The sequence below is a fragment of the Caloenas nicobarica genome, chromosome 18, assembly GCF_036013445.1.
Source record: "Caloenas nicobarica isolate bCalNic1 chromosome 18, bCalNic1.hap1, whole genome shotgun sequence".
Taxonomy (NCBI): Eukaryota; Metazoa; Chordata; class Aves; order Columbiformes; family Columbidae; genus Caloenas; species Caloenas nicobarica.
The window spans coordinates 4,841,409-4,963,304 of NC_088262.1; the positions used below are offsets into that span (position 1 = coordinate 4,841,409).

At 50.5% G+C, this 121,896-nt stretch overlaps 3 protein-coding genes across 10 annotated transcripts; 1 reads left to right on the forward strand and 2 right to left on the reverse strand.

The window, feature by feature from the left end:
• Positions 1–17,633: 17,633 nt before the first annotated feature.
• Positions 17,634–22,514, reverse strand: MCHR1 (melanin concentrating hormone receptor 1). Of its 2 annotated transcripts, none has more exons than XM_065648069.1 (3): positions 22,394–22,514; positions 22,216–22,338; positions 17,634–18,682 (listed from the first exon to the last, which is right to left on the reverse strand). In XM_065648069.1, exons 2-3 carry the CDS (start codon positions 22,271–22,273, stop codon positions 17,634–17,636), a joined length of 1,107 nt encoding a protein of 368 aa, XP_065504141.1. In that variant the 5' UTR covers positions 22,274–22,338; positions 22,394–22,514. The 2 variants fall into 2 exon arrangements, with proteins under 2 accessions (XP_065504141.1, XP_065504143.1); XM_065648071.1 differs by having other exon boundaries at positions 22,216–22,280; positions 22,343–22,512.
• Positions 22,515–34,664: 12,150 nt separating this feature from the next.
• Positions 34,665–69,581, forward strand: CASKIN2 (CASK interacting protein 2). Of its 5 annotated transcripts, XM_065647903.1 has the most exons (21): positions 34,665–34,915; positions 37,135–37,822; positions 56,114–56,165; positions 58,115–58,212; positions 58,293–58,438; positions 58,555–58,650; positions 59,504–59,634; positions 59,857–59,965; positions 60,107–60,215; positions 60,525–60,619; positions 60,701–60,818; positions 61,064–61,225; positions 61,637–61,761; positions 62,212–62,293; positions 62,400–62,494; positions 62,709–62,819; positions 62,936–63,037; positions 63,278–63,416; positions 63,724–65,868; positions 65,998–66,316; positions 66,960–69,581. In XM_065647903.1, exons 2-21 carry the CDS (start codon positions 37,726–37,728, stop codon positions 67,054–67,056), a joined length of 4,428 nt encoding a protein of 1,475 aa, XP_065503975.1. In that variant the 5' UTR covers positions 34,665–34,915; positions 37,135–37,725; the 3' UTR covers positions 67,057–69,581. The 5 variants fall into 5 exon arrangements, with proteins under 5 accessions (XP_065503975.1, XP_065503973.1, XP_065503974.1 ...); XM_065647901.1 differs by having other exon boundaries at positions 63,724–66,316; XM_065647902.1 differs by having other exon boundaries at positions 61,640–61,761; positions 63,724–66,316.
• A 396-nt stretch (positions 69,582–69,977) lies between these two features.
• TMEM94 (transmembrane protein 94) lies at positions 69,978–116,026 on the reverse strand. 3 transcript variants are annotated; one of them, XM_065647907.1, is made up of 32 exons: positions 115,917–116,026; positions 110,490–110,616; positions 100,742–100,861; positions 99,983–100,110; positions 99,245–99,381; positions 98,375–98,571; positions 97,519–97,670; positions 96,806–96,908; positions 96,407–96,493; positions 95,797–95,913; positions 92,020–92,076; positions 90,092–90,196; positions 89,325–89,489; positions 88,867–89,076; positions 88,383–88,698; positions 87,467–87,640; positions 84,497–84,599; positions 83,081–83,298; positions 81,758–81,936; positions 81,423–81,561; positions 80,694–80,809; positions 79,708–79,807; positions 78,140–78,248; positions 77,417–77,606; positions 76,788–76,865; positions 76,469–76,554; positions 75,823–75,904; positions 75,349–75,503; positions 74,935–75,029; positions 73,672–73,765; positions 73,250–73,420; positions 69,978–72,439 (listed from the first exon to the last, which is right to left on the reverse strand). In XM_065647907.1, exons 2-32 carry the CDS (start codon positions 110,511–110,513, stop codon positions 72,367–72,369), a joined length of 4,080 nt encoding a protein of 1,359 aa, XP_065503979.1. In that variant the 5' UTR covers positions 110,514–110,616; positions 115,917–116,026; the 3' UTR covers positions 69,978–72,366. The 3 variants fall into 3 exon arrangements, with proteins under 3 accessions (XP_065503979.1, XP_065503978.1, XP_065503980.1); XM_065647906.1 differs by having other exon boundaries at positions 69,980–72,439; positions 81,758–81,939; XM_065647908.1 differs by lacking the exon at positions 92,020–92,076 and having other exon boundaries at positions 69,980–72,439; positions 81,758–81,939.
• Positions 116,027–121,896: the final 5,870 nt, after the last annotated feature.

Genomic DNA, 121,896 nt, shown 5'->3' on the forward strand with positions numbered 1-121,896 from the left:
CCCAGCAGCACTGGTGCTGTGCTGGCAGCTGGGGCCAAGGCAGCGGGTTGTGGCTGACAGTTCTGGTGCTGTGCAGGGGAACGGGTCACCCAGACATCCCACAGGTGGACCTGAGGGTGACAAAGTGCCCTCCAAGCTAGCGAGGCTGGAGCTGTCCTGACCAGTGGCTCATCTCTCAAATCCGCTGCCCCAGCTCTGTCTGTGAGGAATTCCAGCAGCTTCCAGCATCATTTGCAGGTCCCTGAAAATCCTGCGTTGGTTTTGCATGTTGCTCTTGAAAACTGGTTTGAATGGTCCTAAACGTTTTGATCTCAGTGTTCTTGTTTGCCACCTCCTCCCCTGACCTGATTTGCACTGTGACTTCCTTCTGCTGGCTGCCTGCAGTTCCCCAACATCAGTCTCCATTAGGTGACACCTCTACCTACATTTACGTGCTCAAGGTACAATTAGGTAACTGCTGTGCAATTTCACACCCAGGTGATTTATTGCAAGCTCATCCAGTCAGAGACTATAATAATTAATCTGCAAAGTAAGGTTGCTTTTAAGTTAAGCCATACATTATAGCAGCATGATGGTTGACTTCTCTTTAGATTTAGAAGGTGGTGTCTCTTGTTTCTCCCACCCAAACAAACTGATGATTTTCAACTGGCTTTCATGTGTCCTGTCATTCCCAAGCACTGGGGAGCCAAATCAAAGATCTTTCTTGGAGCATCGAGAACAAAGGGTAAAGTGATGCAGCTTATTGGAAGCTGCCAGTACCAAGAACCAACCACCATGTCAATCAGACCAGCTCGATCTCCAGGCTGAACACAATCCTAATCCCAAAGTTTGCTGCTAATCTCCTGATGTTGGACTTCACTTAAAATAGCTTGAAAACAAGGGGAAAAATAAGATGTAATTTTTGCTTGTTTTGCAGCATCCACACAGCTACCTGTCCCTGATCCATCCAAGAGAGTCAATAGGCCTCAAATGAGCAATGCTTGGTATAAATACCTCAGTAAATACCAAATGCCTTTTTGGTTTTCTGCAGCTTTTAAGACTTTGTGAGGAAACTGGCATTACGTGGGTCCAGCTCTCAAGGAGAACAAAAGCTGCTGGGAACTGAGTGGTGTGAGCAGCCAGGAGTTCAGCATTTCTGCAAAACCAGCCCTTTCTGTGCAACATGTGGTTGGTCTAAATGTTAAATACTTCCTACTTTTCTCTTTGCTTTATTTTCTCTTAAGTGAATCCTTTCTTAGATGCTTGTTAATGCATCCCCATTTGAATGGGAAAGAGGGAGGGTCCCAGGAGCCCTTGGTGCTGGTAATGCTGAGTACCAGCCGTATGGGTTAGTGTGTTCTGGCAGCCCCTCGCTTTGTGGCTGCGTCCCCCCTTGCTCCTGCAGCTGGGAGCCCAGGTCGCACTCATTCATTCATTAATCCCTTTCATTCCCTGCTCATTTGTTCGTATCCTCTGCAGCATGGGGAGGAAATTACAATCCCGAGAACAAATAGGAATTCTTCTCCTCTTTGGAAATAAAAGCCAGTCCATTTAAATCATTTGTTCTCCTTGAGATTTGCCTGTGTGCAGATGAGGAGGAGATCTATAATGGAGTCGCAGCCTTGGTGCTGAGCAGGGACAATAGCAGGGAACACATCCCTCTCTTTTTGTATTGCACCTCTCCCTGCACCTCCCCCACAAAGGGGATCAGATGAATTTTCCAGGGCAGATGGATCCGTTTTAAAGATGTATTCATATCTCTGTGCTGCTCTGGCTTCCAGTGAACATTATTAAAGCAAAGAGATTTGCTGAATTTTTAATTTTTTTTTTTTAAGATTGCAAAGCTACCGTGTGGCTCCTGCTGCACAGCACAGCCACTGCTGCAGTGTTTCTTTCAGGCTGTGCTCAGGGAGGGTGCTGGGCTGTGGGTCTGTGCGATTGCAAGTTCGCCTGCCAGCACACTGACCCTTTTCCTGGCTGTGAGTGCACGGAGTGAGGGGCCAGGGTCCAAACCCAGGAGCCTGCAACCCTCCCGCAGACATGGGACCCTCAACTTCTTGGATGTCTGGGAGGAGAAGATGGCAGTGGCATCTCTCCCAGTCTCCTGCCTCATTCTGGCTGGTCCCTTCTCCGAAGCTTGTCCTATACTGGGAGAACGTGAGCCTGTCTGTAACTTTGCTGGAGCAGGGTGTGAGCCCAGGCTCCTGGTCTGCGCTGGGGACTTGGCCACCTGGGGACAAAGGGCCTCCTGCAGAGCCTGAGCCAGGCTGCTGGCATGGATGCTGGGAGGTTTGGGGAACTTACGTTGTCTGTGGGTGAGTGAAGGCTGGTCTTTTTTTTCCCCACAAAAGTGGAATGGAATAAGTCCTCCCAGGATGGATGTGAGCAAGCTATTTAGCTATTGCAGCCCATTAAGTGATCCTTAAAATGTCATTTTCCCAATTTGCAGAGATGTCGAGCTGCTCAAGTGTTTAAGGTACTCTGGAAGTGGCTGCTGTCTTCTGAAGTGTCTTATTTAAAGCTGACCAGATCCTTGAATGTCTTCTCTGTCTCATACAAGGTACTTCTTTTCCATCTTGAACAGTCACCAGCTACATTTACTGTCAGAAAAGCTTGTGAGAGTAATGAACTCTGGAAACTGCTTAACCTGTCTTTCGAAATAAAAATGTTTTTGTCCTGGAAACCAAATGATATCTTTCACTTGGCAAAAAGAACTAAAACATACTCCATCTCAAATGTCATCTGCTCACAAAACTTCTCTTGAACAACCTACAAAGCAGAAATTGTTTAATGTGTGACTGACAGGGTTTAGTTTATCACTTTCTGGAGGGCAATATGGTGAATTAATTCTTGCCATGTGAGCTTATGAGTCTTTGCTTTGGTTTTGCTTTGGATGAGCCCTTTTACTCCCATTAAAGTGGAGTAATGCTGTTCTGTAGGGTGTAGCTTACCCTGTAGGATAACGGATGCTGTTACCCAGTGCTGGCAGTACTTCACTGCCTCTCTGCCATTGCCTTCATCGCCCAGAGTGCTTAGAAAACTGAATCATTTTGCGTACCAGTTTGAGAAAGATTTGCTTACCCCCGTACCGGAGAGCAAAGGCCTCCAGAAACCTGAACTACATCACTGTGGGAGACGTGCTGGTGCGGGAGACTCACCCCTCTGTGGAGGCAGAGCTGCTGTGATCCCCCCAAAGGGGTGTCTGCAGTGTGGTGAGCAGCTGTTGGGAAAAGCACTGCTGACTTTTTCCTTGTCCAAAACCTCTCATTTTTCCTTTTGCCACTTGAATTCTCCATAGGCAAAAGTGAGAGTCTCCAGCTTGATCCGAATGAGTAAACCCTGAGCAGCTGTCGCTCAGCTCGCAGCTGGAGCAGGGTCCTTTCTGGAGGATACAGCACACAGACCTGGGCTGACCTCGGCTGCAAGGGACATCTCTGGAGTTGTGCATCGCTCTGACAACTCGGAGGCTAAAACCAGCCCAAAGCCTCGCTGCTCTGTGTGATTCATCCGTTCGGGCTTTGCTCCTCGCTGCTGGCGAGAGGCTGCATGGCAACTGCGGAGCCCCGCACTCTGCAGCCACCGCTGGTAAATCAGCCAGAAAAGCGCCATTTCTATTTATTGCTTAAAAAAAAAGAGGCTGCACTAAAAATACCTCTGCCCCCTGCAACCCAGATGGTGAATGGAGGAGTTGTGGGGAGATGCAGGGGCCCAGCAGGCTGTTTAGCATGACAATAGATCTAATTGTTCATACACAAGATTTGGAGATGGGCGGGTGAGATGAAGAGGCTGGTTGGTGATTCATAGGTGAGTTGCGGGTCCTTTGGCTGGAGGGAAATGTTGCCCCACAGCTGGGGTAAGGGGAGAAGACTAAACTGAGCTCCAAACTTTAAACCCCATGAGGTCAAGGGTGTCCTTCCACAAAGGTCTTAGCAGGTGCTTGCTGCTGAAAGATGTCCGGCTTCCTTCTCGGGTGGCTGCTCAGCAAATTAGGGACTGGCCTGGGTTGGGTTTAGTGTGTGCTAATTAATCCTTAGCTGTTAACCACCGCACAAATTCAGCTCTGCCTCATCTTTAATGTAGGATGACCTGGCCCTACTCAGATGTGAAGAATTTTCTGGTTTTGCAGCTTTTTAAGGATAAAGAAGCTGAAAGGTTGAGCCTTAATTGTGGCATTAAGTGAATTTAGATCTTTTGAAAAAGCTGCGGGTAGAAGCAGATATTTGGGAGGAGAAAGTGCCTTGCTGCAGGGGCAGCTGGTTTGGCAGGCTGGGCTCCAGGGTTTGGGGTGTCTATGGAGAGGTCAGAGCTTGGCTGCTGCCTTGTAGGGTTAGAATTGGATGGGGAGATGCAGCTGCTGGTGGGCAGGGTCCTTATTTCAGCTGGCAGCCTGAAGTGGCTGCTGAGGCCACCTCTGCTCTGCAACAGTGCTGCCTGGTTGCTTCTCCTCCACCACTTTAACTCAGAGAAATGAGTTTCTGGAGCTGTTGCTTGGTGATTCTTTTGAGGAGAAGTGGGGAAATGCTAATGGGAAAATACAATCATTTCCCCTCGCCATTTCTCTTAGTTTTTAGTTAAAATGCATTCAGGCTCCCGGGAGGAAGAGGAGTGCCTTCAATGTGGTAGTCTCAGCCTTGGTTTTTTGTTTAATTTCATGGCCTGTCTCAAAAGTCCTTATTAACAAGGCAGGGTGTGAATTCAGTGCGAAGGCACTAGGAGTGGCACTGCCTACAGCAGCAATGTACATGGTGATGGGGTCATAGTCCTGGTCCAGCCATCTGATTTGATTTTTTTAAAATTTTTTTTTAACTGCTGCTGCCCTTTCCTTCAGAGGCAGCTTCCCTCTCAAGGTGGAGGAAATTATGTGTGTGATCCTGGGGAGAGATTTGTCACAAGCAGTGCATACACTACTGATGCTGACTGTGTTATGGCAGAGTCAAAATGCCGGAGGGTTAGAGCCCCATCACACAAAGCACCACAAGTCAAGGGTAAGAAATCGAAGTGACTTGTGGTTTAAGGTGGTAGGTGAGTGGGAGAGACCTCCCAAGCACATCTCGCAGGTACCCTCCAGGTATCTGGAGAGCTGAGAACTTGCTGCCATCTATCCTTGTAGCCCTGAAAGGCTGGTTTCCTACACTGTGCGGGAGAGCTTTGGAGGAAGGATGCTGCCCATGTTATTGGGTTATAGATGGTGTCAAGTCTGTCTAATGTTCCTGAATTCTTGGGGGCTGCAGCACTGCAGGCATTAACTGGAGCAAGTCAAGTATTTATATTGCAATTGTGCCTGAAAGGTCAGAACTGGAGATCCAGGATGGGAGTTGCTCTCAGACACACAATAAGACATAATGATCCTCTAGGCTTCCAGCCTTTGCTGCTTGGGGAAAGCAGGAGGGCCGCATGTCCAAACCTCAGCATCTCACAGCTGTATTTGCTAAACCTGATGGAAATGGCCTTTTCTGCCCTGCCTTTGTGTGAAGCCCTAGCTTCTGGAGAGAGCTAAAACTTGGTAACAGCATCCAATAGGAGCTCTAGTTTCTCTTCTAATGACTCACTGATATGACTATCAGCTCATTACTGTGTGCCACTCTGCCTAAATGGACAGTTAATTTTCTCATAGCAGGCACTACTAGTTTGAATCCCTTATCCACTTTGTTATTGATGTAACTGCACCCACCTGCAAATTAGTTGCCTGCTGCTTTGTTGGCCCAGAGCAAACTTCTTGCAGCTGTATCATAAATTCATAGATGGTAGGCTAGATGGTTGGGCCGCTGGCTGCCCTCTACACCCCTTTGTATCAAACTCTGATTAACAACTGGTAGTGCTTGGAGGGAGGGAAGGGTGCTCCAGAGGAAAGTCATCACTGCCCTTTGTGCCTACAGCCTTGGGCAAGGAGCTTGAGAGGAGGGGAGAATAGGGAGATGCAGGCTGGTTTTTTTTTTTTTTAGCTGGTTTGTCTTCACCCAAAGCAAGCACAGCCTAAGTGAAGTATTCCATCTCTTCATGGCATTGACAAAAGTCTTAACATCAACGATCTTTAATGATATGTTGAAAGCTCAAGGCTAAGGGAGCAGGAATTAATATCCTTGAGACCTGTCTAGTTCTGCCTCTTCTGACACCTCCTAATTTTCCATGTAAATTGGGTTATGGATCTTTGGCTCAAAGGCTGTGTTGTGTGCCGGGGGAGTCTGGCATGTCTGATAGGAAATTATCCAGCGTAATGGCAGGGTTATAATTGTGCTGGAGCTATTCAGATCTGCCTCCCCTGTGTGGACCCCCTATCTGTGACTATCTGAATAATCACTGCATTTATAGCAGTTTAGCGTGCATTTCTGGTTTGTTAAATACTGTATGCCAGTATGCAACAGGCCCATGTGTGCGCAGTTGTGCTCATAATAATACGTGATGTTTATTCCTTCTGTTATATTGACTCAATCGTGCATGAACAGCAAGGATAGCTCTTAGGCACACACCTAGAAGAATAAGCTTATGCTTCGGCTTAGCCAAGTAAAGTAAATTCACCCAGAATTTTGCAGGAGGTAAATAAAGGTGTGAGCACAGCTGCAGGGAAATCCGTTCAAAAGGTATCAGTTCACTGGATTCTGCGTCTGTTACTGTACAACAGTACAGACTGAAGTCTGTTTCTGACTTCACAAAAAATCAAATGTGGGTATTGACTGTTAAAACTAATTGTACAGTAGAGAAAAAAGCTATGCAAGTCATTTAATCAGCTGAAATTCATTCAGCTTTTAAATTTGAAAAGGTCTATTGACTGGTTGTGCTTTAAGTGCTGCTGGTTTGAGGACTGTGTAGCATAATGAGAACTTGTCCCTCTGCACAAATGTAATAAATAAAAACAAGGAACAAAAAGAGCCAGTGTCCCTTTGTGCTATGGGTCTGCAGCTGGAAAATTACCTTAATTTGCACACAGCGATGCTCTTAACTTTTAAGGCCTGAGCTGAAGGTGGGAACCATGGTAACATCAATAATAAATCCCCAGAAGAAAAGGAAGTTTTGCTGAAGAAAGTGTCCTTGTTTGACCCTGGAAGATGGTTATGGAAACAAACCTGTGTGAACCTGGAGGCATGGCCAGGCGTGTGCCGGGGGCTCGGGGACGATGCTGCCCCTTGCACAGATGTAGGTCTGCTCGCCAGGCTGCTGCCATGGGCTCAGCCCAACAAAGCCTGGTGGTTGCTTTCAGGTAGAAGTGTATGAAGGTGGGGACCTTTTCAACATCCAGGACTGAAAATGAAGTCTTTGCTCAGTTCAGTCACCCAACTTCTGGAATATCTCAGCAGAGGCTCTGGACACCAGATTCATTCTGACCGGTTAAAATAGTTGTGTTTATCAGGGAGGACATTAAGATGGAAACATGCAGACCAGGAGCTCTCTCAGGCTCAGGAAAGACCTTTCCTTGTAGGCTGGACGATGGCTATGTTGCTAACGTCCCCTTGCTGATGCTCAGTGCTGCTTTGCACTTTAGTGGCTTTATTCAGTTTGCTGAACAGGGTGTTTTGGCACCAGCGTGGCTGGGGTGTGCTCAGGCAGGGCAGCCTGAACAGGCAGTGAACGGAGATCTTAAAACCCCTGTGCTGGCTAAAAACCAGCATCACAAACAGCAGTCTTATAAGCAGCCAAAACCAACTGTCTTGAAAGAGCTGCTAACAAGGCAAACAAGAGTGCAATAGATTTTAGTAAAACTCATCCCTGGTTTTAATTAGCTCAATAATTCAATTTTCAAAGTCATGGAATCTACTTTGATTCTTTTTCTCTATTTTCCTCCCCAGAAGAAAGTAGCAGGAACTAACTTCTGGAGGTCTGTTTAAAAAGAGCTAAACCCATAAATTCTTCCCCTCATAAAACAACAAGAAGATTGTTTCCCTTTGGCTACTCTCTTCCCTCAGTGCTGAATTGTCTGGCTCTGAGTCTCTAGTGCCCGTTGCTGCCCCTAGAACTTAAAACAAGCCCCTTAATGGTGCTGCTGGTTTCTCTTGACTATTTCCTTTCCCAAAGTGGCACAAATGGCGCTGACTGGTCTCTTGGCCAAATCCTCAGAGCTTCCTTGCGTCTCTGTTCCTTCCCAGTGCCTGTATCATCACATTCAGTTGTGGATATTTTTTATTAAAGATGTCTTGCTTTTATTTATTTGGTGAAAACTGAACAACTGTGTCCAGTTGACACATTCATCATCATAGTGTCCTGACTTTGGAGACTGGTGAAACCTTTCCCAGCAATCTAAAAGGAAACCTCTAAGTAGAAGCCCAATGGGGAAAAGTCAGGTTAGGAGTGAAAAGGAGAAAAGAAGTTTATGCCCAACTATGGAGATGGTTTTTACCTTGCTATCATCCAGGGCAAAGCTGCGAAAGTGACACAACTTACCCCATTTTAAGCTGGAGTGTGTGTGTGCAGCTGGGAATGGTCAGGATCTGATGTGTCTTGCTGGAATATATCACCACCACCATGAGCACCAGTTTCTCCAGCTGTTGAAATGGAGAAATTCATTTCTGCCCCCTCTGCCCCATTTCTGCCCCAAACCTGTTCTGGCCTTTTCAATCTTTTTTTTTTTTTTTTTCTCCTGTTGCTTCATCCTTTCATTTGGTTAAAAGAATATTTATTTCTGTCCTGAGATGGCTGCATTCTGGGGAATGTGTGTGCAGATAAATTGGTTTCTGCACAGTATTTTTGTGGAAAATATGTTCCAAAAATATGAACTGCTGCTTACATAGTAACTTTGTGCACTGCCTGTGCTGTCTTTGAGGCCTTCCATCATATAACACAGAATTCCTATGAAGACCCAGTGTTCTCGCAGCATTGTTTGAGTCCCTTTACCAGTCAGGCACAGAATTTAAAATCTGAGCTTCTGCACCGAGCTGTCGCAATTGCAGTTCATTAGTATTGATGGTTCCTCTTTAAAGAAGAGATTAAACACTCCTGAAAAACACTCCTGACAGATCTAATGTATCGCAGCTTGTTACTGGTTGCAGAAGCTTGTTTTCTGCTAGTAATTCTGTAAGTCAGCCGCATGTCACTTAGCAAATCCCATACTCATCTGCAGCAATACTCTCACTGCTGGGTCATTTCTCCCAGCTGATGGGTTGTATCTGACAACTTTGCAGCTATTGGAATAAGCACACTTTTAAGAATTAGTACAATTAGGTGATTTGGGGGAGATTAAAGAAATGGAGGTTATGTTCTGTCTCTAATATATCAAAGCTCAGCTGATCTGCCTGATCCCTGATGCTGGCAGGCTTGTCACAACTGCAGCTTTTATCTGTTGCTTGTAATGCTGCAGACAAGCATTTCTGGTAACTTTGTCTTTTCTTGAATCACCTACTACTCTTTTCTGTTTTCTTTTCCTGTATTAAAGGACAGAGTCAAGATAAGCAGTTTCTTTTCTCAGCAGTACTGTGTTTTTATCTGAGATGACAGCCTACACTTTCCAAAGATAAAATGATCATCGTTATTCTCTTGTCTCCAGCCCTCATCTGAGATTTGGGTCATTAATACTTGTAAAGCATTTGAAGTTATTAGACTCAAGGAACTAGAGGACAGCAGCATGTCAGCTTTCCTTTGGCAACTTGTTTTACTGGTGAAATCAGAGCCCTGAGATGTCAAACTCCACTCCACTGTGGGCAGCCACAGAAGAAGCTTTTGGCATGACTCAGACCTTGTTTTGCTTGGCTTTTCTCTAATCCCCTGTCATTAATTTTGGTGGAGGCAGTGGTGTAAGTGAGAGCAGGCTCTGGGTTTGCTCCTGTGGCCAAGCAGCGAAGGGTCTGAGGCTGCCTGGGCAGCTGGGCTGTTTCCTTGTGCGATCACGGACTGTTCGGTGCCTGTGGTTGCCTGACAAGTGTTAACCTCTTGGATGCGTGTGTGCAATGTCCAGCGCGCTGTTCCATTTTCGAAGGGTTTAAATACCTGTCTGAACATGCGTGCTGGGGCTGGGTGGGACTCTCACCCCTTCGGAGGGTCAGTTTGGTCCCAGGGCATGTTTGGCTGCTCAAGGCAGGTTCTTTGGTTAACTGTTGTTCCAGGGGTGAGTCAGACTATGGGTATGCAGAAGGAGATATGATATGGAAACACAGCAGAGCACTTGGTGTCTGGTCCGCATCTGCCCCCCCAGCAGTGTATGTCGCAGCTTCTGCATTTAGATCGAGGTTTATTACCTCCCTCCCATTCAATCTTTCAAGCCTTTTCTCCCCAAGCACAGATGATAACTTGTGAATTGTCGTGGCTGTGTGAGCTGGGAATTATTGCTGCTGAAGAAACTTCTCTAGGCTTGAGGAAACTAATGCAGCAAGAAGGAGGAAGGCAGACAGCCGCAAAACAAATGACTGAGTCTACCTGCCAGGCCTGTCTGGAAATTGTTGTAAAGAAATAAGCAGACACTGATGTAAACTGGGCCAAGTCTCATTGTGCAGCTATGTGGCCACCTCAGTGCAGCCTTGATCGAGACCACAGTGGTGTCCTTTCTCATCTCGCATCCGCACACCAGTGCTTCTGCTATGTGCTTTAGCCAAATCTGGAGATTATGAAATGGCAGAATATCAACAGTGGAGCTCTAATCCATTCCTAGCAAGCCTGAACTTGGACACGATGCCACACGGACAGGAAAAAACTGATAAATCAGGCCAGTGCTGTGGGCATGTGGGCTGTGAGTTGCCCATGTGTTAGGCAGTGGCTGGGGAGTGGGCTACGGATGATCCTGGAGCACCTCTCTGGGTGATGGGATCCCCACTGGGTCTCGATAAACCCGACAGCAGAGGGGTCTGGAAGGGTCTGCCGGCCTGAATGTGCGTGCACACCTGGGACAACCTCGTGTAGAAAGGTGAGGGGGGTGGAGAGGTGCCCATCCAGCTTCCAGCAGCCTTGGGAAAGGCTCCTGTTTGTGTCCCTCACCATGATGGTGTGCGATGCTTTCCTGCCCCAAGGGGCTGCCGGTCTCTGCAGAGGTCTCAGTTTTCTGCTCTCACATGTACCCAGGTTGGCACTGAAGCCGCGGAGGAAGAGGAGCTGCCCTTCTACTCCAAAGGAGTTTGAGGATAAATAAAGGGATCTCTGGGGCATGTAGGTCCTTATGCTGGTTCTTCTAAGAACTAACTACCCAGACCAGCCTCTTCTCCCATCCTGCAGCCTTCAGTGTACCAGGAGATGAGTAGAACTAGAGCTAAAGCCAAAACTTGACTGTACTCAGCCTAGTCCTTTTCTCAACTGCGCACAGAGCTGGTCTGCTCCCCTTCCCTCTAAAACCAGGAGTAATTAGCTATGCTGTGGCAACATAATGAACAGTGGGCTGAATTTGCTGGGTAAAGCCTCCCTGAGCACACAGGATACATCCTAATTACCCTCATTGGGCCATTATGACGCAAGGTTGATGGGGAGATGCTGGAATGTTGTTTTGCTTTTTTTCTTTTATCCTGAGTCCGAAAGTGTTGGGAAAAGAAGGGGGAGGTCTCATTAAAATCCCCCCAAGACAGACACATAATTTATTTCACACAGAACAATTGATGTTTCCCATGCTGCAAAAAGACTGAATATTAATTGCAGCAAATGGGTCCATTCTCATTGAGCTGCCAGTGTTCTTAAACCTAGAGCTTGTGTCAGTGCTGGCTGTGGCTTGGCACAATGTGTCTCAGCCTGGGAGCAAATGTTTACGTGCTTTCTTCGGTGGCAGTGGTTAGCTGGGGAAAAGTGTCTGGACTTGAGTAAAAGCAAAGGACAAGCAACTTGTTCTTACTCCGAGAGGTGACATTTTACTCTTGTTCTCTTCTGAAGTAATTTCTGTGTTGATAAAATGACAAATTTATGTTGCCAGAGCACTTTGATGTCTAAATTGGGGATTATGATCTAGGAAGTTGTAATGACTTGAGCTTTAAAAAAGCCAAACGAAACAAACAACTCAACCCAAACCAAAACAACACAAAAAACCAACAACAACAAGAAAAGGGGCTGGAATTAAATTCCCAAAATGCTTTGTGGAAGTTGAAATCCAAAGTCTTAATTTATGAGCAGACAGGAGGGAGGACAGAGGGAGCCCTGATGTGAACAGTCTGTTCCTTTCAAAACCTGCTTCCATTTCTAGGTGAGAGGGACCTGGCTGCTGGAGAAGATGCACCTCCAAGAACCAACCTCCTCATGGAATGAGTCGATAAGAGCTTTGAGAAGCTCTCACTAGTGATAACTTCAACCGCCATTTCCATCGCCATGTGCTTAACCCTATCAAGTGCCAAAAGGTATACAAAAATGTTATGTTTCTAACAACAATGTCAGGCTTTGAGCCTGTGGTGGGATGTGGGTGTGCGGAGTGCTGCTCCTGGACAAGGCAGGAGTCTTCTCCTTGCCGTGACTGTGTAAGGATTTCTCCTCTGAAGTGTCTGGTGGAGCAGGGCATTGCAGCCTGGCGTCTCCAAGCTGTTGTGCTTCCAGCAGCATGTGTAGGAAGATAATTGTAAGAGCTCCTTCAGACAGGCAACTTAATAATAACCGAACGGCAGAATAATTAAAATGATGTCACCGGCTCTAAGCCTGCCTACCCTGAGTGGAAACCTGCAGGGGACAGAAGAGCACAGGTTGGAGGGAAGGACTGACTCATCTGTTAACTTAGTTTTAGGTGGAAGGAACAAGGTTTAAGACCTAAACCAAAACCTGTGTGTGTCTGTGTTTAACTGAAGCATGGAAGAGTCACTGCCCCAAATGTGCTTCTGTGGAGCCAGACCCTGCAGATCTCCTTTTCTCATGCAGAGCAGGATGATGGTGCAGTCAATACCTGGGGTAGAGTCTGCTTCCTGTTATGCTGTTAATAAAAACCCACTGACTGCTGTGGTGTAGACTGAAACTCGCCCTGGTGTGATGGGCAAAACTTGGCTCTCTTTTCCAGGGGACTGACCCTGTATGGACCTGCAGGACAGGACCTTGGGTGGTGCTTGTGTTGTTCTGCTGCTGTGCTTGGGAAGGGCAATGCTGATGTGGTCTGGCTTTGCTTTGGAGGAGGAATCCTTCATACAAAGGCTTGATCCTAGAGAGAGTTGATGTTACTCCAGCAGCATTTAGAGATGGTAAAAGGTGCTGAGCTGACAACCATGGAGGTTTTTCTAACATGCTTGTCCTCAGCACATTCAGAAGTGCTTATGAAAACACCACTCTGTGTGCACTGGGTCTCATACTGAAATAAACCAATTCTCAAGTGTAACTTTGCAGTTAAAGCCCAGCGCTACCCTTCAGGAGAAGCCAGTGCCACTGCTCTCCCATGAGCCAGACCGTGAGATCAGGATTGATGATTTCCACAGCCAACACAACTGTACTGGTAGAAAGATGCTATGAGACGAACAACTATTAGATCCTGTATGATCACAGGGGCTCTTTCACAAATGGGATATGGGCAGGGCACAAAGGCTCTAAGAGCTTGTAACATCTGTTGTGCCCTCCTGCAACCAGGGTCTACATCTCTTAACAAAGGCTTTCCCTCTGGTGGTGCAGTTCAAATGCTGCCCTGTAAATACAGCTTCAAAATACACTTTCTGTTGCCTGGAGGCACCGAAGGGCTCCCGGAGATGGGGGCCTCCATCCCTCCCCTTTTACTGCTCTGCTGTGGGTGACACTTTCCTGCGTTCTGTCCCCTCCCCAGCCCCACAGCAGGGATGGAGCTGGTGGAAAGGCTGCAGGGGGATGTGAGTGTTTAGTTGTGTTGTTTTGCTAATGGGATGTGAGCGAGAAAGGGCATCGTGGTGTGGTCTCTGCATCTGGTAGGAGGACTAATGCAGAGCGAGTGGGCTGGTAATGTATCTGTACCTGCCATGTGGCTTCTCTCCTGCCAGTGAGCATGCTGAATAAAATGAGTTCAATCAGCAACCCAGGAGGATTGATGAAATGTGATTAGTCAAGTTCTGGCTGTGTCCCAGGGGCCAGTGAGTCACCCCACCTTTCCGTCCTCCCCACCCAGCAGCACCCCGCGTTGTGCTTGTTCTCCATCACAGCTGCAGTTTGCTCCTGGGCAGGTTTAACTGGGGGAGGATGCCACCAGCCTGTCACCCGGCAGGGCTTTGGGGACCTCAACTCCAGCTTGTCCTTTGGGCTGGCTTGGCAAAGCTGTGTCTGTGGGGAAGGCAGGAGTGGATGTGGGGATCGGCAGAGTGGAGAAGAGGTGACTGAGAAGGGTGAGCCAGGGGCTGAATCCTGCAGCGAGCAGCGAAGCAGGATCTGTCGCTGGCTGGGAAAGCAGGAATAAGCGACTGGACCATCTGCCCTTTGTGGGAGTTTGTCAAGAGCGGAGCTGTGACATGTGGCTTCAGTCACACCTCTAAGGACAAGGAGGGGAAGAGGAGGAGGTGGAGAGTGAACCCATCTGTCTTCCTGCTGCCTGACGAGGCAGCTCATGAACACACAGGAAAAGTGCTGGCAAAAGGAGCCGAGGAAATTTGTCTCATCCTGTGTGGCAGGCTGCTGTTCTGAATAACTAGATAGAATAGTTTCTTTTTATCACCCTTTGGTTTTGGGAGTGCTTTTCCACCAGGTTATTCAGCTGGATTTCCCTTAGGTTCTCTCAAGTGAGAGAGACAACAGGCTGTGTATGGGAGGCAGGGCTGCAGGGAAACACCATGTTATCTCTGTGCCCTTCTCATCACACCTTTCAGTCGGGCCTCGCAGCACTTCAGCTGCCTGTCTCCGCCTGAGTAGCTGCGTCCTTTTCTACTTAGCGATACCGTTTTTTCCTGATATCTTTTATTGAGGCTCTGCAAGCAATAACTGAGGCACTGAGATGGGGGTGAGGTGGGAATCGCATAATAAATACAAAGAGTTAAATAGATAAAGAGGTAAAACTGAACGCAAACCAGAACATTAACAGGCTCTCTGACTTAACAAAACTGGCTCTGAAATACAGGGGAAAAGGATTAGGGTGTTTGGAATAGGTCACACCAAGGTGCACAGAGACTGTAGAGCTATTGGAAGTCCTTACCTTATCCCCTATGTAGAGGGACACCTCTGATGTTTGATCAAAAGGTTCATGTTCAAAGGAGAAGCTTTTGTTCATCTTGCTTTGTGCTTTGGGGTGATTTAGGGAAGACAGAAAAAGCTGCCTGTGTTCTTTGCTAGTTTCCTTTGTCTGTACCTCTTTTCCCAACCTCCCAGCGCATCCCCAGGCATCCACATCCTTGTCTTCCCGAGGTGAATTTGCCAGAGCTTTTATGGGTATATATGGAAAGAAACGGGACCCCACATCCAGCATTGGGACATCTGGACTAGGAAACCCCTTGGAGACAGGCAGGAGGAACAGGAGGGAATGGAAACCATGAGCCCTTGCAGGGTGGTGGGAATGGCCAGGTGCCTCTGCTGGGCCACCAGCTAAATGAGAAGCCTCATCCCCAATGTTTGGACCGGGTCTCTCTAGCATGGCTTTCCCCTTCATGTAAATGAGATCTGAAAGGACTTCAGCCTGGCAAGATGGCTGTGTACTGTGCCTTGACTGCAGCGTGATGAGATCTGGAGAATGTCTATCCCACAAAGACCACCCGTCTTGTTTAGCACACGGTGCCCCTGTGGTTTTTAGCGCGTTGTTTGGCCACATTACATCAGACTGATTCACTTAAGACTGGAGCAGGCTAGTGTTCAACCATAAACACCTTTACTGTAAACGAGATAATATCTTCGGTGTGCTGCCCTCTGAGAGCCCTGATAATCCAGTCTGCTTTCACTTTCCTCATTGCTGGTATTAAAGGAGAAAAATAACCTCAACAACACACCCAACCATCACCACCTCCTTTCACAGAGAAGCGTGCCAGTCCTCCCCTTAACTTCCTTATGGGAGAAAGGGAACACAATAGCTTCCCGTGTTCCAAGAGCAAGTCTGGCCTGGCACAGCATGCATTGTCCTCGACCTTTGCTCCTGAGCGCTTCGGGGAAAGTACTGACCAAAGAGCAAAGCAGCTGCGTGAAAACCAGCACAGTTGAAAATTCCTAGCAGTTAAAATGGGGCAAAGATTCTAAAGTCATAAAGCTTGAAAGCTCCACTTTTATCTGTCTGGCTTTATTGCCCAGGGAAATGGGGGTGAAAAATTTATAAGATACCGTACAGTCACGGTGCGGATGTGCTGCTGCAATGAGTGCAGGTCGACAGAGCCTGGAATGAAAATACAGAGAGACCCCGCTACGAGGTTTGTTCGGTGGCTCAAAAAGCAAGGCGCTGTGTCTGATGTTGCTGAAAGTGCTGGTGTTGTGCACCAGCCTGCTTTGATCGCTAGAGGTGAGTGAACGGCTGTGCGTTGTCTGCAGGGTGAAAACTGAAGTGTTGGCTGTGCCTAAAACCACCTGTGAGTGTGTGCGGGGTGTGTTGGGTGCAGCTGTGAGTGCGTGTGTGGCTTTGATATTCCTGTGCAGATGGGACAGTTTTGCTGTGTGAGGGTGAATTTCTGTTCTGGGTGTACTGTGAGTGTCTGGTGGCATGAAACCATAAGCGTGGTAACAGATTCTTTTGCGCTGTTTGATGTTTTTAATTCTTCATTATATTAAACCCATCTACAGTAACCAGTTCCTTCATGTTTGACATAACGTTGAACGATGCCTGCACGGTCCCCTGGGCAGGCTATCAGCGTAATCCTCAGCATTTAGCTGATCCGTGCTGTCTTCATGTAATGAGCAAAGTTGTTTCCTAATCTGCGACTGTTAAAGCCGCATATACAAACCAGACATTTAATTTTCCTTCTTTTAACTTTGTAAAGCATTTGTTATTCTGAGGAAGCTTCACAAGCAACTCCGCTTCCCCTGAGCTGCTTTTTCACATCTTCTCGCTCCACAGATCTATGCACATTGTGGTTTTTAGTGGTGTTTAAAACCCTCTTCCTGGGGTTCCCTGATGGCCATGCAGACTGCGAGGCACAAGAGCAGCATGGGGAACTAGCAGTGCAAAAATCGGCTCATTGGCATGAAAAGCCACAAAGCTGGTGTTAGCAGCAGTAGTTTTGAGAATTGTTTGCAGTCCCTTGAAGCCGTGCAATTGTTATCTGCCTGATTTTGCTTGAAATGTTTAGGATTAGCATGAAAATTAGCCAGTTCTTGAAAATACCTTGGTTGCCAAACAATGCAGCCCGCTGCAGGCAGATGTGGCTGGACCAAAAGTGGCAGACCTAGGTGAGACTTCTGGCCCAAGATCTCTCTCTGCTGTTTGCTTCTAGGATGTGAGCACAACCATCAAAGTTTTCAGGTCAGATTTCTTACCAAAAAGAAATATATGACGTTGTGTTTCAAATGTTCAAGTTTTGAATGAAGAAGCTCTGTATTGGCATGCTGCTTGGGAATGCTGGTCAGGCCAAGAGGCGGGGAATCCCTGGGCAGTGTTGTTGGTAGAGGTGTTACTCTTCCAGGGTGAATGTTCCCCCTTGAAATCCTCTTTCTGTCTTTTCTCTCGTTTCCATCTGTCTTCTTTGGGGGTCCAGTGTCTTGTGTGACAAAGTCCTCCTGTGCAGGAGTGGAAAGAAGCAGCAGTATGCAGCATCTCACAGGCCAGGGGCAGTGTAGGAGCAGAGCCCTGCAATGAAAAAGGAAGGCACCTGGACTCCTGCGGGTGGAAGCTTGTAGTTCACGTGCTTCACCAAGAGTTGCCTGAAGCTGCTGCTTCTCCACAAACTTACAGACCTGAAGGCTTTCTGCTGTGGTCACTTCGGAGTGCCCTAGTGAACAGCCACAGTCACGGGCAGTGAACGTGGGGAAAAGTCCTCCAGAAACTGAGTCTGCTGGGTGGATTCTGGTGCTAGTTTCAGACACACGCTGGCCTCTGTCATGCTGTTGTTGTTGACAGAGCTGCTGTTGCGACATGGCTCTTTTGTGGGGCGGATGGCCACTAAGAACTGGCGCTTGAAGGTCTCGCTGAGGGCAATGTAGAGGAAGGGGTTGAGGCAACTGTTGGCATAGCCCAAACTAATGGCAAAATTGTAGGCATAAAAGAAGGCCATGGATGGTGTGTCGATGCCGAGGTGAACCAGCTGGAGGATGTAGAAGGGAGCCCAACAAATGAAAAAGGCGGAGCAGATGGCAACTGCCATGCGGGTGACTTTCTTTGTACGTACTCGAAGGCTCCTTTGGGGCAGTGGGACCACAGTGGTGGCCATGTGCTGGAGGATCTTAAAATAGACCACACAGATCACAATCAATGGCACAGCAAATGCCAGCATGAACTGGTAGAGAGTGAACCAGTAGATATCAGTCTCTGGGTTGGGAAGCAAGAGAGCACAGCGGACGGTCCCATCCTCCAGAGGCATAAGACCTGCGTACATCCACACGGGAATGATGGTCAGGAAGGAGAGGAGCCACACCAAGCAGATAACTAGAGCTGCAACACATGGGGTCCGGACATAGGTAGATTTTAGAGGGTAGACAGTTGCCAGGTAACGGTCCAGTGTCATCACTGTTAGGATGTTGGTGCTGGTGATCTGGCTGTTTGTGTCCAGGGCGGTGATGATGGTGCATAGGGGAGCTCCAAAGTACCACGAGCCATTGCCTAGGAGCTGGTGGATGAGAAAGGGCATGCCCAAGAGGAAGAGGAGATCCACAATGGAGAGGTTGAAGATGAAAATGTCAGGCACAGTCTGTTTGCATCTCAACTTCTTCTTCTTGATGATAGTGTAGATGACAATGAGGTTCCCCACAATGCCCAAGAAACAGATGATGCTGAAGAGACTGGGCATGATCACATTGGTGTATGGTGCTGGCTTCTCTGCTACTGCCAAAACAAACCAAAGCAGTGAGTGCAACCCGGAGGCAACTCCTTTACATCTCTGTGCTTGCCCTGTCCTGCAGCTGGATGCCCCTCAAAGATGTAACTTGGAATGATGTTTAAGACCCCCTGCAGCACTCGGAGAGGCTTAGCTGGGGATTTGACACTTCCTTCTCTGCCACTCAGTATGTGCAGCACGCCATCCAAATCTGGCCATGTGTAGGCATCTTTCCTCAGCTCCTCTGATGTACTTCTGTCCTGCTCTGAAACTCCCCAGCTCTTTTTTGGGTGACTAATATCAGACTGGTGTGCCTCTGTACTCACCAGTGTCTGACAAAGTTGATAATAACTTTTATTCTGGGGAGTGCTGGGTGTCTAGCCATTTTTGAGAGGAGTGGGTGAGGCAGCTGGTGCTTTGCACATGGAAGAAGTAAAGCCTCTATGTGGGTGCTGAAATCCAGATATAGTCAATGCTCAAGCTGTTGTCAGAAAGCTTCAGCTCATCTGTTGGTTGGTTTTATCTATTGTACAGTATGAGACACAGTTCATTGGCCTTGCAGGCAGATAACTAATGCTTATCTATCTAACTAATGCTATTTCTTATTGTGAGATGTGGGACTGTACCCTAGCTGTGTCCTAGCTGTAAGGATTAGGCCAGAGCACACACTCCTTTCCATATTCCTTTCGTGCCCTCTCCCTTTCTCTGGTTTATTTTCTCAAAAGAAATCCAGGTGTGTGGCCAGACAGGGATTTGGGAATTTGTTTGAGTTGCCCTTCTACAGGGAATTCCCTAGTTCTACAAGGAGAAAAACATGGCCTAAAGCTGCTGTCTCAGAGTTCTGGATGTAGGTAGATTTCCAGCGCAAAATTCTTGCCTGATAACACTTAGCTTATCAACACTGATGCTTGACTGTTGCTCTTTGTGGGGGGAGGACCAAACATAATCAAATTCATATTTGCCTTGTTCTTAATCTGGGTTTAAGATGACATTTTGAAGCCATAAAGCCTCAGTGCCAAGCAACAGGGATTTCTGCTCTTGGGCACAGAAGGTGGTGTCTAATGCACTGGTTGTGGTGAGAGCACCACTGTTCTGCAAGACTGCCATGTGCGGTGTGTGATGGAGTCTGAAATCACACTTCTCAGCTGAGGCAAATCTCATTACTCCTCTCCTATGGGACCTTTTTTTTTTTTTTCCTAGAGGAAGGCATTGTGTGAGTTATTTGTGTGGCTGTTTCAAAGATAGGTGTAACAGCTCTGAAAACTAAACTGCACGTGTCTTTCATTGAATTGCAGATGATTCAATGTGGTGTTAGTTGGAAGTGCTTTCAGTCACTGTGCTATTCCATCTCCTTAGCAGCCTACACCTGCAGGAGAAGTGGGGAAGTCTCCTCCAACAGAACCTAGGGAAATCTTGACAATGAGATGAAATGAAGTAACACATACTCATAAGGTGTCTCTGCCAAAGTGGTATCTGTTTGCTGAGGTGGTATTTGCTGACTTTGACCTCCAGAATTGTTGAGCACAAACTTCTCCAGATTTGCTGTAGTGTGTCAGAGCAGCTTGACTGAGTTGGCAAGATAACTGAGGCTACACCACTGGCCTGGCCTGTGGCTGGCAAAGTGTGTACAATAAAAACTGTGTGTAATATTTCAGTGCTCTTAGAAGTGGGACATGATGACCTGCCACTGCCTCAGCCCTCTGGCACTAGGAAGTAGCCAGCTTAGGCATAAGCAAGACCATGGTCAGAATCCAGTAGAGTTGTTGCCACACCATTTTATCTAAAAGCCTCTATGTAGATGACAGAAAGCAGCCAATGAGGCACAGAAGGACTGGAAGTGAAGGCCAGGCTTAGTTGATAAGACAAAAAAGCCTGGTCCAGGCTGTTCGTGGGGGTTTAAATAGTCCCTTTTCCTCCTGACTGCTCATTGATGCAAGGAAATGCCCCAAGTTACATGGCTTTTGGTAGATAACCGTCATCAGCATCCTATTGAGACCTGATACTTAATCTTCAGCATCCAGCCTGTGCATCCCCTGAACATCCAAACAGATCTCACACCTCCTCAGTGCTTGAAGATTGCAGACTAGAAATTGGAAGAAAACTACTGTGGTCCTGCTGTTCTGCGCGTAGCCATTATGAGTTCTGTTCTCCTCTCTTTTAGCCTCAAATTTTATTATGAATGTTGCGGAAATGGATTGTATGAGTGAAACATAAAGGTCACTTGGTTAGCTGGAAACTGGGACAAAATGTCTTTTTTCCTGTGGTATAATCAATGCAGTGCTCATGGTGATTCTGTAACAGTTGTAATGAGCTCAGCTGGCCTTCAAGCAGAATCTGTGCAACCCCAAAGGCTTTGTGTGAAAGGCAGGCTGTCTAGTGCTGTAGCATCTTTCCTCCTGTGGGTATTTGTCCAAACAGGGCTTCCAAGTGTTATTAGCTGGAAGCTAGTGTGAGGCTACAGTCCATATGTGTATTATAGGCTGGTGTCAAAAGTGCATGACTATCAACTACTCAAAAGTTATCATCTTGAGATATGGTGGAATCTGCATTTTCAGTGCTGCTTCTGTGCAAGTGGCTGTACTTTGTTTACTGAAACAGCTACTTCAGGTATTGATTTGTCCTTGCCTGTAGATCTATGGCTGCCCTGATACTCTTTCTAAAAGTCCCCAAGGGGGACTGCACTGTGTGAACTGAATGAGGACTGGCCTAATATTTTTTTTTTTTTCTCTAAGGTGATTGTTGTCCTCAGCTGTGCCCAGATACATAAGAAACTACTTCTTTACTGTATTTCAGAAGGAAGCACAAAGTACACTTTCAGTTATAAAAGATGTGTTAGTGGAGAGGGAGTCAAAGGCCACATATAAAACACCTTCTGTTGAAGAGTTTCACCTACTTGCACCATCGAGAACAAGCCTGCCTGACCCTCAACCATTGATTTTTTGGGGGGCAATGGCGGTAATGTGGAGAAAAGAGACTACTGAGGATTTCTGCTGCCCTCTCTAGTGGTGTCTTGTGTTCTCTGTGTCTTGTTCCCCTCTCTGTTCAGCTGGGCTAGTTCATTTCTAAGACCAACAGGCTGCTGGAGTTATTACTGCCTCTCAACTGAAAGGCAATGATGAATCGCTTCAAGCTACTGGAGGCAGGGATGGTTTATATTAGGGCTTCATCTTGGTGCTGTGTGGTGTCCAGGGAGGGTGGGCTTGGGCCCGGAGCCCCTCCGCAGCCCCCGGAGGGGGTCAGTCCCGTCCTGTCCCGCCCGCTCGGGCCCGGAGCTGTCCGCCCTCGGGTGCTGAAGGCGGCTCGCCCCTGCGGGCACCTCGAGGGTTTTGAGGGAGTGGTGCTGTGCCCCTTCTCTCACCCTCACACACTTCATAGGGTCCCGGCCGGCCCCTCAGCCCCGCCGGGCTCAGCACTGCAGAGCAGCGCAAGAGTCATGTGCAGGCGGACTGTCCCCCACAAAGCTCCCCGCGCCCCCGCCCCGGCCCCAGCGCCGCCTCCCCGCTGGAGATGTGCGCGTCCGCCCCGCGCAGCCCTCGCTCACCTGAGCCGTTCCGTGCCTCCGGCGCGGAGAAGTTACGGGAGGAGTTAGCGGGGGCCATGGTCGTGAGTCCCGGTGCCAAGGACGGAGAAAACTGGGCAAGTTCCCTCGGTAGATGTGCGGCAGCGATGGGGTTGAGGGGCTTCCTTTTCCCCGCCAGGGCGGACGGGGGCCGGGCAGAGTGTGGGAGGCAGGAGCCGTCCTGCAGCCGGGGAGCAGGGGCTGCGGCTCGGCTACGCTGCGCTCCGCTCGCCCACTCCCGCCCCGCCGAGCCTGGAGCAGGTATTGACATCAAAGAGCAGCTGACTCCGCCAGCCACGTCGTTTGAGAGCATCCCTCCACCGCCGTCGGGTGGGAGGGAACGCCGGAGTTGGGGAGCTGCTCTCCTGCCGTGGTGAGGGGGCACTCCCTGTCGGGGGCTGGGTAGTGTCGGTAGGGCTACGGTGAGCGCCCCTTCACATCACATGCCGCCCACGAAGGGATGGCTAGGATCTGCGCCCTTCCAATTACAACCAGCCTGCTCTCGCTATCGTCAGTAGGAGAGGAATAGCAAATTTTGTCTTTAAAGTAGCTCTGATCTCCTGCCTTCAGTGTGTATCTTTCTCTCTTGCAGAGACACGGTTTTCATCTCTGAGTCACAGGCACGTCCCCACTAGTGGGGCTGGGGAATGTCGAGGCCCCAAGTTACCCACTGAAAACTCTGTTGCTTTCACCCTGTGACCCCTCTAACACTAATTCCAACCTGAGACACTTCTGTTGTAATAATTCTCTGCTGTTTTCAGCTGTTCTACTTCTTGCCACAGATAATTTGCTGCCTAGCTCCAGAAATTACCTCTATTGCTAGCTCAGACTTTGTGTTCTGTTTTTTCGGCCCTAAAAATACTAGGCAGGAACCCCTTTGGTTTATGAGAAACCAGTCTGTCCTTTTTCTGTGCTTTGCTAGAGCAATAGTCTACTCTTTTTTGTGGCTCTGAGGTGATGATTTTGTTTTGCTTCCTGTATACTTATTTATACATGAGTTGGGTTCCTCTATTATGGTTTGATGAATCACATTACCAGGGTGAAAGGATCATTCTGTACTTCTGAGCATTTCTTGCACTGAAAAAGCATGATATCATGTCAGAAATCTGAAAGAAACCCAGCAGCAGCAGACAGCTTTTCCCTATGGTTGAGGGTAGTGTAGGGGATGGGGTTTGCTTTATAAAACTAAATATGTCTGTTTGGAAATCTCTCTTGCTTCTATCTCTTTCTTTGTAGTTGTAAAGGCTGGTATCAACTGTAGGGATCATTTTCTGGAGCTTCATAAGGCTGTATAAATGAGGGATAGAAATAATATGTACCATTAAAAACGAGGCTCTGCACATGTACCACCAGCAGTCCCAGCGTGGGCTGTAAACCAGATTTGGCAGCAGTGTTTTCAGTATGGACCTTTTCCTGTATAAGCCAAAGGAGTTCATCATTATTAGGTTGTCCTCTAGTGGACCAGCAGTAGACAGAACTCTGGAGCATGTTTCACCCAGGCATTGTAGCTCTTGGGATCTGGGATATCTTGGGATAAATTGGGCCCAATTTATCTGTTCTGCTATGAGACTTTTGCTGAGTATCTGGAGTTGCCTCATTGATTTGCCCAAGAGGTTTTTTCCTAGCAAATATCTATGGTATATAAGGCAGTTTTGAACCTGCACAGCTTAAGAAAAAATGGTGTTTCTCACTCATTTAATATTTTCTTAAAAGATTTTTTTTTTTTTTCCCCCCTCTCCTCTTGGGTAAAACTTAGTGCTCATTTATATGGGGTTACTACTGCAAAACACACTATGGTTTGTGTGCGAGTGTGATGGAGCTAAGGCAGGAGAGCTATTGTGAACAGGGTGCTGTCCTCTGCAGTGAATGCCTTTGTGTAATTTTGCTTAATCCAATCTTGAAGTACAGAGTATAATAAGCGTTTGCATGGGAAACTGGTGGGCAGCTGCTACTGCAAACATTTTCCCTGAGTAGACAAGCTCCTGCTCACTCTCCCTGGAGAGGAACTAGTTATCTTATAGCTTTCAAAGAAAGAACCTGACACTTAAATTTAGCAGTTTCCAAAGCACAGCATTATTTTTAATTTGCAATCTCAAATATTGCTGTTCGCTTAGAAACTGCCTTGCATTTGAGGAAGCTGCAATTCCTTCTTCTCAGCTGTGGGGGCATGATAAACCACAGCCGCCCCATCCCTGGTGCACACATGTCACAGCTGCGGTGACAAAGCCGTGCTCATCATGTGAGATTCACTTCACTAGCATGGCTATGTGACTGTTTTATTATTGGGCTTTTATATTCAGAATTTGATGAGGTTTGCTTCTCTCTTTTTGCTATATCATTAATCTATGGAAGTTCTTGCCCCAAAGAGGGGCTTGTGTTTATAGAACGAGCCCCACCAATTTGAAGGGATTGAGGGAAGGAGAGGAGTATTAACCACAGCAATTGGTGATGTGCAGCCTGTGCGTAGAGCTCACAGTCACCAGGAGGAGAAGGCACAGTAATCTGCTTATTATCTGGCTGAACACTTAAAGTCAGCAGCTCTCTGAAGGACTGGTTCTGTGAGTGCTCATCTACTGGAAAATGCAGCAGGAACGAACTCTCAAGGGACCTTGGGATGTAGCTGTGGACTTGTACTAACACTCCATGTAATTACAAGGAAGATTGAGGCACTAACCCCTTGAAAACACATCTTAAAAGAGAGATATAGTAATTAACATTTAAGAAAGGAACTGTCATCTCGACAGCCTAGTGATGTAGATAAAGGTGTGGAAATTGAGTTCAGCCCTTGAACATAAAAGAAAAAAAATTACTTTTTCCTACAAACTTGGCATCATCAGTACCCTTAGACCATCCTGTCTGCAACATCACTGTTATGAAGAAAGATAGTAATCTTCCAAGGCAGCTGCTAGGCATATTCTGCAACTAGGGAATGAATCTGGCTGGTCTAACAGTGATTTAACCCTGAAAGGCTCTTGCATTTCACTAATGAGTTATATTTCTTGCATCTGTCCCAGCTGGAGATCCTGTCTTACGCAACACAAGTAGAACCACATCATCCCGTGGGGCAGAACAGACTGCCAGCTTCCCTTACCATGCTACCGAAACCATTTCCCCAGCTCATTTCACCAAATACTTTCTCATTAAATGGAGACTTTCTCATTTGCTAAATATTTATTTAGCGTCTAGCTGCTACTCTGATTTACACTCTGGAGAGAAGAGCCTCTGCTAAAAGCCAAGCTGCAAATCCTCCCCTCTAACTCACCAGTCTCCTTATTCACAGTTCCAGACGTATAGAACAAGCCTCTGCATTTTTATTGCTTAGCTTTTTGTCTTTGTTTATATTGATCGAATAGCCTAATGGGTGAAGTTTCACCTTTGCAGTGTCCTTAGGGGTAGGGATGATTTTATTCAGAATGTGTTAAGACATGGTGCATCAACCCTCCGTACTGGCTGAGTACTTGAATATTGTTGTGTCTGTCTGGTAGCTGCACATCAGTCTCACTTATCTCTTTTCAGGCAAGATTGGTAAAGTAGTTTCTAACTTCTGATCCGTTTTGCCTCCCGTGATCCTGGAAAATGAGTCTTTGCTATCACTTCTCATCTACAGGGAAAGAAAATGTTATGTGGCAAAGTTAAATATTTTTCTTAAAGCCACATGCTGAGCTTGAGGTCAAAAATTTACAGTAATTCTCTCTACAACAGTGATGGCTTAGGCAGCATCTTATCCACCTTCCTGCAATGATTATCCCAGCATAACTGTTTGTATCCCCACAGAGGGATGTGTGCTGAATGGAATTATTTTATTAAAAAAACAAACAAAACAAAACAAAACAAAAACCCCACAACACAGAGACACCAAAAGTTTGAAGGAGGCAACCTGATGGTGACTCGGGTGGTGCTGTCATTGATCTAGATGTGTGCTGCATACATGGCCTGGCTGTTCGGAGAGAAGTTGCTGTCGTGTCTTGATGCCTGATTCAGTTCCAATCAGTGCTACAGAGCTACTTTACTTTCTCTTGTACATGTACGTCTCTAATGAACACAGCAGAGCGAATTTACTTTCTCAGCTGCTTGATAAGCTTGCACGTGGCTTTACAGGAACACTTAAATAAACCATCATCTAAACCCTCTTGTTATCCACACTGGATTTCTAATTAATTAGCACAAGCTTGGTATTTATCTGAAACCAGATGACCACCTCCTCTTCCTGCAGGATTCCTGCTCTTGAAATGACAGGTCTGAGCTGCCTGATCAGTCTTGGCTCTTTCCAGTCCCACGCTGCTAATTTGAGGTTTTAGTCTTCAGCCTCTGCCCATCCTGGTTGCTCACAGCGAGCCAAAGGCCAGGGCAGCAGCAGTTTTGTTTTCATTGCTAAAGGTTAGAGGATCCCAGAGACAAAAGCACAGCCAAAAATAATGAGAAGGGGACAAGTGGGGCTTGCCCTGTGCGCTGGGTGAAACAGGCAGATCCCGTCAGCAGTGATAAGAAGCTGCCGGCAGCTCTCGGCATCCGATAGAAACAGCCAGGAGCCCCCAGGGAGGCAAATCCTGCCGCGGAGTACGGTGTTAGTCACTGTGCTTCCCTTTCACAAGAACAGGCATTAGCGCAAGGAGGAGGTAGCTGTAACCTGAATTCCTCCAGAGTCTGAAAAAAGTTTTGGCTCAGATCCGTAGTTTGTGCGCGGGGCTCAAGAGGAGACAGAGCAGGAGGATTGGTGCAGGGGTGTTGATGACCAAGTATAGATGTCTGCCCAACCCAGAATGAGCGCTCTGCCACTCTTTTCAACGAGAATGATAGTGTTGAGCTTGGAAATGGAAATTACCGATCTGAGATGAAGCAAAACTAAAAATCCTGAGAGGTTCAAGTCAGGAAGACGAGATAAATTCTAGTCAGTGTCTGGAAAGGGCTGTCAAATGAAATTGCAAATCCAAGAGCGAGGATTTGTGACAGAACTAATAAAAAAGAGCTGGTGTTTTATAACAAGAGACTGCAATCCTGACTCTGAGCAGGGGCAGAAGAGAGGAAAGCTGTAATAGCTGAGTTTTGAGCTGGAGTACATTGAATCTTCCAAAGTCCATTAAAGCGTTTGAAACAGCATCTCCCAGGAAATTCTTAGGTTGGAGAAGACGTGGAGAAGTACAAAACCTGTAAAATGAATAAGCAATTAAATCAGAAGTGAGACTGAATTCTTGTGTTGAGAGAGGGGATGATTAGCGGTGGTAGCATGGGATGGGAAACCCTCCTGACATGAACCTGCAGGCCCCAGGACAAGCTCTGCTCACTGCAGCAGTTGGGTCGCTGGAGCAGCCAGATGTTTCTTTCCTCTCTGCTTCTCCCCTGGCAAATCAGCCATATGTGCCATGTGCTGCTGCTGGGAGCGAGATGTCTGCTGGGGTTGGAGGCAGTGGCTGAGGGCACTGGGAGAGGTGGGAACCTTTTGAAATTATAATGCGAAAGTAAAATGATGCTCATTTATGAAAACAATAATTGGTAAACTGCTGAGCCCCTTGGGCTGTTAAATGCTAAGAGCAGACAGACATTTCAGCAGCAGCAGTCAGCATTTGTTATCAGCTGGGAGTTCATTAGTTGGGAAGACGGGAGAGGAGCAAGACGTGTGTTTGGTGTGAGCTCCCTGTTTAACATGGCTCTAAAAAAGGCAAATGTGATTCTTGGAGGGATCAGGTGAGATGTTTCCCTGGCAGAAGTTTTTTTTGTTGTGTAAGATGGGGGTGAGGCTTCCTCTGCAAACCTGTGTGGATTTTTGGTCTTTTGTGTCCAGGTGTCCACAGAAAGTCAAGCTGCAGAAAGACTAAGCGGGCCAGGACAGATGCAGGGCACAGGGAGGGGACTTGGGTGGTGCTGGGGACAGACAGACCTGGTACCATGTCCAGTGTTGTAGGTCAAGCTCACAGAACAAGATGTTTTCTGAGATGGTGCTTTCTATCAGACTCAATGCAGGTTTCAGGAGAAGGGTTAAACAAGCCAGAAGTTGGCTGGTTTGCTGGTTGCCTTAAAATATTTGAAGAGAATTCATCTGGATAAAAATCAGCCCAAAATGTTATTTTTGATTGACTCAGTTCCTGGAGGGTTTTGTGGCAGTAGAGAATGCAGATACATCAGTGTGATGCTTTCTAAATGTCCCAGTTTGCTGCTGGGCCTCTTTCCCCTCTCCCTGATTTTTCTTCTGCTGTGTGAGAAGGGCTGTTGGTCTAGAAGGCAATGGAGATATTTCTACTGCCTCCTGCCCTGGGTAATTCCTCTGTGCAAAGGCTTCTTCCCACATCTCGAGCCACCAGAGCCCTGTGGTTCGGTGCACTCAGATCCTCTTCACACCAGCACCATGCACAGTAGCTTTGCTCATGCTTGTTGTGGGTGTTTTTTGGGGGGGAGTTTCTTGGGTATGGGGATTTTGGTTGGTTGGTTGGTTTGTTTTGTTTTTCCCCTCTATGCTTTATTTTTCAGACTGAGGTGCAGTCAGTGCATTTGTAAAGCAAATCGAAATGTCTTGTGCAAAGTTTTGTATAAAAGCGTCTCTGTGTGTATTAATCTGGACTGCTGAGGTTGCAGCCAGGATTGTCAGCACATCCAAGAAACCAGACCTATCTGTAGATCCAGGTTTCTTTCCTGTCAGAAAAACATAGTTAATTAAAGCCTTCTCCTGAAAGGAATTTCTTAGCCACACCAGAGGGATAACGAAGTAAAAGCCGTGTCCTTAATCCTGTCCTTTCATCTCCTAGAAATGCCTTCCTCTCCCGTCCCTTTCTCTGTGTCCTGATTGCTAAAAGAAATTACAAATAATTTCCACTTGGAAAAAACCCAAGACAACAAAACTCCAGCCCAGCTGATCATGGCAGAAGCCAAGGAGATGGGAGCTGAAAGGAGGGCGCTGTTAATGAAGCGTCAGTGGCGAGCCAGGGGCAGGAGCTGGAGCCGGTCCAGATGGCACCACTAATTCCCTGCATCCACTTTACGCGCGTATTTTCTCAGGAAAGAGCCTGGGCGAGCGGCCGCCCCTGCAGCGCTCGTCGGCCGCAGCCTCGCACGCAGCCCCGGGCGGGGATTTGCCTGGGTTATTTTAGGCCTCCAAATTGGCTCATCCAAATTCCCTCCGTGGATGGGGAGTGACATCTTCCTTGTTGACCATTGAGGGGAAATAGAGCCCCAGACTTTGGTTCTTGGCATTGCATTCCTGCAGGGCTGCATCAGTGCTCCAGTAGCTGCTCTCCATCCGGCCATTGCTGCCAGCTTGGTGAGGAAGGAGCGGGGAGGGTGCAGAGAGAGGGGGAGCAGTGGGGCTGGGGGGAGCAGGGGTGCCATGTGCCATCTCCCTGATGGCAGAGCATGCTGTGGCAGTGCCCCATCTGCAGCCCGAGCTCCCGCAGCTTCCCTTCATCCCACTCGACCCGGATATTCGTGTTTCCTGGCCTGACAGATAAGGCGGCCCCGCCATTAATCAGGAGGCCTGGAGAATGGGATCAGTGCAAGGCAGGCGCGCTGCAGAGTTAATCTCCTTTACTCCCCGATGACGGATGGAGCTCATTGCAGGCATTAATCAAGTCTGTGTGCATGCACCGGGCAAAATGGATTAGACACCGTGCTGTTGGCAGAGGTGCTCCCGCAGTCCCTGCGCAGTCCTGGAGGATGTCTGATGTGGTGGTGCCAGCTGTGGCTGCAGTGCAGTGGTGAGACGCGGGTGACAGAGGGTTTACAGCTGCCAGATCCTGACGAGAGCTTAGGTACGTCCCCGCTTCTCTGCAAGCACTGGCTGTGCCACCGTCTGGGAACTGGGCTGGGAGGTGGGTCCTGTCCATGGCTGGACTGTGCTCAACCCTGGAGCCACTTTCCCAAAATAACCTGCAGAAGCTGCTGAGATGGTTCCAGATGCATCTGAACATCTCCAGTTCTGCAGCCCTCAGGTCTGCTCGTTACCTAGAGAAGACCTGGCCGCCTGTGCTCAGACCCAGGGAAGCAGAGGGAACCGGCCAATTCATGGACTGTGCAGTAGCATGAATGTCACACCACGGGGAGCAGGGTATGGATTTCCATCTTAGCCATCCCATAACACCTGCTTCTCCCTTAGAAATGAGTGGCTTGGGGTATTCCCAGTGGGCAGCCCCGAGCCCTGATCTCTATTGAAGCGATGCCGGTGGCCCACATGCTCCCTGCCGTGCGGCAGCTGGAGGTTATAATGTTCACTGACGGCCAACGAGTTGCGGTTTTCCGATGATTAATGACACCTTCCTCCTGATGGGAGCTGTTCAGCCTCCAGGCTGCTGGATGGTAACAGAGTCAGGGTGAAAACAGGGTGTTTCCAGAGTGTAACACCCTGCGCAGGGACTGGGGTCACAGGTCGGTGTATTCCCTCAGGTTGATTCTGGAAGGTAAATGTGCCTGACCTTCATTTCCAGGATGGGTGCAAGTGGATGGGCAGAACCCAAGAGGTTTATTAACAGACATTTTCTTTTCCCCCCCCTGCTTTAAGTGCAAAGCCCAACTGACATCAAAGCAACAGAAAGTCTAATCCCATTTTGAATCAGCGCGAGCACACACAGCGAATGTTAAACAGGGAATCCGTCAGCAAAAAAAAAAAAGGGAGGATTATCTTTCATTTCCTGAGTGAGGGACTGAGCAAAGGAGATGGAGAGAAAAGAAAGGCACAGGACCAGAAAGAGGTGGCTGTCAGCACAGGGAGGCTGGTGGAGGAGGAGGAAAGCGGGCGGTTGGGGAGGATAGTGCGAGCAGCAGCACACGTGTGCCTGGAGAGGTGAGTCTGTTGGGAGCCGAGCGCTGACACGTGGGAAGGCGGCTCCTGCCCGAGTTCCCACGCGGATGCAGGGGAAGGGATTGTGCGTGGGGTTTGCTGTGCCAGGGCAGAGGCTGGTGCGGGCTGTAACTCTCAGCTCCCGCGTGTTTGGGCTCAGGCTGTGGAGCTGCTTTTCGAGGGAGCTTAGAGATGGACTCCAGAGTGATATAACCGAGGGCTGGCTACCTGAGGTGGGGCGTGTGAGGGGGGGATTTCTTTGCCGTAAAAGACTGTAGCTGAGCAGAGCTTCCTAAATCACCTCCAAAGCCCCGTTACCTCCTGGAGAGCCAACTCTAGGTGCTGTTGACATTGCTGTCTACCACTACCTCTGCTAAGGGCAATCACTACTGCTTTATGTACTATGGCTGACATTCAGCTTCACAGGGCACTTACACGTGGAGCAGTGTCCAGGTACTGGCCCGGGGCTGGGATGTGTCCGGGCATTGAAGCCCTCCCAGCAGCGGTGGCCGGCCCGAGGCTGCAGGCAGTGGCTGTGCTGTTTGGGGGGGGGGGGGCTAGAGGTGTCTGAGGCCAAACCAGCCCAAACACTTCTCTGCCAGAGCCTGAGAGCATCCTACAGCATCCTCCTCTTCCTTGTAGGCAGTGCATCTCCCTCTGGATCAATCCCCATAATTTTTCTCCTTGAACTTCTTCCAGTAGCAGCTATTGCCAGGAGGGTTTATAAAAGGCAGTGGAGTAAATGCACATGTAAGCACCTTGTGTATCCAGATCCCCTGTCCTTCTCTAACTTTGCCCTTGATATTGCAGCCAGCGAGGTGGAGTGCTGAGCCAGGTGGGAAATGTCTGTCCTGGATGTAATGTGGGAGGGGATGGCTGCCTGTGCAGGAAAGGGTCCCTGGGGATGGGATGTGACTGCTGGGCACTGGAAATGAGACTGAGACTTGCTGGGATGCTTACAGACAGGACCAAAGCCCAGCAGAGGGACACTTCACCTTTCAGTGCTCAGCGAGGCCAGGAGCTATGGGAATGAACACTAGGAGCTGCAGGAAGGGCTCCTGGGGGTGGCTTTAAATCTGGGCAGTAACCTGCTTTTTTGCCTGGGTGCAAGAGGCAGCCTGGGGGTTGCAGCAGCAGGTCTTTGAGTCAAGCTGGGCATGTTCCCTGTGGTTTTAAACAGCAGCAAAAGGATGAGCCTGAGCCACAGCTGAAAACGGAGAAATGTATCTCCAACCAGCTGGTTCACAACATACTTAAAATGTTTTGGATGTCTGTTATGGGCCTTTGCAGACCTCCTACTGGCTCGGTGGGGATGAGATATCTGTGACTTTCCAAGTCTGGCTTTCATGGATGAGACTCAGGAGCGGGAGTCTTGCACTGTTAGATCTTGGAGCCGTGTCTGTCACACCTCACCGGGAACCAGCACTGGCTGTGGATGCTGCTGTGTGCATTGCTCCTGCCAGCGGGGCTGCTTCCCTCCCTGGCAGAAAATGCATCACTTGGAGTTCTTTACCCCATGCTCAACATAATTTTAGAGAGGAGGGGTTTACACAGCTGCTGGGGCTCCGAGATGAGCTGGGATGAGCTGTGGCCATCAATCAGACAGCCACAGACATGGGCCGGGGAGAGCTGGCAAAGCATTGCATAGAGACATTTTGAGTCAAAACCATGTCAACTGTAGGAGCAACTAATCTGCTCGTCCCCCTCAGCCCCTAGCCCCAAAAAGCTGCTTTGAAATATTGCCTTGAATTAAGATAAGTAAATAAATCAATCGCAAGGAGACGGTCGTTGTAGCAGGGGCCTCTAGATGGCAACATCGACTTGAAGAGCTGCAAGTAGGAGCAGGGCTCCGCCGGACCCATCAGCCCGACCCAAGTGGGAGCCCCCAGACCCCGCACCCAAAGTGGGGAACATGAATTCGTGCTGCCATGGGTACCGTTCTGCAGGGGCTGAGGACAGGGCCAGCCACCCAAGGGTGCCTGCACCTCAAAAAACCCCTAGACTGCAAATATCTCACCCCAGTGCAGAGAGGCGGCAAAATGTTGAAGGGCTCTCTGTGCAGCGGAAACTCAATTGATGCTCTCGGCACTTGCTCTTCGGACACAGGGGAATAAATGTCACGGTGGGTCTGTCAGTTCTGCAAGGTGGCCATGGTGGGAGCTGCTGGCAGGTCTTTGTGCTGGGATCACCCACTAGCTGTTCAACATCTGAGAGTCGATGGAAAGCTATGAGATATGTGGTAGGAAATGGCTCAAATTGTGGATTTCTAGTAAACTGGCATAAACCCTCCAGTGGCACCCTCCATTCAAACGGCTTGTGTGACACCAGAGATTCAAGCTTAAATTACCCAGCTTTAACTGCATGAGTGTAACTGTACCACTATTACTTTAGGGTGGGAATATCAGTGCGGCATGCCCTTACTGCGTTGTAACGATGTGCTGCTGGAAGTTGTTGGGATAGAAGTTCCTAGTCCTCTCTGAAACAGGATGCAAGTTTTGTACAAAGCAGGGCCTTCTCTTTTGCAAAGTGGGTTTAGTCTGTGCTCAGGGAGCTGCAAAGCTTAATTAAGATCCTTAAAAGGACAAAAGGTGCTACATAAATTCAAGGGATTATTATAAATGTCACTGTGCTTTACAAGCTCTGGCAAAACTCACAAGAGGAATAACAAGACCTTTCACTTCACAGCCCTTCCTAGCATGGCTGCTTGCAGCTTCATGCTTCAACATAGCAGCTGTAAAATGTTGACATTTATAATTAGATGTGCATAATAATCTCTTTATTCCTAAACTGAAAAGACAGGGCGTGTCTTGAAACGTCAGTTCCTCCTCCTTGCCAAGGACCCCCTTATTGAGATTGCTCTTGAAACCATCATTCAGTGAAATGTCTCCAGGCCTGGTTTGAAGATGTACCAGATCTTTGCAGCTCCCCTAGGGAGCTATGGGCTGGGCACCTAGGGAAACAAAATCAAAGCTTCCGTGTGGTTTTTAATCTGATTAGTTGATGATAATCCAGTGGTATCATGCAATGAAAGCTGTCCAGCTTTATTAGGCAATCTCTTGTTTTAAGAAAACTGTGCTTGGGGGAGTGGTTGGCTCAAGTTTTTCTGTTGAGGACTGGCAGAAATGGGTGATTTTTGGTGGTTTTAGAGCTTTTTGAGAGTAGGATTAATTTGGGGCTTGGGTAACGGTGGATCGGTGGATTTTGGTCCTGGGGGTGCTCTGTCAGCAGCCTGTGAACCCCTCTGCCAGAGTGGTCGGTGGTGGAGGTGGCAAAGGGCTGGCTGGGTCGTTCTGAGGCTCAAGGTGGGGGATTGACTCCCGGGGCTGGTCCAGAAGCGCTGGGTCAGTGCCGGGTCGAGGATGGGGGAATCTCCCGCCGGTGTTGGTCCCGGACCAGCGGGTCGGTGCCGGGGCGAGGGAATCACCCACCATATCGGTGCCGCCCCCCGGAGCCGGTCCCGGGCTGCGTTGGCTCTCCTGCCCGGCCGCCCCAGGGGCATCCCTGGCCGGGGCGGGGCGGCAGCGGTGCCGGGGCGGCGGGCTCCCTCGGCCCTGCCCAAATCTGCCGGCGCATCACGCTGAGTGACAGCAGCCCCGGCCCTGCCCAGCCTGCACAACCCGCCGGGCTTTTCCAATCAGGCCGGGCCGGGGAGGGATTTCCTGCCGGGACGGGGCCAGCCCGAGCGGGACTTTGCTGAGCGCCGCGCCGCCCTGCGAGCCGGGCAGCCGGGACCGCGCTGCTCGCCCCGGTCCGGTCCCGATCCTGCTCCTGCTCCATACGGCTCGGCAAGTTGCCGCTCGGCTGGGCTCTGCTCTGCACTTCTCGGTGCGGCTCGGTCCGGAGCGGCACCGCACGGCGCGGTCCGGCTCGGTTCGGTTCGCCCCGGTGCGGCGCGGCCGGGCGGGCTGGGAGCGCCGCCAGGTGAGTGGGGCCGCCGGCTGCGGAGCCCGCCCGGCTCGGGCCGCTCGCAGAAACAGCGGAACGAGTCGTCTCGGAGGGGGCAAAAATCCCCCCGAGCTCTTCCCGAAGGAGGGAGCGGCCCAGCCCGGCCCATGGGGGTCCCGGGACGGGGAGGGAGAGGCGGACGGTGCCCCCGCGGCTGCCGGCCCGGCGGGCAGCGCGGGGCTCCCCGGGGGCCTCCCGGGGGAAGCGACTTTCCCCGCCCGCCCCTCCGGGACCCACTCTTGGTGCCTGCTGCTTTTTCGCATCTTTCTTTCTCTACTTATGTAATTGGTTTTGTTTTGTTTTGTTTTGTTTTTCTTCCTCTCCCTCCTTTTTCCCGGCGCTGGTGTTGGCTGCGGGGATGTTTGGGATACTTTGATTCTCCAGGTGGATTCCTGGGCTGGAGGCTCAACTCTGCTCGGGTGGGAGGGTTGTTTGCTGTTGCTTTTCCAGCTTTGTGCGTTTCTCGAGTTTTACATTCGCTGCTGCTCCTCTCCTGAGAGGCTGCAGAGGTGGAGATTGGTATTTGGAGCTCTTAGTACCTCTGAGTTAATCACGGAGCCTCATGTGCTCCAGGAGAGGAAGGCAGCAGCACGGCGCTGTTTTCTACGTGAGGCCGTATGGACTTTTTAAAATGAGTAAATAATCTCAGCACCCTCACACTCACTTTTTGTTAGCACTTTTGAAGAGCAGCATAAAGTTGGATGCAGTGTACAGGGTTAAATGAAATAAAGCAGTTTTAAAGAAGGTGCAACGCAGGAGGTTTCGGGAGGGGATTTGTTTGCGGCAAGGGGTTAGACCGAGTCAAGTGGCTGAAACTTTGTTGTAACATAGATAAGCTGATGTGGGTGCCTCAGGACGCGGGGGGGTGACAGCTGACCTCCCTTCTGTGCCTGCTACCAACCCCAAGCAGCCCCGGCGCTGAGAGGCTCATTAGTTGAACGAACTGTGAGCTGGTTGAGGGGAGAATCCCCCAGGCTGGTACGGGAATCTCAGCATCCTCTTGTTCCAGAAGCTAAGCCAGCACCGGAGCATCGCCTCTCTGGCTGCCCTCAACCCCGCTGCACCCCGGGGAGGGCGGCAGCGTGGGGACCCCACAGGGGGTCCACGTTCATGGGCGGTCGCAGCTTCCAGCTTTACGGTGGGTGGGCTGAGCGACGCTGTGCCTTGGGATGCCCCTTCTGCTTTTGCAACCCCCTGACCCAGGCAGGACCCCTCCTCCTGCTGTTGCCTTCTCTCCCCTGTGGTTTCCATCCTCAAAACAGTGACCTCGATTGCTCAGAGGAAGCAACACCCGCTATTATATAAATGGCTGAGGGCAAGCGCTCTGGGAAAGGAGGCGGCACACCTGAGCAATGGCTGGGGGAACCAGAACTGGTTCTGATCTGGCCCAGATCGGCACGGGGAGTTGAGGGGTGATCTGGTGACAGCCTTGCAGCTGGCATGGTGTGTGCTCCCTGCCCTCCTGCACGCACGCCTCTCCCTGGGCATTGGAGCAGCCTGCCAGACGCGTGGCCCTGAACCAGGAGGGATTTTCTCGCCACCCAGTTTGGGCAGCCTGGCTGCAGCAGGAGAGCATGGGCCAGGAGATGTGAATCGCTGCCGTGGGACCCTGTGACCTCCCTGGGGTACTCCAGCTGCCTGGGACTTGGGTTTGATCCTGTTCTCCTGAGTGTGGTTGTGCTGCCGAGTTACACCAAGCTCCTCACCTGGGCCAGAGAGAGCTCATGTACTAGTTAAAGAGTGTCTCAGGTCCCAGCACACTGAGCTTTCTGGGTAATTTGGAGAGTAAGAGTTTACCCCTGCCTGGGAAGGGAAGGGTGCTGGGCAGGCTGATCCACTGCCATGGGCTTCAGAGGACTTTGGCTAAACCTCCCCAGCTCCGTCCCTTGGGTGCTGCTACTGGGAAAGGAGAGAGAGAGACACTGTGGTGTCCCAAACTCCATGTGATACCTTTATGGAAGGGGCCAGGGAAGGAGCTGTGTCCCCGTCTTGCTCCTCAGGCACCCCCTGACAGCACCCTTGGGAGGTTTCCTCCACAGGTTCTTCCTTCTCCATTTAACATGAGGATGAGCCAAGTCCCTCCAGGACTAAATATAGTCAAAGTATTCGTCGTTCGGCACGGATACAAAAGCTGTCGCGACGGAGCTGGGAGGTAAATGGCTTTTGAGGGCTGACTCTGCTCTTCCCCTCCGCAGGTCCCGGGCTGCCGTGCCGGGGCTCCCCAGCGTGGCTGCAGCGCTGTCGCCAAGAGGAATGCTGAAACGAAGAGGCTAATGAGCACCAGAGAGGGAGGATCTATAACTTCCAGATGGTGAAGAGCCCGTAATCCCTTTGGGAAGAATTAGGGACTCATCAGCGCAGCAGAGCCTGGCGAGGGGAGCAAAGCACGATACCTCCGACTCCGGGAGTGCCGCGAGAGGCTGAGGACGCCCCGATGCCAACTGCACCGGCCCGAGCTGCCCAGCTTTGTCTCACTGAGCCCTGGTGCTGCCGGGAGCCTACTCCTAAGTGCTGAACTATTTCTCGTTTTAATCAATCACATGTTCTCCAACCAAACCCCATCCAGGTCTTGCTCCTCCCGATACAGAAAGGGACTTCTGCCCTTAACAGAAAGACTTCTTCCTTCTGGATTTTATGTCTCGTGGGATTGTAAAGCATTGTTCTTGCTGGATTTCATCTCCCATCAAAGTGTGTTTTGAGAAATTACGGATTTATTCCCATGGCTTTATAAACAACTGGGATCTGAGGGTCTCTGCCTTCTGTGCTGCTGCCGCTCCCACCTGTCCATGATGGGGCGAGAGCAGGAGCTGATCCAGGCCGTGAAGAACGGGGACATACCCAGCGTGCAGAAACTGGTGGCCAAGATCAAGGCGTCCAAGAGCAGTGAGTACCTGGGCGCAGAGCTGCAGGCTTGCTCTGCCCCGCCGGGCACTGCTGCCTGTCCTGGAGCTTGAGTCCTGGCCATGGGCTCGGTGCTGTCCAGGCTGGGGTGCAAGTGCTGGCTCTGAACCCCAACACGAATCACACTGTGGCCAGAGGCGGGAGCGTGAGTGTGGCCTGTGCAGATGAATGACCGGGCTGTAAGAAATCCTCCCAGCAGGGCTTGGGGTTCCCCATGGGCTCCGGGCCAGGGGCCCTGAAGCGTGGGCCACCGAGTGGGGACAGCAAAGGGAAATGGCAGTGGTGGGGGGATGCTGCTAGAAAGGGTTTTAGCAATTGCTGCTCGCTCCCGGCCGTATTTATCTTGTGAAAAATTATCATCCCAGCCGGTCAACTGGAACCAATCGTCAAGCCTTGAATTTCAGTCTGGTAATGTTTAACCCTTCAGCAGGGCTGTTTTCTCGCGTGTGCTCTCAGAAAGGTCAGCGGCAAGCGTGGCTTGGAGCAAACGTCGGGCTCATGGGGGTGCCCAGGGGCACTACGGTCCTGCAGGCATCGCACAGCGTCTGGAGGAGATGGGGAGGGTGGAAAGGTGGAGGAGCAGATTGTGGCCGGTGCTGCGGTGCCCTTGTAGAGAGCCGAGCTTCTGGTCGCTTCTCATGACCTACCGAGAGAAGGAAACTGGGAAAAGTAAATAAAAGGGCGCTCAGTGCAGTGCGTGGCCAGGGGAAGGTGCACAGCGCCTGCCTGGGCCGCGGGAGCCACTCTGGGCAGGGGAAGGCTGGGAGGTCTGAGACCCCCCTGCCAGCACTGCACATCTTGGGGGGTCTTGTGGGTGTGTGTGGGAAAGCTGGAGGGGAAAAAATTGTCCTTGGGAGGGAAAGGGGAAACTCTGGCAGGAGAAGAAGTTTTAAGGCTTCTCGGGAGCAGGTCAGGGTAGATAGGCTGGTGCTGAGAAACATGAGTTAGGCTGAGGATTATAAACATGAGAAGGGGGTCAGCTACTGGAAAGCTTTGACTGGGGCCAAAACTTTGCAAATCCCGACTGCCAGGCCTGCAGGAGGGCTTGGGGCCACCTCCTCCCCAGAACAGGGGTGCCTGGTGCCCCCTCCCTGGGTGGCGGGACTGGGTGCCATTGCCTCTGCGTGCAGCTCAAGGACTGTGCCTGTACGGGGTCCCTGAGCTGGAGAGAGTGGTTTGCCTGCGCAGGCGGGTTGAAGGACACCCCCAAGGCAATAAATAACGTCAGACCTGAGTGTCCCACCGGCTGACGCAGCCCCGTTCCCCCGAGCCGGTGTCCCATGGCCAGGCAGTGTGGGCAGGCTGGGGTGACCATGGCTCTGCGTCCCCCCGCGCGCCCGGAGGGGTGACCGTACACTTGTTTCCTCCAGTAATTCTCCCAGCTCAACCCTGTCTGCATTTTCTCTCTGGCATCTTTCCCTCCCTCCAGCCATGGGGCACCACGTGAACGCGTGTGTTTAACTCCCCCGCTGCAGCAGCGTCAGCACCTCCCTCTGCTTATTTTATTCTTTTATAAGGTGGGGGAGCAAAAAGCCCAGACCATTGCAAGCCCACTGCTGCAAGCCCCTGGTGAGGCTCCCGTGTTGGACCCACCACGGGGGGCTTGCTTGGTCCTCAGGGCTTGTCCCCTGCCTGGAGGACATCACTGTTCCCCATCCTTTATGGTCCCTTCTCCATCCTCTTGCTGATGCCATGTGAGCTGAGCGTTTGCTGCATTTGCCGCTCATTAAAGCGCCTTTTCCATATGACAGACTGAGATGCTGATTTTTTTTTTTTTTTTTTTTTTTTAAATCCCTCTAAGAGTCCTTCTGCTGTCTCAGTGGATTGGGAGCTCGGTCGCTGTGATCAGCCCTCCGGGGCTTCCTGTGCCTAAAAAAGTCACTGCACGTAAGCAAAAATCAAGCGCCAGTCCCGGCAGCGGGAACTTTAGGGACATGTTGTTTAATATTCACTGTGCACAGCCCTTCTCCCCGCGCAAGTGCTGCTGTACAAGTGGGTCACAGCACCTATTATTATAAGGTGGTGAGACGGGCAGGGAGAGAGTTTTGGGGGCAGGAGCAGGAGGGGAAGGACAGGGGCGGGCGGATGTCCTGCCTGTGGGAAGGGGACGTCAGGACGATACTGTGGTCACTTCTGCAGCCAGGGAGCAGCAATAGAAATGTCCTGCTTTTTAATTTCCTTCTCTTTCTCCCTCTCCCCTCCCCTCCGCGTCGGAGTGCTGCAGAGTTTAATTGAAATTGTTAAGCGACCTGTCACGGCTTTGGCCTTTCTCCCTGACCGATCAATCACGTCCCCGAACTGGCCGCGCTCACCAACAATGCGCCAGTTGGCCGGGGCGGCTGCTGCAGCACCGAGGGGCTGGGACTCCCGGAGGAGGCGAGAGGCAGAGCCCCCCCAGCCAGGGCTCGTGTCCCTGGGAAGAGGTGATGGCTCTTGGAAGCTGGACGGTGCCTGGCAAGGTTTGGGTGTCCCCATCCCTGGATGTGCAGGGCTAAGGGGCGCAGGATGCTGGGGTGATGCTGGGGGAGGGTGTGATGTCCCCATGATAGCTGGGGGCTGGAAGAGCTGTGGAAGGTGCTGGGAGCTGGACTCGCTGTTTGCCTTCCTTGAGGGAGTGGTTGACGGTTTTTGTTTAAACGTGTGCGAAGTGCAAAGAAAGGGTGGCAGCTGAGCAAACTGGCGTTAAACTTTCAAGGACAGGGAGCGAAACCCTGCCGGGGTTCAGCTGCTGCCTCGGGGAGGTCTGGCTGGCTTCAGCTAGCCACTTGCCCTGTTTCACCTGTGACTTACCCCACTTCACTACCTATTTTGGGGCTTCCCAGACTTTAGATATAGGAAGGACAGGGCTAGGTACCTGGGATTAGCTGTGTCTGTGACTGAGCAAGTTGTTAAACACTAGTAAAGCTTGTAGGGCGTCCTGGCTTTATCCCGGTGCCTGAGTTGATGCCCCGCGTTGCTGTGTCCTGGCAGTCTAAAGCACAGCAGGGTTTTCCCAAGAGTGGCTCTGGCCTTCGGATGCTGCTGTCACCTGTGCGGCTGGGCAGGAGAGGGATGATCCTGTTCTGCATGCTACGAGACAGCAGCAGGCAGATGTGGGATAACTCCCTTCCTCTCCCTTAAATTTCCTCCTAATCTCTAGTAGCAATATCGGCTTAAGCCCCGAAGCGTGAGGTTTAATATCTCTCCTGTGATTTGTTAGTGTTTGCCACTGGCTTTCTGTGTCCCTGTCCTCTACAGAAACATCTGCCCTGCCTTTGTGTCCTGCCAGGCCTTTTCCTTCTCTCGGCGGCAGCAGGTCCATAGTTTTTTTTGGGAAGAAGTTGTTTCTTTTCACAGTTTGGGGGTTATATTGCAATGATGTTGGATGTACCTTTGTGCTGGCCAGGAAGCCCAGCATGCCATCCCCCTTCACCAAGGGGGACGGTCCTTTTTGCCGCTGCTCCCGAGAGAGGTTTGTCCCAAGCCCTGGGGGTGCTCTGGTTGCTCTGCACGGTCTGGCTGAGGGAAGAGCCAGAACTGGCCTTGGGCAGGATCCTGATCGTTTCAGGCTTCATTGCACCCTGTGGCTTTCCCTGCTGGCAGTGTTGAGGGATGTCTGGGCACCCTGCCCGCTCCAGTCCTGCCCCAGGCAGTGCAGGAGGCTGGACCTGGTTCCGTCACCGAGCCTAAGCGTGGCCCTGGCCACATCCCTTGAAACTCGAGTTTTGACGACGAGCTCCCAAGTGTTCTCGGCCGTGTCCTCCCCTCCTCTCCCCGCGCGCTGTAGGTCTGACGGGCTGGACCGGCTCCGCAGCCGCACGCCGGCTTGGAAAGGCTGTGGGCACGCCTGCGGAGAGACGCCAAGAAACTCTGCCGAAACGGGCAAAACTCCCTCTTCCGCCGAGACCGAGCCAGGAGCGGAGCGAGGCACCGTGCCCGGGGAGCCCGGCTGGCGACGGCCCCGCGCCGGGGACCCCGCCGCCTGCTGAAACCTGCTTTTGAACCAGCCTGCGGTGGGTGGGTGGGTGGGTGAGAGGAGGGGAAAAAAGAGGCTTCAAAGGCTCCGGTGAGCATGACGGCTGCGGAGATGGATGGCGGTGGGCTGCAGCTGCACAGCACGGTGCGGGGGTCCATCCTTCCTTTTTCCTCCCATGGCTCCAGGATTCCTGGGAATGGGGGCTCCTTCAGCAGCCTGGTGTTTGTTTGGTGTGTTTTCCCACCTGCATCCCGGTCGTCCCAGCTCATGGCCGGGTTTAGCCCCTTTTGTTTCGCCTCTCTCCCCAGGAAGGAAGAGTCCTGTGCAGGCATTGGCGGCAAAAGGAGTGAATGGGTGGTTGCTTTTCAAAGCCGGTCTCTAGTAGGTGTTGTGTTTGGAAAGGGGCCCGGCTGCCACCCATGTGCTGGGGAAAACGTCACCGTGCTGAGCACGGGAGATAAGGCACGAGCAAACAGTGTTGTGCAGGGAGATGGAGGAGGCAACACTGGGCATCACCCACCCCAGCGGGCACGGCCTCCTTGGGGCACCCGGCCCCATGCCTCTCTGAACCCCACCTCCCTGTTCACAGGTCCGTATCGGCTCCCGTCCTTGGTCTATATTTGTCTTCATCCTTTAAAAACCCTTTGGAAGGGCAGCCTGTGGCTCCTTGGCATCAGCCTGGGTCACCTCCTGCCTTTTTCCTGCCTGGGTAAAAGAGTGGGGGGAAAAAAGGGCCAATTATGGGGAAGGAGATGAGTATGGGCTCTGGTGGGACTGCCCTGGGTCATGCTGCCTTCCCTTGGGGGTGGCTGGGCAGCATCCCGGGGACTTGCCCATCTTGCCCATCTCACAGGTTGTCCTGCGAGACCATCCCTGGTGTTGCAGGTGAGAGGCTGAGGCTTGGGGCAGGGCAGGATTTCCATCCTTTGGGTACTTCCCAGTGACTCAGCCCAGACCAGGGGGCTCAGCTCCCCCTTCCTGACGGCTGCAGAGGCCGTTTTGGCTGCCTGACCCAGAAACACGGGACAATTCAAATGCCGACAGCTTGGAGGCAGACAGGGAGGGCAGCTCTGAGCCGTGGAACGGCGTGTGCTCGGTTGCCGGTGGCACATGGGTGCTGTAATGGGGACGGTGCTCCCCAGGGCTGCACGCGGGCAGGGGAGGAGGGGATGTGACAAGGACACTGCTGGCACAGGTATCCTGTCCTCTGGCTGGGGCCAGGGACGTTCCGGGAGCATGGGGCTGGTTGCAGGCAGGAGGAAGCTGGTGGATAAAGGTTTTCTGAGTGGCAGTGACCTGTACAAAAAGCCAGTCAGCCCCGTGGGTTTGGGGATGCTGTGTGCGCGCTGCCGGTACTGCTTGGTTTTCTACCATGTGAGAGAGGAGCTGCTTTTAGGTGAGAACGTCATCGTGCTCTTCCTCTTCCTCATTCCCCAACAGGGCTGCTGGCTCCGAAGATCTCAGCTACAACCTACAAAGGGGTCGCAGCATCATCCCTGTCTAGGACAAGTAGGTCCCCATGGACCGTGACAGCATCACCAGCATCACTCCTGCCACCTCTCTATTGGGATCCTGGTGCTGCAAGAAGGTTTCTCTGGGAAGTGGGGAGCGAATTATTGGATCTCAGCAGCGATCAGCAGCATCCTCCCCGCAGAAGATGGTTTCCAGTCAGTCTGGAGCATGTGGTAGCACGCTCCTGGCCGGCTGGAAACCATCTTCCACGCGGCATCGCCCCGGCAAGAGTTAAACGAGGGGCTGGGTGCCGTGCGTGTGTGTGTGCATGCACGCGCCCTGCTTTGTTTTTAAAAGCACCTCGGCTGGCCTGGCCCCCCGCCAGGCCCGAGGCCTGCCGCTGGCAAAAGCTCCGGCAAAGGAGTATGAAAAGGGGCAGAAACTAAATAACAATAAACCACCTTTTTCAGGCTTCTCTAGCAAGTGAGGGGGGCTGGGGAGGAGCTGCAACTACCCAAACTTCCCCCGAATCCCACCCTGACTTCCCAGAAATATCGTGCCTGGGATGGAGAGGGAGGGACCGGCTTGAACCTTGGGGCTGTAACATCTCCTGGGCCTTGCGGAGGTGTCCCGGTGAGTCACAGACCTGTCTGGAGATGCCCAGACTGCTTGGAAATGGCTCTGCTGGGATGATCTTTACCCTTCCGGGAAAGGGCCGCGCGTCCTCACCCATCCTGTGCTCTATGGGATGCCCGGGGCTGTGGCAGCCTGTGCCCGGGGTGGGCGCGCAGGCACCCTGAGCCCTTTGCAGCCCTGGAGAGAACGGCTGGAGCTGCAACCGAGTGCAGCTTCGATGGTGAGATAAGGGAGCAGGGAAAACCTGCGTGGACAGCAGGTATGCAGCTCCTGCAGCATCCCAGGCCTGGTGCAACACGTCCGGCCGCGCTTCCACCAAGCCGTGCCAGCGCCGCATCGCCAGGCTCCAGCCAAGGCTGTGCCGAGAGCCGGCAGCACCTGGTGCTGCCCCCGTGCCTGGACCCCCCACCCCGGCCTCCCCTGTTTGCCGTCCCAGGAGCTGGAGCCCATATTGGCTGTGCCACGAGGGCTGAACGCTCCCAGGGTTTTGTAACGCTGCCCACGGCCGCAGGCACAGCCGGTTGGGTGAGGTGCCCTGTCTGCTCGTGCAGGGAGTCAGTGCACATGGCGGGGATGTTAGTTGCCTGGCACGGAGGTGCCCTCGGCAGCAGGGCTGACTCGGGCTCTCCCACCTGCTTTGTAGATGCCTTTTGTCCCCTTGGAGCATCAGTTCCAGGGTCTGGCTGGCTCTCAGCCCTTGCTCCCCCCACCTTGGGGCATCGGCTTGTTTCTCTGCCAGGCTGGGCAGGGATAAACCTGAAGGGGGTTTTCCAGCTGGAGCCAAATTAGGTACAAGCAGCAATAGGGAGACTGTGGATTGGGAGCCACACAGACCTTCCCCTCCCGTGGGTTTCCTCTCTCCCTGGGCAGGACATCCAACTCACAGCCTGTGCGTCCCCTTGGGGACCTCTTTGTATATGTCCCTGCCACGGCAAGGCCATGTGAGCACAGTTACCGAAAGGGGCCGGAGTCCTTCCCAGCAGCTCGTCATTGTCTACGGGGGGACATGGGTGCACGGTGAGCCCAGCCAGCAGTGTGGGGACTGGCACATGGCCACAGCAGTGGGAGTTGCTCTGGGCTGCTCTGGTTGGCCTAAAGCACTCAGTTTTGGTTTTGTTGGGCTGACGGGGCTGGGAAGGGCTGCATGAGCCCTCCTGGCTGCCTTGGATGAGCACTTTGTAATCCTGATGGGTTAAAAAGAAGAGAAATGCTCCTCCTTGCAGGGGAAGAGGCTCCTGCACAGACAGAGGAGCTGCCTCTGACCCTGCTCTGTGACCAAACCCCGAGGGCTGCTCAAGCCCCGAGGGAATCCTCAGCTTCCCCCTCGGTGGTGCTGGGGCGCGGGCTCCCTGTCTCGGAGCATCTGTCCCACTGGTTATATTTAGCAGCACATGCTGGGCTGCACATGGACACGCTGGAGCTGCTTCTCCGTCCCCTCCACCTCAAACCTGGTGGGGACATGGTGGGGTCCGCTCTGAGCCCCCAGAGTCACAACTCTGTCCCGCTGCAGCCTGCTGTGAATGCCTGTGGCTTCACGAGGCCAAATTTGAAACAGGTGTTGGTGTCACCCATGAGCGTTGTCCTGGATAAGCATCTCCTGGGAGCAGTGTAGGTGGGTGCTTCTGCTCAGCCCCACCTGGGGACAACCTGGGCACCGGGACAGGGACCAGCTTGTGCCCGCCAGCCCCGTGAGCCCTCACACGTGCCCGACCATGTGCTTGCAAAGCTGGCGCCTCGTCGGCGGGGACAGGACACGCAGCATCCAGGGCTGGTTCGCTTTCTCAGCAGCGTTGGCACGGCTTGAAAAGCTGTTTGCCAGCAGGGCCTGGAGATGAGGCAACGCACTGTGATTCCCTGGCCAGGGGGTGCCATGGGTGGCACGGTGCAAGGAGGAGTGCCTTTGCCTAGGAAAAGGAGCCGAGGGAGGGAGAGGAACCCTGTGAACCCCCCGCTTTCTCCCAGCCACTGCCCCAGGATGCTGCGAGGCAGCAGGCGGGGGTTTCTGTGCTCGGCTCCCACGTCCCGTCTCCGCCGCCAACTCGGGCTTGCCGGGGCCGTTCCCAACACGCACCCGCCGCGCTGGAAAGGCGTAAACAGATCAGGTTGCCGGCAGGGGTCCAGGGAGCGGGCAGGCCTTGGCTTGTGTCCCACCGCCGCTCCGCTGGGCCAGGGTGTGGGGAGCGCTGAGGCAGGATGGAGGGGGCCGACCTGGCCGTGGGGTCCCCGCAGGTGGCAGGGTCCCTGTGGGAAACCGGGCACAACCTTGGTTTGATGAGGGGCCTCAGTTTACTCCTGGTGCTAAGGTAGCTCATTAGGGGTTCAGAGCTGCTGCCCCCAAGTCCCTTCCCCATCCCCATGTGGGAAACTGCTGACCAGAGCACAGCCTGTGGACTGGGGATCCTCAGACCCAACCCGCCGTTATCCATCACAGTTATATTCTGATGCCTTTGACCTTGCAGTAAATCAGGCCTTGTCCCTCCTGCAGTATGTGGGGGGACAGGGCTGCTCTGTGTCGCCCTTGTCCCCAGCTGGTCCCTGAGCAGCTGCCGTCCGGCTTCGGCACCCGGGCTGGGTGATGGGAGGAACCCGCTGCCCTCCCTCGCAGCCCTGGAGCAGCTGGGACGAGGGGAGTGGGACAGGAATGCGGTGCCCAGAATAACTCAGTAGCTGCCGAGGCCACCATAGGGACAGAGAGACAGGCGTGGGGTCCTGGTGCAAGTTCTTGCTTCCACCACAGGGATGGGAGATGCCGCTTCAGGGACGCACAGCGTCACTGGCTGCTAAGGGCATTTATCGGGGATTTCTACTTCCCCTTGGGGACAGGCAGGGTGGCACAGGGCATCATGGTGGAGTAGCTATCGTGTCCCTCTCCTGTTCCCCACAGATAGGGTCCTGCTGCAGACCAGGGTTCTGGGGGGATACTTTGCTGCCACAGCTGGGTGAAAACATTCTGCTCCAGCCACGGCACAAGAAAAGTGCTACCGACCAGATGCTCTGCTGGATTTTGGCAATGGCTTCTCCCACTTCGTGGTATTGCCCAGGAAGCCGGGAACCCGGGTGGGCAGCCGGAGGGTCTGACCTGGCTGGCAAAGAGCCCTCGTGCTGGGCACAGGCAAAGCCGTGCTGCCCTCCCCAGCCTTGGCAGAGAGAGGAGAGAGCAGCGGTGGGTTTGTCCCAGGCTGCTTGTCCTAGGCTGGCGGGAGCTAGAGCTGTGCCAGCTGGGGACAGACCTGTCACACTGCTCTGCCCGCCGGTGGCAGCATGGAGCGGACGGGCTGTCCCGCTCACAACCTCGTGCATGGGATGGGAGAGACGGGTGCCCTCCGCACCCTTGACATCACCGGAGACGGGGTTTGGAGGGGGATCTCTCACAGCTTGGGAGCACCGAGCAGCCGCTGCCAGGTGAGATCCTGTTGCTCTTTCCCAACGTAGATGCCACAAATGGCTGCAGTGCTATGGCATCAGTGGGAACCAGCTCAGCACGTCACCTATCCAGCATCCCTTGGGATGCGCAGGAGCCAGAGGCCACGTGTCAGGTCCGTCTAGGAGGGAAGGAAAAAGTTTAGTCAAGCTACTCGGATCCAGGTTGAGATTCAGATGGAGCTGGATAATCCGTGCATTGTTTGCTGGAATACAGCTCTAGGAAGCAAAGAGCCTCTTGTTTGGGTTTGGAAATAGAGAGTATAGGCAGCAGTCCCCCAGGAGCAGGAATCCTTGGTTTGCAGGGAGGAAAACCCAGTCCCTGGGCAGCGTCTGCCCCCATCCCTGCAGCGACCAGGCTGCGTGTGTCCCAGGGACCCTGCTGGCACGTCCCTGAGCGGGGCTGGCGGCAGCACCGGCTCACAGGGTCAGAGTTGAGGAAAGGCATCTGCAAGGTATTTTTAACCGCGTGAGACTCCAGACCCTGGCTGCGCAGCCGCCAGCAGCGGTTTGAAGTTAGTCCTTGGCTGCTGATGGTTGATTACCCGTGGGCTGGTGGCGGAGGAGGGGGCTTTTGGGATAATTCAGTTCCCGGCTGCTGGGGCCTCAGGAAGGAGTGACAGCACTTGAACCATCGACCCTCTGGGTGACCTCCCGGTGCCTCCCTTCCCATCCTGTGTGTGCCTTGCCTAGATTAGAGCATCCAGGGTGGGGATAGCCAACTCTAGGCACACAGCAGCTTCCCTGGGGCCAAAGGGGCAGGATGTCGCAGGATTTCCAGCAATCGCATCATCATGTGCTTCAGGTATCAGCTCCGCTGGCCGGAGCAGCTCCCAAATGCTGGCTGTCATGTGTGGGTACAAGGCTGGCGGTGATGGGGACAGAATGCTGTAGGGCTATGGCAGCCCCGTACCCTGGACCCAGCCTTGCCCCGCCGCCCCTGGGAGCTGCGATTTGCTGCATCCACCCAAGCTACAGCACAGGGCTGGATCCTCATTTCACTTCCTCGAGCTTGCAGGGTTTTGCTGGCCGCTCTTGGCTGCTCTACTTTTTATCTAGGGCTCATTGTTAGAACCATAAAATGAATAGCTACGTGCTCCTCTTGAGCGTCAAAACCCTCCAGGTGTAGGTGGGTTGTTGCGTCCCTGCTCACCCTCCCTAATTAACTGTTGCTCAGCAAATCCAGACTTACTGACCTGCCCTAATCTTCTCGTGCAAGGCAAGCCCTTTGGCTGACGGCTCCTGCTGCTTACCTCTCACGTCTCCGCAAGCCTCTCATGTTCCCTGTGAGCCCTTATCATGTTCACAGCCCTGGGCACGATAGAAGATGGTACCCCAGGAAGCGACAGGGCTGCCAAGGTTTTTTTCCTCACCGGCAGCTCCCTCCATGCCCATGCTCACACTGCTCTCGCTGTCTCCCCGCATCCTGCTTCCCCTCTTTCTTCCTTCCATTGACCGTCTGCCGGTCAGATTATTTTTTCCCAGATGCCACAGCCTGTAATTTTCCCAGGTTGAATCTGCCTGGGTTTGTTCTCCTAATCTCTCTAAGTCCCTTTTGTGTTATTTCTGCCCTTGTCAATCTGTTGAGCATCCTCCACAGATTATATTAATGCACTATTTGCTTGGTGTCACGTTAACGAGAATGCTGTGGGTGTCTGTCGGTGAGAGTGTCTTGGGTACCTGGGGGGCACTGGACGCGCTGCCACTCCCCTGGCTCCTAGAGGAACCAGTTGGAACCAGTATGGAACCAGTCGAATGGGAGCCAAGGTGCGTTGTTAATGCTGGACCAGATGCTCTGCCGGTCCCCGTGTCCTGCAGCCCATGGGTGGCTCTTGGCCCCGCGGTGTGCACGGCGACGCACCGCGGGCTCGGGTAGAGCTCAGTTTGGCCGCTGGCCCACGCCGCTATCGCCCCATCTCTTCCCGCTCGGGAGGCGTCCTGTCCTTTCGGAAGGATGGGGGAAATGGAAAAGGCTCCACCTCTTCCCTGGGCAAATACAGCTCCTCTGAGTTCATATCCTGGAGAGCGGAATAGCCAGGTCCCAGCAGGGACGGTGACTTCACCTCCCGGTAACGCGTTTCCCCGGCCAGCTGGGAAAGGAGCCCTCGTATCTCTGAAGGAGCCGCCTGGCTTTCCCCACCCAAAGCCTTTCCCAGCTGCTTCCATCCTGGCCAGGGTTGGGGGATGCAATTTTGGTTCTATGGGGAAGGGGTGTTACTGAGGGAGCTGGGCTGGGTCGCATCTCTTTGGGGTAGGAAGCCAGTGCGAACCCCCAAATTATGGCAGGGAAGGGGGGTGAGCACCTCATCCACCACACAGATGAAATCCTTCTGGGAGCCTGAATCTTGGAGCAGGAGCACATATTTGGCTTTTGCAAGGGTTGAATCTAGCCCCAAAGGAATGCTGTGATGCTGTTTCCCCCCCTGGCTAAACCTGGGGACAAGAGGCGAGAACTGCACCTTCTTCCCAGCTGCACGGATGGGGATGGGGTTTCCGACTTGGCTTTTCCTTTCATTGTTCTGGGAGCCTTTGCTTTGAACAAGCTGCTTGTTTTTTCCTGCTTTGCTTATGGGGGAAGCGGTGGGGGGAAATTGGGGGTCTGGCTCAGGGTTCTGGGGTGGCTGAGCTGGGGGTGAGCGATCGATGTCTGCGCTGCACAGGGACGATGTCCCCGCTGCTTCCTGCTGCCAACCTCTTTAAAAAACTCAATTGTTGGATTTGCCCTGGGAAAAAGGCTCCCAGCCTTGCCCAAAGAAGGAATAAGGCTCCAAACTGACTGCCATGGTCTTGCTGCCGTGTTCCCAAACCCTCCCTTTTACCTGTCGTGTTTCCCCAGCCCAGGGAGGAGGACAGATACCTTAGACCTCTCAAACTCCTCTACCTTTGCCATCACCTGCCTTTGCCATCATCATATCTGAACATGTTGCAGGATGGGAGATCTTAGAGAAGGAGAAAGCACAGATGGGGAGGGAGGCAGAGCTGCCACAGGAGACTCAGACAGGCCAGCGGCAGAGGAAATTTGTGACAGGGACAACTTGGGCTCTATGTGGCTGTAAACCCTAAGATTTGGGGCTCAAGCCAGGGGTAAATGGTGGAGGCTGTTGAGGTTAGAGACAAGCAGTCTGTGTTTTGGCACGGTGATGCTCGCGGTGCTGGAGCGTTGTGTCCAGCCCTCGGGGTGCTGCAAGGATCCACAGGGAGTTCAGCTCCCAGCAGGTTGCTGCACATGTTGCCAAAACCAGGAGCAGAGTTTGTGCAGCGTCAAAGCAGGCAGGGCCCTGGCCAGGTCCTGTGTGTCTCCACCTGGGTTTGGTGCGTTTCTCAAGGGATGAAGACACCAATTATTCTTAAGGAGTTGCCAGATGCCGGTGTAGGTAAAGATAAAGGGGTCCCTGCTGTGTCGTGCTCTGTCACTGATGCTTGCCCTGTTTTGATGGGAATCTGCTTCCCTGATTGCCGCCTCCCCATCCCTGCCAGTTCACCCAGTGGCTTTGCCCCAGTCGGACCCACGCCACGGTGCCTGGCGTGGCGGAGGACCTGTTTGTCAGCGTTGGTGGGGAGGCCGTTTGCAGGAGTGCTGCGAAGCCTCAAACCCCAGCGGGTGCCATTTGTGGGGAGGAAAGCACTCGTGGCATTTGGACGCCCATGGCATTTGGACACAGGGATGGGTGCTCGGCTGGGTATCCCAGGTGGCAGCATCCCGGCAGCTAAATTCACTCGCCATAATGACAGGGCAAACAGGGGATCCCCTGCCTGCCCAGGAGCTGGGCACAGCGCTGGTCTCGGTGTTTGGGGTGCGGGCTGGTGGCTATGGCAGGCAGCCGGGGTCAGGAGCCCTTGGCTCTCACCCAGCCTCTGTCCTAAGCCTGCTGGGCAACTTCGGTTGAGTTTCTTAATGTCTCTGTGGCCAAGCTCCTTCTCTATCGAAGCAGGTGAATCTCTTCTGAACCTATTGGGAAACTGGGTCTGAAGCAGCCGGTTTGCCAGGAGGAGCCGGGTGTGGGTGGCCGCAGCGGACGTGCCTGTGGATGGAGGGGTGATGGGGAAGGGTGGTTGCTGCAGGAGATGGGTGGATGTCACCTCTTTGGGTTCTTGATTTTGGGCGAGATATCGAGTCTCTCTTGAGCCCTGACATGAACCCACTGAATCCATAGGCAAGGCCACCCCAGGCTGTCAGCGCAGGTCAAGGACAGGCAGGGCAGCTCGGGTGAAGTTGCCACCTCTTTCCACCTCCAACAAGCTGCCACCACCATCGGAGACGGCTGGTGCTCAGCTGGTGCTCTGCTGGATCACAGCTGATCAGCTCCGCCAGCTGGTTTATTGGCTTAATAGTGAGAGTCCCCAGGTGGATTTTATTTTTCCAAGAGGGTATATGCATGTATTTGCTGCGTGCAGAGCACATGGTCCTTCTCCTGCTGCCTGTGCCAGCAGGATGGTGTTCCTGTAGTGCCCAGACAGAGCATCCCTGTGTGCAGGGTACCCACGGCCAGCAGAGCAGGGATGCTCACGGCTGGTAGTGCAGGGATGCTTGTGGCTGAGATGCTCAGAGATGCTGGTTGTGCAGGGATGCTGAGGCTGGATGTTGAGGGATGCTCATGCCTGGCAGTACAGGGATGTTTGTGGTACAGGGATGCTCAGACCCGCAGTGCAGGGAGGCTCATGGCGTGGGGATAGCTGCAGCAAGCGGTGTGGGGATGCGATTTCTCAAGGCGAGGGGAAGGGACGAGGGTCTGTCACACAGGACCAGCAGGAAGGTGTATTTTTTCAAGGTGTCTCTGGCAAGGAGGCAGGTCTCCAGTTCTAAATGTGTCCATCCCACACAAAGTCTCACAGTAGAGGAGCTTTGCTGTGGCCACACTGGGTAAACAAAACTGGGGGAGGTCACAGCAAAAGTACTGCTTTCTGGAGCCTGACTCTGTGTGACAGCCAGGGCGGGAGTGTCCAAGTGGCGCTTTGGCAGGGACACGGGATGTTTGGGCATTTCCTTTCCCAGCCAAACCCAGGTGAGTGTGCATCACTCCTTCCCAGCGAGCGGTTCAGCGCTCCAGAGGGATCGTGTTCATCTCCCAGCCCTCGAGTGAAGCTCAAGGGTGTCCCCGTGGGGACGATGTGTCCGGTGAGGGGCACAGGGTGATGTAGGGTGCCCAGTGTGCTGGCACAGGGGTGCCAGCCTGGCTCCACGCAGCCGGCACAGCCGGCGCCGGGTGAGCGCCCCGGGGGGGTAAATATGGGTTCGTGCCGGGCCGGCTGCCAGCAGCATGGGTGAGGCATCCGCCCTGGCCGGCTGCGCCCCGGGAGCCCCCTGCATCCCTCGGGGAGCTCAGCCCGGCCTGGCATCCCCACTGTCAGGTTGTAGCCCGGCCCCATGGGGAAACTGAGGCACGCTGGAGGGGACTGCTTTGTCGGGGGAGCTGGTTGGAAACGCGCCATGCGGGGCTCCACCATCCTGTCCCCCCACACCAGCGAGAGTTCCAAAGGCCAAGGACTGTCACTTTTACCCTGGCTGGAGCCAGAACATGCCGCGGACGAAGGTCCTGTTCCCGTCTGGCGAGCGGGCGGCTGCGCTGCCTCTGCCCCGGCCAGCGGAGCAGGCGGGCCCGACATTTGTAAGCAATTTTCCGGAGCGCTCCGGAGGTGCTTCCCGCCTGCCGCTTGGCAGCCTGACGCCGCACAGAAGCTCGCCGGCTCCCTCGAGGCCTCGCTCAGCCCAGCCCTGCGCTGCCGAGCCCCGTCCTGCCCGGGCAGCCGCCGGCAAACGCGCTGGGGGGCAGAGCGGGGTGGGGGCCCGGCAGGACCCCTCGGCGGGGCCGTGTTGGGGAGCAGGGCTGAGCGGGGGGCGCTCATGGCCAGAGTTAACCCTTGGTGTGCATAAAACTAGGGTTTTGCCTGGAAATCTTCCCTTTGGGACTTCTTGCATTTCGGCTCCAGGTCCATGTTTTTCTGGGTTCATCTTCCTGGGATGTGTGCTCCCGGCGGGGAGCGGGGATCAGCCCACGGGTGCTCCTGTCCCAGCGCAAACCCACAGGAGATGAAGATGTGCCTGGGGAGGGTCCGGCCACCCCAGTGCCATGGCAAAGGGGTCCTGGCTGCCTGTCCCACTTCCATTTTCCCCTCCATCCTTCTGCCCTTCTCTTTGCTCATGCCGTTGTGCCCGGTGTGCCAGGGTGTCTGGCCCCTTTCTTAGCCACACTTTACCTTCCAGCCTGGCCGCAAACCCTCCAGCTCCCCAAGCAGCGATTCGCCCAGCTACAAGCCAGGGATGAATTCTTTCTCTTCCTGCCAGAGGTGGATGTGAGCGTTATTGCTTTCACATTTGGGAAGAGCCCTAAAGGGGATGATGCTGCTCCCAGCTCCACTTTTTGGGACCTGCTGCTTTCCCAGCTGCCCACGCCGTGTCTGCATGGTCTGGCCCCGTGACCCGACCTTGCTGGGTTGCTGGAGTGGGGAACTAATTTGAGGAATGTTGCTTGGGAGAGGAGCAAAGACGAAGGCATTTTGCCATGCAGATGCTGACAGCTGCCTCCCGGGGCCGGGGAGCGGGCAGGGACACCCGAGGTGTCCTGGGACACCCACTGCATCCCAGCCCTGCTTACTGGACCCCATTGGCCAGCCTGGGGTGAGCTCTCCCTCTTCAAATATTGGGCATTGCTCAGCTCCAGGAGCAGCCGCCGGGGGCTGTGGGATGTTTCTGCCTCTTTGCTTTTGCTCAGTGGGCATCTCCATCCAGCCCTTCTCTTCCTGGCCTTGCCTGCCCAGCTCCCGTGGTTCAGGCTCTGCCCCTCCTGCCATGGGTGAAGACCCTTCTCTTCTTCCTTCTCTTTCCCACTCTTTCCCAACAGCAAAACCCCGTGGCAATTTTAAGCTGCAGCTGATGGAAGCAACCCCACGTTGGCCTTCAGTTCCCACCGCACAGAGCATCCTTTAAAAATACCTATTTATAAACCCTGATTAAAAGGCGGGGAATCTGGGGGATCACTCAGGGAGTGGGAGGTGATGGTTTCACAGCATTGCCTACGGCTTAGTGGATCCCTTAGCTTAGTTTTAATTTTATCTCGATTGCGTCCTTTGGAAATCCCCCAGCAGCAAACACTGCCCAGCCCTTCCTGCTCCCTGCTCGCAGGATCCATCCCGAGACATTCGGAGGGGCAGGATGAGACCTCTGCCCACCGCAGCCGACCCCGTTCCTGGCTCTGCCGTGCGCCCCAAGCGCGATCCTGGTTCTGCGAAACAGGCACCACGGGGCTTGGTGGTTATGGTCAATCCATGGCTGGGATCAGAAGTCGCCGATTTACAAGTGAAATGTTATTTTTTCCTGGCTGGTGGGGCCGAGGGAAGTGGCTTGTCCTTGATGGAGACCCCAGATCCTGGGCTCTCGGGTGACATGGGGCTGGAAGGGAGAAGTGGGAGCTCTGCCAGGCGATGGCTTTGGGAGCCAGTTCCTTCGGGAAGGGCTTTCGGGTTGGCAGAGCTGCTCGCTGCTGCTCTGCAGACAAACAGCCCCTGGAAGAGGTAATTAGGGGGATCCTGTCCTGATCTCCTCAGCTGTGGTGACCAGTCACGAGTGCTTCACCAGCAGCCACTCTGAGCCCATTTTGTGTTGATTAGGCTGTTTACAAAACACTGTAAATTGCAGGAATGAACACACCGTTCCTTGGTTTCCTTTAATTATCCATTTGCATGATGAATGAGCTGGTCCTCTCTTCAGCTTTGCTTTCAGGCAGAGGGGCCACCCAGCAGAGTGTGGCTTTGCGTGGGATCTGCTGTGTGCAGTGGGCACAGACCTCGGGAGAGGAGGAGAAGAGAAGGGGACAGAGGAGAAGGAGGAGGAGAGGGAGCTGCAGCCCCAGAGATGTGCCCAGCTGCGAGGGAGGGGGCTCCTTCCCCAGGACCCCACCACATTTCGCTGGGGTTTGAGCAGCTGTTTCACCCTGTGCCCCGAGCCCGGCTCTCAGACTTTGATTTTTCCATAGGAAACAGCACAGAAACTTTTCAAAGCATTTAATCCTCCCCGACTCGGCGATGGGGCTGCCTGGAAAGGCAGAGGAGGAGCGGCGGCATTTCTTGCCCGCCCCCCCGCCCCGCATACCTTCCTTTTTCTTTCCCTTTTGACTTGGCGGATGAATTCCAGAGATGTTAATCCGCTCTCAACCCCTCGGTGGAGAATAAAACGTCCTTTCTGTGTGGGAGGAAGGAATTCATTCGAATTAATTGCGGGAAGGAGCGAGGAGCTGGGGGTGCGCGTGAGGCTGTGCCGAGGGTGGGGTGAGCATCCTCCACCGCTCAGCGGTCCCCGAAAGGGAGGGAGGGAGGGATGGACAAGGGGATGGGGATATCCGAGGTGGCACAATCCTTCAATTCACAGCCGGAGGTCTCAGCCTCTGCCCTGGCTGTAAAAATGCCAACCATGTGGTCCGTGGGCCAGGTCTTGGTGGCAGTGACGGGCACAGGGAGCGAGTGGGGGGCGAAACAGCCCTGCTCAGCAGTTTTGGGGTGTTGCTGCCTATAAAGGGGAGGGAAGCGCCGTCGCGCCGAGCCGGGGTGACTGGAGCTGCGGGATCTGGCCCATCCTGGGAGCGTGAAGAGATGGAGCAGGAGTGACGGAGAGAGGAAAGGGTCTGAGCTGGAGCTGGGTCAGCCCGTGGAAGGTTTGTGGAGGTGAAGGTGGAGGGAGAGCAGAGGAAGAGGAGAGGCCGCCGGGATGGGCCAGGCACTGTTCTGCACGCTGGGAGGTCGGTGTGGCCATGGGACGGGGTTTGCACGGGGTGGTGTGGGCTCTACCTCCTGTCCTGACCTTCACCTCCTCTCCGCAGAGCTGCTGGGAGCTGCCAAGCGCCTGAACGTGAACTACCAGGATGCAGACGGGTGAGTGATCCCCGGGCAGGGTGCTGGGTGCTGCTGCTGCCAGTGCGGGTGGGTTGTTTTCCCCAATATCCAGTCGGTTCTGTAGCTCGGGGTGTCGCAAAGCTTTCGAGGGCGGCTGCTGAGCCCCAGAGAGCACAACAGCGTCCCAAAGGCAGGACAAGCCCTGCAGAGGCAGAGCCAGTGCCCACCTGGGTCTGAACTGAGGGTTATGCTTGATCCTCCTGCAAAATCCTTTGTAAAGCTCTTCTGCATCCCTCTCCATGGGGCTGGGGGTGAAAAGGGAGCACGGTGTCTCCTGTGTGACGGGTAAAGCCCTGAGCACCCAGCCAGCCACGGCGTCTGCACGTGCTTGTGTCTGCTTAACATCCCAAGAACAAAATCCCTTCATTTGGGGAGAGGTTAGAAAAAGAAAAGATGAGGTTGTCAAGTGACCACAGCATATTTGTGCAGCTCATCACTTCCAAAATCCAGGCACTTAATAAGCTGGGTACTGAGAGTTAAGAAACCACAAAGGCCCATAAAATAAATAAGCATGTTATTCTTACTGAATTAACTCTGACCCGTGAGTTATTAGCATTGTTTTATGTACTGTTGTTGTACCTAATTTCTACATGTTTTCTTTCCGAGGACTCTGTAGGAGGAGGTGTCCATGATGAGCCCTAACAGGCCAGCAGGGGATTGAAAATGTGCAGGATGGCTCTGTCTTAAAATAATACTGTGCAGATGGAGCTTAATAGAAAAAAAATGTCATAATAGAAGCAGCGATCTGATTCTGATAAGGCACAGGGCTTGTGCTTGGGCAGCTCCAGGAGGGCTGCTGATGGGAATGAGGGTAAAGGATCTGTTCCCCCTCACAGGGCCATGTGCGACATTTGGGATGTCAACAGCACAGGCGGCACGTTGGGGTTCGCTGGGGCACGGGAATGGGGCGGTGGGGAGGTGAGAGCTGTGCACGGGGAGCAGCGTGTACCCTCGCGGGTGAGCCGTGCTGCTGGCAGCGACCTCGGCGAGGCAGCACCTTGTTCGCGCCGCGGAGACACTGGGGCGGCGCAGGGACCCCGCAGGGTTGTCTCAGGGGGATTTCCTACCCCCCGCATTCTCACTTTGAAACAGAGGTTTTGGTGTGGGCTCAGGGACATGGTGGATGCACTGAAGGAGGGAGCAGCCCTCTCTGCTGGGATTAGTGTCCCTCCTGCAATGCCCAGAGATGCCCTGCAGGCATTTGGGGGTGCCCTGGGACTGTGGGCTGGGAGAAGAGCCGTGCCAGCAGGGTTGTGTCCCTGGCACGGGGCTGGGACACCACCAAGCCCATCGGAGCCCCGGGTGGGCACCATCTGGAGGCCCTCGCACCCGTCGGAGTGGCACACGGGCCAATCCTTGGCAGCATGGGGACCCCTCGCTCGGCCGTGGCCCTTCACGTGACAGCACGGGGGGAGCACCGGGCAGACAGGCCCCTTTCACAGCCCGAAGACACAGGGCTCTTTCATTACCCACAGCCTCCCACGCTGTGCCGTGGGCTCCAGGCATCCCTGCTGGCACGGGGAGGGGGTGGCTGGCGGACGGGCCAGGAGTAGCCGCAGGGCCGGTGCCTTTGCTGGATGGTGTGAGCAGCACGGCCTCGGGCTGCCTAACTGCACTGCAGAGCGGCGAGATGCTTCTCTGCATCCCAACAGCTTGTCCCCGCGCAGGGCAGGGCTGAGGGACCCCTCTCACTGGGGTCTCAGGGGCCACATCCCTGTGTCCCTCGCTGAACCCTGGGACATGGACAGCACAGAGGGATTTATCTCTGCATTGCTATGGGGAAACTGAGGCACTGGGAATCTGGAGGGATGTAGCCGTGAGCAGCTGGAGACTGTCCCAGCCCTCAGCCTGTGTCCACGTGCAGGTGGGGGCTGTAGGGACAGCACGTTGGGGACAGGGGTTGGACTGACCCTTTCCTTGTGTCCCAGGTTCTCGGCACTGCACCACGCAGCCCTGGGCGGCAGCCTGGACCTCATCTCGCTGCTGCTGGAGGCCCAGGCCACCGTCGACATCAAGGACAGCAACGGTAAGGGGTGACCCCCACCATGGCCCTCCAAGCGAGGCTGAGGGCCGCATCCAGCCCTGCTGAGCCCCATTCCCCCGCAGGGATGCGTCCCCTGCACTACGCGGCCTGGCAGGGACGCGTGGAGCCGGTGCGGGTGCTGCTGCGTGCTGCCGCATCCGTCAACATGGCCTCGCTGGACGGGCAGATCCCGCTGCACCTCTCGGCGCAGTACGGCCACTACGAGGTGGTAAGTGAGAGCCCAGAGACACCCACACACCCCCCCGGGTCTCTCTGGGGTGCACAGAAGGAAGGTGGGAGCCCAGGATGATGCTGAGCCCCATGTACCACGTTGCTCCCCTGCAGTCGGAGATGCTGCTCCAGCACCAGTCCAACCCCTGCCTCATCAACAAGGCGAAGAAAACCCCCCTGGACCTGGCCTGTGAGTTCGGGCGGCTGAAGGTGAGCGCAGCGGGCTCTGCCCTGCACTGGGCACTTCTCCAGGGCTGGCTCTGGAGCTGGCGGCTCCTCCAGGAGCAAAGCGCTGGGTCCAGCTACATCCACCCTCCCTGTAGCATGAGCCTGCGAGCCCGGCAGGCAGCACCTGCCTCCTCCCGCGGATCCTGAACCCAGGAGCTGTGGGGTTTGCTCTCGACCTCGCAGCAGGGCAGCATCGGGCTGGGAGAGAAGCCAGGAGTCCTCACTCCCGGTTCCCACAGCCTTCCCCCGCTCACCCCGGCTTTGCTCCCGTTTAAGCACAGCGAGGCTGAGCTGCCTAATCCCCGCAAGCCCTGAGCGCCCGGCCCCGCTTGGCTGCTCAAGGGCCCTGGCACGGCTAGTGGGGACAGGGCCACCCCATGCTCTGGAGACCCCAGACCAGCCAGCACCACACTGCTGGGCTGGAACATGGCCAGCCAGACTGTCCCGTGCCCCACTGAGGAGGGGACCAAGGGGCTATTTCCATTTTTGGAGTATCTATAATGTCTGCAGCTATAAACAGGGCAGTAAAAATAACTCCTCTGTGTGTCTGGGCTGCCCTGAGATGCTGAGAGTCACTCTGGGCTTGGAGAGACTTGAGATTTTTAGGGCTTGGTCTGAAAAGTCTGATTATGGAAAGACTATTTCTGGCTATTGTGACCTTTTATGGCCCCTCACGGCAGTGTGGCCCCTCCGAGCTCCAGCCAAGCCCTGAGGCTGTGGATGAATTGGGGCGGCGGGATGGGGAGCAGAGGGCTGGTCCCAAGGGTGAGCCCCTTGCTGGAGGGTGCGGGTGAGGGTACCTGCACCCCCCCGCTCACTCCTGAGCCCTGTGCAGGTGGCCCAGCTGCTGCTCAACAGCCATCTGTGTGTCGCCCTCCTGGAGGGACAGTCCAAGGATGCGACTGACCCCAACTACACCACCCCACTGCACCTGGCAGCCAAGAACGGGCACAAGGAGATCATCAGGTAACCCCCCGCCAGCCTGGGACACTGCCCCGTCCCCAAAAAACCTATCGTGGCTTCAGTCCCGCTTCCTCCCAAACCTACGTCCTTGCTGCAGGCATGGGTCCCATGTCCCCAGAGCCTCAGCAATGCAAGGGGTTTTTCCCCTTCCCATCACAAAGCAGCTGATCACCCGGCCCTGATGTCCATGTCCTCCCGTTGATGCCTCTCTCTCTGTCCTACCAGGCAGCTGCTCAAGGCCGGGATCGAGATCAACAAGCAGACCAAGACGGGCACGGCCCTGCACGAGGCCGCACTCTACGGCAAAACCGAGGTGGTGCGGTTGCTGCTGGAGGTGAGTGCGGTGAGGACAGGGCTGCATGGGAGGACAAGCTCCTGGGGCTCAGCCATCACCCCCTTCCCCTTGGTCCCTCCATCCCTTTGGGTCCGGTGGCAGCTGCAGGGTCTGGTCCTGATCATGTCCCCTCCTGGGCAGGGTGGCGTCGACGTGAACATCAGGAACACCTACAACCAGACGGCGCTGGACATCGTGAACCAGTTCACCACCTCACATGCCAGCAAGGACATCAAGCAGCTGCTGAGAGGTGAGGTGGGGTTGGTGCGTGGCCGGGTGCTGGGAGGGGCTTCTTCCCCCTGGGGTCTGCCCAGGGCTCCCAGTGCTCCTGAACAGCCTAAACCAGCCTCTGTGAGCATCAGCATCCCAGTCCCATCAGACTTAGACATGCCCCCGTGCTCCGTGTGGGTAATGTCCAGGGATCAAGTCCTTCCTGTAGTATTAATGTTCTCTTCTCCCCTTTCCTCGCTCTTTTTTTCTCCTTCTGCCTTCCCCAAACTGCTCTCTTTCTTACCTGCGCTCTGGCACCGTCTTTCTTCCCTCCATCCCTTGTCTTCAGAGGCATCAGGAATCCTGAAGGTCCGAGCTTTGAAGGATTTTTGGAACCTACATGATCCGACTGCTCTCAACATCCGGGCAGGAGACGTCATCACGGTGAGGCTGCTCCCTGCTCCCCGTCCCCCTGCCCCGCCACAGCCCCCGGTACCAACCCCGTCCCTCTCGTCCCCTTGGCAGGTCCTGGAGCAGCACCCGGACGGGCGATGGAAGGGACACATCCACGACGCTCAGAAAGGCACCGATCGGGTCGGGTACTTTCCCCCCTCCATCGCCGAAGTCATCAGCAAGCGAACAGGTCCATGGCTTTCCTGGGCACGCTGGGGACAGTCCCTTGTGTGAAACCATCCCAGCCTTCCCAGCACCTCCTGTAGCACAGGTCCTCGCAGCCCTGGCTAGCTAGTGGGGAGAAGGAGGCAGATTGGGCACAGGGGGTTGTGCCCTCGGTGGGATGGCAGTTTGGGGCTTGAGGCTCGGCTTCCCCCACCCTGGCCCTGCGTCCTGCTCGAGCTCTGACCATGTGTATTTTGTCTTTGAATGCAGGCATGGTTGTCCCCCGCGTGGCACCCGCGCACCAGCGCCAGGGTTCCCCCGTCGGGCCGCAGCTCCTCCCCGACGAGTGTCCTCACCAGGCAGCCCCGAGTGTCCCAGCGCCCTTTGGCCACCTCACCCTAACGCGGACGGCCCCGGGCCCTGACAGCTCAGGTCAGGGGTGCAGCTGGGGAGGGAGAAGGGTCCCCAGCCCTGCCCGTGCCAGGGGACAGGGAGGGAGACTCTCCTTCCACCTCCTGGCAGGGAAACAGCCACACAAGAGGGAGCAGCTGCAGGGAAAGGGAGTTTAGGGGAGCCCATAGAGCAGCCCCTTCCCTCCTCGTGTCCTTGGCCAGGCCATGTCCCCATGTCCCCTTCATGTGTCCCTTGCCAGCCCACGTCACCCTGTCTGTGCTGTGCATGCCAGGAGGAGGGAGGGAGCGATGTGTCGTCTGTGGCTGGAGGGATTATGTGGGAGACTGGTTTTTACTGGCATTGCTGTGTTGGCGCACAGGTCCCTGCCAGGGACCTCTGTGCCCTGTGTCAGCCCTGGGGCGCAGCTGATGGCCCCCCGCCTGTCCCCAGCAGCAGGAGACAGGAACAGTGTGGGCAGCGAAGGCAGCATCGGCAGCATCCGCAGCGCTGGCAGCGGCCAGAGCACCGAGGGCACCAACGGGCAGAGCACCAGCATCCTCATTGAGAACGTCAGGGTAGGCGCCAGCACCCGCTCCCCCTGAGCTGCTCCCCCAGGTCTGCCCCAGGCTGGAGATAGAGCCCCAGCACCTCCCTGTCACCCCCTGCACCTCCTCGCAAAGAGGGGGCTGCAGGAGCTGAGCATCCTCCACCGAACACCTATTTGCTGCCAGGATTCAGCAGGGAGTCCTGGGGGGTCCTCAGTTGCCCTCCATAGCACAACTGGCTTTTTTGAGTGGAGCTGGAGGCTGTGGTTGGCACAACACAGCATCTCCACTGTGTCCTGTGTCATCTGAGAGGAGAAAAAGAGCCCTGGGCCAAATCCTGCCCAGATCTCTTGCTAGTGGCCAGCCTGTCACTGCGTGAAGCTGTGCCCAGCACGGGGACCCCACTCTGCTCCTGGGGCTGTGACAGGGCTTGTCCCCAGAGTGGGGGTCCCTCCTCCGCTCACTCCTCCTCTCCTCCAGCCGCTGCCCTCCACTGACGACGACCTCCAGCAACACCTTTCGGGATCGGAGCCACGCAATGGGCAGTTGACCTCCACGGCAGGTGAGGGATGTCACAACTCCATGAGGCCTTGGGGATAGCTGTCCCCCCCGGCCCTGGGGGCTTCTTGCTGCTCAAGTGCCCCCGTGACGGTTCTTCTCTCTGCCAGGGCCACAGGGCCACCAGACCCCCGGCAGCTGCCCCCCTGGAGACAGGGTCTTCTCCCACCAGTTCCTGCGGCCTGAGCAGCTCCTAGAGGGGAAGGTAACTGGGTTAGCTGGGGACCTGGCGGGAGAGCCACATTTGGGGTCTCAGCCCAGCTCTCGCTGCACTGGGGACACAGGGGACTGGGTCTTGAGCACACTGGGGACGGGTGGGATTGCCCAAAGAGATCCTGTCATCTTGCCTGGAGCAGCCAGGTCCTTCAAGCCCCTGCAGCCCCCGTCACAGGCTGCTCTTTGCCCTGTCCTCTCCCCAGGATGCAGAAGCGATTTACAACTGGCTGAGTGAGTTCCAGCTGGAGTCATACACCGCCAACTTCCTCAACGCCGGCTACGACGTCCCCACCATCAGCCGCATGACCCCGGAGGTAAGGACGGTCCTTCACCCCATGGCCAGCACCCCCGAAACTGCCGGCAGCGGGTACCCCCCTGCCCTGTGCTCCCCATGCTGCTGCTGACCACAGCCGTGCTCTGTTCGCATTAGGATCTGACAGCCATCGGCGTGACCAAGCCAGGCCACAGGAAGAAGATCTCCACCGAGATTGGGCAGCTCAACATCGCTGAGTGGCTGCCCAACTACATCCCGGTGAGTCCTTGGCACCAGGGCTTTGGTCCAGCACCCTCTTTTTCCCAGGTCTTTTCTCTGACCTGTCTTAACCCAGGACAGGACAGGGGCAGAGTCTGTAGGTAAATACGTGCTGCAACAGCCCGTGTTAATGCATTCAGAGAGACCCCAAAAATACCGTCTCCTGGCCAGAAACAGGGAAGGGTTGAAGATGCTGCCCATCCCTTGCTGCTCATGGCAGTGTCTCCGTGCTCTTCACAGGCTGACCTGATGGACTGGCTCAGTGCCATTGGGTTGCCCCAGTACCACAAAAAGCTGGTGAACAACGGCTACGACTCCATCACCATCGTGACGGACCTGACATGGGAGGATCTGCAAGAGATCGGCATCAACAAGCTGGGTGAGTCCGTGCCACCATGCTGGGGTAGCTCAAGGTAGCAGAGTTTCCCACCCAGGTCCCCACACCCTGACCTCCCTTCGTCTGGGAGGTACAGGCATGTCCTGAGCACCTGGAAAGGGCTGTTTGTGGCAGGCTGGAGCGGGCTGAGCCAGGTGGACACCGGGCGTAGTTTGTCTCCTCCCGTAGGCAGGGTTTGGATAACCTGGAGGCCTTTGCCCCGGTTGGTGACGTGACCATGGCCATCAAACAAAGGCTTTGGGGGCTGGAGCTGACCTAATGCCCCTTTCCTGTTGAAACCTTCCTGCAGGTCACCAGAAGAAGATCATGTTGGCCGTCAAGAAGCTCAGGGACCTCCGCAAAAGCCTCAACCAAGCCGAAGCAACTCTGGCAAGACGCAAAGTCCCTGGTGCCCTGGACATTGTCACTATCGAGTCTCTGGAGAACGGGGAGTGCCAGTCCCCGCACACCCCCAAAATGACGACCTTCCAGGACAGCGAGCTCAGCTACGAGCTCCAGACGGCCATGTCCAACAGCTGCCACGAGACACTCGGCATCAAGGGCAGCCAGGGGATGTCACGGAGCCAGGAGAGCATTGGGGTGCGGTCTCGGGGCTCGGGGCACTCGCAGGACAACGTGCTGTCCCGGCGCCTCTCCAGCCCCTCGCAGGAGAGCCTGGGCAGTGGGGAGAGCAGCAGCAGCAGCGGCCAGTCCTGCGCGCCGCCCCGCAGCAAGGAGAGCCCGGCCAGCCTGCCGGCACGGCCCAGCCCTGAGCCCTACGGGAAGCTCATCTCCCCGGAGGCGCTGAATGGCTACACCAACGGTGGCGGGGGCAGCCCTCTCAAGGAGAGGAACCTGCCCGAGGGCACGGATCAGCACGCCCGGCCAGTGGCTCAGAAAAGTGCCGGGACACCAGCGGTCACCCCCTGTACCTCTCCCCAGACCCCCAGCAAGGCGACAGCCCCATACATCTTCATGTACCCGCACGTCTCCTTGAAATCCCCTACAGCCCCTGCCCACCTGGGAGCGGAGCAGCCCAAGACCCTGGTGCACCCCTATCCCTCCATCTCCCCCGGGCAGAAGAGCAGCTTGCAGACATCAGCCCAAAAAGCTTTCTCCTACCTGCACAGCCAGTGTGGCCCCACAGAGCCGCCCGCCGTCCCGCAGCCCACGGCTGGGGAGCAGCACAACGGGGGCGAAGGCTTCAAGTACAAGAAGCGATCGCACAGCCTGAACCGCTACGCGCTGTCGGACGGGGAGCACGAGGAGGAGGAGGGGGCGCCCACCAGCACCCTGGGCTCCTACGCCACCCTGACGCGGCGGCCGGGCCGCAGCCAGATGCCGCGGGCCTGTCTGCAGACGGACACCAAGGTGACCCGCAGCCAGTCCTTCGCCATCCGGGCCAAGCGCAAGGGCCCTCCGCCGCCGCCGCCCAAGCGCCTCAGCTCCGTCTCCAGCGCCCTCGCTGCCGAGGCAGATGGCGATCAGGCCCCTGACCCCCGGCAGCAGCCCGCAGCCCCCCAGGACATGGCTGACGTGGGTGCTGGCCCTGGTGATGCTGGTTGTGGCAGGACAGTGAAGAGCCTGGCGGCTGCGCTGGAAGGGACACCGGGGGCAAGTCCGCCCAAGCCCCTCCTGGCTCCAAAACCGCTGCACGTGGCTCAGGACCGTCTCTCCAGGGCAGACGTGGACGATGAGTCCGACAAAGGCGGTGATGCCAGCAGCACTGCGCTTTCGGACACCAGCAGGGACCCCTTTGAGAGCAGCAAGCCACGGAGACGGACACTCAGCGAGCCCAGCGCTCCCATGACGGAGGCTGCGCAGGGTGGGCGGGAGGACGCCTGCTCGGACACGGAGGAGGAGGCCAAGCCGGGGGTCTCGTCCTCATCCTCCCAGAACAGCTCCAGCGAGTGCATCCCCTTTGCAGAAGAAGGCAACTTAACCATCAAACAGCGGCCAAAGCCCGCTGGGCACCCCAAGGCTGACGTGGCCGCGACGGACACAGAGCCCGGTTCCCAGCCGGCAGAGCCCCCCTGCTCTGCGGGGAAGGAGCCGGCAGTGCCCGCTGCCGCCAAGGAGCCGCCTGTGCTGGAGTTCAACCTCACCGAGTCGGACACGGTGAAGCGCCGGCCCCGCTTCAAGGAGCGGGAGCCGCTGCAGGCGGTGCTGAAGGCGTTCAGCATGGCGGGGCAGGCTGAGGGGGGGGCCAGCCCCGCGCCCCAGTACGCACAGGCACAAGCGGTGAGCATCGTGGGCCCCGCCGTGCCGGCACCGGTGCCACGGGCCGGGCTGGCTGGGGATGCGTTTGATGATGACAGCATGGAGTTCAGGATTGCCGAGATAGAGAAAAGTATCTTGTCGCTGGAGAAGGGGATCAAGAAGGCACCGAGCCCCACCAAAGCCCCCAGCCCCATGGAGCTGCTCAGCACCACCGTGGTGAGGACACCTGTGCCAGGTACGGGGGCTTCTGGGGGCGTCTCCAAGGCAGCTGTGGAGCCTGAGGCTCCCTCCTGCCCGGCTCGGTCGGTACGGGAGGTGAGGAAGACCTGTGCCACTGCGTGCCACGAGTCCCCTTCCTTCACAGACGTCCCTGCCAAGCACACCTCTGTGGCATCCACCAAGCTCGTCTTCTCCGGGCCCAAGACAATCTACCAGCAGGTCCTGCAGCCCTCCCGCCACACTGTTGCGCCCTGGGCGGCCGCCGAGGCGGTGCCGGATGTGATCGGGTCCCTGGCCAGTCCCAGCTCACTGACGCTGGAGACGGGCAGCAAAGCGTCGGCAAAGCCTTTGGCAGCTGCCCCGGGCGCCGCGCTGGCCCAGCAGCGGCTGGAACAGACCAACTCCACCCTGGCCGCTGCGCTGCAGGCAGCCGAGAAGAAGATCACGGTGGAGGAGGCAGAGAGGTGAGAAAGCACTGGGGCAAGGGAAATGCTGGGGTTGGAATTGGGAAGGCCCCTGGCGAGGGCAGGCGAAGGGCTGTGCGCGGGCATACACCTGTGCCACACCGGGTCAACGAACGTGATTAGGGAGTGGAGCATCTCCCTTATGAGGAAAGGCTGAGGGAGCTGGGGCTCTTGAGCTTGGAGAAGAGGAGACTGAGGGGTGACCTCGTTAGTGTTTATAAATATATAAAGGGTGAGTGTCACGAGGATGGAGTCTTGTGTCTTCTCAGTGACAACCAACAGTAAGACAAGGGGTAATGGGTTCAAGCTGGAACACAAGAGATTCCACTTGAATATGAGAAGAAACTTCTTCTCAGTGAGGGTGACAGAACAGTGGACCAGGCTGCCCAGGGAGGTTGTGGAGTCTCCTTCTCTGCAGACATTCCAACCCGCCTGGACACGTTCCTGTGTAACCTCATCTGGGTGTTCCTGCTCCGGCGGGGGGATTGCGCTGGATGAGCTTTCGAGGTCCTTTCCAACCCCTGACATTCTGTGATTCTGTGCTGGAGTCCAGCTGGAGGGTTGTGTCCAACCTGGCCGACCATGCCCCATCAGCACCTGAGGCCGTTGGGCGATGTTCTGACTCTGTCCCTTTCCTCCCCAGCCACCCCAGGGCCGTGCACTCAGCCAAGAACATCCTGGAAGACATCAGCAACATGTTCGATGACCTGGCCGACCAGCTGGACGCGATGCTGGACTGAGACTTGCTGCCTCCTTCCCCTCCTCGCCTCCGGCTGCTCCGCCAGTGCCCCTCCAGACAAGGGGAGAGCAGACCCGGCACCGAGTGGTGCCTTCGGGTCTCCCCGGCCACCTCCATCCCAGCACTTTGCGCCGCGGCTGGGAACGCGGCCGCCCCTCCTCGCCCACCCAGCTCCGTGTCACACGTGCCAGCGCGGCCGCGGGCCGGTTTCCGAGGGGGTCAGGCCTTTCCCACCGGACTGGCAGCAGGAGGAGAGCCCAGAGGGGCTGCACACACGGTCCTGGAGGCCTCGGAGAAGCCCTCGCATCCTCGCACAGAGCCAAGGAGCCTCCACAAGGGACCTTTCTGTTTCCCCGCTGCATTGCTGAGTCCTGCCTCTCATTATTTATCCCTTGCCAACAATGTGTCAAAAGAGAGACCTCCCCAGGCAGCCGCCACCGAGCTGGCTATTTACTGAGCAGATCCCAGCCCCAGCAAGGCCTGACAGCAGCTAAAAGAAGACAGGGCTTGTCGCAATTTGGCAGCTTGCAGAGCGAGAAGGAACCTTTCTGCTTTATTTGTTGCTTTTCCAAATGCGTCAGCGTCAAGGCGGCGTGTAATCCAAGTGGATGGAAATCCGTGCGGTGGGACCCGCGGACCTGAGACGGGGCTGGCACAGCCTGCGGAGCAGCGGACGCTCTGCCGGACACGGAGATCTCCCTGCCCCTTCCCAGGACCGTGAGGATGGTGACGGCAGCGCCGAAGGCCCGTGCGTTTGTGCCAGTCCGCCTGGATCGTGCTGCTAAATGGAGGCTGCCCTCTGCCGACACCGTGCCGACGCGAACCTCCACCCCGGTGCTGCCCGGGCGAGGTAGCAGCGTGGTTAGCACTTTCCCCCCACCCCATCCCTTTTTTGGGGGAGAAAATGGTCCGTTTTCCCACTCGCGCTCCCTGCGGGGAGCTGCTGGCACAAACTCCGCCGGGAGGGCTGTTGAACAGTAGCAGCATTTGAGAATCTGCGAGATGTTTCTGTGCAGCCCCGCGGGAGTGGTGACCCCGCGGGCACCGGGGAACTCAGCTCGGCAGCGGCTCCCGCGCGGTCACAGCCCCGTGGCCGGGGAACGGCAGCGATAGCTCGTCTCATCCAAGCGGTAGGAACGGCTGCATAGCTCCAAGACAGATGTCTCTAGCAGGATCTGTTCAGTAGTGCATGTCTAAATATGTCTAAGAGCCCCGAACTTGGCTTGCGCTCAGCATGCCAAGCACATGAAAGCATCGGAGCACCAGAAGGGAACCTAAGATTGTGCTGAAGTGCCATTTGCTACAAAAATTCCAAACAAAGGGAAAAGAAATCCACATATTCCCCCCTTTTAAAAAAAATCACCAATGCAAACTGGAGAGGGAGAAGGTGGCTGAAGAAGTGGTTGTTTCCCAGCCCCTTCGGGAGTTTGCGACAGGATCGGACTCTGCAGCCCCTCGTCCCCGGGCAGGGGGAGCAGCCCCTGCGAGCAGAGCCTGCTCGGACCTTCCCCAGCTCTCTGCTCACCAGTGGGCCAGGCTGGTGGGAGCTGCCAGCAGCTGAAAAACAAAGATTAAAAAGCCCTGGAAGAAAAAAAAAAAAATCATATCATTGGCTGGGACTTGAGGTCAGTTCGAGGTGGTTAAGACCCCTCTCTCCTGGCTAGTTGGTTGCTCTGATTTATCTACCACATTGAGTGTATTTAAATGACCGTGTCTGACAGGCAAGTGCTACGTCGTGGACCCGATTGTTTTTAAATAGCTACAACCAGTGGCACTTTATCAAAAGGTTTGCAGAAACCTTTAAAAAATGATTTTTTTACTCTCATGAGTCAACCTGGGACAAGCTCAATTATTTTTTCCAATGTTGATAAACTGTAAATGTTTTTTTTTAAAATGCCAATGTATATATTTTAAATGTGATTTATTATATATATTTACTAACCAGAACTGCAAGTCTTGTACTCTAGGGTCAGGGATGAGGACACTGGGGTGGAGCTGTCGCTGTCTGAGCCACCTGAGGGCAGCACCACGCTGCTCTCATTGTCAATAAGGGAATTTAACATTTGATTTTGCAGAAGAATGCCTATTTTTTAAGGTCTAGATCTCTATTTTGAAGCTACTGTACGGAGTGTAAGTTATGTACACTGCAACTGGGACTAACTGACCCTGGCTGCACCTGCTCCATGCAGCAAGACAGTGAGGGGAAAAAATAGCCCGTGTAATCACCAGACTGACAACAGATTTTAAACCATCTGCTCTGTTTGTGTTAATCATGTGTTTTGTTTTCCACTAACATCCATTAAGACTAAATTCTATTAAACAGTGGGGCATATTTTACCCTTTTGATAGTTTTGCCTAATTGTCTCCTTCGTGTCAAATTGCACAAGCTTGTCTTCTGCTCTCTTTGAAGTTCATCAAGGATCAGCTTTATCCTGCCCCTCGAGTGCTTAAGATCTGTGTTTCCTCAGATAATCTCCCCTGGTAGGAGTCCTGCTGTCACCTCCAGCGAGGTTAATATTCAGTTTGAGTTTTACCACCACGGCAGTAACGTGGTGGTGGCACTGGGGGCCAACACCACTTCCCTGTGCCCCTCTGCCCAGCTTTGGGCATGTCCGAAGCCACGGCCACCGCTGCCCGCCAGGCAAAGTGCTCCTCTGTCCTCCTCGGTGACCAGAGCGTGGCCACGGTGACACCACCTCCTGCTTTGCTCAGAACAAGAAGCCCAGGCGTCCTCACCTCGCCACGCTGCCGTTCTCCAGCGCCCACGGTGCCTGTCCCGGCTCGCCCCCGAGTTTTCACCCAGCGGGTTTCACACCTGCCACAGCCGGAGCAGCGTCTGGAACAACCACCTTGCTGCACCTGGATCCGGGAGACCATGAGGGAACCGGACTGTTGTTCTGTAGGAAGAGGCAGGCAGAGCTGGACAGATTTGCCCAAAGCAGAGCAGAAAGTAGGAAAAAGTGCCAGGATCCAGGTCCCAGGAGTATCAAGCTCTCAGGCTGTGTCCCTACAACAGGTGAGCCAGGTAACTTCCCTACAATGGGCAACCTGGACCCTATGACACACAATTTTATCTCCTCTCTTTGCACCGAGTGTGTTATCCAAGACAATCATTTATTGCCATTCATACACTGGATGCATGTGGGTCTGGGTTTGTTTCCTTTTTTTTTTTTAATACAATTTACAAGTTTTAATACAAATCAAATATTTTTTACATACATCCCAAAAAATTTAATATAAAATATACACCATTTAAAAACATCTTGATGTAGGAAATTTCTCTCTGAAGCCGTGCACTCTGACCCTTGGACACCTCAGTGGCTGAGGGAAGGGTGGCATCGGCAACACCATCCCAAAGGCTCATTCATCCGCCTCGGCTCCCTCCAAGCCTAGCAGGGGAAGGAGGGTGCAGGAAAATAAAGACTTGTGACCGCCTGGAGAAGGAAACCTTGGAGGTGCCTCCTCTAGAGGAACGTGCGGCCAGCAGGAAGCCCCGGTATCTGCTGTCTTTCGTCATCTACCACAGTTAACAGCAAGAGCTGAGAGCTGGGGGAAGATTTCTCTGCAGGAATAGCTGCAAGCAGCTTGGTGCTGCCTCTGCCCCCAGCTCAGCTCGGCCACAGCAGAGATTAGAACCCCCTGGGAGCTGACCCCACTTTGCTCTCCTGCCAGAGCCACAGCAGGAGCAGGGTATGGCTCAGAGACACGTAGGACTGTGCATGCGCCGGTTCTGCTGAGACGTGAGGAAGACGAGGTGGAGCAGCAGGGCAGAGCTGGGGGTCCCAGCCAGCTCCCTGCCTGCCAGGGAAGGACCAGCACCCCTTTGTTAGTCTCAGGGGCTAAAGGGGAAGTAAGAGCCCTATATTGTAGTGTGTTAATATTGGGAGCAAAAACAGTGCCAGTATTTACCTGCTTTGGCCAGTTTTTAGAACTAGGAAGGGAGCTGCAAATATTCTGATATCCAAGCCCGTGTGCTCCTGTGTGGCCCTTGACTGTCAGCCCACAGCGGCACCAGTGTTCCCAGTACAGCAGGGGTCTGTTCAAAGCTCAAGAGCATGTGTGCCGCACTGGGGCAAATCACAGTTTGCAGCAGCCCTCAGGGGAAGGTGTCCCCCACTCAAATGAAGAAGAGACCTCCAGAAAAACAGGGAACAGACATGAGAGCGGCAGCATGGAGGGGAGAGACTTCCAAACACTATTACAGAAAGATATGATGAGGGGGGTTTCCCCTGTGCCTTGGAGAGCAAGTACTAGATGCAGCACAATCCCAGAGCTGGGGAAGGAGCCGTCCAGCTCTGTTAGGCACAGCTGCAAGACACAGATATCCTGCCTAGACAGACGTCCCCCTCCCTCCACGGCAGGATAGGCAGGTCTTGGGGTTTATCTCTAGCTATGCCCCTCTCAAACAGGCATTTTACTGAAGCAGAACAGCAATTCGAATCACAAAAAGGAGGACAGTTACAAACCTCTCTGGGGGTTGTCAAAGCAGATAAGAGCTGGTTCAACAGGGCTGGAGGAAGCTGAGCCATGCTGACTCCCAGCAGGCAGAGCTGCCCTCCCTCTGCACCAGATCCCTCGGGTCAAACGCGGACAGCTTTTCTTAAAACCCTGTCTCATCCCTCTTCTCTTGAAGCTCTCAACAGCTGGCATATGGTAGAAGCAACAACGCTAGAGGGCAGGTCTGGTCCAGCCTTGGCCATGGCAGGGGCCTTCCCTGCGCTCTGCCAGAGACTTCCCAGGGCCCCTTGGGATCGTGAGCTCCAGCCCTCACCTGGCGCCCAGGAGAGATGGCTCCTTCCCCCCAGGACACAGGGAGGTAGGTGAGGGCAGGCACACACATGCATCATCCAGGAGAATGTGCAGAGATGGAAAAACAAAATGGGTTTAAATCGAGATCTCTTGTTTCAGAAGCCCCATGTCTCCCCTGCTGGCCCCAGATTCTCCTGCCAGGTCCAGCAAACCCATCTGCTCACACAGAGGGAAGGAGTCACTTCATTTCAGTGTCACCATGACCCTAACAAAAACCTTTAGTAACAAATAAATAAAAGAAGAGCAGCCTGAACAGCCTTCAGAGCTTGCAGGCTCTCTTGAGAGCACCCTAGCAGGCTGGGGAGGGGCTGCATACCTGCTGGGGGATCCCAACAGCAGCGCCCTGCCTGGAGCCCCCTGGAAGGTGCTGATGGAGTTTTGCAAGGAGACTGCCTGGTTTGCATGTGTGAGGGAAAACTCCCCGAGCCGTTGGTGCAGCCACTCTCCCAGTGCAGGGTAAGGCTGTGTGGCCCTGGCTCCAGGGAATTCGAGCTGGGAGGGTTTAAAACGGTGAATTCATCCCCAGCTTTGTTTCAAACTGCAACTTCTGTCGCTTTTGGTAACGGACCCGGACCCTGGAGAAGGCAGAAGAGAGAAGAGAGTCAGCATGTGGAGGGCTGAAAGGCAAACAAGGCTGCGCAGCTCCAAAAAGCAGGGAAGCCCTGGCCTGAGCCCTGTGGTACACTGCGGGGGGAATCCAATTCAGAGAGAAACCCATGGTCTCAGTCCTACCCCATCCAGCCAAGTCTGACCTCCAAGGCCATCAGACACAGCAGAAAAAAGTACAGAAGCCCTTCCGATGAACAGAGACAGCGGATTTGTACCCATCGAGGTTCCCTGTAATCCCTGCTGCTTTTCCTCACCAACCCCTTTCCTGAATCAATGCTCATTAGCGTTAACTCCCAGCTCCGGCTGCTCCCTGTGTTACAAAGAACAGTCAGTCACTTTGCCTGCTATTAATTCTTGGCTTCAGCCACTTCCCGTGAAAATGAGTCCCACAGTCCAGGCACTGTGTGAAGACGTACTTCCTGCACTGTGATTCAATGCCTCTCTGTCCTCATGGGATGAGATGGAGAGAACAGCCCTCTCCAATTCCATACTGGTATTTCATAGACCTTGGGTGTCTCCCTCTCATTGGTTTGAGATAATGAAATTTTGGCCTCCCTTCCTGCTCCCAATCACTCCCACTGCCCTTCCCTGACCCTCTTTCCTGCCCTGTGCTTCCTCCCTGAGAGGTGGAACGTGAGCTTGCACACCACAGCCAGGTGATTTACACAATGCAATCATCTTTTCCTTTTTATTCCCCACCCTCTTCCCTGTGCATCATTTTTCTGCAGCCCAAGGCCAGGCTGGAGTGAGGCTCCAGCCCTTTCTCTACCCCGTACCTGATTTCATGCAGCTTGACAATCTCATTGATGATAACCACAAGGACCAAGGAAAGAAAACCCAGGAGCCATGAGACCGGAGAGATGGAAACGTGGTTAAAGGTCAATGAAGAATTGAGGTTTTCCCAGAGTTTCAGGTCCAGCACAGTCTGTGCCACTTGCCCCAGCAACCTAAGATCATAAACAGACACAGCAAATCTCAGTGGAGCCAACAAGCTTTCCCAGGATCTGCAGATCAGGGTTCAGGCCCAGATGTAACACTCCTGAGTTCACAACAGAGACCCTTCACCAATTCAGCAGTGGAGAACAATTGCCATGTCCTATCATTTTCCTCAGCACCAGCAAACTGGTGCTGGAGCAGGTCTAGAGCCCTCCTTCCTCCAGCGCTGTGGAATTGCCTCATCAGGGCTGGGGATACTCACACAACAGCCACAGTGAGTGTCCACCACCGGTTGGAGAGGGGGCTCTTCTTCCACAACGGCTTGGTGCGATGGACGTGGGTGATGGATATGAACACTAAGGGGACAGATGGAAGAGGGGGTTATCTAGCATCGCACACAGATACAACACTTTACAATATATACCGACCACTGTTACTCCAAAGGGATATGGGGTTTATGTCCCTGAAACCAATCTTTAATTCGAGGTCCTTTTAGACCAGACTCCACAGCCACACCAAGTCCCCAGATACGCAGGGTGGGAGGAAGGCAGTAGTAATACCACACAGCATTACTCACTGTGGGGGTCCCAGGGGTGGTTCACAGCCTGGCACACTAAACCAGAGCAGGCAAAGGACCAGAACCATGGAGCAGGGAGGTGGGGGATGCCCTTTTCTCTGGGTCACTGCAGGCCTGCACCAGTGGCAAACTCCAACCTGGAGAAAGCTATTTAGCCAGAGACCCAGAACTGTCTGCATAGGACACAGCATTTGCTCAGCTTTTGCTTGGGCTCTTCAAAACTGCATTTCCCACCTGCCAGGCAGAGCAGCCCTGCCTAACCTCAGTGGTCTGAAGGACGCAAACCAGTAATGCACACCACCTCTCTCCAAAGCAGAGCTGACTCTCAAATCAAAAAGCTTTTCTGTTGGCCTGAACACCCCCCACATCTCAATATGTGATGCTTTGCCTGGCACCAAGGCACAGCACCCCATGACATGGTGGAAAAAGAGCAGAGGCCCTTTAAGGTTGTCAGAGAACAGCTGGACTTGCTCTGCCAGACAATTGCATGCAGGTGATGAGGGTCAGCCAGGAGCTGGCTCCCTCTCCCTCCAGAGGGTTTAAAAAGGCTTCCAGTTCCAGGAGAATTACAGCTGCACTGGTGCTATTTGTGGGAAGGAAATGGGGTGCTTCACAAAATGGCAGCAGGCATATAAGGACTTTGGAGGCATAGAATATTTTTGGAGAGCTGCAGGATGCTGCAAGAAGGCAAGGAAGGATGCTGCTCTTCTGGGGAGACTGGAAAGGAATCAGCACTTCACCAGGTTGGTAGAAGCTGAAGAATCAGCTCTGAATGTGCTGGTTTTAATCTGTTAGGGCAACATTTAGTAAGACAAGGGGCTGATAGGCTACTGCACTGTCTGCTTTGACCATGGAGTTTGTGCTCTGGTATAGGGGGCAAAGAAAGAGGCAAAGGATGCAAGTTTTTGCTCAGAGTGGAGAATGGGAGGTCTGGGAACAGGGACTTACCTGTGTGTAAAACAATCAGGCCAGCTGTGAGCTTCTGAGCTACAAGAAGAGCATTGGAAAATGTCCCAAACCAGTCAGGAGCACCATCAGCATTGCTAGTAAATGAGAAGACACAGGAGAGAAGTCACCAGTGAGGACTTATGGTCTGACCTGTTCCCACCAGGGCCATGTTCTCCTCTGATAGCTGAGAGAACCAAGTGTGAGTGTGGAGTCAGGCTGTCCCCAGGGGCAACAGTAAGCAAGTGCCCCAAAGATGCAACTGTCAAGGCTATAGGGAGAGCACCCAGCCCGCTGTTATAGCTGGATCATGCAAGAGTCTGAAGGTTGTTAGAGGGGAATCAGCCCTACCTGGGAAGGGCAAGAGCCACAGGCCCTGTGGGGTGAGAGGGGCGTGTGCCAGGCTCAGTTCCTCACCTGTGCAGCATGATGGAGGAGCAGGCTGTGAGATTGAGGCTGGTAGCGTTCACCTCTTTGCAGGACTCGTGCAGCGTGAACCCGAAGCAGATGAGGCAGGAGCAGATGGTCAGGCTGAATTTCAGCAGGAAGCAGAACAGGAAATAATGCTGAGTCTGTGAAGAAGGGAGAGGCGGGGGGATGATATGGGCATGTCACTGGCCCAGCCTCCCCCACATGAACCATCAGGAACCAGTGGCTGCAAAAGACAAGCTGTGGTACAGATGAGATGCTGCACTGAGGACCTGCCCTGTGGGTGTGCTGGTGCTAGGGATTCCCCTCCTGTCCATGACAGGCTTTTGGATCACATGGCTCATGCCATGGATCAGTTTACCAAGGGAGCTGGGAAGACATGGGGCCTCAGCTATGTGTTAACGTGGGGACAAAGTAGCAGAGAAAAACACATGAACAATTTTAATCTGATGGGTCACCTACCTTCTTAGGAATGGAAGTCAAGTTTTTTCCTGTTGCCATAGTCATGATGGAGCTGTGGGGAGGCTTGCCCAGGAGCGAGATGCTGGAGAAAGGTAAGTTAATCTCTCAGTAGCAAGTTCAGGTACCAGAACTATTTATTTTTTAGGTTTTTTTGTCAAACATTTGAACCCAAATAACCTCCTTGGATTGCTTGGAGTATTGGCATTTATCTGGTTACTGCCTTAGGCATATGCTGTAAAAGGTGTCATTCATGGCAGGTGCAGTCAGGGAGAGAGGTGACCTCCACGTGTGTGATGGGGAAAAACCCACCCATGGTACCTTGGCCTCTGCCTGACACTCTAGGCTGTCCATCACATTCCAGCCAATGCAGCATTATCAGGATTAGAAGATGTTTTTTCTGCTGGAGGCTCAAGCCACAAGAAAACAGCGGCTCACAGGCAGGACTAACACAGCTGTACACAAATGCTCTTATTTGCGTTTCCAAGCATCTTACTAAAGCAGGTGCTTGCAGTAACCCTTACAGCTGCCTTAGCATGCTGTGGCTGATGTCAGCTTTCTTTTATCATGGACACAGTGAGGCTGGGGGACTGGTCTGCGCATCCTGTGGGTGGGAGGCAGGAGATTCCACCCTGTCTCATAGACTCACCTGAGCAGCGGGTAGCAGAAACAGGAGAGCCACACGATGTCTGTGGTGCTGAGGATGGGGGGCAGCTGCACCAGGCAGGAGAGGAACTGGACAGGAACAATCCAGAGAGGAGAGCATGAGCAGTGCTGGGATAGTCTTGATATTTAAGATGCCACTGTCCTCTCCCAGAACACTGGGATGAGCTGGTAACTAAGCTGTGTAAACCCAACTGAAGGCCACCTTCGTCTCTTGTGAGGCTGCCGCACTGCAGCCACCCACATCCATGCTAGCACTCCTGTCCTCTGAGCTAAATGCTGTCCCCAGGCAGGCCAGGACTCACCTGAATGACAACCAAGGTCAGCTGGCACTGCAGCAGGAAGAGGAAACACTTGCGGATCCCATAAGTTGCATGCCTGGCCTGGAAGGAAGCACAAACCCTCAGAGCCCTCGCTGTGATGGGAGCAGTTATCAGCCAAGAGCAATTATTTGCAGGCAGGGGCAGAACATGTGGCCTGCAGGGGAAGTGGGAGGGGAGAGGATTTGGACACCCTGTAAGCAAAAGGGGAAGGCATCTTGTCTAGATGCAGAGGCTGTGAAGGCGGAGTTTAGCCAAGAACTACGTTTGTTTAAACCTCCTGGCTTTTTTGGGGTAACACTTCTCCTTAGCACTACATTGTCTGGCTAGGGATCTCTGCAAGTTTATACTTTATCCAGTTGAACGAAATTCATGTTCTGTTGCCACAAGGCACCATTCCCAAGCCATCCCCTACACCTTGGACCAGCAGGGCCAGGCAGGAACAGCATTGCTGTTGTGCTTCCTGAACAAAAGGACAGGAGACATGAGAAAAGCTAATGCTGGCAGCTTACTGCAGGCGACTCGATACGAATGTTCACATCAGCTCCTGGCTTTGCTCTTTGTGAGCTGTAGGCAGCAGGGTGAGTACTAGAGAGGGGATAGGCCTGGCTTACCTGCTCTATCAGTCTGATGATGCTGGTACTCTCCTCCTGGCGGAAGGACATGGAGCAAGGCAGGCTGTTGAGCTGCCCTGAGAGCTGCAGCGGGGTGAGCTCATCAGAGACGTGTGTCATGGTGGTGCTGGTGGCGTAGCCAAAAGTCTCCCAGGAGCAGCGAGATGGGTAGAGAGGGTCCAGTGCTATACTGCGAGGACAACACAGCAGCATTAGTGAAAGGCCTCATCCCAGAAGAGAAACCACATTTCACTGCAGTCCAGCTTGTAAAGTTGTGCTGTGCCATCTCTGTCTGCCTTGCTGGTAGGAGCTTGCTGGTCCTGAGCTGTGACATGAGTTTAGGATCAATCTCCCTAGACTTGCAGTTATTCCCAGAGGATAACAAACGTATTTGGGTTTGTGGCTCAATGTCAACAAATTGGTCAATTCAGAGGGGCCCTTCCACTGTTTTACCCAATAAGAAGCATTTGTAATGCCAGTTGGTGCACAATAGTTCAGCATGCAAGAGTAACAGCTTCCTTTCAAAGATGGAGAGAAATATCACTGTGTGTCAAGAGATCTAAGTAATCAACCCATCCAATACCACCCAAATGTCCCATATGGAGACAAACACAGCTAATAATGGACAAAGCAATTGTGAGCATCACCCTGCACAATCCACAGGTCTGGTGTGACCTGTAGCTGAGCATTCACGATGCTGGAGGACTCTGGATGCTGCCCCACCTGATATCACTCTGCAGGAAGAGGCAGCTGTTCCGCAGGTTGGCAGAGCTTCCCAGACAGCAAGTCACCTCCCCATACTCCTGCATGATCTTGATCATCTCACACATGGCTGCAAAGGGACAGAAGGAGAAACACTTATCTCATTATGCACATGAAGATGAATGTGTCACACACCCTTTCCAGTCTGGATAACAAGTAATTAGATCTTTTAAAGTCACTCCAACTGATATTCATCAGTCATGCCTAGTGAGATCCAAAGTCAAAGCACACAATTAGCTATCTAATTAATTGCAGTCCAAGTGCCCTGGACACCTGTTTCCTGTAGGAATTGAATTGTGATTCACAGAACTGTGACCCAGAGATTTGCACCTCTAGCACACCTTTTTCTGACCAGAGCTGTAGGTATAGCCTGGGTACATAACACAGATGGCTTCAGCATCAAATGGCCTTGTTAGCAAAGAGCAAAAATTAAATAAACCTAAATAATTTAAACCTTCAATATTTTAAATTCTGCTCAGCAGCATAACACTACTGTTCCAAGTCTAAAGGAACAGAGGGAATATAACAAACCACTCCAAAAGCAGTGCCATGTTTGAACATACTCAGAACCAGCCTCTGCTCCTGCACTACCTCCAGCCTTCATCAATCTTTTTATCAACATCCTCCAGGGGCCTCTAAGTCAAAGCTGCTGTTTGATACAATTTTTCTTCTATAGCTCTGTGCACAGTGTTCCGTTTGTATATGTATTTTCTAGAATGCTCCAGGCAAAAAAAAAAAAAAATCCAAACCCACCCTCTGCATATTCCTGTGTAAGCAACTTATCTAAATGATTGGTGCACCCGGGTCTGCAGCACAGCGAGGGGTTAGATGAAGTGAGGAACTGTCACCTCTGTCAAAAAGAGAGAGAAAATCTACTGGGTGCTGAATGTCTGGGCAGACTGGGCTGCAACTGGTTCTCACTGGTACTCTGTAAACTGTGCCCAGAGGTACCTAAAATGTCAAATCACAATGATGCTTAATGCTTTTACTGTAGACTGGACAGGTGTTAGCCAGCTGAACACTCAGCTCCTTTCTTAAATAAAATAGTATCTCTCAGAGAGATAAGGAAATCTTGTCCTTTCTGGTCTCTGCCATCAAAAACTCTGCAAAGCAGCAGAAGGTGTTAATAGCAACTGCCAGAGGAAAATGCTTCTGGGAAGTGATTTCTGAGTTATATAAGACAATGAGAGTTGTGAGCAGAGATCAAAGTCTTCTAGCACACTGATAATGCTTATTTAATAAAAGGCAGTAGCATTTTAGATGTTTGCTTTTGTGTCTCTTCTGAATGCAAATTGAAAGGAGTGATTCTTAATCCAATTCTGTAGCTAGCTAGCTGCATTAAAACAAAGCTAACACCTGGCTTCCCACAGGTAGCAACAGAGGGTCATTAATATCAAAATGCCCTTCTAGATTTCCGGACTGAATCCCCTTCCCTTCACCCATGTCCACACCCAGATGAGCCAGAGCAAGTGGATGAGGAAGGCATTAATGGGCAGGAGCAGGACGGAGCCAGGCTGTGTGCCACTTACTCTCTGGGGTGCAGTCTGTGAAGAGAGGCACCAGCAAAGGCACATTGTCTATGTTCTGCAGGTGAGGTCTCACCTGGTGGATCCCCCGTGGGAGTTTGGCCTGAAAAAGAGAAAGAAAAGACTAAGCAAGAGAGTGTGCGTGAGGGAGGGGCATTTCAGTGGGAACTGCCGAAATGAGAATTATGATTCCCAGAATTATGCACCTTCAAGATTGGACACAAATTGACATCCTTGAAGACAGAAGGTGGCTTTCCCAAGCCACTGTAGAATGTTGTCTGTTGAAGTTCTACGCTGACATGTCAGGCTGTCTGTGCTCACCCTCAGGGTGCCTAAGATCAGCACGATAAAACTGTGCTTGAGAATTTCTAAGGACTGTGTGCAGAATATAGTCAGAGAATATGTGCTGTCTCCCAGCACCTAGATCTGCTATTTCAATTGCAGCCACACCAATACACAGCAAGGGGAGGGTTCTTCCTTTCTATAAAGAGGCCTAATAGTTTTGGTGTTTTGTGAGGTTTTTTGTTTTGTTTAAATCTGCATCTCTCTTTGATATTCCTGTAACCTTTGCTGAGCATGTCTGAGTTCCTTATGAGGCAGGAAGAGCTTGTCCTGCACTCTGAGTACTGGGCAGCACCAGCTAGAGCTTATATGTGGAGGAGAGAAAAAGTTTCTTCTGTCCACGGGGACTGTGGGAACATTTCCACTCCCTGCCCAGCAAAGATGTAGCTCTCAAGACCACCCCACGTGTGGTCATTTCTATTCCTAAACTCCAGAGAAAAGAACTGTTCAGCAAAAGTGATTATATGAGAGAATCCCAAACTTGCTGAGCTCTAGATACCCAGCTGGAAAGGGTTGTGGGGGAATGGGGAGTCCCAAAGAAAACCAGTCAGTCAGTCGGCTTCAAAGAGGAATTCCCTCTGGGAGTAATGAGTTGATAGTGCTGACCATGACAACAGCACAAGGTGTATAGGGAAAGGTGGCCTCACCCTGTTACAGTCCTCCAGGAAGCTGGGGATATCGCTGTCTGTTGGCTGAAAGCTGATGAGATCTGAGTGCCCTTCTTCTTCCATCAGCAGAAGCCCCTCCACATCATCTCGAGAAACTGGAGCAGAGAGAAACAGCGTAAACAATAAGCACAAACCTGCCTCTGCCACCCACATGTCACGTGGCACTGCAGAAGCCAGGAAACGTGAGGCCTGATTTTCTAAGTTCGCAACACTTGGATCCCACTCAGTCATCTAAAATGCACTATTTTCAGATGACTAATCTGCTCAGAGGTAGATTTGTGAGCCTAGTCTCTGCTCTTTTGAGACACGATAGTTTATCTGTTCTGCTCTCTTTTTTCTTCTAGGGGAAGAAGAGAGTAAAGAAATCCCTTGAAGTCAGAGAAAAGAGTGACACACAGGTAAGAGACCCTCAGGGGCTTGACCAGGGCCCCAGCAAGACCCAAAAGCACTAATGAGCAGTTGTAAAATCTTGGCAGCTGGTGCACAGAAGGCTGTTTGTTTCCAAAAACTGTGTTAGTGACTGGGTAGAAAGGCTATATGTATACGGCTCTCTCACTCACACACACACAGCTCAGGCCCCTCCAGTTTTGTGCTCAGAGCTCTGAAGGATCAGGTGTCTGGTGAGGACACAGGAACCTATGAAGGGGTTTAAAAGAACCATTCAGGAAACATGTGGCATTCAAAGTGGCTTAGGCGCAGTTCTCTCACCCTGATGTAGGTCATCGTGCAGAGAGCCAGCATGGCTGGGGCTAGAGGGAGGGATCTCTGAGCCAGGCACATCACCGTTGGGTGTTAAAGATATGTGGCAATTCCAGCCAGTCTCAAGACCCATCTTCTCAGCAAACACCTGTAGGAGAGCAGACAGAAGATTTCAGTGTAGCTGTGCAGGCCAGAGTGTTGCAGATCAAGGCTATGTTGGAGTGTCGGTACCTTCTGGACCCATCAGTGAGCTGAATCAGATTAACCTTAGATCACACTGGAGCCAAACTCTCCAGACAACCAGGGGACATGCAAGTTCAGGGGGTTCAGCAAAGACAGCTTACCTTGCTTTTGAGCTCATCTTCCAGGGAGAAGTAGACAAAACGAATGCAGGCATTGACCAATCCATCAATGAGGCGGACAATGTCAAGACGGGCCTGATACTGAGATGAGACCATTCCCATGAAGATCTGTCCGCTCAGAGCCTGGATACAGTCTTCTTTCTCCATCACTTCTCCAATCCCTTCTTCAGGCATGCAAACAACACGCAGTCACATTGAGACACAGGGGTCACATGTGCATCAGATACCCAGAAACATGCAGATACAGACATGCAGAAGGAAAGATTAGGAGATATCCATTTGTCCCAGCATACCAAATCACAGAAACGGTTTCAGGACAACCACATACGCGACCAAGAATACAAGTTGCATGGAAAAGAAAAAAACAAAACAGAAGACAGGGATCAGCCACAAAGAACTGGGCAGAAAGGTGAGAGATGTCTGCTGCCTAATGTTCACATGTGCATTTTAAACACATCCTATTGTGCTTAAACAACATGGTGAGTCTAGCTGGGGCACAGTGGTATCGGGGTACTAGGGGCTGATGCAAAGCAACTGGATCATGTTACCCCCAGCAACATTGCAGACACTCCCAAAGAGCATGCAAAGGCTCTGTGACAGGTTTGCTTCACCATCGGCCTGTGGTGAACGGGAGCTGGATGCAGCATGAGGAAGAAATCATGGAACACTTCACACAGTTGCAAAGCTTGCCACAGGAGGGACTGAAAAGTGTTATGAAAACACTCAGTCACAACTGCCTCCCAGCTTTTGGAAACCCCATTGTTCACATTTTACAGAATGAGAAGCCAAGGTGGAAAGATTAAGACTGGTTTTCCAAAAGAGCCTTCTGGAGTTATGTCATGGCGTGTGCTTATTTCTCAGTTTCCGTTGCTGTTCTGGAGGAGATGTACAATTCATCTCGTGGGAACCAGCTTCTTCAGTACAGCAACAAAATCCATCAGAGAATAGTTGCATACCACCATACATTTAATTCATTTGAAAATCTCAGCATATGTGATTTCCATAAAATTAGACAAACAGCAAAAAAAGTATTGGAATACACAGAAGCCTTGACTCTCAGTTGTCTGCTTTAAGAAATAGACTTCCCACAAGTACAAGAATTTATCTGCAAGCTTCAATAACTTAAGTAGAAACATACTTAACAGCTGCTACTTCCTCTGGAAATGCATCTACTTCAGAAATCCTTAGTTCTCAATTTCCATCTGCTACTTTGAATAACAATGTTCTTACAGCTCTAGACTGATCAGAAAGCAAGCACCTGGCCCAGCAGCAGATCTTAGTATAGACCACGCAGAAAACACGTACCATCTGAGCTCCAGCTATTCCTCCGACTGCTCTGTTTGATGGGGGTGGTTCCGGGGAGATCACAGCATGTGAAGATCGCGCTCTGCCCAGGGACCTGCACCAGTTCTATGCACTTGCCGTTGAGCTGGGAGGACAAGGCACAATGCATTGGCTTGTACGCAAAGGCAGAACAGTATCCTGAGAGGCAGGCTCGCTGGTAGAAATCTAACACCTTCTTCCTATATAGAAGAGACAAAAAAACCCCAGAGTTAGCAGAAATGCTCCGAACATACACTGTAGTTCAATGTAGAAATTGACAGTTGGCTATTTGGGAAAATGTATTCCATGAGGAGTGGTCAGAGACTCTGAAAAGCCTTTCCTTACTGTTTCTGCATTCTCGAAGCTGCAGGCACTACGGGGCACCAAAAACACAGATTCCAACAGGGGCAGTGGTGAATGTTTCTGTTTGCCCATCAGACAGACTGATGAGTATGAACACAGTACTCTTTGAATACACTTTTTAATATAATATGCTCTATATGGCTGCCAGATGTCTCCAAGGAAGTTCACTGCACGACAGCAGAAGCTTAATTCATCAGAGACAATTTATCTGTAGGGAGATAAACACCAAGGAAGGAACTGACAGCTCTGTAACAGACTTTTCTCCTATTGCCTTTCAAAGTTTGGGTCCCAGGAGATGTATGTGAAGTCTCCATTTAGTCAATATTCAGTCACTGGAATAGTGTGAAGTTCATTCTCTATGTTGAACTCACAAAGGTAACAAATTAGACTATACATGGGATTTTTCATTGGCTTCTAAGATTATAAATATTCCAGAAAGGAGCAGTGGGAGGTTTCTTACATCTGAGTGTAGGCAGACTTTGAATAACAATGTGCTGCTGGTCAATGAAACTAAACATTACTGGCCTGCTTTGCTAGCAGGAACAGAAATTCAGCCTGTAGATGAAAATGCAACAGACATATTGCAGCAGGACTAAAAGGGTATGATGCGTTGTGGTGGACTGGTTTGAAGCTGTCAACCGCAGGTAGAATTGATCACTTTGCATTTCATATAAGACAAGGCATCTGTCTTAAACAACAACAACGAATTCTCTGCCACCAACATTTGGCCTTATTATAATTCATTGTCCTACAGTGTGTACAGAGTCCAGTCATAAGAGGCTGACATGTTAATAGATACAATAAGAAGTCACTTAGTCTTGCAGTCCAGCAGTTGCTTGTTGCTATTTAATCTTTTACTTTGCTATAATGATAACAAATATTATAAGCAGAGATGTCTTATGTTCATAAACTACTTGAAGCTTCTATTAAATAGCTTAACAAGCATAAGTGAAGGCAATTTTAACAAAGAGTGGCCAAGTTTCCTCCACAATTTATCTGCAGCTCCTAAATGCACCAAATGACACAGCTGCCCACCTGTCAGAGCCAGAGAGCGGGTAGATATCGGTACCGTCCCAAAAGTCTGTGCAGGCCTCAAGGATGATGTCAGCTGTCCCATGAGAAAACATCTGCTCAGTGCCTGAAGTGTAGGAGAACAAAGACTCAGCATCGCACAAACGGGCCCCCAGGAAAGGGATGTCATACCCACTGCTCCCTTACTTGTTAAAAGCGAGTGTTCCCACAAACCGCCTTGATGCACTCCACATATCCCCCTTCCTCTGTTGAAAGTCTTCAGTCTCCATTGAAAAATTATTCAAGACTGGATGATATGAATTCACCTGCTATTTGTCTGAGAGTTCAAACAAGGCTGTAATAAAATGTGAGCCACGTAGTCAGTTCTGATTCTCTCCTTACACTGTGTAACAATTCTGCTCTACAAAAGGTGGGATAATATCTTGTTCCTGTATCCAACACAGCAGAAGAAAGAATATTCCTGTGTGCCTCTTCTCATGAGAGTACAAGCACCGGTGATGAGCCTACGAGGATCAAAGTCTGCCTACCCTGGAAAGTGCATTCAATTTAAGGCCAGATGTGGATCTAAAAGGTGAATACCTTCCATTTGAGCAGCAGAACATAATTTAACAGTGTGACTCATTAGATAGCAGCCTGTTTTACAAAGGGTCCTGAAAATGCATTAAATCAGGATGGGTCAAAAGTTCAACATAATAGACTCTAAAAATGTAACTCACGTTGTGATCAGAGAAGAACTGAAAATCAATGCATACCACAGCTTGCTCTGTTCCACGTCCCCTCCACTTTTCTCTTTAATACAGACCTAAAATCTTGCATTCCCTCTTGCAGACCGGGGTGTTAAGAAGTGTTTCCCAAAGGTGTGCGATGTCACTTGTCTGATGCACATCCCAGGCACAGGACACAAGTTAAAGGACGTGGGGCTGCCTCCCTCTCCACGCTGCCTGCTCCCTTTCATTAGCACTGGGACATTACCATTGCACGCACGTAGACTTCTCTGTCTAGGTTCCCTCCTCCAGCTGCTCTGTGACTTTGCCCCCAACAGCTTCAAAGCTGATCTAATGAAAAAAACATCACTGCCAAGAAAAATGAGCCCAAAGGCTTCTTGCAGGCATTGTTGCTGACTGCAAATGCTCACACTAGCTGGTGAAATCAAGAGCCAAGAATACCCACTCACACAGACCAGGCAGGGACCTTCAGGAACACTGGAGGACTTTCCAAAACACAGCAGCTCTCTGCTTTCTGCTATAAATAGTCATCACACGCCAAGTTTATCAGCATAACAAACCTCCAAGACGAATAGGAGCTGTGTGCGAAAGAAGGAGCCTGTTTCAGGGACACAAAGGAGTACTTGTGCAGAGCTCTCGTTATTTTATTGTATAAACACCTAATCCTTCCCACTTTGCTCCTATGGTCAGATAGTCCTTGCTAGGAAAGAGGGAACAAAAGATGTTTCATGCAAAGCCTATGGCCTGGACACAGAGCAAGAGCTTGCAGATGACCACACACACACCCCGCTACGTTCATACCTGGCAGCAATTGCAATCCATTTCCCATTCATACCGTCAGCATCCCACACGACAGTCCTTCTGAGGGGAAAATGACAGTGACAGCATGCACTGCAAACTGGAAGGAGTTCAGTCAGCTGTCATTGCCAGTTAAGTGACCTCAGCCTCTTCCCTTCCTAAATCATGAACTTGAAGAGCAGGATTTCTCTGGCATAAGGGAGAAAATTAATGAATAGGAAAGGAATATGGCCAGGCATTCATGACTGCTGGGACTCCTTAGGAAGAACCAAGTCGCTACAGCCAAGCCAGAGGACAAGGAATCTGAGAGTGCAGCTGTAGCAAGGGAAGCCAGAGGTGCTATCAAGCCATTTTAATCTGCTGAAGATGCCGGTGAGCTCCTCATTTCCATATGGTTACTATGGATTTGGGATGAACGCTGCCAGATGGTGAGACATACATTTCAATGGAATAGCAAGGGAACACGGAGAGAAGGCTCCTCCTATTTCTGCTACAGCTGTAGAATTTATTATGTATCGCCTTTTGACTTCAGCTCATCATGGGAGTGGGTGGATTCAAAGATTTATTGACAATTAATATATCCAGAGAGGTTAGTTATGATCATATTGTCTGACTCTCCTGCATAAACAGAGCCATTTGATTTCAACCAATACTATCTGCATAGTCCATTATTTCTGGTTGTACACATTTCAAGGGACAACACTGTCACATGAGAAGTGTTCCAATGGTTAACTAATCCTGCTGGCCAAATTCCTCTTAGAATTTACTCCAGACAGCATAATCCAGGTCACACAAGTATTCGTCTGAGCTCCAGCCTCTAAACTAAACCGTTTAAAAATTAGGATAAGGAGTTGAAATGAGGCAACATTAAAGGTTTTTCCCTACACTAAGAATCTCAGCATCAGAAAAATTATTGCTCACAAAGGCAAGATAGCAGCCATCACGGCAAATGAAAAAGCTCCTGCCCAGATTAAGATAGACATTTAAGAAGAATTGGGCAAGAGAAGACAGTTTAGCTGGTAAATCTCTGGCCAGTATAAAAATCATCATATTTCAGATTCAATATTGAACATACTTCAACTCCAGAGAGCCAAGTTAAGTCAATTTAAGGTATTATGAATAGACTAAGAGCTCTGACAGGCAAGCTGTTAAATCTTGCTGAGGTGCTTTAAGACCTCATGGTGCCCAGCTGTACATCCTTTCCATCCTAGTCCATTCCTACCAGAACAGGAAGGAGTAGAAGGAGTGGAAAAGTCTGCATGGCTTCAGGTGTTGTATTCATGGTCACCATGAGTTTGCATGTGATTTCTGTGATTTCTTATTAGTACACATACAGAAATAGACTATGCAACACAATACACTAGACAACTCACGAAGATAATGATTATGATTTGGGTTATCAGAAGGATGAGCATCTCAAGTGGATGTCCAAAGAAAGGGGCAGCCTTACTGGTCGTGGTGTCCTTCACAAACAGGTTAATCATGTGGCTCAGGGGTGGTCTCCTCTTGGTGATTGACGAAAGCTTCCCCAGGATTGTTTCCTTAACCATCTCATCACTTGGCAAGCGGTACAAGGCCAAATAGTTCTCCTGCTTGAAAAGATCTTTAGCACCTGGTGTGAAACCTGAAATATGAACATAAGGAGGAGAAAAACTAGAGTCTAACCAATGCAAAAGAAAGGTCCTCTCTCCTGCTTCTGTGCCATCCAGTTTGCCTGCACTCATTCTGACATCTCCCCAGCAACAGGCAGCTGAGCTGTGCTCACTGTGCATCTGCACCAAGATGGCTCAAGATCTATGATGAAAAACATTCAGAAGGACGAGATATTATTAGTAATTACAGCTTTCTGGTTCACTGAAGAGAGGAACTGTGCCATTGAAGGACAGGCATAGAAGTGAGGCCAAGAGCTTCCAGATTTTAATCTTAGTGTTACCTCTAACCTCTTTTCTCCCCTGTGCTTTGGTTTTCCCATCTATAAGATGAGCTGAGGTACCTCACATCATTTATACCTAAACTCCTCGTAAAATATCACGGTAAGACAGGGCAGCTATCTGTCCATTAGCAGGTGGTATTTGTCTTCTGATGAGACTGGCAGACTCAAGCCAGAAGAATACCAAGCCTAGCCAGGGCTGGCTGGAAATATCCTTGATGACGTTTGTTCTTTGATAGTGTCTGCAATATCAGAACTTGCCAAAAGTAAACTCTTTAAAAGACTCTTTTGGCAACTGAACAACAACAGAGTCAGCTCTGCAATTCCACCTTCTCAGCAACCAGGACTGGGGAAATATTTTTCTTGTGCTCTCCAAGGAGTAAGTGTCTATGGACAGCTCTGATTTCTCTGCGTCTGCTCATCCAATTTCCCTTACCTATTAGCCTGGCAAGCTCACAGAGGCCCCAGGGCACGTGGACAGGCAGCACAGCGTTGTGAGTTTCCTGGAGGGCAATGTTGCAGAGGTGATCAGAGAAGCGGCACAGACGTTCTGTCACGCTGGCATTGCAGAGATTGAGCAGCACGTTCAGGCCCAGAGGCTTGAGGGAATTCAAGTGCATCTGCCAGTTGGAGTCATCAAACTGGATGCAGGAGGGGTTCTGCTGGTCTTGGGACAGGCTAAGCATCTCCAGGTGGTAGTCACACACAAAGTCTTCAGCCTCACAAGCCAACACCTCATTGTCACCGACAACCTGCTCCAACAGATGGGAAAATTCTAGTTGGTTACAATGAATACAGCTTGGGCCTAGAATCCCACAGGGAATTCCCAATTAAACTCCCAAAAGGGGAGACTCTATGGGCTAAAGTCTGTCTTATAGCTCCACGAAAGGCTACTTGTGTGCCCCTTCCGTATGTCTTACCTGAGCATGTTCCTCCTCTCCACCCTCTGTGTCCTTGCTGAAGCTCACATTGGACCCAGAGGGATGTTTGCTTCTGCTGTTTGGCTTTCGGTGGGCATGGGCATCGGGAGCCTTTGGAGCATCACTAGACCAGTTGTTCCTCTCTTGCTCATTTGTCATGTGCACTGTGTCTGCCAGGGGGCCAGAGAGCAAAGCGTCTCTTTCGTGGGGCTGCAAGAGACCAACCAAATGAGCAGCAGTGATTCAGTGTTGAACAGGAGTCACTACTGATTCACCTGTTGCTTTAGGACTCCTGTAGAAGAGGATCTCATCCTTGCTGCTGGTTTATCTTTTAAGCAAAGAATTATGGCACAGGACTTCTCTACAAGCCAAGGGACTCCTCTATAATACAACAATGTGTGTGTCAGTCAAACTATGTTTACAGCCAACACATACATTATGCATTACATATCCCTCACCTCATCTTCCATCTCAGGATGGCAGAAAGACCGTGTAGAGAGTTCATCAGTCAGATCCTCATGGCTATCGTGAGGTGGTTCCACTTTCCCACTGAAGAACAGAACAGTCTCTGGGCTGGGGTTTGGCCAGGAAAGAATCCCCTGCTTGTCTACACAGCAGAGCACCTAGAACATCCCACAACAACCCCAAGAAAGCAAAATCTCAGTGAAAATATGTCTCAGTGTTATAAATGTCACAAGTTTAATAAACACATGGGAGGATAGATAAGTCTCTCCTTCACCAACCTTCTTCCTTAAGAAACTGCACGTAATAACTCTCTAAGAAATCCAAGGATTCCTTGCTCTAGCAGGATTGATGGGTTGTTTAACACCAATTTTATCTCAGGATATTGCAAAACTAGGCATGAAGACCATGGAAAGGAAGCAACTACTGAACCTGTTTCACCAGCTAGTACCTTACCAGGACCAGAATCAGCTGGTTCTTGAACAGGAGACAAGAGGGTTATGGGACCAGAACCAGAGCTGGAAAATAGAGACACTCTGTTCGATGCCACAGAGTAATCTCTAACCTTTGGCTTTGCCTCTAAATATGCTGCTTGGACAGGACAAGTCAGTTTTAAACTCTTCTACAAAGTTGCCAGAAGGGTTTCTAGTCCCAGCAAAGTGAACTGACTGCTAACAGTCTATGCTCAGGGAAGGACAACATGAGCGATGAAAATAAAGCATCCACTTAGGGTTCTTCCTTCTGATAGCCCAGCAATACTCACAGTGACAGATCCCAGACTGTGGAGCAAGCTCGAAGTGAAGCTCAGAGTTGGGGATTTGCCTTTTAAAACACAGAGGAAGTGGCTCCAGATACAGCGTATCATTTCCTGCGGAGGGAAGCAGAGGACATCAGCCAATTAAAGACTCATTCAGTGAAAGACAAGGGAGGGAAGGAAGAAAGGGAGTATGACATTACCTGCTTTCAGGTTCAACACAGTGGTACACTGTAAAATAAACATTGGTCTCCATGGGAACCTGTTAACTGACACCGTGTTCATGGTCTCAAGGGAAAGGCATTTCTTCCCCCTTCCAGGGGATGCTAACAGATTGTTGAATTGTGAATTAACTGAAACTACCTTTGTCTATCAAAAAACACGAGAAGGAATTCTGAAGTCATTTCATTTGGGGTGAATCAGTTGTTACCTCTTAGAATTTGTTCCTACAGTGACTCTCACCCCCCTGGATTATAGAGTTTGAGACCTTAAGATGACAATTACCATCCTGCAGACTGGGCAAAAGGAGTCACTGTGGTGACTTGCCCAAGGCTACTGACCAAGGCAGTGACAATGTTGGAAATAAAGCCAAGGTGCCCTACCTACTCCATCATTAGAAATGAACCGTAATCAACATGGTAATAAACTGAAAGAAGGGAGTATTTTGCAAAACTAAAATGTCAAGTTGGTGCCCTTTATCTTCCACACGAAAATCCTTCAGAGAGAGTCTGGATGGCAGCAACCAATCCGAGCACCAGAGCTGTATGTTTTTCTCCGTTCACTCCTAAATCCAGCAAAACCAGGTTTGCATCACAGTGCTATTTTACTGCTTTTTAGCTGTTGTTCTGGAATGCTGTCACTGCAGAGCACTTCCCTCAAAGTTCCTGAGATCAGGTTCCTTAGATCCTAAGGGTTAGTACAGCTATAAGCTCAAATGCAAAAAAAAGCATGAGCTATCACCAGAAAGCAAAAAGCTCTTATTTAAACCAGTTTCTCATAAGCAAAAATGTTACGTAAGTACAAAAGGAAAGAAGTAGATATTTTCAAGGAGAAAGGTCAGCTCAAATCACTCTGACACCTGAAAAACATCTCAGCTAAATGATGAACTAGCACAGAAATACAAAATATTCAGCAAAGGAAATGTGTGTGTGTGCGTCCATGTGCACTCCTCTGTGTGGCTGGGAGCAAGGAGATATTGATTCTTGTAACATCCAGTGATTTTTAATCACTCCTGAAGTCCATCTGCCTTCTTAAGGAATGGGAAATCTTAATGCCCAATCAGACAGAAAAGTGTCTTTGCCCACTTGTTTAATCTGGATGATGCAATTTATAGAGTGGCCAGATGCAGTTCCTCCCCCAGAAAAAGGTCTTCTGAATGTTTATTTGCCCCATCTTTGGAAGCAATAGTGTGCTTAAGGCTGTTAAGGAGCCTATGAAACAGGATCAGACTTTTAAAAAGCCTGAACATCCCATGATCCCCTCGTCATGTGTGGTCTTGGTGCTGACCACCATCCCCTCCGCTCTTTAGTTTTGGCTTGAAGGAGGTTTTTCTGGTACAAGCAAAATACTTCCCTTCTTTCCAATGCACGCCATAAAAAGTTTATTTTACTCCTGGAACAAGAGGACTTGAAAGAGTTAGTTTCTTCAGAGCAGAAAAAGTTTATTTCAAACCACTTGCAGCACTCAGAAAAGCACAACTGGGCTCAGCATCAAAGTCACCTCAATCTCTGGTCAGCAGAGCAGCATTTAGGTGGGAAGGTGTAGGGGAAAGACATGCAACCTGCATGCATAGCAAATTAAAGCAGCTAATGCGTGACAATGGACAACTGAGACACGTAAAAAGGGTCTAGGAACAAGCAGGAAAACAGAGAGGAAGGGAAAGGATATAATGAAGTTCTGCAGTGAAGATGGAAGAAAACAATTCATAATAATAGTACCTGAGAAGATACCATCTCTGTGTAGCTGCTGAGAGTGTCCTCTGAAAACTTAGCAAGCTGCAGCAAGAGAAGAGACCAGTTACTATAATTGTGCTCAGAAATGTGCCATGAGGAACATCCTTCCCTAAATACTGTGACTTCAGAGAGAAGAAAGCAGGAGTCTTGCTCTGTGGGAATCGCTACACCAGGGCAGACCAATAATTCATCAAAGCAATTAAGTCTTTAATGGACTATATTTTTATCTACTTGTGAAGCACAAAGTGCTTAGTGCTGTACATCACAGAAGAACGCACGGTCATTACCCAAGTGTCTACAGAGAAAATAACAGCAATTAGACCCAGTGGAGGCTCTTTCTGGGTGGTTATTCTTAGACAGAAAGAGCTGGGATTGACTGATCTGTTTTTAAGTTATATGGGTCAGTGAAGAGAAGAGAGCTGGAGGAGTGGTTGGAAAAGCAGGTGCCCAGAACACAGCCGACACAGAGGAATGAGGTGATGTGGGTAGGAAATGAAAAGAAATTCCAGCAGGGCACTGCAATGGGGCTCTTGGAATTACACTGAGAAAGCCAGCACAAATTCCACAGTAGATGCAATTTTGAAAAACAGTTTATATTTAAGTATATGCATAAGCATAAGCAAATATGGTGATTACATTTGTATGTAAATAAAATGACAGCCCAAATAATAATGCATACATCTGGCACTTTAAAAAGGATCAGTTTAACAAAACTGAAAAAAGCCAAGACAAATTTGTCAGAAATAATTTAAACTGAGAACTATGAAGGATAATTAGGAATTGTTTAACAATAGTTTATTACAATTTTTAAAAGCAAAAATCCACAACTCCACAGTTTTGAGTGGAAGTGAAAATAGAAGTAAAAATTAACAGACGAATAAGAAAAAGTATACCAGTAGGTAATCAAAACCAGTCCACTGCTTGTTGAAGACAGTGAAATTCCAAATGATACAGCAGGCAAGGCAAACGTGTTAAATAAATATTGCTGTTCTTTATTCAGTGATATAATCATACCATATGATAACTTGGAAATATTTTCCATTCTAACACTGGCTACTAAAAGTAAATATGTTTAAATTGGCAAGTCTGGACAACTTTCTGGCTGTTACTGCTGATTCTGCACGAGGATTGAACCATGGGTTAAGTCCTAGTGCAATGCAAAAAAGCTGATGTGGTGCCAGTGCCTAAAAAGGGTGAAGAGAACAAACCAAGTTACCACAGGACTCCAGACAGACTTTGATTTCAGACAGAATAACAGAGCAGCTAACGTGAGACTCAATTAAAAGAAGTGGAATAATACAACCAGTGCCAAACACCACAAGTATAGGAGTAAAAAATCTCAAACTATTGTGATATCTTTTTTGACAAAATTACAAATTTCACTGATAAAAGTAATACTTTTGATGTAGACCACTTGGTACTTCGACTTGATACAAAATGCTTGATTGGTTTTCTAACAAAAAACAGAGTAATACCAGGGAAATAGGGTCCGTATTAAATATATTAGAAATAGACTATATCCAAATGGAACAGAAACTGAGGAATTATTTGCAATAGGATGTGTTACTAGCTCAAGCAGGGACAAATTCTGGGTATTTTGTTAATAGGCTGAAAGAAAATTTAAAACAAAAAACAAACAAAACAACATTACTAGTAGAGACTGTACACAAAGTTTGAGGCAGGGTCCAGTAATAAAGAGAACAGACCACTGCTACAGAACAAAATTAATTGCTCGGTAAATAAGCAAAACCATGCATACCAACAGGCACAAAAGTCAGGTCGCATCCTAAGAGCAAAAATGAAGGTTGGACTTACAGGATGAGGAGTCTATCTTAGAAAGCAGTAACTCTAGATTATCAGCTGAACAAAGCCTGGCCATTTAAAGCAGTGGCTAAAAGATCTAATATGATCCCTTTTTGCACTAACAAGGGAACATAGAGTAGAAAGTCCAAATTATTCTGAAATTCAGCACAAGTACAACTGTTACTGGAATATTTTGTGGGTTGTGGAGATTCATAATTCTGCAGTGATCCTGAAACACTGGACAAAGCTAAAAAGAAAGCCAGGAGAAAGTTTAGAGTGTTGGAAAATACGCTTATAGTGACTCAAGGTGCTTGAACTGTTCACTTAACCAAAGAGATGGTAAAAGGGAATGTCAGTAGCTACAAGAGACCAGAAATTTGATTGACATGCTCTTAAATCTAGGAGACAAAAGATGTAAATGTTCCAAGGGTTGGAAATCAAATAGTACAAAAATTCTCACCAACACAGAATGCCCATTTCTAGCAGTGAAGTAAATAATTACTGAAGGAGCCTATCAAAGGCAGTAGAAATGTTTTCAAACCAACATCGAATTCCTTTCTAAAGGGAATGCTGCTGTAGTCCAACTGCAGTAATGTCACTTGAGGCGGCGACTCATTTTCGGGGCCACTGGTTTGTGTCCTGCAGGATGTCTGACTAACGAGTCACAAGGGTCACCTACAGCCTTGAAAAACTGGGAATCAAACAGCTTGAACATGACGGGATGGGACAGAAGGGGAGAAGAGTGTCACACGGGCCAAGTGACTGGAGAGGAAGAGGGTCTTACCTGCTACATTTTGAACAGAGAGAAGGAAGAAGGGAAATAGAGAGGCCAAGAGAAGGCTGCCCTAGTCAAGGGAGAGAATGACACGTCACAACGGTTGTTCTGCAGCGGCAAGGATGGAGGATCATGTTTGAGGGGTCACAGAAAGAGCTGGCTGGACAGAGTGAGTTGCCTGGACAAGAAAAAGGAGAAGACAGGAAAGAACAGAAGGAAGGTACAAGTATGAGTGGGTATGTTGAGAACGATGAAGCAGGAAAGCCAAGGAGCTCTGGCTTTTCCCAGCCAAACAGAAAGGTGTGAAAGGAAAGAGGAAGGTCGCAAAGACAGAAACCAAGTGGTATTGAGAATGGGTGGGAAAGGTAAATTGGAGAAAACACTGCAAAGAGATGGTAAAGGTACAAACGCAACTGAGGGAGGTAACATGGGTCCTCCCTATCAGGACACAGGCAGCGTAGTCATGTACAACCTATAGGGAGAAAGTAGAAAACACAGACACAAGGCCACAGCAGCCAAGGAAGGACAAGAAGGAGAAACTGTTCCAGTATGGGCATAACAGAAGTGAGCACAGAAGACAAATACAGCACAGTGCATCTCACCAACGCTGCCACCAGGAGAGAACAAGAAACACCCATCAGCACACCCTGTTCAGGGTCACACACCCATCAGACTACCAAACTCCACTCCGCAAACCAGCACAACCGCCAGAAATTCCTCATGCTCCCGGACCCACTGCAAAGGCCATGCCTGCAAGTGAAGCCCCAGAGCCTCAGGAAAGAGCTGTTCAGCCCACGCATTAAAACAGGGGATTGCAGAGGATCTCATGTATCCCATTCCTTCTCAGCAGCTACATGTTCCTAGTTATGGCCACCACAGGGCATTTATCTCCAGCTTGACCCCTCTGACGGATTATATTTAGCTGATAGAAAGCACATGCCTTGAAGAAATTCATAGAATCACAGGAGCTTCCTATCACCCTGGGATATCTGTAGACAGGTTGAAGAAAATAAAACATCTGTTCAAGAAGAAGCTACACTGTGAATCCAGGGAGAGGGCATAGCTGAGACAATCAAAGATCCAATGTATAGACACATCTGCTGAATTCACTGGGCTCACTTCACAGAGCCCTTCACATCTCCTGCCATCATCTCTGCAATGGTTTGATGTGAAGAGATACCTACCAGTGAGGTGGACGAGGCCTTGCTCATCTGGGCCAAGACTCTGGCTTCTCCAAAGGCCGTAGCAAGAACCCACAGGACAGGAAAGAGCAATGGAAGGATGGGTAGGACACCATTCACCTGAAAAAAAAATGTGATCAACAGCAAGCACAGAGACAACAAGAAGTCAGAGCTCTCACGTGACATCTTTTCCACCACAGTGAGAGGATGGGTAGGAGACTGCGGGGCAACACAGGGAGAAGCACAGGATGGGAGACACACACACCCTTAGGGTTTGTAATGAGGGAGGCCAAGAATAAGTCACACCAACCTGCAGCTGGTTTTCCTGCTGAATGTGGCATAAACTCTTACAAGTTTAAAGGCAAGGGATACCATATATACACACATACACATATATACATCCATGGTGAGAGAGAGGAAACAATGTAAGGGCAGTCTAAGAGGAATGGCCAGAGTAGAGTTGTTGTCATGCTCTGCTGGGGGCTCCTGGATCCAGCACGCTCAAGGACACGTATAGGATCCTATCACAGGATGAAGCAGGTTGCATAGGGAGCAAATCAGTCTTGATGGTGCTCTGGGAGGAGCTGGAGTGGAGCTCAAAGCTCTTCTTTACCTGTAGCTGAAGAAGACTGTACTGCAAAGAAGCAATTCCAGGAGCTTTGAAAATGAAGCGCACAGCATTGGTGATCAGAAAGCCAGCCTGCAATTCAAACAAAGACAACATTGTTGGCTAGCTACTAGTAGTTGCATGGAGGGAGTTTTCACTGACTTCTAACATTCTCAGCCTTGGGAAAATCTCAAGATATACTTGGGCTGCTGCTGCGGTTCCTCCCTCCACTCTCACTGCTAGATGGCTCAGCATTTTTGCTTTTCTGAACCACCCAAGGCACACACAGAGTCAGCTGCATGAGTGAGGGCCTGGCCACAATTTCCTGTTGATGGCTGCAAATTCTTCACCTTTATTGACAAAACGTGGCTATATTCAACAACAAAGGCTTGAAATGAGACCTACCAGTACAACAGGGACAGCGTATTTCAGCATCACTGACTGTACAGTGAATCTCTCATTATCCAGGGCTGTCACAGGACGTGACAAAGCCATTTCCAGACACCACCTAAAAAATGGAAAACAGCTTGAGATTTCAGCAACCAAGACCCTAACTCTGCACCTTCCTCAAATATAAAGCTCCTATTAGACCTGATCAGAACACTGCGTTCACTCTGTGCTATGAGGGGCAACCTTCAAAAGAGAATCCAAATTCTACAATAGCAGTGTTGCACTTGCCATGGTAAATGTGCAGTGCTGTTGAACAAACTCCCCAGGTCTCCTCACCCTCTTAAGAGGAAGGCTCCACCACCCCAATGCGTACTGAAACTCCAACAGGACATTCAGAAATCTGTACCTCCAGTTGACCAAAGGGTGTCATATCATCAAACACATGAAATCTGTGACCTCCCTGTATTGTTCAAATTGGTTGGAAAGTAATGAGCTGAACGGTAATACTTAGCATATACATGGTTTTATATATTAGCCTCACCTACCAGTTAAGGAGGACACTAGAAGACAGACAGTTAAGAGACTTGGAGCATTCCCAGGTAACATAGAAGACACAGCATATTTGAAAACTCCTGTCCAGAACTGGTAAGTCTCATTCTTCGCTCACACAAGGGAGCAGCAAGGACAGAGACAAGCTGTGCAGTCATTGTGCCCTGTATTTAACCCACCTGACATTATCAATTATTGGGGTCTTCAAGACACGGAAGAGACGATACAGCTGAGGGTTCTGAGGTCCCTTCTTCACTTCTCCCCTGGGGGAGGGTGGAGGTGAGAAAGGTGGAAACAAATCTCCTGGCTCCAGAACTATGTGCTCATCGTCCTAGAAAAAAAGTCAGAGAGCCCAAAGGCTGCAGAGTCAGGGCCTCAGTGGAATCCTGCTGTGAGGGATTGGAGGTTTAGTCCTACATGATCCCTCTCACTGCAAGTGACACAACACCTGTTTGTCACCAAGCTAAACTAGCTAAATGAAATGCTTGTGTGCAAGCACATTTGGTTATGTTATGAAAACTGGCATTTGGAGTGAGTTACAAAAAAAACCCAACAAGGATAAATTTCAAGCTTTTTCCAGTCTTCTTCAAGCAGCAAAATCCTCGCATAGATCTTGTCATTGATTTGTTAATTTACTTCTACTCCAGGTATTTTATATTATCTTATTTTATAACAAATCAGTAGTAAGGAGAAGGTCATAGCAGACACTCCTCCACATAAAAAACAGGACAAATTAGGGGTTTTGTATGTGATAGCATCCTGCTGGAGAGATTCACTCCACTTATATCTAGCAGCACGTTACAATTCCCCCTTGACCTGTTGCTTTGGTATCACATTAGTGTCTGCTGTCTATCACGTCTGGGAATTCATAGGGAAGACGCAGTCTGTCCTTGACTAAACTGGAATTTCAAACTATTTTCAAGGTCAGAAGAAATCAAACACTCCAATAATCTGTACACTGGGAATTACGAGTATTAGCAAGAAAATCCGGGAAATATATTGTGACAGGCCAGGGAAATAAGAGAAGCAAGTTACCTTAATCCCTCTCAGAGAAGCAAACGACTCCTGGCCTGGCCTCAAAGCGATGACATCTCCTTCTACTAACAGGTTCACAGGCAGGTTGACGAGATGACCATCTCTGTAGGCCCAGTGAAGGGACCAGGATGGGGCGTAAGGCATGTGAAGGTCGGGGTACATGGAGTCTGGCCATTTCACCTCTTTGCCAAGTGTATCTGAAAGCACACAGTGTGAAAGAATTAAGTTATAACAATTCTAGAAAAGCAAATCATACATCAATTTACATCCTTCAGTGGCTACAGGTCCTCCAGTGCTAAGATCAGTCCATTCCCATGACCTTTTATCATCTCTCTCCCCTTGATGGCTTTTCCCCCCTCTCTCCACCCAGTATTAACAACTTAACATAGTCATTTTATAATCTTAAATACAGACTTGTACAATGGAAAAGCTAAAGGCTGTCCTTAAAGCTGCCACACTGAAATGAACTGCCTCTTCAGGTTTAAACGCCCTTGCTGAGACGATGCTCACGCACAGCAATTTATTTCCTTCTGTTCTGTGTTGTGGTACAACCCTATGTATTCTTCTCTCATCATCTGCTGCAAGGCAGATATTTTTATAAGGTACTGAGGATTCGAATTACTCCAAAGCACAGACATAACAGACGCCTACCTGAAAATACACAGATTGGAAGCACATGGCCGCATGACAGCTCAAAATAACTATTCTACAGGGCAGGCATGAGTAGGACATAATTCTCACAGTCTGTTTCTGTGTGATGCAGGAGAAGGCTGGTAAGCTCAATTAGTAACGTGTGTGATCAGGTTTGGAGAAAAATCCAATGAGAGGAAAACACAAATGCAAATGAGAGACAAACGAATGAGACCTCACCATTTATCTTATCAATGATTGTCTGAAGTCTCCTCTCCACTTCTCTGCACTTCAGCCTCTCTTGACGCCCGATCATGAAGAGATCCAAGAGGAGAAGGAGGAACAGGGCCAGTGCATTAACTATCTCAGCACCTTGGCTTTGCACAGCAAAACAGAAGACAGCGGAAAGTGTATGAGGTTTGAGTAAATGAGCAGAATACACTGCCAGCCGCCCACAGAGATAAATGCACACCTGCTTGGTTGTTTATTCCTACATCCCACAGACTTAGGGCTAAAAATGAAAAGCAGGGAGCTATGATCACACTTCTTTAGAATAATGCCACCAGAGAAGTCCAAAAGGACCCATCTCAGTTAGAAAGTATCCTTGCAAATACAGTCAAGGCATGTTATGGTGCATGTGACAGTGCAGTAATTTCTCCTATGAGCCACTAACTTCTCCAGTTTCAAAATCCTTCCTAACTGTGAAAATGCATAAGGACTTTTCAAGACCTAGGAATGCTGTAGAGAAAAAGTCTCAGTCTCTCCATAGGATACTCTATGGGTCTATCAGAAGCAGAATTAAGTTGGCTGAAGTTTTGTGAAAGGGACTGACAGGGAGAGAATTACCAGGGTGAGTATGCTAATGTCTAGATGTCTAGACAGAATGAGGGACAGCAGCTGTGTCAGTCATGCATAGTGTCGAGACAATATAAAACTACCACCTTGCTTCAGTTAACCAGCACAGGGTGTTTTTCTTACCTTCCCTGGGGCTGGCTCCCATAGCAGCACAGCAATAACAGCACTGCCAGAAGCATCAGAGATGCACCAGGCCAGTGGAAACAGGAGCAACGGTTACCATGGTACAGAAAACTGCTCCTCCACACCTCCTACGAAAGGAGAGCAACAGACAGTGAGCATTCACGAAATACAGAGCCAGACATTTGAAAAAGCAGAGTGAGAAAGGGTGGAGGCAGCAGTTGATGCTCCAGGGTGAACACAACTTTGTAAAACCCCTGAAAATGATACAGAGCACTCCAGATCAGTGATGCGAATGCTACAGCACTAACAGTTGCTCAGCTGGCGAGTCTGGGTGAACACTCTGCTTTACTCTTGCTTGGAAGAATGAAAAGTCTTCCATGCCAGGCTGCCCCATTGTCACTAGCCAAGCAAGGAACCCTTTTAAGTACTGCGCATAAACAGCAGCACTTTGTATTCAACACACAGACCAGGCAAATATGGTGGAGAAGGGGAGACTGTTGAGCTTCACAGCTTCCTGTCCACCCAGATCCTTCATCGGTGAAGCTAAGCTCCTGAAGGGCTCCAGCATCCAGGAGAGAAGTGCTGAGAGAAACGTACCCTTAGGTAGATTCCTTTGTTTCCAAGAACTTCAGCAGTTCTACACCCGCACACTCTGCCACAGCAGTCTGGGAGGGAATGCAGTCAATTTTTGTTTAATCTTCAGCTTTACTTTGAGAAAGGGAGACTCAGTGCCCAACCTTCTGCCATTTGCTGCCTCACCTTCCATGAAGTCACTTTTTTCCGTTCCTTCTGATGCCCCTCCAGCAGTGCTGACAACTGGTCTCTCAGGATCATGAGGGCTTTCTTTGTGGTAAGGCCCAAACTTGAGGTCATCTCATCCTAGGGTGCCAGAAGAACAAACTGTTTAGAGCTTTCCTATGTTCTTTTCAGGCTATTTCCTGGTGCCTGACTGAGCACCCTACGGTGGGTGAATGCCCTGCACTCATCATCACCGGTCTGATTCTCCATTTCCCTGCAATCATCTTCCCTCCTGTGAACTTTGGACTTCTGGCTAGAATTAGAGCACCTAGATAGTATCAGGTAAACAAACTGGTCCTGACTGTGCCAGATAAATACTTTATCAAAGCACAATACCGAGTCATTTCTGTGAAACAAGATTCTAATCAGCAGAGGCCAGGGACAATACAAAGGGAGGCTGCTCAGCTCCAAGGTTACACAGGCTTGAACTGGTGTCAGCTTGTAGAGAACAGAACACAGGTGTGGTAGAACTTTAATGACACAGGACAGATCTTTCTAACAGTAATAACAACAAAGTAGTACAATATCTGCAATTCTAAACAAGACGGGTCTGGTTTCCACAGCTGCTCGTTACAAATTTTTGGTTATGAGCCCTGCCTCTGCAGCTACTCTGCCACAGAAACCCCCAGAGTTAAGTGCCAGGCCACGGATCAGTTCAGGAGGAGATGTGACTCCAGCATCCACTCTCCCTTTTACAAGAGAAAGCACTAGAGTTTTAAGTGCTGAACTGTATGAACATACGAGGGAGGCATTTGGCCTTGAAGGGAGCACACCAGGTCCAGTCAGCAAAGAGGAAGCAGCCTGAAGGACGCAACTCAAGAGCAAGCCATCCGGACAACACCACCGTAAGATGCTGATAACAGGGGAGTGGGGTAAATGCATTTCTGGGGCAAGAACACAAGCACTTGCCTTTCTTTCAAATCACAGAGACTGCTGCAAGATACTGTGGGTACCAGATTACTGAATCAACAAGGAAACAGGGACAGGTGTCCATGAGAGGGCTACAGCAGATATCAGGGAACTGGTCAATAAAAGTTCTCATTTGCATTTCACATTTAAATGCAAACACCCCGAGGGCGTACAGCGCGTAGGATATCCTGCACGCTAGAAATGCTCAGGTGTATTGTACTGTTTACAGAGCACAGAACGACTGAGCACAAAGCAGGCAGGAAGCTTCCCCCTCCGGTCCCCACTAGTGTGACACATCCCAGTAAACCCAGCTCGGGCAGGAGCTGCAGCTGTTCCTGCTGTTGCAGTCAGAAGCTCTTCCCAGCCCAGCCAAATCCACCGTGGCCTCAAACTGCAGCAGCTCTGCTCCAGGAGCCGCCTGCACACGCCAGCTCTGCAAGCGCAGCTCAGCTAATATCTGCACTTTTCTTCCTGTTCCTTAACCGAGTGGTTTTGTGATGAGCATTTACCGGAATCTAATCTTGGGCTTCAGGCTCATTTGCACTGATGGTGCAATCCAAAACTGTAATGTCGGCATCAAGGAACAGCAGATAGCCGCCCTTTAAACTATCATCTACCACACGCACTCCCCACCTGTCAGGGACAATTTGAAACACTAAATTCTGGCCAAGCAGAATCTAGCAATGCTGCTTTAGCTGCACTTTTACAGAACTAAAAATAATCCTGCTGTAGCTTTCATTCTGTGTCAGTTTTAGGAAGAGAGGAAGCAGTTCTGTGTTGCTCTTGGAAGCAGCCCAGGTAACATCAGCACAGGACTAAACGTAGGAGCCTCTCAAAGACTCCCAGAGGAGAAGACGCCAGGCAGTGTCACTGGCAACAGAAATGCTCCTGCACCACGGGACTGCTGCAAACAGGAGTGTCCGTGAGTGACACGGAACAAGAGACACAACAAGGTTTCTCTCTCTGAGTGCTGCATGTTTGGGGCATGGCAAAGCACCCACAAAACACTCATCCTCTCCAACACAGGGAAAAGCAGACAGATAAATAAAAGACACAGAATGAAAGGCAGCAATAATAAGGACTTTGAAAAGCAAAGTCTGCTTAGACACCCAGCTGGTTTCAATGGCTACATCAAAAGCTAGATAAGAAATGAGAGGAAAGCTGCACTTAATGCCAACACCTGCCAACACACACTGCCTGCAAAGAGAAACTGCCACATCACAGCAGGCGGTGAGCAGAAAAAGGCAGCAAATCCAGAGGTAATCAAAAAGGTTCCTGAAATTCTTGCGCATCTGCTCTGGTCTTTACACAGGAGTTACTGTTCTGCCGTAGTATCAGTCAAGGGAAGGGCAGCCACAAAGGAGGTTGCTGTAACAGGTGAGCAAGAACAAGTGCAGAGTGTGGCAGGGAGGGCAGGGATTGTTCAACACCCATCCTGACATTTAAAACACGGAGCATTCGGTAAAGCAGGCAGAGCCAACCTGGCAAACACTGCAATAATGCGAGCGAGAGGCTGCCTGCAGTGACTAAGATAACCTACTGCTGGTGAGCACCAAGGGAAAGCGCTGGGAAGCAAGGAATGAAAGGGACATGCAAGAAGAGCCACCCTGAGCTCCTGGCAGGGGGCAGCCGTAGGTTTTCACAAGAGCTGTCCGGCTAAGTCATCAACTGCTAATGAGGCATTTTTCAAATGCCCTGAAGTAAGCCTTTCTATAGGCAAACCTAGGCCTCTGAAGCTGTCCCAGAGGGATCTTTCCAGCCTTTCATCAGCTGCAAGAGCTCTTCCTGACACAAAACAGGAGATGAGCACCCCAGGGTGATGAAGCCCTTCACCAGAGGTGTCAGTTCATTAATAAAAATGTCAACATTCACATCTTTGTTTTGGAAAGTTGCATTCAAAGAGTAACGCATTAATTTTCAGGTCAAAACAAAAACAGCGAGACATCTTCCCACCCAACTGCCTCAGCATAAGGTTTCCTCTGAAAAATAAAAAAAGAAAAAACAGACAGTGAATTCCAGGTTACAGTGAAAGCAAACCCCTGGTGGGTACCAGGAGGCATTCTAAGAGGCTACACTTTCATTTTGCAGATGCCCAAAGGGAAAAAGTCCTAAGAAGAAAATGAGCAGTTGCTTCCTCCTTTGCCTAGAGAGCGCAGGAGCCTCTAAGTGCACTTGCGGCTCCTGTGAAGCTGAACCCTGGCGATCCCAGCCTCAGTCTGTGAGGGGTGACGGAAGCCAGGTAAGCACGGGATGATTGCAACCCTCTGCCTTGCAGATGACACCGCAGCCATCAAGAGTTGTAATCTGCAGGACGGCTGTTAAGAAAAAGCACACAGTGCAGCAGATTTTTGCATGGCATTGTGAAAAACAGATGCTCCTCTGCACCTTAGTTTCTTATCTCCATAATGGGACTACCAACTCCTTACCAGCTGTAGGCATTGGAAAGATAAAATATTTACCAAACCACCTGAACACTACTGGAAATCACAGAAAAAAAGAAATATGTGTCGATACCTGCACAATTCAGGCAGCTCCATCAAGCAGATCATGGCTCTTGGGGACCACTGCCTTTAAGACTGGACATGCTGGGAAAGGTACCAGAAGGCACAATGAATGCAGCTATTAAACTTGGTTTAAATGCCACCTGACATGAGCTTGGCAGCCACAGTTTAGCTGTTGGTGGTCTCAAATCAAAAGAAACAAGGAAAGTGTTCAGCACAGCAGTGCCCAAATTAATGGACAGAGCAATAGTCAAGAGCTGTCTCCTTCCTCCATCTGTAGCAGCAGCACAAAAGGCAGCCCAGACCTCCCCTGGCCCTTGGACAAAAGAGCCCCCCCCAGTTTGGTAACTGGGTGCCTGTGGGGGCTGCAGTGTGGATTCTGGTTTTGAGGCTCCCTGCAGCTCATCACTAACAGGGTCTGCAGACTTACACTGCAAAGAGGCGCAGCTGTGGGTGCGCAGATCTCCGAGAGACCTGGCCAAAGCAACGCTTATCAGCCGTCTGAATCACTACTGCACTTTGGTGTGAACATTTTAATCCACAGAATGACATTCAAGTATAACGCCCTCCGTAAAGCACAGAGTAAGATGCCAACAGGCATGATCAACCTTTCCATATGGGTAATGCAAAGCCCAGCGCTTTGCTTCTCCCTCAGCAAGTAGAAGCTGAACGGCAGAGAAAGAGGCGACTGCTCCCCAGGTAACAGCCCAGTTTTGATTTGTACATTCCCCAGCCAGTCTCCTCGCTCCTGTTGCAGCAGCAAATCCCCAGCCATGGTTACCTGCCCCACCAGGCTGCTGGCACAATGAGGCAGTGTTTATGCAGTGCTTTGAAGCTCACCTGTACTACGCAATTATCAAGCTTTAATTACTGTAATTTATCCAGTTACAGTATTCCTCCAAGTTCAGAGAGCAGTTAGAGGTCCATATTTATTCTGGCTTCAACACACAGCACACTGCTTTATGCCAATGCAGAGCTCACTCCAGAAGATGCTAATTCAGTCCAAGAGGCCAGCAATGCCCAGAAATCCACACAACTTCAGCACATCTTTCGTTCCCCCCATTAGTTTCCTTCTCACCCCCACTTCTTTATCTGAAGACTTTAGGGACTAAAACTACGATATAGCCGAGCAGGTGCACAGTGAGATGTTTCAAAGGGATAAGGAGGTTCAACAGCTACAGGTCAAAGCCCATAGAAGAAACAGACAAATTTAAGTCATGAAGCAGAGGGGCAGCAAAGCAGGAGTCAGCAGCTAAAATAATTTTTGCCTCCTCCTGTTGGTTCTAGGGCTAAATCTGCAGTTTAAAAAAGAGCTTTTCTCCCCATTACCTCCAACACTAAGCCGTTCTCTAGCTAAAATCATCATTCCCTGTTTAATGTCCTGCTATAACCTCTTTCCCTAAAACCTCAATCTCTTCATGCACCATCACATCAGGCGAGATGCAGGTTCAGGAGGGAGAGAGGGAAAGCCATTTTGAATTTAAATGTTAAGGCAGAGAAACTTACTTTGCGGCATTTGCCTTGGTGGGGGATCCAGAGATCGGCTTGCTTGAAGAGCATCCGGACTAAATTCCTGTGCCACTTGCCCAGCAACTTGCAGTGCTGCTGCCCTCCAAAAATGAGAGAGCAAAGAGGGAGAGAGAGCAAGACTGTGCAGAGCCCAGCGCTGCAGAGAATGAGACAGAAGCAGCAGAGTGAAGCACCAGTCTGCTGATTAATTCAGCCTGTTTCCAGTCACGCTGCAGATCCAGCAAGGAGGCGGTGGATGGGGGTGGGGGATGAGGGATAGAAAAGGGGGGAAAAAAGGCAGAGAGAGAAGAAAGTTTGCCCAGGATAGCACCAGATGTCTGTAAGAAGGGTCCATTCATCAGATGGAGCCGACGCAGCCACAGTCCCTGGGTTCCCTGCCTGTAGAGATGCATATGCATGCACTGCAAGGGTTGGTGCTGACAGACAGGGGTCTGTGGAAAGGCAGATGGCAAATTAGACAGGACAAAGTGCTATAAAATATACTACAGGGGAAGGAACACCTGAACAGGCAAGGAAAAAGACTAAATTGAGACATAGAGCCCCAGGAATCCTAACTCCCCTACATGAACCTAGGAGAGTCTTCCAGATGACTCCACAAAACCAGCACAGCCTTTTCTCTCATTCTCATCTTTTACAGGAATGCTGCCTTCCCATTGTTGGAGGGAAGCACCTTTATAAGTGGGTTTTTATATAGCTCCTATTTCAGTGGTGTCCTAATTCTGTCTGGGGCTTCCCAGTTCTGCAGAGCAATCCCTAAACCAATTATTTTCATTCCAGCCAAGAATCACGTCAATAGCTTGCCAAGGATTACAGCTGGCCAGTGCAGAATGGAACAGATGGGCACAGGAAGGGTTTCCAGTCTCCATATACCATGTAGCTTTGAAGACCACGTACAGGTGCCAGGATTCGCGGACCCTCCCTGGCCAAGCTCTTCACTGCCTTTCCTTCCCAAAACAGGCACAGCCCATATTCTGCGTCTAAAGCCAGAACTGAAGAGATTAAGAGGTCTTGATATTTACAATAAACCAAATGCGGGGTCTATTTATCACCTCTGTTGACACTGAGTCACACATTGGTATTTCATCTCACAAAGCTCTTAAAGCCAAAGCTGAAGGGAAGCAGACACTGCATTTAATGTAACTCCAGGAGAAAGCAGGGGGAGAAAGAGGCAAGACATCCTTCATCCTTCTGTAGGGCATTTTGTTTCCTAGACAACAATTTTAAACCGCAGAGAGGAACAAAATTTCCTAATGGCACGATATTTCCTTCCTTCCTTCCTTCCTTCCTTCCTCTTCTCCTGCTAAGAAACTACTCACCTACTCACTTCAACAAAAAGAAAAAAGGAGAAAAAAGAAAGGATCAACAACAACATAGGGTAAGAATGGACAAACCCTCACACCACATATATTTAACACCCCATCTTATCGTAGTCTTTGCTGATCTGTGTCCCATGGCTCTGCACCTTCAGGAGGCTAAAATTAATATGAATAAAACAACTTGCCGGTGACAGTGCAATACCAAGAATAACCCTTGTGCTTCTTGCAGTTAAGAGGTCCCAACACAACTTTCTTCCAGCTCAAAAACTCCAGCTTGGGTCATGAACACAAATGGAAATGGATCAAATTGCTGCTTCTTGTTCGCTCCCACTGTTGAGAGACTTTGCTCTGAAATGTTTAGTGTGGGGCAGTAATTTGTATCATGTAGCTTCCTTCTGATGTCAGCTGGTATCATAAATTGCATCTGAACATGCATTTGTACATTAAATAACAGAATGACAGAGCAGAAGCTGTAAACTTGAGTTCCGAAGACAAAACTGTGGCTGGAAATAAAAGGCTGAGTATAAAGGCAGGGACTGAGACCCACACAAAAACTGCAGCATAGATGAGAGATGCCCGTGGAAAAAGGATCAGTTTGTGAAAAGCCCTTGGAAGAAGAGCTGAGGTTTTAGAGAACGGCGGGAATAAAAATAGTTATTGGCAAGACAAGAAGAGGCAAAGGACTTGGGCTGTTCTTCAGTGCAGCTCTTGTCAAGCATCCCAGAACACGATAGCTCAGGACCAGCAATGCTGTGGGGTACAGCATGGGCTCCCCGAACACAGAGCCAGGCTCTGAGCAAGAGACACAGTGCTGTATCCACAGCGCAGCAATTACCCGGGGATAACACAGCTCAGATGTTATTGGTAACTGTGGAATGGACGATGTCAATCATTTTTAATAGATGGTGTTGCTGCAAATGCAGCCTGTGTCTAAAGTAACTCAAACTCAAGGAGCCTAATGCTGTGCTGTGGCAATCGATGCTGCTGTCTGTCTTCATATGTGCTGAGTGGGTCTTGGAGCAGGGATTCTGGCACCTTTCACAAGTATTAAATCCACTTCAGAAATACACAGAAAATTAAAAAGTCAGGAGAAGTGGGGAAAGAACAAGATATCAGCACATTTAATTTAAGGTTTTGGCACTGCTCCTAAAATACTCTCTGCCTTTCTCTGCAGTGTCTGGCTTCTGGCAAAAATTGGAAGGCGGCCTACATTACACCTGACAAACTCTGATCCTCAGCCATTTCTGACAACGAAACTGTATTAGCTGACTGGAGCCAGAGGACAAGGCTCTCATCTGCTGAGTGACACGTGTTTGTGCTGCAGTAGTGTTCAGAGCACATCTTCTGTTCCGGGAGCGCCAGCTCTCCATCACACGCATATATTAGAGCAAAGAGATTGCTTTCAACTAGATTTGAGACTGACGTTTTCACATGGGTTCATTTTATTTTTAGCATTTTAAAATAAACCTAGCACATCAAATTTACTACTGAGGTTACACGGCAGGCTAATTTGTTCCCTTATCAGCATATATGTGTCCAAGTTCTTCACTTTGGAACAGAAGGTGGATTCCACTTTAAAGGGGATGAAACAAGGATCTGCAGTATTGAAATAAAATAGGAGCAAACTTCTTAACACCAAACGATATACTGCTAACAAGAATAAAACCATTGTCTTTCCTCAGAATCCAAAGTTGTAAAACGCAGCAGTACACATCAATGTTTTTTTAAATTCCTATTGAAAAGAGTGTGATGATCTCTTGCCTTCACTTTTAAGCCCCATTCAAAAAGGAGAGAGAAAAAACTTTACTAAATCAGGAGAGACTAAGACTCCAGAACACCATGATTCCCCCCATAATCTCCTTGTGCAGGACACTTTCCTAAAAGGCCTTTTAAAGGCCTGTTACAATACTATCAACGCTGCTGCCTGTCCAGCAAGTTGATACTTTCTTCCTGAGTTGTACAATGAAGAATATCACCTGAGAAAGAGATGAACCAAAGATGGTGACCTACAGTGAAAGTGTCCTTGCTGTGCTCTGCGGTGGCTGCAGCAGTGCCGGAGCTGGCACTCTCAGATCCTACACAGAACACACCCCTGCACAGAATGGTAATTGCATCATCTCTTAAAATGATCGATACCAGATTAGCCCATGATGTCATCAACAAGAGAATAAATAGATAATTATCCTCATTGGAATGTTACCTCCATAGCAATACAGCAATTTGATATAAACCAACATAGCTCAAACACGCCCTCCGAGCATATCAGCGGCGAGAGGTTCAGGCATGAGTAAACCCCGGACCAAAAACCCAGCAAATAAGAAGTCTAGTAGGCAAGTGCAAGAGTTGATGTGGAAAACTCAGTGCTTTTTAAGTCACTTACACTGCTATAGTAAACTTTTAGAGCAGATCTGAGTCCAGGTGATTAGCTAACAGGTATTTTGCACGAATGAACAAAAGCACTTCCTGATGCTGGAAACACTGTAAACAAAACAGCAAGAAAGGGATGCACGCAGAATAACAGAGACAGCAAACGTGATTTGACAAGACAAAGCTTCCAGGGTGGTGGAGAGAGGAACACCAAAAAGGAAAGCCAACAATGTTCTCTTACCAGGGCCAGATGAGAGCTTGGCATGTAGAATGTTCTCCACTAGTCTCAAACTACCTGTCCCATTTCTGATCGGGATCCAGAATTGGGACCAGTTCACTTTTTTGAGTGATAGGTACATTTAACACTCAGGTGGCTGCTGAAACATAAGTGACCAGCAGACTGCACACTGAAGTTATCAAAATCATTTTACTTTTGGGAGGTAGTAACATGTGCCAAGTTTACAGTCTCCTGTCAGCCACAGCAGATATGTCTTTTTAGCTTCTATAGCAGCTGTTTATGATCATCTCCCTCTCTTCTTTTTTTTTTGCAGCTCAAAGCATGTCAAGAGAACAAGAGGCAGATTGCCGCTCCATACAATATCTAGACTTATCTGGCACTTTCTAAACCAGATCTAGAACTACTATCCTGTAGCACTCCCTAGAAAGACACGCAATTGCCCAAGAAATACATACACTTATCATCAGTAAAACTGAACTCAGATTATTTCATCACCTTAGTTTATTTTAAAAATCTTCTCAGTGAATTCAGCCTCTCAAATAAAGCCAAGCTAAGTGTCCAGGGGACTGAAGCCCTACCCTGAAGCTCAGGAAAGACACAGTGTATGTGACAGCATATCCTTCACCTGCGTTGTTCCACTATGGTGCCTCAGTCCCAGCCTGCAAAGGACTTACCTACTGATACAACCACCTAGAACGCGCAGGTGACAGAACTCTCAACTTCGATGTTAACCATGGATGATACCATCACATAATAAGGCCAAATGGCGAGTCTTGACCCAAAATAATGAAAGACAATTAAAAGGACTCAAGATGTAAGTTGGGCATGACCCTTTTCATGAAACCTACCTGACACTTCTCCTTGAGGTCCATGGCTATGCAGTTCTATACGCATGTCCAGCAGCAGGGGACTGCTCCTCAGGGGAGAATGGCTGCTAGGGAGAGACGAGCTGGGCTACACTGATCACATCACCATCTGTGGAAACACAAATGGAAGCAGTCAGTCTCCCCACATCACTCCCTTTGTGACAAGAAAGTGATTAAGTTCACAAAATTCAATTGACAGGATCAGTCTTTCACAGAAGGAGAACTGAGGAGCTGAAAGTGCTTCTGATAGTACATGAACCGTCCCCTGACTCAGAACTGATCCCGCAAGCTTAAGTCCCCCCCAAAACTGGCAGCAGTACATGACTTAAGTTCCCTGAAGCTCAGAGTACTATTGCAGCCCTGACGCACTTTTGGGCAAGCCTCCAAAAAAAGCTGACAAGGCGCTGGATTCCACCAAGTGTTGGAGCATGCTGTCACCCATGGCTATTTGTCCTGCTGTTCTTATCTCCCAGATGCTTTGTCCAGCTACAGTAATGATTCTTCCATTTGCTGAACGACACATCCATTCTCTGACAATGCAATGCTGCTGGTCTGAGCATGTATCTGACGACCTTTAAGTAGGCCAGAAGTCATAAAAACAACTCCAGATGACGAGGGAACTAGGCCTTTTTTATTTATTTTTAGCACTAACAGCAAGGTAACTTTCTGAAAATCCAGAATGCCAAATTCAGCCAATAGATACCCCATAGCTACGTGGAGAGTTCCGCAATGCACATTTAGAATATCTTTATTTTGTATCTATAAGAATGAACGAGTTCAGTGCTGCGGTTCCTGTGTGTATCTGATACCCAGACCTTTTCAAATCTGAAAAACACATTCCCATCACCTCAAACTTGTTTCTGTTTGAAAGTGCCATGAGGGCAGAGGAAGTCTTGCAGCTTGATCTGAGTATCAACAAGTGTTTGAAACATCCTTTTGAGAAGCAGAAGCAGAGCTTTACAAGGGTCCATTCAAACTTACCTATACTTAATCATTTCTCGAATAACACTGTCCTATGTAGTGAGCGTATTTATATAGGTAATAAACACTGTGCCTTCAGATCCTCCTTTGAAATCTAAGGATTTCAAAGCACAACAACTTACCAAACCTTGCAATATCAGTATGAGGTATCAGTGATGAAACTTATTACGCAACAACACAGCATGATACATTACCTACAGAACTTATAAAACAACTAGTGAAACAGAAAGATCAGGTAACTACACAACCTATAGACACCTGGAAAGAAAAATGTGTTTCTGAAGCTGCAAGTGTTTAGGGAGAAAAATAAATCAACCTAATAATACTGTTTCCCTAAAGTGTTCAATCACTGATGCTTTCATGTTATTTATTGAAAATTCCAAACATAGATCAGTCTGTGAAAAACGATGGGGAGTCTGACATTTCTTGCTGCCAAAAGTGAATTCCTCAAGAACAGAAGCCTGATCTGTCACCAAGAATAGAAACACGGGGGAACAGATAATAACAAAAAAAGCAGCTGCCTTGGGGAAAATGGCTTCGATTAGAGCTGATTGTTTTGATATCAGCAGAACCATACGGTGTTCCTACTCACGAGTAGCTGATGTCTGCCTGTTAATTTGCAACATGGGCACATTTGCTGATACTTGGGTTTCCAAAGGTGCGTCAAGTGACACTGTGAATTGCTTTGAGACTCACTGATAGCACAGAATAATTACAGCAAGGGAGCTGGCAGCCACACTGCTTGGCTTCAGTACCTGCTTGTGGAAAAACTGTCAAAATTCAGGCCAGCTAAACATTCTCTGCCTAGGGTTATTAAACACTAGATTATAGATAGAGATAAGCATATCTGCTTCAGAGAGAAACTGTGAAGTAAGCTTATTAGTGTCTGTAAAGTAAGTGAGATCTTCTGAATGAGTGTTGTGTATGTGCTAAGTGTTATCAACTCAGCAGTGCTCAAGTATCTCATTTGTGCACAGCTGTGAGGAATCTGGAGTGTATTTCACACAGGCCCCGTTTCTCTTGTTAATGACAGGAATTAGAGAGAGATATCTATTCTACCTTGAATCAGGAATAGGATTCAATTTGAAATGAACTTAAAACTTTGTCTTCCAACTGACAAGTGTGCTTTTTGGGGGTGAAATTAGTTTTTTGTTTAAAATTTACTTGCTGTGAGTTTTCCAGTTAAAAATATCTCTGATTCCTTCTTTCTTTCTTCAGCACAGGACTAGTACACTAAACTTATTTCAAAGGACAATGGTGGCTTAAAATGAAAGCTAAGCAACAAGGAGGGAGAAGGGGAGTAGGAAATTGCTCTGACGCATTTGTCGAACCATCAATTTACTTCAAGAATAAGATGGGTAGAACAAGATACTACACAACTGAAGGAACACATTTATTTTTGTTTTAATTTTGTTCTGGTGAGTTGAGAAGTAATTGACAAATATGACGGAAAGAAGGATCAAACTACTTTAGTCTACTTACTGTTTTTGCAGGGGCTAACACTATTTCGAATTAAGGTATAGTAAATCTGAAAGATTTTTGCCATGTTCATTTCTCATTTCTTGGTTAACAAATAAATAGTGTTTGAGAACTGAAGGATTGTTTTATCTTTTGTGCTTTAGGATCTCTAGGCCTGATGCAGAAAGACACAGCACATATTCAGTGTGGATCAAGGTGAAAAATGCAACAAAAGGCAGAATTCTGAAAGCTTGAAGCATGCTTCCAGCTTCTGCACAGCGATGCGACGTCATCTGTTTTGTGGCACGATGCTTTAAATGGCAACTAAAAGATTTTACAGCAAGTGTATGGCAGGATTAACTGCAAAAGTGATAGTTGTCATTTATCATCATTATACTGGTTATTATGGTAATCAGGATTGTATAACTACCTCCACTAAAAAAAAAAATCCTAAAATGCTAGAAGACCACAAAAAGACCACGGTCTAAAATAAAATTTAAAAGCCAGCTATTTATAGGAGCTTCTAGCAAATCAATTTTTGCTGACGTACACTGACTCATAGATAAAAGCGAAGCTTTTCCCCTTCAGTTTATAAACAAGGGTGTTATCTGAATAGTAGTTTATAGTAAATCTAGGCAAAAACACTCTTACACCAGTGTTTGCCATTTGGGGATCTTTAACAGATGTCACGCTGATGGGAAGGTGTTTTCTGGGAGTTCCCCCAAGCAGACCTAGCACCTGAACACCATTAAAAAGATCAAGCTTATACACCCATCCAAAGCAAAGCACAGCCCTTATGTGGAAAAGACACCGATCAGTTCAGTAGATTGTGTGTTTTGGTATTCTCAAAAGCTTCATGATGAACATTTGTATGATTAACTGTGTCTAAGGCCATGAGCTGACTCACTGTACCGTGAAAGGAAAACACAAGAGCTCTCTGCAGCTCCTGAAGTTGTCGTCTCCACTATTCATTCAAAAGTATTCTGGACAGAGATTCAAAGTGCCCTATTTGGTGTACAAACTGTCCCATACATTATCATAGATGTTAAAAGCCCAACGAACCCACAGCAAACCCTGCTCTCTGCAGGCCTGGCATCAGGACAACACTGCCCAAGCCCTCCCAGGACTCTCTTTTTGGCCAGCCCTGCAGAAGGACTTAACTTTTGGTCAATCCCCACAGTCCCTGGCCCTGCTTCTGGCCAGTCCCACCCAGCTGCAGGGCATATAAACCCTCACAACCCACCACCACCCTCAGGGCTGCCTTTCTGCCTGGAGCAGGATGGTCTCTGCAGTGTTTGGTGTGACCTCCAGCAGCCAGTTTGGGTAAGACTCCAACGGAAACCAGGGTGGCCTCAAAGATCCAGAGACTTAAACAGTTAGAGCTATAATACGGAGATTAGAGGAAGGAGGTTTGTTTTCTTGGTTCCACTAGCAGTAGCAACATTGATTTGTTTTGTGACCTAGGCTAAAAGTGCTAATAGCTTAATCTTCTCATCAGATAAAAAATGTTGGTAATGTGTTTATTGAAAAGGTCACAGTTAAGAAGAATATTATGTGAAGTGTTTTGATGTGCTTGAGTAGAAGACAACCAAGAAATATGAAGCACTATTCTAAACAAAGTATATATTGCATAAAACCAGCACAGTGTAGCTATTTATGTGTTTGCATTATGCAGGCTTCTTAGAAAAAATCTAGTTTGCTTGCTAGGTTATTCAAATTTTGCTATATTTGAGCAAGCCCTGTAATGTTGATGCAGTACAGCAGCTGTTAAGTAGCAGTTCATATAAAACTTGAATTTCTAAGGAACCCAAAGTGTTTCATGGAGATCGTGCACTGCTGTACTATTGTATCTCATTGTGTATGAGCCGTCTGTTCAACTAGGAACTTTATTCTACAATTGCTGGGGGAAATAATAGGATTTTGGACAAGCATACCATTGCAGTTTCCTTTTAACAGAAAATGTGAAAATAGGTACTATTTGGTAGCTGTCTCGGGAAGACAGATGGGTGCTTAGGCTCATCTGCTATGTTGGTAATTTTTAAGACTGATAAGACTAACTTAAAGAAAGTCTTGTGGCATGAGATGTCCTTCTGTGGAAACTCAGTGCGTCTTCAATGTGTAACTAAAACACTATCTGCTCCTGTCTGCAGGTTTTCTGTTCCTCTCCAGCTATCTTTTGGGTAGATAGTACCATCTAAGACAAACTTCTTGTGCGTTATGTAATGGGGTCCTTAACTGAGATTTTCAGTCCTTTGCTTATCAAGAATGGCCTGTGTTATCCTGACAGGAGAAAGCGCCCAGAACACAAACAGCGGTAATGTAGTCCAAGAACATGGGCCACGGCTTTTGGAAATGGAACAAGCGGCCGTCTGAGGTGCAATGAAGTGCCGTGAACTTCTGCTGATCAAGAGGCTGCGACAGGGTGGGAGCGGGAGGGGCCGAGCCGGGGCTGCCATCCAAGCTTGCAAGGGGTCTGGATACACTTGAGGCGTTTTTGTCAGAATTTGGGACCGTCCCTATGAACCTTCTTGCAGGGTACAAAGCTGGATGTCCCGGGTTTGCTCCGCGCTGCCGGGGGCCCGGCCTGGCCCCCCCGGTGCCCGGCGGGGGCTGCGGAGTCTGTCGCGGGCTGGGGGACAAGCCCCGCCGGGTGCGCTGAGCCGCTAACACGTGTGGCAGCGCCTTTTTTTCGGGTCTTTTCCTAATTTATTTTCCCTCCTAAGCCGCTAGGTAACGCTCTGGCGAGGCGCCAGCGGAGAGTGTCTGAGGGGAACGGCGCTGCGCGGGATCCCCGGCCCGAGGGACGGAGGGAGGGCAGCGCGGCGGGACCACCTCGGGCCTCCCCCGCCATGGCGGGCAGTCCCCCGGCCGAGGCGGGGACTCCGCTGAGAGAGCGGCGGGCCCGCCCGGCCCTGCTCCCCAACGGGACGGAGCCCGGCCGCGCCCCGCCGCCGCTCGGCCAGTACTCACCAGCCGCGCCGGGCAATCTGGGCGGGGGAGCCTCTCGCCCGCCGGGCCTTCCCCCGCTCCGCCGGGGCCGCCATCAGGGTCACTGGCAAGCGGGACGCCACGACGCTGGGGACCCGCGGTGGCGCTTCAGGGCGGCCTCAAGAAGCCCGTGTCTGGTTGGTGGGATCCCGCGCGGCCACCCGTACGCCGCGCGGTGATTGGCTTGGCCGGGGTGGCGCGCGAAGCTGAGCATCCGCCCTGGCGGCAGGTCGGGGCTGGCCCTGTGGAGAGCTTGAGCGGGCTGGGCGCCCTGAGGAGCGGCGGCTCAGCCCCGAGGGGACGGGCGGCGGAGCAGTGATCACCCTGCGGCTGCCGAGGTGTCGTCGAAGAGACCGTGCTGAGGGGCAGTGAAGTGGCTCGGGGGTTAAGGGAATGCGCGGGGGTGTGGAGAGAGCCCAAGAGCGGCCTGTGGCCTAAGGCTCCAGCCCCTTGGCAAAAGCAGGCCGCGCCGGGTGCCCCGGTTAAGGGAAGGTGAGGGACAAGGGGTGTCCCTTTGCCAGGGCTGTGCCTCTGCAAGAGGAGGGTGACACCTGCAGATCTCACTCCGAAAAGCTGCTTTTGCTGTAGAGTAACCAACTGACTGGAAGTCTCACAGGAGCCGTGAGGCGATTGCACACGCTGGGTACCAGAAGCACAGGAAACTCGTGGCAGGAACGAGCACCCGAACGTACCAAGCCGGTAATCTAACGAGAAATCTAAGCCACTGCAGAGTCTGGAAAGGAAATCCGAGGTGTGAGGCAGAGATGGCACGCTTCTGTGCCTCTGTGTACAGATACTTATGTTCTGAATTCATAGTGGACTGGCTAAATGGAGAAGATGCACAACTCTTAGTTTTAATACCTTTCCTGTTCCTGTAATTCATTGTAGAGCTTGTGTTATCCCAGGCCGTGAGATGCAACAGTTCCCATGTGAGATTTTTTTACAAAACTGATGTTCATTAGTGTGCCAAACTACAGATGCCAAAGCCTGGTGCAGTCGTTTGCAATTTTATGGTGATAAATGGTACAAAGAACTCGGGCTCTGCACTGTTTTCCCTGCAGATGCAGTTTTCAATGTGATTGTAGAATTTTGGGAGTGTACTCCATACTCCTTTGTGACAGTCTACTTCCATAGTGTCTGCATACATACAGAGTGCAGGAGTTCTCCAAGTGTGATCTCAGCTCTTTTAAATGGAATCTAGATTTTAGTGAGGAGAGTGAAGGCCACAGAACTCCTGTTTTTCCTGAGCTGCTTGTCCAGAACAATTCCCTAGAATTGGTTAACAAAAAAAACCCCACAACTCTAATACACTTGAGTGACACTCTAAGTGGTTTCGAAGGTCTTAGAAGGAAATAAAATGGCAGCTCTGTGGAATTTTATGGTGTAATTGAGACACAGTACAAGGAAGGGGAAGAGTATAAATATGTTACTGGTACTGTAAAAACATAATGAGTTGTGCTTAGTGCTGCATGACCACGTTGTTAGTTCCTCTTTAGATTGTTCCACCCCCAGTAAAACCCACTTCATTAATATAAGATTTTAAATAAAAGGTCAGAGTAAAGATACATCTTCAACGGAGATCCAGAGTCTGGATTATTTTGCCTCTGACACTGGTTCCCTGTGGGTCTCAAGCAAGCCACTGATAAAACCTGTTTCACTCACAGTTATGCTGTATATAGAATTTCTGTCAATGAGATGTGCAGTTATCAGGGCTGATAGATGGGACCTTTAACCCATTTGTGCCTTTATTTCCTCTTTGGTAAATCTGATCTAATCAGATCTCACAGTGATTTAGGGACCTAGTTCTTGTAGTGTGTGAGATTAAGTGGAAAACATCATCAAAATGAATTATTGTAAGGATAGTTGGAAGAGAGAAACACGCTTGAATTGGACAATATTGCTATAGATTCAGAAATAGGACAGGTACCCAGAGAGTGCTTTCCCCATGTATTCTAGTACTAGCTGACAAAGGGAAAACTCAAAATGCGAATACTGTGAAGTACTCAAGAGGCACTAAACTGGTATGATTTTTGGCTCTGAGAACTTTGCTGTAAAGACCTGTTCCACAAGCAAGTGCTCTGTCGTATGTTAAATCATCCTCCTCTCTGGTTTTTACTATTACGGAATTGTGAATGAATGGCCTAAAGCTAAACAAGATAATGTTACTTTTCGATGTTTATAGCAATGTAATGTCCTGGTACGGAAAGCTCAGATCAATCAATTTTGCCTGCAAATTAACATCATTTCCCATACTTGCTTCAAAATAGCTATTAAAACTACTCCTTGAGTGTTCTTTTTCTGCGTCCTTGTACTTCTTGGAATTATTTTACTGTGTGAAGGCCTCCTGTATCATGTTGGTAGGAAGTGAGTTTATAGAAATGAAACAGTTTCTGCAAACCAATGTGTGTAGTCTGAAAATGGTTAATTTCACGCTCACCCTGTCTTCAGTGCAGGGATATAATGTCTCTTGGGACCACAACATACGGGCAGAGACACGAGGCAGTTTGCAGTCACCTTCCGCCCCTGAATAGCTCGCAGTGCCCGACAGATCCAAGGGAACTATTTGACCTCCCTGCATGTGCCTTTCAGTCAGTCCTCATCAGTGTGCTGCTGTGGGTTGAGCAGATGTGAAAATTTGAGTAGGGCCACTTGAAAGCAGGTGTTGTATGCAAAAAAAAAAAATTTGTCCTTGCCTTTTTTTTTGTTCTTTTTTTTTGTTAAGCTCTCTGGCAAAATGCCAAAGTTGCATTTGATGAGTAGCATTTCTAAACAGTAGTGCAAAATAATTTAAAAATTAATTAACTCAGTGGGGAAATTCTGTATTGTTTAGAAAAGGCAATTGCTGTATGTCTGATTCCCCCATCCCTTTGCACATTTCATGACAGATGTGTGTAGTGATAAGGGGAATTAAAAGGGGAAGACTGATAGAAAAGCTGAGTCTTAACAATTAAAAGTAGTAGTTGAGTTAACCAACACTTCTACCAAAGCTGAAGGGAAGACAGTACTTCATTTTAGCTGAATGATATTACCTTCTGGGTCCTGTGTCTTGCTTAATAAATAAGGGAGATACACATAATTGAATGTCTAATTAAAAAAAAAATGAGATGATATATTCCTCAAAAGAGAGAGATTCTGCTTTTTAGTAATAAACAGCATCTGCTTTGTTTTTCTCTGAACTGAAAGGTAATTGAACTGACAATTCCAAGCTGGCCTGAAAATGGCAGATGACTGAATTGGGAGTGAGAAGAAAGCAGAAGGCCTTTTGTACTAACGAAAGGGAGATGGCACACTGTAGTTGGATCTGGTTCCCTTTTACAGATTTCTTTCAGAGCTTAAACAGCTCTGGGTGACCCCAGCCAACTCATTTTATTGTTTAATTTCTTAATGTCAGCCATGGCTGTTACAGTTCCCAGGTAGAGCAGCATTTCCTAGCATTCCTGTCATTTTTATAACAATCTTGTCCGTCCTTCTCTTTGTGACCATAGAAACACATGTGGTACAGAAGAGAATGTGCTTTTGTTACATTCTTCCTGGTTCATTCAGCTTTACTGTAAGACTCATGGGTGGTTTTGTTTTGGACTTTTTTCCTGCTAGTTTTGAAATTCAGCTAACTTTTCTTGTCTCCTGGTCTATGAAAGTCAGAACTGTCCCTGTTCGTCTCACATGGTGATTAAGCTCATTCACAAGTGTCCTTGAGATCTGTAATCTGTAAAATTGTGAAGCTGTTTTGGCGGATCAGCTGTTCTGTCTGGGTCACAAGCACCAACACTTATTTACTGCACTTGGACAGATTCACAGAAACAGACAGTTGTGATAACATTTCAATATGCATGTGAGAAAGCCAGAGCAGGAGGAGGGTTTCTGAGCAACGGGAGCTGGTCGATGGTTACAGCAAGGCTCAGGAGTTAAGAGCGATGCATTCTGTTCCTAATGCTGTTGAACCTTGTGGTGTTGGTTTATTGTATGGCTTTGAGCAAGCCCTCTATGCCCGTTTACCCATCTGCAGAACATGGATATTTATGTTGAGTGAATGTGCGTAGACCTATTAACCCTTTGATATTGTTGCCTTTATCACACAAAGCTACAAACTAAAATGAAACTACGTAGTCGATATACAGCAAAGTGGTTGTGCAAGCCATTAACTATCCTGCTCTCAAAAGAATAGACATGGAAAATAAATTTGGACAGGTTTTTTCCTTAGTTTTGCTGTCTGATTCCTAATTGGTGCTGTCCCACAGTGTTTTGGATACAGGCATGTGGGGAAATCCTTTATTGAGACTGGAAACCTAGATCTTGAACTAAGGTTTTAGAGAAACTTTAGTAACACCAGTTAAGCCTTGTAGAGTCCATCAATGGGCCAAGCTGGTTTGGTGATCATTTTAATACTTAATTATGAATGAAGGGGACTCGTTGCCTTTTCTGTCTGTAAGTAGTATCTGAAGGTCTGTTCCATGTGGCCTGACTTTAAGACTAGCATCTAGATGCTAGGTTTTCTTAAGGTATTTAGCATCTTCCTAGAGCAGGTCATGCTCATTGCTCTTTTGTTGCATCAGGTATGTTTGGTGAAGCAACTTCTGCTCCAAGACAGACTTACTACTTCATTTACTAGATGTTTAAATCTAGTTTTGGATTGTATGGCTAATGTCACTGGCTTGATTATTACACTGAGGCCAACATGGGTTGGTGTGAGAAGAAAAAGGCCAGAAGGTGATGTTCGTGCAACAAATATCAACAGCCCCATTCCCAGCATTCCCTCCTTGCTGGGCCTACATTCCTGGCATTCCCCTACTTGCCGCACCCACTTTATTCCTGCTCATCTCAGACAGAGGTATATAGCAGATCAGTTCCCCTACAGCTGTCAGAACAGTGCTAGGGCACTAACTTTCCAGCGTGCGAGAAAATTGATTGGGGCTATCTTGAGTTACCTACATCTATTCCACATTCTCCACAGCAGATTGTCTGAATTGTTTTCTATGGGAGGAAGCTTCTTCTCTTGGCTCGTGCATCAGGCTGCCTATATACAGCAGTGATAACGCATGGTGTTATGCTCTGTGAACTCCAGCAATGTGATGCAGAATCATGTTTTTTGAGCATCATTTTTGAGCACAAATTTTGAGCATCTTCAGAGGTGTTGAGCCAGTCAAGGTTTTGCTTAAAAAAAACCAAACCAAACAAACAAAACCAAACGTAGATCACTACAATTCTTTGAAATCAGGAAATGCACCAGAGGAAGAAAGATGCACAGTAGCAATGTATTTTATTACAATTGTTGTGCCAGATGCCATTTAAAAAAATCATTGCAACAGACACAAAGTTCCTTAAATTGGCAGTTGTGTATTGTAGTTAATGATGATTGCAGATTCTCAAGTCTGAAGACAATGGGGTTAGGAACAAATGTGAAGACTACAGAAAAGATGAAGTGAGACATCTTGGGGAGCTCTAGCAAGAAAGCTGCTTCTGTCTGTGGTTCAGCAGACACAGAGGCTGAAGCACATGGAATGTAGGGTTAAGCCCCATCGTTGTAAAGAAATTGCTTACATTTCAGAAGTTTTTCATGCAGGTGATCTGCCTATGAAACAGCAGTGCTGGTGGAGCAGGGACTTGCTCAAGGCCAGAGGTTCCTGGGATGTGATGTCAGATTCCAGCAAACACCAAGTGGTTCCTATTCATGCTCAAGGGAATTACACCCACCCCATTTCATCTTTGATACTGACAGCATCTAAAGTATTCAGATGTTAGATTTTTCCCTCTTGATTGATGAGAAGCCTTAAATAATTTGGCCTTATGCAACTTTGCATCAAGTTAACATCTACAAATTAAGGATTGCTTTTGTTTTCCACTCCAGCTTGGATTTTTCTTGTTGCAGCTTCTTCACCTGAGATACAATCGCTTTCTGGGCTCTTTCTGTCTTGCACCATCACCAGAAAGATCCTGCTATAGATAAATTTGCTCACAATGCATG

Excerpts from the sequence above, each read along its gene's own strand:
- MCHR1 (XM_065648069.1), bottom strand. The coding sequence starts at position 22,273 with ATGGCCCCCGCTAACTCCTCCCGTAACTTCTCCGCGCCGGAGGCACGG. Across the intron at positions 18,683-22,215 it reads GGAGGCACGGAACGGCTCAG|TAGCAGAGAAGCCAGCACCA; the intron begins GTGAGCGAGGGC and ends TTGTTTTGGCAG.
- CASKIN2 (XM_065647901.1), top strand. The coding sequence starts at position 37,726 with ATGATGGGGCGAGAGCAGGAGCTGATCCAGGCCGTGAAGAACGGGGAC. Across the intron at positions 37,823-56,113 it reads GATCAAGGCGTCCAAGAGCA|AGCTGCTGGGAGCTGCCAAG; the intron begins GTGAGTACCTGG and ends TCCTCTCCGCAG. Across the intron at positions 63,417-63,723 it reads GATCGGCATCAACAAGCTGG|GTCACCAGAAGAAGATCATG; the intron begins GTGAGTCCGTGC and ends ACCTTCCTGCAG.
- TMEM94 (XM_065647906.1), bottom strand. The coding sequence starts at position 110,513 with ATGGACCTCAAGGAGAAGTGTCAG. Across the intron at positions 100,111-100,741 it reads AAAAAGTGACTTCATGGAAG|GAGGTGTGGAGGAGCAGTTT; the intron begins GTGAGGCAGCAA and ends CTCCTTTCGTAG. Across the intron at positions 76,866-77,416 it reads TCATCAGACTGATAGAGCAG|GCCAGGCATGCAACTTATGG; the intron begins GTAAGCCAGGCC and ends GCTTCCTTCCAG.